The 133,945-nt window shown below is 54.9% G+C and overlaps 13 protein-coding genes across 18 annotated transcripts in view; 7 read left to right on the top strand and 6 right to left on the bottom strand.

Moving 5' to 3' along the window:
* Positions 1-1,952, top strand: part of GMEB2 (glucocorticoid modulatory element binding protein 2) — an 11,188-nt gene extending 9,236 nt beyond the window's left edge. For both annotated transcript variants that reach the window (XM_042832463.1, XM_042832462.1), the window contains exons 8-9: positions 69-191; positions 329-1,952. In XM_042832463.1, coding sequence (XP_042688397.1) covers positions 69-191; positions 329-966 — 761 coding nt within the window. In that variant the 3' untranslated portion in view covers positions 967-1,952. The remainder of the gene's footprint in view (positions 1-68; positions 192-328) is intronic.
* Positions 1,953-4,971: 3,019 nt separating this feature from the next.
* On the top strand, positions 4,972-27,701 carry HELZ2 (helicase with zinc finger 2). 2 transcript variants are annotated; one of them, XM_042832334.1, is made up of 20 exons: positions 4,972-5,048; positions 8,563-9,658; positions 9,739-9,922; positions 10,329-10,436; positions 10,789-11,312; positions 11,607-12,239; positions 13,196-13,979; positions 14,133-14,208; positions 15,405-18,939; positions 19,717-19,802; positions 20,174-20,305; positions 20,531-20,698; positions 20,813-20,954; positions 21,363-21,479; positions 21,924-22,116; positions 23,189-23,323; positions 23,548-23,766; positions 24,031-24,187; positions 24,529-24,696; positions 25,184-27,701. In XM_042832334.1, exons 2-20 carry the CDS (start codon positions 8,643-8,645, stop codon positions 25,306-25,308), a joined length of 8,502 nt encoding a protein of 2,833 aa, XP_042688268.1. In that variant the 5' UTR covers positions 4,972-5,048; positions 8,563-8,642; the 3' UTR covers positions 25,309-27,701. The 2 variants fall into 2 exon arrangements, with proteins under 2 accessions (XP_042688268.1, XP_042688267.1); XM_042832333.1 differs by lacking the exon at positions 4,972-5,048 and adding an exon at positions 5,504-5,615.
* Positions 27,702-28,311: 610 nt separating this feature from the next.
* FNDC11 (fibronectin type III domain containing 11) lies at positions 28,312-30,439 on the bottom strand. The gene is given in 3 exon segments (XM_042832249.1): positions 28,312-29,243; positions 30,324-30,391; positions 30,393-30,439. Coding segments are annotated over 3 exon segments (1,047 nt in total).
* Positions 30,440-37,749: 7,310 nt separating this feature from the next.
* Positions 37,750-50,963, bottom strand: STK35 (serine/threonine kinase 35). Its single transcript, XM_042832262.1, is given in 5 exon segments — positions 37,750-39,880; positions 45,513-46,260; positions 49,763-50,239; positions 50,242-50,736; positions 50,894-50,963. Coding segments are annotated over 4 exon segments (1,755 nt in total). The 3' UTR covers positions 37,750-39,880; positions 45,513-45,547.
* A 502-nt stretch (positions 50,964-51,465) lies between these two features.
* PDYN (prodynorphin) lies at positions 51,466-57,062 on the top strand. Its single transcript, XM_042832453.1, has 3 exons — positions 51,466-51,546; positions 55,541-55,682; positions 55,937-57,062. The coding sequence occupies exons 1-3, from the start codon at positions 51,488-51,490 to the stop codon at positions 56,501-56,503; spliced, it is 768 nt and encodes a 255-aa protein (XP_042688387.1). The 5' UTR covers positions 51,466-51,487; the 3' UTR covers positions 56,504-57,062.
* Positions 57,063-57,598: 536 nt separating this feature from the next.
* Positions 57,599-65,634, bottom strand: LOC122167737 (tyrosine-protein phosphatase non-receptor type substrate 1-like). The gene is made up of 9 exons (XM_042832524.1): positions 65,625-65,634; positions 65,337-65,415; positions 60,783-61,133; positions 60,378-60,692; positions 59,944-60,294; positions 59,642-59,737; positions 59,471-59,492; positions 59,324-59,366; positions 57,599-58,921 (listed from the first exon to the last, which is right to left on the bottom strand). Exons 2-9 carry the CDS (start codon positions 65,401-65,403, stop codon positions 58,649-58,651), a joined length of 1,518 nt encoding a protein of 505 aa, XP_042688458.1. The 5' UTR covers positions 65,404-65,415; positions 65,625-65,634; the 3' UTR covers positions 57,599-58,648.
* An 8,531-nt stretch (positions 65,635-74,165) lies between these two features.
* Positions 74,166-77,229, bottom strand: LOC122167636 (tyrosine-protein phosphatase non-receptor type substrate 1-like). Of its 2 annotated transcripts, none has more exons than XM_042832364.1 (5): positions 76,949-77,229; positions 75,871-76,215; positions 75,546-75,741; positions 75,331-75,373; positions 74,166-75,155 (listed from the first exon to the last, which is right to left on the bottom strand). In XM_042832364.1, exons 1-5 carry the CDS (start codon positions 77,022-77,024, stop codon positions 75,027-75,029), a joined length of 789 nt encoding a protein of 262 aa, XP_042688298.1. In that variant the 5' UTR covers positions 77,025-77,229; the 3' UTR covers positions 74,166-75,026. The 2 variants fall into 2 exon arrangements, with proteins under 2 accessions (XP_042688298.1, XP_042688300.1); XM_042832366.1 differs by having other exon boundaries at positions 75,331-75,370.
* Positions 76,863-79,482, top strand: LOC122167635 (tyrosine-protein phosphatase non-receptor type substrate 1-like). 2 transcript variants are annotated; one of them, XM_042832363.1, is made up of 6 exons: positions 76,863-76,897; positions 77,589-77,732; positions 78,063-78,413; positions 78,504-78,818; positions 78,902-79,231; positions 79,344-79,482. In XM_042832363.1, the coding sequence occupies exons 2-6, from the start codon at positions 77,654-77,656 to the stop codon at positions 79,445-79,447; spliced, it is 1,179 nt and encodes a 392-aa protein (XP_042688297.1). In that variant the 5' UTR covers positions 76,863-76,897; positions 77,589-77,653; the 3' UTR covers positions 79,448-79,482. The 2 variants fall into 2 exon arrangements, with proteins under 2 accessions (XP_042688297.1, XP_042688296.1); XM_042832362.1 differs by having other exon boundaries at positions 78,902-79,246.
* Positions 79,483-79,817: 335 nt separating this feature from the next.
* On the top strand, positions 79,818-86,151 carry NSFL1C (NSFL1 cofactor). The gene is made up of 9 exons (XM_042832478.1): positions 79,818-79,946; positions 80,481-80,578; positions 81,485-81,559; positions 82,108-82,273; positions 82,628-82,720; positions 83,382-83,491; positions 83,967-84,104; positions 84,625-84,789; positions 85,749-86,151. Exons 1-9 carry the CDS (start codon positions 79,845-79,847, stop codon positions 85,909-85,911), a joined length of 1,110 nt encoding a protein of 369 aa, XP_042688412.1. The 5' UTR covers positions 79,818-79,844; the 3' UTR covers positions 85,912-86,151.
* Positions 86,152-94,994: 8,843 nt separating this feature from the next.
* On the top strand, positions 94,995-102,019 carry FKBP1A (FKBP prolyl isomerase 1A). Its single transcript, XM_042832418.1, has 5 exons — positions 94,995-95,080; positions 95,192-95,239; positions 100,560-100,672; positions 101,298-101,450; positions 101,888-102,019. The coding sequence occupies exons 1-4, from the start codon at positions 95,044-95,046 to the stop codon at positions 101,424-101,426; spliced, it is 327 nt and encodes a 108-aa protein (XP_042688352.1). The 5' UTR covers positions 94,995-95,043; the 3' UTR covers positions 101,427-101,450; positions 101,888-102,019.
* Positions 102,020-105,169: 3,150 nt separating this feature from the next.
* SDCBP2 (syndecan binding protein 2) lies at positions 105,170-108,121 on the top strand. 2 transcript variants are annotated; one of them, XM_042832416.1, is made up of 9 exons: positions 105,170-105,188; positions 105,786-105,853; positions 105,959-106,052; positions 106,212-106,324; positions 106,444-106,605; positions 106,761-106,936; positions 107,011-107,182; positions 107,391-107,482; positions 107,585-108,121. In XM_042832416.1, exons 2-9 carry the CDS (start codon positions 105,800-105,802, stop codon positions 107,637-107,639), a joined length of 918 nt encoding a protein of 305 aa, XP_042688350.1. In that variant the 5' UTR covers positions 105,170-105,188; positions 105,786-105,799; the 3' UTR covers positions 107,640-108,121. The 2 variants fall into 2 exon arrangements, with proteins under 2 accessions (XP_042688350.1, XP_042688349.1); XM_042832415.1 differs by lacking the exon at positions 105,170-105,188 and having other exon boundaries at positions 105,380-105,853.
* Positions 108,122-109,205: 1,084 nt separating this feature from the next.
* Positions 109,206-113,436, bottom strand: SNPH (syntaphilin). Its single transcript, XM_042832426.1, has 4 exons — positions 113,375-113,436; positions 112,614-112,814; positions 111,351-111,500; positions 109,206-110,310 (listed from the first exon to the last, which is right to left on the bottom strand). The coding sequence occupies exons 1-4, from the start codon at positions 113,434-113,436 to the stop codon at positions 109,206-109,208; spliced, it is 1,518 nt and encodes a 505-aa protein (XP_042688360.1).
* A 7,855-nt stretch (positions 113,437-121,291) lies between these two features.
* Positions 121,292-133,018, bottom strand: RAD21L1 (RAD21 cohesin complex component like 1). Its single transcript, XM_042832442.1, has 13 exons — positions 132,860-133,018; positions 131,282-131,411; positions 129,919-130,018; positions 128,337-128,443; positions 127,778-127,963; positions 127,345-127,446; positions 126,599-126,712; positions 125,149-125,378; positions 124,211-124,307; positions 123,845-123,984; positions 123,131-123,220; positions 122,889-122,966; positions 121,292-121,685 (listed from the first exon to the last, which is right to left on the bottom strand). The coding sequence occupies exons 1-13, from the start codon at positions 133,001-133,003 to the stop codon at positions 121,497-121,499; spliced, it is 1,707 nt and encodes a 568-aa protein (XP_042688376.1). The 5' UTR covers positions 133,004-133,018; the 3' UTR covers positions 121,292-121,496.
* Between the last annotated feature and the right edge of the window lie 927 nt (positions 133,019-133,945).

Genomic DNA, 133,945 nt, shown 5'->3' with positions numbered 1-133,945 from the left:
ATAGCTTTTTACCAAACCATTTGGAATGTTTTGTTCCTCAAAGACCCGTCTCTTCTCTTCCTTTTAAGATGCTGTCCTACTCAACAACGTGGTGCAGAACTTCAGGATGCTGGACCTGGTCAAGAAAGTCCTGGCCAGCCACAAGTGCCAGATGGATCGCTCCAGGGAGCAGTACACACGGGATCTGGCAGGTATGCTCCTGCAGTTACCCAGCAGCGTTGGGTTGTTACTGTGTAAAGCAGCAGGTTTGGTGTTACACTGGTACTTGTGAGGCCCATGCTGGAGCCGTGGGGATGCTCGATGCGCGCTGACCTCGCTCTTCTTGCAGCTCTGGAGCAGCAGTGTGATGAGCACCGCAAGCGTGCCAAGGAGCTGAAGCACAAATCGCAGCACCTCAACAACGTGCTGATGACTCTGACTCCCGTCTCTGTCCCCACACCTTTAAAACGCCCTCGGCTCACCCGGGCCACCTCCGGACCGGCTGCCATCACCTCCCAGGTGCTGTCCCAGCCGGCGCAGATCGCCGTCAGCCCGGCCGTGCCGATGTCCCAACTCGCCAGCCTGCCTCTGGGCAAAGTGGTCTCGACTCTCCCATCCTCGGTGTTGGGTAAAACCCCATCCCAACCGCCCGCCGCCAGCTCTCCAGCCTCCCCGCTGCTGGGTGGCTACACTGTACTGGCCTCTGCCGGCAACGCCTTCCCCGGCACGGTGGAAATCCACCCGGACGCTCCCAACGTGACGGTGCTGAGCACGGCGGCAGCGACCGCTCAGGACAGCAGCACTGTTGTGAAGGTGCTCAGCCCTTTCCAGCTGCTGGCGCTGCCGGGGCTCGGCGCCGCCATCCAGAACGTGACGCACGTGAGTGGCGGCGGTGCGGTGCTCAGTGTGCCCTCCGAGGGTCCCACGGCCGAGCACAACGCTGCCATCGAGGTGACGGCGGTGGCCGATGAAGCAGAGCAGAAGTGAAGGAGGGGGGCCCTGCCTGGAGGGGACATTCGTCACGGCGCTCGGGGGAACGGCCTTGGGTCTGCGTGGTGCAATGAGGGGCGTGGGTTGAGGAGGCTCAGGGCGGCTGGAGCTGGGAGCGAGGAGGTGCGCGGGGCAGGCAGCGAGGGAAGGGAGGATGCCTGGAGGAGAGGAGGGCAGCAGCGTGCTCTGCCCTGCTGGGAGGAGGTCTGGAAAAAAAAAAAACCAAAAAGAAACAAAAAAAAAAAATTAAGGCTAAGTTTTTATAAAGCTTTCCTCCCTGCTCTCTTGGGACAGTTACTCCATGCTGCATCTGAGGAGCAGGGTAGGGTGTAGTGTGAGCTGTGGGAGCATGGAGCGCTGTGCCGGCACCGAGCCGGCTGCTGGGAGCCCACAGGCAGCAGTGGGATGAGTGTGGGGCCACTCAGTGTCCCTGTCCTGCAGCACAGAGGGGCACGGAGCCCTGGGGCTGACCCTTGGGTGCAGGCACTGTGAGCGGGTGGCCCAGGTCAGAGCGAGGAGGATCCCAGGTTGTGATTCCCCAGAGAACAGAGGAACCCAGAGGGCCGGGAAGAGCTGCGACTTCTGGGGTTTTAGGGTCTCTTTTCTATTTTTCTCAAAAAAAAAAGAAAAAAATAATTAAAAAAAAATCCATTTTTAGGATTTTTTTTTTTTTTAATTAAAGGTTGGGAGCGCATTACTGGATTACTAAGGCAGAATGGGGTGGTGGGTGCAGAGTGAAGGGCTGAGCAGCAGCAACCCCATGCCCAGCATCATCCCACTGGGTGCTGGCATCCATCACCCGCTGCAGGAGGATGCTCTGAAGGAATGGGGCGCTGGCCTCAAGCGTGCCCCAGTGTTTGGGTGCTGGGAGGAGCTGGTTGCCTCAGGTGTGGGTTTTCTATGAGCTCAGTCTGGCAGCAGCAATGGCAGGTTGCTTCTATCTGCTAATAAACGTGGTGTTGTTTTTTTTTTTTTTGACAGAATTTTGCTGGCGTGTTGCCTTTCTGTGTCTGGTGCTGACAGCTTGGGGCAGGAACATGTTGTTTAAACTGAAAACACAAGTACTCATATTTATAAATACCCACATGCCCATATATGCTGTGCTTGCTGCCATCCACCCGGCAGAGCTGTGACAGGAGTGGTTCTTCCCTCCAGGCATGAGCTGTGTTTGCTTTCACTTGCCCTGACCCAGGGCCACAGCCCCACATGGAGGCTGAGGCTCTCCCTTCCCAGGGCTGCCAGCCATTAAGAGCACTGTGATTTCTTCCTTGCTATCTCTGTATGTGGGACACCATCGATAGATCAGACCGAGGGAATGCAAAGAGGTGTAACAGACCCCGGCCTCTGATTGCCCTGCAGTGTGAGCAGCAGCACAGCATCTCTTCCTTACTCCAAGCCCGGTGACCCTGAGGATAAAGCAATAAAATCCCTGCAGGAGGACTTGGGCTGGGAAAATTCTCCATCCCTTTGCAGCAGCGTTTGCGCAGTGGGCACAGGGTGCAGCTGCAGTGCCCCAGCCCTGTAGTGTGCTCTGCTCCGGGGTAGGAGGGCTGTGCTGCCACATGTCACCATGCTGTCCCCACTGAAGGTCTGTGCATTCTGCAGAAGCAACCCGTGCAGCAGAACCTCTTCCATGGGATCCTGGTCTCTCAGCAGCCCCACGGTGTTCCCCCACTGCTGCTCTGTGCAGGTAACACTTGGAATATGGAATGGTGCCCAGGACAGAGATGGGTTTGGAAAGAGTAGAAAAATGGCTGAGTTGCGTATATATACAGAAATCTAAACAGAAGTAACAACACACGGCTTGCTGGCCTCGGGCTGAAGGCAGCCAGGCTGCGCCCATTGAGATGCCAGCGATGCACCCAAAGTAAAGATCCCGTGGCTCTGCACTTTGTTTCTCTTCTGCTTCCGCAGCCCCGTGCACAGCAGTGGTAAACCACCATTCGTGGGTGTGTGCCTTGGGGAAGGGCTTTTGCCTTTTGCTCACTGGCTCCAGGCTGAGAGCTGTGCTGCAGCCCTCCCTGCCCTCACCTTCTGCAGCCCCGTGGTTCTGTATGGGTGGGGGGCACCTGGACACAGCTGCTTTCTATTTTCCCCTCCCAGCTCGCGCAGCACACGGAGTTCAGTTTGCACCCGCCCCGCTGCTGCCGTGGTTTGCGGGTGCAGAGGTGCTCCAGCCCCATAGGGACCCCGATGGGCAATGAGTGCCGAGCGGTGAGCACGGAATGAGCGCAGGGCTCCAGGCTGCCGCGGACTGCTGGTGAATTCCCCTCCACCGGCGGCCCCCCCTCCCTGCTTCCTCCGACAGAAGGAACGGAAACCGAAACTGGGCACTTACGGCTGGGTTTGTCTGCCTGAAATGAGCGAACGCCGGGTTTCGGCGCACCCCCACTGCTGGTGCCGTGACGGCGATGCAGCTTCGCCTCCTCGCGCGGCCCCTCCTGCACGTAGGGTAACAGCCGTGCCGCTTTTCGGCCAGGCTCCTTCTGCTTCCTCACCTCCCCGTGCTGTGAGGACGTCCTGCAGTTTGCTTTGTGGAAAGCCGATGTATTCCCCTGCTCCCACACCCAGAGCTGCAGCGTTATGGGAAATAACCCACCCGTAACATAACAACGAGCCCTCAGGGCTCTGCGTGAGCCCATCGCTGCCTGCATCGTGCAGGGAGGATGTGTTTGGGTTTTGTGGTTGTGGTGCCTGACTGCTGAGTGATAACGCCCGGCTCAGCACTGACTGGGGGGGATTTGTGCCCACGGGCAGCACTGCTGCTCAGCATCTCGGCGCCCGTGCCTGCTCTGTGCTCAGATGGTGCCTTCCTCAGCCTTACAGCTGCATTTTCATGGGGAAAAAGGATTGGTTCCCACCCCAGGGTGACCCCGCACTGCCCTGAACCAACAGTGCTCCCAATGAGGAAGAAACCACCAGGCTCTCTCAGCCCCGGGGTGACAGCAGGGTCACATCCTGGGCCACCTGTCCTTTGCTGACAAATCACAGCACAGGTCGTGGCCCCACGGCTGCAGCCCCACCGGAGCTGCCTGCATGGCCGATGGGCCGTGACCCACTGCTTGGGTTGGGTGAGGTCCAGCTCTGCGCTGCGAGGATGGGAGGCAGCGAGCATCATAGCCTGTCTGCCCGCCCTTGTTGACAAACACCAGGAACTGCTGCCCCTCCTTCCCCATCTGCACACACTGCTGCTCGCCTCTGCCCTTCCTGTTGCTGCTTGACCCGCAGATGAGCTTTCCTTCAGCTCACCCACGACGGTTTGCATCTTTGCAACTGGACTCGTAACCCTGCTGCCAGCTCTCTGCTGTCCCTGGGCCCTGTTCCCAGCTGCTCACATCTGGAGGAGCCCTAGTGCTGCCCGATCTCTTTCCAGAACGTGCTGGATGTTGGCATGGAGATAACTTTACGAGATGGGAAAGCTGAGCTCTGAGCGCATTGCCCGTCCCCGTGCTGTCCCTTTGGGTGGTGACACAATGCACAGCTGCAGCCCTGCAGCTCGCTGGGGTCTGCCACGCTGTGAGGAACCCTCCTGGTTCCACTGATCTTCCCATGGGTTTGTGTATTTTGGGGGGCAGTGCCAGCAGGGCAAACGAGCTGTGCATCCTACTCTCACGGGGTGGGGTCTGCAAGCGAATTGAGAAGGGGCAAAGCAGACAAAGGAGGGATAAAACTGGGATAGATGGGGGAGGGGCACGGCTGGAGGCTGAGGAGCCCCCAAACTGCTGCTGAGTCCTGGAGGTGATGCTTGCATGCCTGCTCCTGACTCCTTGTGTGCTCTCTGCTGGGGGTAGACTGATACATACATACATATATATATTTATATTTATATATATTTTTTTCTCCGGTTCGAGCTCGAACTTTGCATAGCTGGCTGCACCTCTTCAGTCAGGGAAAAGAATGGAAAACGAAACTGATGATAAACAGAAAGGAAACGGAGTAAACCCTGCCCCTCCCGGAAGCCCTTTTAAAGCCCAGACCGCCGGGTCCGCTCGTGCCCCGTGCCGGGCTACAGCGCTGGGCTCCCCGCGGCACTTCGCCCTTCGTTTCGGTCTCCGCCGGAGTCGACGGGCAGCGGAGCGGTGAGCAGCGGGGAGCAGCTCCTACGGTGCGGGGACGGGGAGAGGGGCAGTGAGGGGGGACCGAGTACCCCGACCCTCGGGAGCGAGAACGGGACGGGGAACTCCAACCGGGAATGGGAGAAAAGCCGCCGTCCTGTTCGGAGTCCGGGCCGGGCAGCGCCTGTCGGGCCCGCCGCTCCCGCGCATCACCCCCAGGTGCGTCCCCTCCCGGTGTCGGTGTGACCCTCCTCGGTGCCGCTCCCGCCCGGTACCGCGCATTTTAACCCCCCCCCCCCGCCCCGGTGCATCGCTTCCCGGTGCCGCCCGGTCCCCGCGCATCCCTTCCCTCCCCTCCCCCCGGTTCCCCGCTCTCCGGTGCCGCTGCCGGTGTCGGCTCCCCCCGGTGCCGGCGGGAGGAGCGGGGCGGGGCGGGGCCGCCGTGATGCAATTTCCGCGAAATCTGGCCCCGGTTTGAATGCGGGGAGGCCCCAGAAGAGAAACCACCGGCGGTGGCAAAGGACCATTCCCGGCGGTAACTGTGTTGAGAGCGGAGCGGGTCCGGGAACGCCGGGTGTGATGCGGGGTGAGGTGAGGTGCGCGGGGTGCCGCGGCGCGTCGGGACCCGGAGGGAACTGGGTTCACTGGGTGCTGCAGGGCACGGGGCTCCCTGGAATGCAGCACGGCCCAGGGCGCAGTGCGGGTGCTGCCCGGCCCGGGGTGGCCGTGGGGTGCTGTGGGGTCCTGAATGGCACCGGGAGCTCTGGGGTAACGCACGGTGCACAGCTCACCCAGAGCTTTTGGCTCGCAGCATCGATCGCTGGGATCGGAAGGGGGGGTGGAGGGGTGAGGGTGAAGGGGACCGCAGTCGGGGTGCAAAGTCCTGGGCTACGCAGTGTGGAGCTGCCGGCCGGCGGGGCGCTGGGTGCCACCTCAGACGAGCAGCCCCCGGCCCCAATCCCCTCCCCGCTGCTCTTCGGAGCTTTGGGGGCACGGTCTGAACTTTTCCAACTCGGAGAAGTCAAAAGCGAAGAGCTGCGGTTGCCGCCGTGCACCGGGGCCGTGCGCGACGCGAGGTTTGCTCTCCCCATCGGCACTTTGAAGCACCGGGGTTGGAGAGCCGTGTTGGCACCCCGAGCCCTACGCCGTCACACGGCAGGGACAGAAATAGGGGTTGGGGAGCGGATCCCCGGGTGTCTTCACTGCTGCGGGGAGGCGCAGCCCCGGCACTCTGCCTCACGCCGCTTGGCTCCCGGCGGCGAGGCGCGTTGCCTAATCTCCCGTCAATAATTAACGAAGGCAAGGTCTGACAAAAAGCCGCCCTCCTCCCCCAGCTGCTCTCCAGCGTGGCAGGGCGGGGAGGGCAGAGGGGTGCGCGGCCACGTCGGTGAGTTCCTCTGCTCACCGTTGCTGGGGAAATGCGGTTGTCCCACTGGGAACGGCCCCCACGGAGGACGATGGTGTGGCAGCGAAACGCAGTCCTGCCCCACGGCGTGTGTTCTCCTGAGATGGGGAAACGCCGTCAGTGAGGTGCTGGCTTGGCTCGGTCTGTTTTCAGACCGGATGCACATATCTGTGTTGGTGAGGGCATGGCCGGCTGGGGCTGAGGAGGATGCTCGTGCTGGTGGTGCTGGGTGTGCAGCAGGGACACAATACATCCAGTGATGGGAGCAGCTCGTTGATCCCATCAGTGAGATGGGTGGCTTTAACACCAGACCGTGCTTTTGGAGGCTTGTATGAGGAGAGGCTGTTTGGAAAACACGCCGAATCCAACCTGCGGGTTGCAGGGATACGTATGTGCCTCTCGACCAGCTGCCACTGTCCCTGTGCCACATGGATTTTGCCCTGTTGACATCAAAGCCTTATCACTGTGAGGAGGGCTGCCCTATGGGAGAGCTTCCCTCAGCTCCCTCATGCTCTGCATCTCTCTGCGACTCTGTTTGGATTTCAAAAGCTCCCTCCCCTCCCCCCTCCTTTTTTTTTCTCTCTGTTCTGTAAAAGAAAAAAACTGGAGTTTGGCTTTAATGCTGGTGGCGCACAGAAACCTTAACAGGGGCATGCACTTCCCTTTCCTCTTCCCTCCTACTCGCAGACCCAACAGTCAGCGTGCTGAAAACCAAATGCTTTCTTAAGCCAAGAAACAATGGCAAAATTGACCCTTTAAAGCCAGAATATTTCCCCATGGGTTTTTCATGCTAAGACATCCCACCCTTGGCCTGGATTCCAGTGCTGCCTCTGACCCCAAAGGTTCTCGCCTGCAGGAGCTGAAGCTCTCTGACTTTGCCTGGGAGTTTGGCACTGCTGCGGGGCCGTGCAGAGCTCTGGGGATGGGAATGGGGCAACACTGGCTTCATGTTCCCCTCAGGGATGCTCCTAACACTTGAGCTAGAGGCACATCCAGTAGGGTGTGCCCCATCTCGGTGGGGTTTTGGGACTGGGTACATGCAGGACACGGCATGAGGGTGATGCTCTATGAACAAGTCCAGTATGGTCCCTGCAGACCGTGTAGGTTTGGACCATTTGTGCAGCCCTGCATCCTGCTGCCGTCGCTGCCCACTGCCTCAACACCCCAGAGGTGGGCAAAGGGTTCTCAGTGAAAAGTACTCGTGTTGAAGCAGCACAGAGTTGAGCTCCCTGCTTTGCTGTTCGTAGGACCACGGCCGTTCATTGCCGTTCTTCCCTTCTGGCTGAGAGCTGCGCCTTCGGGGCTGCGGCTTGGGAGGAAGCTGAGCACGGGACCGGTGGCTCTGTTTGGTGGCACGTCCTGCCCCAATCTGCCCGAGCACCGCGTCCCGGCCAGCTGCCGCACCTCAAAAACCCCGCAGCATCCTTTCTGGGGATGCTCCCTGCCCCTGGTTGCCCAGGAAACGGCTCGCGGATGCTCCCGCCTGTGGCACGGAGCACTGAGTCACGGAAGCCACAATGTCTGCAGCCGGATGTTTACTGGCCGAGCGTGCCCGGCTCCTGCCCTCGGCTGTTGCGGCCGGGGAGGAAGGAGGGCGGTTGCCGTGTGGATTAATCCTAATTAATCTCGCAAGCCACGGGGAGGAGGGCTGGGGGCTCGGGCTGGGGTTGCTCCAGCATGGTGGTGGAGCACGAGCCGGGGAGGGGGACAGCAGGAAAAAGAAAGGGAAAACTGTTGGGAGTGTGCAGAGCCGGGGGAGGCGCTGGGAGCCGGGAAGAGGAAGTGGGATTGTCGGGCTCTGCTCCGGGTGGAGGTCGGTGCCTGCCGCGGTCCCTACTCACGCCGCACAGCGCTGCCGGCAGTTCCTCGGTGTGTGCAGAAGATCCGAGGGCTGCGCTCAGCCTCCCCAGCACCCAGAGGGTTGGCAGCTTGCTCCTCGCATCGCGTGGTTCTCAGAGATCCACGGCCACTCAGTGCTTTGGGAGCAGGCTCCAAGTGCTCAGGCACTGTGGGTGAGCGTGGCTCTGGCTGAGTTTTACTGCTCAGCCAGGAAGCGTGACTGCAGTGTCCCAGCACAGCAAAGAGCCCAACTTAGCTTCCTGCTAAGTCACTTGTTGCTTGTTTCTTTGTCAGGCTTTGTGGGCTCGCACCAATGGCTGGTGGGTACGTAGCCAGCTAGCACCACCTCGCAGAAACTTCCCCGCACCGCCACCATGCCGAATGCCAAAGGCCCCGCGGTGCCACTGGGCAGCCTGCAGCGCCAGCTGGAGCTGCTGCTGGTCTGCTCCAAGTGCAGCGTGAGGGAGGATGAGATCACCTACCACCTGCGCCCAGTGGAGCACAAGTGCATGTATGAGATCCTGCTGGCCCGTTGCCGCAGCCGGCATAGTGTTGCTTGGAGGAAGGTGTTCCGGCGGCCGGGCTTCCCAAACCCGGCGCGTTACGCCGTCTGCAGGTATTACAGGCTGGGCTTGGGCTGCAGCAAGCATGGCAACCAGTGCACCTTTGCCTGGAGCCCAGAGGAGGCCCTTGTGTGGAACTTCGAGCGGGAGCACAACCTGGAGCGGCGTCGGCTGAAGGCAGCGGTGCTGCTGGCACAGCAGGGGGGCAACTCCAATGCGCAGTCTGGGGACAACTCCAGCACCGAGCCCCTGAGCGCCTGCAGTGAGATCCTGAGTGAGTTCGGGGGCCAGTTCCAGGAGATCTGCAGGCTTTGCTTCTTCGGCTGCCCTCAGCGCATCTCGGCGGGCGGCCACGGGCGGCTGTGTGAATTGCACCGCGTCTGGGACCCGCTGCTGGTGCACGTGGTGACCGACAGCCGCCGCAAGAAGCAGTACACCGCCATCCGGCCCTGCCCCGAGTTCATGGTCTCCTTCAGCTACTGCCACTTCGTCTCCAAGGGACAGCTGTGCCGGCACGGTGACAAGCGCTGCCAGTACGCTCACAGCGACGTGGAGATGGCCGTCTGGGAGGCTGAGAAGGAGCACGGCCTGGTGCGTTCCGACCTGCTGCCGGCACCAGAGCCGTGCGTGGAGAATGGCAAACCCTCAGCGCCCGCCCCGATGCACTTCTACTGCCGCCTGTGCCTGGTGATCTTCAGTTCGCAGGACAGCTTTGAGAACCACTGCTCCTCCGTGGAGCATGCGCAGATGCTGTTGGCTGACACCTCCGTGCAGTGGGTGCACCGTGCTCCACCACCTGGGCTCAGCACCTTCAAGCTGTGCAGCAGGTAAGGGGCCGGGCAGCAGCACGGGTTCCAGGTGCGGGTTCCAGGTGCGGGTGGCAGCTGGGATGGCTCTCTCCCAACAGAGCGGAGGTGTGCGAGATGGGGGACAGCTGTACCAAGGCTCACTCCAACGAGGAGCTGCAGGAGTGGATCCAGAGGATGAAGGTTGTTGCCAAGAAGAAGAAGCAAGCCATAAAGGAAGGCCTGGTGTCCTACCAGGACCGGCTCATTGCTGAATACCAGACGTGCTCCAACGAGGTGCTGATTGTAAGTCGTGGGCGACAGGGTGGGAGCAGTAGCCCCTTACATCTCGTGTGGTGTGAGAAGCATCTGGCGTGGGAAGGGAGCCTGTGGTCTGCAAAGGCCTTGTTGCCAGAGTTGGGCTTGGGAAGGGAGTTCATGCAACTATGGCAGTGACCATAGTTGAGTGAGATGCAGAAAGAGAGGCATCATCCCTACATCTTCACCTTCTTTTGGATGGCCAAACAGCAACCAAGCACCAACAGCCTGCCCTGAGGCCTTTCATTTCCCAAGGCTGGGAATGATGAGCAGGACCACTTATGGATGGTCCTGCTTGGGGGACGGGTAGAAAAGAGGTGAAAATGTTGCCATGGTGTGATCCATGGTTGTTTTTTTTTCCCCTCATCCTTCTCTTCTTGTGCTTCTCCCACAGATATCTGAGGATGTTGAGGGCATTAAGGTGGTGTGCCAGGAGCCCCTGGATGTGCACTCAGAGGACAGGCAGCTGAAGTACCAGTGGAAGTTCAAGGTTTACTCCCAGGTAAGCTCAGCTCTGTGCAATGGGTTTTTAGAAGAGTGAAAACATGTTGGTAGTGCTCTCAGCATCTCTGTGGAATGTCAAAATTAAGAAGATCCAGCCATGCTCCTGCTCGGGGTCTCGTAGGTGTCAGGAGCAAGAGGATGGGTCTAATTTTCCTCTTCCAGCTGAAGAGATCTCCAGTTTATGGCGGAGTATTTTAAGTGCCGTAAAACTGAAAACCTAAAAGCTGAAAGAAATTTTCAGTGGGGTTGCATGAGGTGAATATCATGAACGCTAGGCGTTGGTTCCTGCAGCAGCTTTCGGGGGGAATGGCTGCTGGAGGACCTCACGGTCCTCTGTCTCCCCCCGACAGAACCCCCTGCAACATGTGGCGCTGCTGAAGCGAGAACCCGGAGCCAACTTCTACCTGTCAGGAAATGGGCTGGCGAGGGGCCTGCAATACCTCCGGGGCGAGCATGTGGCCATGCTGCCTTCCAACCCACCCGTGGCACAGGTGGAGGTCTCCTTGGAGTGCTGCACGCTGGGCGTCTTCGAGCAGTGGGTGGTGTTCGATTTCGGCAGCCGCCCCGTCCTCATGAAGAAGCTGAAGGTGAGGGTGGGCTGGCGGGAGGCTGCCCAGCACGTCCCCACTGGAAGGAGGAACGGCCACACCGTCAACTTTGTGCGGTGGAATCGAGGCAATCGCATCATCGTTCCCAGCGTGGTGAGGACCAGCGAAGACGTGGATCTGTTGGCCAAGTACAAGCCTGCTGCTCTTTCCTTGGACACCCAGCGGGAGGGCGGTGCGAGCGCCGTCATCACCCGCATCAACTACCGCGAGAGGATGCACAGCTTCCTCTTCCGTGAGGAAGAAGCCGAGCAGGCTCTGATTGCCAAGTAAGTGCCAGGTGTGGATCCAGAGGGGTTCCTTCCATTGAACCCATTGCTATCCCTGCCCTTGGAGCCGTGCTGGTTGTGAAGTTGCCGTCTCTTCTGGGTTGGGTCTGTAAGACCTTTCCCAGACAGGTGGAAAGCTGCCAAGGTAGCTTGCTGGGGAGCGATAGGAAGGGAAAGGCTGTCTCATCCCATGGCTGTGGATTAGCTAGAGGCGGGTGGCAGTCTCCCCTCTGCAGTGGGGATGAGCTGATTGGCCAGTTCTCTGCTGTTCATTTGGTTCTTTCTTTCTTCCAGACTCAACCTGCGGGTCCTCATCTCGCTGACCTCCACCATACAAAACCTCTCCATGGGGATGAAGATCGCCCAGGCTGGCGAGCTGTTTGCTGAAGTGCCTACCCCTTATAACCTCTCACCAGACACAGATGAGGGATATCTGCTGAACAGGTCCGTGCCCACGGCTTTCCTGGCACTTGACCCACCTGTAGACAATCGAGTTTATGAGGTTAGCGTGGAGAATAAAGCCACCACGGAGAAGACAATCTGGCTACAGATACCAAAGAGATGTTGCTCAGAGCTGAACTTAAAGCCAGAAACTTCCCACAATGTGGAGATCCAGTTCCAAATTGACCAGCTGCTGTTCCGGCAGTGGCACCAGGCTGTTGATCGCCTGTTGGATGAGAAACTGGTCCTACCTGATGTTGCCAGCTGCTCTATCCCCTGCTGCCTCCAACAGCCACAGACAGGGAACAGCAAACAGAAGTTGGCCATCTCCTTCATCACTGGCCAGGCAACCAGCAGGCGGCAGGTCCCACCTCTTCTCATCTACGGGCCGTTCGGCACAGGCAAGACGTTCACGTTGGCCATGGCCACCCTGGAGGTCATCAGGCAGCCCAACACGCGGGTGCTGATCTGCACTCACACCAACAGGTTAGCAGGGGTGAGGGAACAGGCAGTCGGAGTTGTGGCCGGGTTCCTGCTCCGGGTGTTGATCGTCCGGTGTGATGAGAGGGAGCCAGAGTCTGTGAGAGGGAGCTGAGCTTGCCTTTTTCCAGTTTGATTTTCAATTTCTTGTTTAAATAAATAATTCCATTTTTATTTAATATGTCTTAAACTGCTTTGCCCTCCTACTAGGAGGAAGCCTGGCATGGGTGGAAGTGTTTGCAAAAGAGGCAGCTTTGTTGTACAGTGGGGATGGTGAGACCATATTTCTTTCTAGCCTTTAGTGTGTACAGGAAGAAATGGAAGAGAGCCTGCAAGTACTCTGTGCACATGTCAATGTTTTGACTTTTCGAGGAAGATTATAGGGAAAGGGAAATGCAGATCTGATTGCTGTTGAGTCTGCCTTGAAAGAATCCAAGGTTGTTAAAATTAGAGCAGTTGTGCTGAGATGAGTGTCTACGACCCATCGTGCGGGAGGTTACTGCCTCAGTTTTTATTGTATAATGAACAGGTGACTCCTAATCTTAGCCTGTTTCAGTCTGATTGCACTGAAGCTTCTGCTGTCATCATCTGCCTGGGCTGGGGTGCCGGGAGGTCAGCAGAGGGGAGGTGTTGGGCCACGTATGTAGGATTTGGACCTAGAGAAGCAGGGTCACAGATCTTACTGGGCATGTTGCTTTTCAAATGATTTCTCCATGTGAGCGCTGAGTGATGCCCAAGTCTCAAGTACCAACTCACATTTTAAACCATGCTCTCACAATATGGTTGGACTTAGAGGCTTCTTTGCACATCTTTGCATATCTCTTGAGCAGAGTGTGTTGTTAGCCAAAGCTAGGGAAGATTTTGGCTGCTTGGTGGTGAGCGATCAAAGAAGACAATGGTCTTCATGGTCAGAACATCGAGAACGCCGTCCCTTGATAGTTTCCCCTTTTGTTCCTTCCCAGTGCTGCTGATATCTACATCCGGGAGTACTTCCACAAGTATGTGATCAATGGGCATCCCTGGGCTGTTCCCTTGAGGATTATAGCCACTGACCGCCCCATCAACCTGACTGACCCCACCACCCAGATGTACTGCTGCCTCACTAAAGACCAGCGCTTCTTCCGCTACCCCACACAGGAGGAGATTGGCCGACATCAAATCATTATTACGACCTCCATGCTATCCAAGAACCTGAAGGTTACGCCGGGATACTTCACCCACATCATGATTGATGAGGCCGCTCAGATGCTGGAATGTGAAGCTTTGATTCCACTCTCCTATGCCACTTTCGAGACGCGGATCGTCCTCGCTGGGGACCACATGCAGATAACCCCAAAGCTGTTCTGTGTTGGGGATGGGCAGTCTGCGGATCACACCCTGTTAAACAGACTCTTTCAGTTTTACCAGAAAGAGAAGCATGAAGTGGCCGTGAAGAGCAGGATCATCTTCAATGAGAATTATCGTTCCACTGCAGGCATCATTGAGTTTGTCTCCAAGCACTTCTACGTTGGCAAAGGCAATGCTATCCATGCCAGTGGGAACATTCCACCCCACCCTGAAATCTACCCGCTCGTGTTCTGCCATGTTCCTGGTGTGGCTGAAAGGGATATGTCCATGATTTCTTGGCACAATGCTTCTGAGATAATACAAGTGATTGAGAAAGTGGAGGAGATATATCAGAGGTGGCCACATGAGTGGGGTGTTCAAGATCTGAAGAGGATTTGTGTGGTCTCCCATGGGATTCAGGTATGTACGAGAATGTTTTCCCTTGCTGGAGGGGAATATGTGCACCACTGACTGCTGTCCTGTAACCTTACTGACAGATGAGGGACCTTGTACCTTAGGTGATGGCATTCCTGTGCTGAAAGTGTGTTCAGCTGTGCCTTTCTTTTTTGCCAGGTTTCTGCAATAAGACAGGAGCTGAGAAAGAAGCAGCTACCAGATGTGGTGGTAGAAAACTATGAAAACTTGCCAGGTTTGTGTCCTGTGCAATAGCTAGTAAACACTGATTGCATTTTGAGGTCTCTTGCTTTCTAGGGACTTTCCCAGTCAAGTTGGTGGACAGGAGAGTCTATTGCAGCTGCAGTCACTGTGTAATGGGCAGGGAGAAAGTACACTGGGTGGTTAGCAGAACATCTTAACCTTGTCCTTGCTGAAATGCTTGAGGGACAGTGATGAAACAAAGGGTTCATTATGGGCACTCACCCATGGCTGGATGGCAGGATGCTCTGCCTTTCCTGGCAGCACTCATGGCAAAATGCCTCTTGGGCTGAGTGATGTGGGGCTGCCAGCAGAGCCCTGCTGTCCTTCCCCACAGCTCCACGCTGCTGAAACCCACATAGTGCTGATGAGGAAGGAGAACCTAGAAATCCTTTGGCTGATTTCCATCCCCGTCTGCTTGGCAATTCCTTGATTTCATTCTTGCCTTAGTGAATAAGATTTCACACTGAATTAAATCTGCACCCAACCATCAACTCCTTTCAAACTTATGGATGTTGCCGGGAAGGAGGGTGGGAACCCTGTAAGTGTGATCCCAGAGCCGTCAGCATGCGTGAATCATGTGAAGCCCCAAGTACCCCCAGGGGCACCAATGGAGGGGAATTGAAACCAGCATGCCCTGTGGGTGCCAATCACAGCATAACTGCAGAACAGTTTCTGAAGGAGTCGTCTGTTGTTCTTGATGATGAGAGAGGGATAGGGCTGCTTTTGTCCTCTGTGTGACTCTTTGCGTCTCAGTCATGTTTTTATTATTACTGTTTTTTATTGTACAGCCAGGATTCCTCATGGTGAGAATAACTGACCCCTGGGGTGTGTTCCTGATCTCCACACCCTTTCTTTACCATCTCTTAGCTCAGAAATCACGGGGTGCCTCCTGGTGTCTGCTATTTGCTGTGCTGGCAGCAATGTCCTTGAGGGTAGAGGGACACTTGTGAAAGGGGCACAGCCCTGTCCTTGCCACTGCCACTGCTTCAGTGCCCGGCCTTTCCCCTGCCTTCACAGTGCATGGGTGGTGGTGACTGAGCAACATAGAATGGCTTGAGCTGGAAGGGACCTCAAAGATCATCTCGTTCCAACCCCTCACTTGGTGGCATCCATCCCACTTTGTGGATGTTGCAATCCCAGAGAGCTTTCCTATGCTGAGTGATTTCTCCCTTGTCTCCTTCGGTGCAGGCCGTGAGTTCCGGGTCATCATCATCAGCACAGTCCATACCAGCGAGAGCCTGCGTGTCTCAGCCTCCCACAACCTTGAGTTCTTCAACGAGGCCAGAGTGCTCAACACCATCATGACGAGGGCTCAGTCACAGGTCATTGTGGTGGGAGATGCAGTGGCCTTGTGCTCCTACGGTCAGTGCTGCAGGGTGTGGAAGCGCTTCATCCAGGAGTGCATTGAGAAGGGGAGCATCTCCCCAGCAAACCTGACCATGGCCCAGATCAAACAGGCGGCATGCGACAAGGAGAGCTGGTGCAGGAGGAGCCCAGAGGGCAATGATGAGGACAGCGACACGGATTCCTGGAGCTCTGAGACCGACAGCATGAATCCCGACGATCCCATCCTCCAGGAGCTCTTAGATGAGAGTAAGAACGTGCTGGTAACAGTGTCCGAAGAAGGGCTGCTCAATGTGAAGTCTGACTCTTCAAATCAGTGGGAAGACAGGCAGGAGTACGTCAGCTTCTCTTCTCAGGTGATGCAGAAATATCTGCACATGCACCCCCAGATGTACAAGAGGTGTGAGCTGGTCAAAGAGAGGTTTGACAAGGCTTCAGCCTTCCCCCTTGATGACTCTCCTGCCGTTACCATTCAGATCAAAGGCAGAGTGCACTGCGGGACAGCCTTCACTGGCGACGAAGTGCTTGTGGAAATCCTGGAGAACAGCACAGCTGACAGCAGCGGCCTGCGGCCCCAGGGGAAGGTAGTGGGCATCCTGAAGCGCGCCGAGAGAGAGCGCAATTTCATCTGCACAGTGGACGAGTTCGATCCCCGGGTGATGATACCCATCGATCCCACTGTCACCAAAATATTTGTCCCGGGGCTGAAAGAGAAACCTAATGTCATTCCTGTCCGCAAGCTTGTCAATGGGAAGTACAAAGTGGTCAGCTGGAAGAAGATCAACCAGGACACAAGGAGATGCCATATCTTCTCTGTCCAGATCATCGCCTGGCGGGAGGGCTTCTACTACCCTTTGGGGATAGTAACTGAGATTTTGCACGTGGCTTTGACTTCAGAAGAAGGCTTAAGGATTCTCAACTCAGAGTATGGCTTGGAGAGGAAATACCCACCTGTTGTTACCAAGGAGTTAGCCAAATACAACACCTCCAGCAAACCAAACCCCAGCAAGGAAAACCTGAGGGACTGTCGGAGTTACCTGACCTTCACTGTTGATCCTGAAGGTGCGAGGGATCTGGATGATGCTATCAGCGTCAGGAGCCTTGAACATCACTATGAGATTGGGATCCACATTGCAGATGTGGCTAGCATCATCCCCAAGGGCAGTGCTGTGGACCTGGAAGCAAAGAGGCGAGGTGTGAGCTACTACGCTCCTGAGCAGGATCCGGTGCACATGCTCCCACCCCCCTTTAGCAATGACATCTGCAGCCTCCTGCCACAGAAGGACCGTCGTGTGATCTCCCTTTTTGTCACCGTAGAAAAAAAGACTGACAAGGTGACTAATGGAATCTTCACCCTCTCTGTGATCCGCTCGGACTGGCAGCTATCCTATGAAGAGGCAGAGCTCTGCATTCAGGACCACTACCAGGGAGGTGCAGATGCACTTCGTTTTGATACCCTGGAGGACTGCCTCGCTGTGGCTTATCACTTCTCCAGGATCCACAGGAAGTCTCGGTTGCAGGAGGACTGCTTCTATGACCAGCTGGATGAGGAAAGCACCCCGGGCAACAGGCGGTCCCACCAGATGATAGAGGAGCTCATGATCATGTTCAATAGCTTTGTGGCTGAGTTTCTCACTAACAAGGAGGTCACAAAAAATGTCACTCCTGTCCGGTGTCAGGGTGAGCCAAACCCTCAACAGATTTTACTCATGAAAAACAAGTACAGCCATATCATTCCTCTGTCCCTCCACCTCTCACACCGCCTGAAAGATGAGCCTTCTGGCCTGAAAGATGAGCATTCTAGCCAACTCCCCTCCAAAGAAGTAGAGTTCTGTCTCCTGGGCCCCATCTGGGAGCACCTGCAGTCCGCCGCACATCTCTCTGACCTCCAGAAGATGCTAGACCTTGTTGTTACTGATGACATCCACCCACAACTAGCTCCTGTTGCCCTGGAGTTCAGGAGGCTGCTTGGCCGCTCCTATTTCTGTCGCTCCAACTCCACTGCCCAGTCCAAAGTGGGCCATTACTCCCTGAAGGTTGACTCGTACACCTGGGCTTCCTCTCCCATCCGCCGATACATGGACATTGTAGTGCAGCGGCACCTCCATGCTGTGCTCCGCAAGAAGCCCATCGCCTGTTCTTCAGATGACATTGACTTCCTCTGTCATGACTTCAACAAGAAGAACTCCAAGGCAACAATGTACGAGAAGAGAGCCCGCTGCATGCAGATGGCCACCCAGCTGAAGGGCCAGGTCATGCAGAAGATGGCCTTTGTAGTAGATATCGAAGGAACAGACAGGTACTTTAAAGCTCTGTTCCCACTGAATAGAGAGAGCCTTCCTGATCCCCTTGTAATCAACTACAGGGCTCTTCAGCTGATAGAGCAGCCCATGTTCCTGCAGGACAAGAGCAGTGTTAGGCTGACGTGGAAGAGGAGGATGTATTCAGTGGAAACGATGAAGAAGCACAGCCTGCAGCCCTGCCATCTCTACGACCACAGCGTCACCCTCTTCCAAGCCAAGACGTGGCAGGATATGCTCATGGCCATCAGACAGGAGAAATTTGATGCCCTGTCCTCCCTCCTTCAGAACAGCAAGCAGCTCTACAGGCGGCGTGTGGGCTGGGTGAGGAAGAGCGATTGCTCGCACTACGTGGAAATCATGGTGGAGCTGAGCGCTGGTGACACGCTGCAGTTCCAGCTCACCACTGACGTCTTCCGGGGCTTTCTGGTGCCCTTTGTGCAGCTGTGGTGTGTCACGCCAGGTTTTGACGTCTGCCTGCAGCACACGGAAAAGCCAATTGACTGCTTCTCTGCATACGCCACGCTGCCATCCAAGGACAAGTACAAGGATGCTGTGGAGTACAGAAAGGTGTGGATGCCAATGAGCGCCATGGAGTCTGCGTCGTGTGCGGTGGCTGAAAATGATTCTATTGTCCTCCACGACGTTAAAATATCCTGGGCAAAGCAAAGGACAAGCAAAGGGCAGCTGCAAGGGACTTTCTGCCTTAAAAAAAGCTTTCTGGAGGAGTGCTCCATTGAGGTGGACTTCAACCACTGCTATTTGTGCATTCGCCTGGGTGGGCTGAAGCTCAGGAGCCTTCAGAGCGATGAGGAGTGCCTTAGCCACAGCCTCCAGGAGCTGACCTTGGGTCACAAGGAGAAATCCAAAAACAAACTTGTGGTGGATCCGGATACGTATACGTGGGTGGCTCACGGGCTCACTGAGGAGTTTGGTGATGATCAGAAGTCAGACAGGAGTAGTGAGCAGACACTGAATTTTTACATCAACTACATGTCTATGGAAAATGTCCCTGCGGAAATCTTGCAGGACTCTGCCAGGTTCACCGTGGAGCTCATCCCGAAGATGCTGCCAGACGTGTAAGTGTGCTTATGCTCCAATTAGAGCAGTAGGACAGAGTAGCTGTTCCCACGGGTCTCCTCTGCCCAGCCCAAACAGTCTTTGCTTTGCCTGAAAATGTCGTTGCCCAGCTCCAACTGAGCTCTTGGGTCGTTGATGTTTGGATGAGTTGGCTTTTCTCAGATCTGTTCTCCAGATGCCTTACGTTCTCCCATTTGGCAGTGAGGATGAGGCTGGGGATACAAAGGAAGGTGCCATGCTGAGGTTTCACTGCACATCTGTTCCTTCTCTTCCTAAATTGCTGCAGTGTGTGTAGTAAAAGGCAGTGTGAAGCACTGGGGCAGGATTTGCTCCCTGATGTTCCAGTTGTTCTCCTTTGTTGCTGTGAAGTGTTGTCTGCTCATACTGAAGCAGAGCTAGTGTCTCATTTGCCTTCCTTTGCCTGTTAATTGCATCAATGCCTGCTGTAGCTTTTTGGGAGCAGAATTTACTTTCCTTCATGTCTGAAATTTTAGGACAAATTGGAAGCTAGGCCAAGAAAATAGAGTTGGACCGTAATAGAATGGAGTTGGGACAGAAGCTGTGCTCCTTCCTCTCCATGTGTTTGCAGACTCAGCTCTTCAGACAAGCACAAATTGCCCAATCGGACGCGTATGCAAATCATTTCAAGTTTTTTCTGGGAGGATTTGATACAACACCAAAGCAAAAAGGGAGCAAACAAGACAGTTGTACAAAGCTGAATTGTTGTTTTCACTGTTTTATGCTACACTTCAATAATTCTTATTTTTCCCTCACAGACGGAAAGAAAATGCAATTTGGAGGCTCCAGCATGCCTCCAAGCTTGCTAAAAGCATTGCCCTTGGCTGTGAACCTCCATCAAAAGGTAGAGAAGACGTTCTCCATTCTCATACTATGGTCTTTGCTGGCCAGGCAGGTGCCCCGGAGCTTCACCAAGCTTTTGTCATGGGGGTTCTGCTTTCAGGCCAGGAGGTTTCCCTGTAAAGGGTTGGGGTGGCTGCTGGCCTAACAGAGTGCAGGCTCCTTCTGGAGCAGGTGCAGGTCGGGTTTCATCTGTAGGACACACAGAGAAGTCTCCTTGGTAGACCCTCTTGGCATGGGATGGGAAGTACATATGGACGGTCTTGTAATTGTGTACAATTGTTTGGAACCTGGCACATCCTCCTGTTGGATTGCATGTGTGCTGTCTTCAGTAGCCTTCTTCAAACTGGTTTTCATGTCTCTTTGCTCTAACAGTCACCAAGTCCAAAATCCTGAAGCAAAAATCCTTTGATCTCCCTGGCAGCCAAAGGAAGCTCAACCAGAGTCAGAATGAGGCTGTGCTAAATGCTTTAAGAAAACCTTTCACGCTCATCCAAGGCCCACCAGGTAAGGCAGGGGACAGCCTTGAGTTCTTGGTCCTTAAAGGCAGCTGAGAACTTGTCTGTTGCTTTCCCTGGGACAGGCAGAGGCAATGCAGGTTGGCATCACCTCAGGCTGTTCAGGACAGTCCCCTTGGTTCTGGGATTTTATTTGTGGCTGATCATTCGGACAGTGATTTAGAGCAAGAGTATTGTGGTTAAAGCATTCTCAGCAGCGTCCTTGCTTTTCTAGGTACAGGGAAAACTGTTGTTGGAACTCACATTGTCTACTGGTTCCATAAGCTGAATGAGGAGGCCACTGTGGAGGAGCCACTGCCATGCCCTGCTGAGGATGAGCCCCAAGGGAAAAGGTGCATCTTGTATTGTGGCCCATCCAACAAGTCTGTGGATGTTGTTGCTGGTAAGTACACGTTCTGTGCCCCTGCAGTACTGGTGGGAGGGAGATGAACAGGAGTCTGGGAGACAGGAGGGGCTGGCCCAGTGCTGTCTGAGCAGCCTTTTTCTCTCCCTCCAGAGATACTGATGAAGATGAAGGACCTGAAACCACTGAGAGTTTATGGGGAGGCCATAGAGATGCTGGAGTACCCATACCCAGGGAGCAGCCGGCACCTCTCCCGCAAAGCCTTGCGGGATGCAAAGCCAAATCGCGAGCTCAGGTAGGACCTGCAGCTGAACAACCCAGAGCAGCCTTGGTTTCCAGTGCAGAACAGCACTGTTAACAGCACCCACTTTGTCTTTTTTTTCTTTCTTTTCAATTGAAGCTTTATATCTATCCGTTATCTAGTCAGGAAACTCAGGCGATTGAAAATATCCTAGATTTTCTCACTCTTTTTTGAACAGCTCTGAAAGTCTCTGACTTCATTCCTGCTTGCAACTGTCAAAGGGTGGCTGCTGTATTTTGTGTTCCCGAGGGCTAAGTGTGAGATAGGCCTATAAACGTGTACAAATCTGGTTGTGACTTCTTCAGCCAACATGATTTCTCCACGTAGGCAGGTGTGGCATGCTTCACTGTAGAATCTTGGGTCTCCATGAGGAAAATCTTTATATATTGTCTTTTTATTTAGCAAGATAATTCTGCACCATCGGATCCGACAGCCGGACAACCCTAAACATGTCCAGATCTGTGAATTTGACCGTCGAGTGAGGGCAGGAGAGGAGATAACAGAAGAAGAAATAAAGAAGTGAGTAGATGGAAACCTTGGTGAGAGATATCTGAAAGTCAGCAGGTTTGTCCTGGTTCATGCAAACCAAGGGACCAGGCGAAAACATTAAGACTAATTAGCTCTGCATCATTTAGAATGATGGTAAGCAATTAGCTGAGGGTTAGTGCTACAGTTAGTGCCTCAGCATCTCATCTGCTCAATGCTATTGTTCTTCTGGTCCCAGAGTCTCAAGTGTGTGTGTGTGCATCTCCCATCATGACTCTGTGCCCTGTCGAGTTCAGAACAAAATGCATTTCCTGCTGTGTGTGCCTCAAGCCCTTTTCTGGGAACACCAGCTTGTCCTGGGGTGGTTAACAGAGCCATAATCATTTAGGGAAGTACAGCCTCTGCCTGGTTCCTGCATAAGGAACCTGGCAATGTTTCCACTGTGTGTAACCTGGTGTCTTCTGCATCAATCACCAGGCACAAACGTATCTTGAAGGAAGCTCGTGCTTATGAACTGGCATGCCACGATGTCATCTTGTGCACATGCTCCTCTGCATCTGCCAACTCCCTGGAGAAGCTCAATGTCAAGCAGATACTCATCGATGAGTGCGCCATGTCCACCGAACCCGAGACCCTCATCCCTTTGGTCAGCCATTCACGTGCTGAGAAGGTCAGTCCTTTCCAGAGAATTGTCTTTAGGATGGCTGCTCAGAGCTCTTGAGTCTCCACACACCTCCCACTTCTTACCACGCTCTTCCAAGCCTGTCCAGGTTTTAAGGCTGTTTTTGTTAATAGCTGTGATGTTGTATCAGGCAGTCATTTCTTGACTGGTGCGTAACTCTAATTCAGGTCTTTTGGCACGGGGAGGTACATAAGGTGTGTGAGTATTCTCAGCTGTGTTACCTGTTCATGTCACATAAAGGGGACTCGTTGAGACCTCCTGTAGGGCTGAAATTTACGATGGAGAATTGTAACATCTGCTTGCCTCTCTGCTTGGTCAGATCCCTTTCTTCAGTGAATAAGGGATCACCTCAACCATTATGGGGTCAAACCAACCACAATGGCATAATTCCATAATGGGGTTCATGGACTTTTAGAGCATCAACCCAATCATGATGGGTCAAACCAGTCAGGATGGAGTCCGTGATGATGTTGAGTCCATGACAGGGTTCATCAGTCTTTTATGGGGTCAACCCAACCATGATGGATCAACCCAGCAATAATGGGGGTCCATGACAGGGTAAAAGTCAGTGGTGGGGTTTGTTGATCTTTGATGGGATCAACCCAGCCATGATGGTGTCCATGATTGTGTTCATTCATCTTTTATGGAGTTGACCCAGCAAAGATGAAGTCCACAATAGAGGGATTTGATCTTGCATTTGGCTTTCTGTAGGGAAACCAACTTGTGTGGATGTGGTTTTGGTGCTTTGTTGCAAGGTGAGCATCACTGCCACCAAAATATGTCCTAAATCAGATACAAATTATCAAGATGGCAGGAAGCAGAGGGCAATCTCCACAGACTTTCTGTGCGATGTCTTTCTCCCGTCGGATGGGAATAAGGCTCTGCATTATCTGGGTCAGGGTTTTTATATAATACACAGCACGGTCCTTGTTTGAGGTTGCTGTAACTGTAACATAAATAAATAGCAACAAATATCTGAATGTAAATAGTCTTTCAAAGAGCTGATGACCTTCACCATTGCCACTGCCCTCATAGCTGAAGCATCCACCATTTGTTCCAGGTCGTTTTGCTCGGGGATCACAAACAGCTGAAGCCTGTGGTCAACAGTGACTTCTGCAAGAGCCTTGGCATGGAGACGTCTCTTTTTGAGCGCTACCAGAAGCAGGCATGGATGCTGGACACGCAGTACCGCATGGTGAGGCTTTCCTCAAGCTGCAGCAGAAAATATCAGCAGGGTTTGGCTGAAGCCATTGGAAAACAGATATTCTCCATTTCCCTTGCCAGAGCAATGAATAATGCACTTGCCCAGTAAAGCACAGTGGAATTGCAGGTGAAACCTGCTCCAAAAATGCTGCCAGTTAGGAACGTTTTTTTTCCTAATGTCATTGTATAATTGTATTCATTTATTTTTTCTGCCAGCACAAAAACATCTGTGAGTTCCCATCGCAGGAGTTCTATGACCATCGCCTGAAGACGTGTCCCCAGCTTCTTCGCAAACTCAGCGTCCTTTACCACAAGAATAACCGCTGCTGCCCCATCATCTTTGGGCACGTGGAGGGGAAGGAGCAGAGCCTCGTGATTTCCACTGAGGAAGGAAATGAGAACTCCAAAGCTAACCCAGAGGAAGTGGAGCAGGCGGTGAGCAGGGCCCTAGGGTTATGAATGGGAGGATGCCGGGCTGGGAGGGATTGTGAATGGTGAATTTTGAGATCGGATGGCCATCGGTGGGGTGGGTGCAGGTCCTGCTCGTGTCTGCAGCGTGCCATGCTGCTCCTGGCCACAGTCAGAGGTAGGGAAATGAGACCCAGAGGTGAGCAGCACAGCTGGGCGCCGTCGCTGCCTTGGGGACGTGCTGGAGGTCTGCTGGAGGTTCCCAGGTGAGCAGAATCATGGTGTCTCCAGGTGAAGATTGCGAAGCAGCTGACACTAGATGGCACCATCCGGCCGGAGAGCATCGCCATCCTCAGCCCTTACAACGCCCAGGTGTCCGAGATCAACAAGCGCCTGCTGAAAGAAGGCATCTGCGGCGTCACTGTCTGCACCATCATGAAGAGCCAAGGTGGGGCTGGAGGGAAGGCACTGCTCCCCTCTCCTGAGGGCTGGAGCAACTTCTCACCGAGACAAATCCTACAGCAGAGTAATTGCAGCCGTGCATGGAGCCAGTTTCTGGGTGTTTTGTGATGGTGATAAATCACAGCGCCCAAAGTGGGATGAGACTGATGGGAGGGGGAGGCTCAATGGAGAGGACATCTTGAAAGGGTTATTAAGATCAATGAGCAGGAGTTGGGGGGCCTCCAGAGCTGGAGAAAACCACTTGGCGCTTGCAGGTTGTGGGTCTTGTGTAGTGTGGAGTGGCCGGACGCTTCCACCTAAAATACGTGGTTCATTTGTGCTTTCTAGGAAGTGAATGGAGATACGTGATCCTGACAACCGTACGCTCCTGCTCTCGACACGAGATCGACAGGAAGCCCACCAAGAGCTGGCAGAAGAAATACCTGGGTTTTGTCACTGACCCAAACCAGGTCAACGTCGGCATCACCCGTGCTCAGGAAGGACTCTGCATTCTAGGTGGGTGAGCTGGGAGTGTGCACAGCCTGCAGGGGAGCAGCACAATTTGCAGGAAGGGGTGGAGGTCCGCATTAGTAAAAAGTGGCTGTCTTGCTTCACTCCTCTGCCCTTTGGGCTCTCTGTGATTTTGAAACTGGGCTATATGGGCCGCTTGAGCAAAGCAGAGATTGTGTGTGTGGCTCATGTGCAGCGTGTATAGTTCATTTCTGTCTGTTTCGGACCACACTGTTTCCATCACTTTGCATCCTAGTCCTCTCTTCTAACAGAATTTACTTCTTAGTTTCCCAGTAATTGTGCAGACGTAGGCTGTGATGCATAAGGAAACTGCTTGCAAATGTGGCAAAACTATAAAGGGAGCTGTGGTTTCACAGAGCTCTGGCAGACGGGAACATCCCCAGAGTTACCCAGCACTGCTAGCAATGTTAAACAGAGATGATGATTCTCTGTGAGCCTCTTTTGACCACTGCCTCCCTTCCTGTGCCAACAGGGAACCGGTACCTCCTAGAGTGCAACCCTTTGTGGAGGAGACTGCTCCAGCACTACGTAAGTCATAACTGCTATACAACAGGCCAAGGGATTTGTGTCAGGAAGAGTTCACCCTTCCACCGGTGAAGAGGAGAGATGCCAGGCCCAGCTCGTCCCTCTTCACCTGAACTGTGCTACGTGTGCCTTGAGAAGGACACAATCTTTCCATTATTTGTACGTGAACCACGGGTCAAACGCACTGGGAAAAGTTGGGATCTCTCCCTGCATGCTGACAGCTCAGTCTCCATATGTGCACTGGTGACTTGTTTTTTATATCACTGCAACCTTGTATAGGAACTTTCACCTCTAGCAAACCAAAAAGCATTGGAAGTGGGTGGATGGGCGTATGTGACTTTGTTGATGATTATTTTCAACTGGAAGATGCTCAGTGCAGCCACCATCCTATCTGTTAGTGCAGCTTTGGGGACCAAATACATGTTCCATTTGTCGGAGGTGGAATGACTGCATGTGGCAGATCCACACGGCAAGCTGTGATTTGCCCTATGGGACCAAATCTTCTGAGTAGCACCACTCATCTTAAAATCAAGGCCAGGGAATTTTTTAGGCTTTTTATTTCTCAAAGCAGGAAAATAATCTTTTGTTGGCTTGTTTTTGTTCTCAAGAGAAGGAGGAAAGCAAAAAGGGAACCGCGTTCCATGCTGTCTAGCCAAAGTGCTATTCTCCAAGCTTGTAAATATCACTGACCCAAGGCTAAGCTGGTTTTGTAAATAGATTTTAGTCTTTGTACAAAGGAGGCTGTCCTCACCAATACACAGTCAGTGGAAACTGAGGACTGCTCCTACGAGGGAATGTTGGAGTTTGTAAAGATATTTTAAACTGTTCTGAGTTTTATTTGAAATCTCCTCCTGTAAGATTGCCCTCCCTCTCCTCCCTTCCCTCCCCCCCATATTTTTTTAAAGCTGCTCCTAATTTATTAATGCTTAAATCTGTGAATTTGTTTCACAGTCTATGGCCTGAGGTTTTTCTATGAGCGGTGATAACTTGGTGAGCTCATCACACAACATGTATGTCTATAGTGTATGTTTTTATTTAAAGCAGCCAAACTGCTGTGGACTGGAAGCTGTGATTTGCTCAGGAAGGTTGCTTTGCACAGGAACCCATGGCTGAGAGGGATGCACTGTGGGGAATTGATGCTCTCGACTGGATTGTGGAGCTGTTCATAGAAGCACGAGGGTTTTGAAGGAGAATTCCTTCATTTCATTGCAGTTCTGAATGTATGAAGTGCCTGCTTCAGCTGTCCCTGAAACCACATGGCTGACTCTGGCTGTTCACATAGGATGGGGCCAAGATGCAGTCACAGCACTTCTGCACTGCATGCACAGATATGTATTGCGCTGGGACATCCCTGGCATAAAAGAACTTCACAGCACTGTGGCAGAGATGAGTTTTGTCCTGTGATTGCAGCAGAAAGTGTAGCGTGGCTCTTCCCAGTGTGAAGGAATGTGCAATAAGAAAGCACTGTGTCTGACAAAGCCCTTAATGCTGTGTTACTGCGTTCTGACTCCGTTAGGCTTGAGAACCTATGGAGCAGTTCTGTTCCTCCCTTGTTTTAAGCTGCCTTCCTGCACTTCTGGGTTCGATTTGTACATCCATATTCTTGTGAAAACTGACAGATGGTTGCAGTTCTCCATGGTCCAACAGCCTTTGGGAAGTATTCCTGCTGGTTCTAAAGGTGGTAAAACCTGATGTCCTTTGTTCCTCCTCGAAGCCATTCCACCCTGGATCTTAACAGTTCCACACCAGTCTGCTTTTGCAAATATTACTGCAATCCCAAAACGAGCTTGTATAGGAATAATTTTGTATAGAAACAATCTTGTGGGTGACTGAAATGCAGTCATCTGTCTCAGCGATGACTGCAGGATGGAGAACTGCAGAAGGTGCAGCACGAAGAGCCAACCCAGGCTGCTGGGTGCTTGTGCTGTGATCAGGTACCTCTGGAGTGGGTTGTGTAGCTGCAATAGTCAGGGCTAGCAGGAAGTGCAATTAACCAAACTTTTAATAGACTGTTAGTGCCAGCTGAATGCCATGTTCTCGTCCTTGTGCTCATGAACAGAGAGAATCATAGGAATCAATACAGAAAACAAGCTCAAAATGGTCAGATTTCATTCAAGAGTTTTTAATTTACTTTTGAAAGCCTGCTGGGGTGGCTGTGTCAGCCCAGGGGCTCGGGCTGACCTAAGTCAGACAGTTAATTTACTGCAATAAATTGTTGTTTTTAATAGAGATGAAATGTTAAGTGGCATAAAGCATTAAGGAACTTTAAATATGGCAGGTTTTTATTTTTTTGTATGTCTGTGACTTGCAACAGACCTCAGATGACTCTTTGGATACAAATATTTGTACCTGCTTCTAACGTTTGTAAAAATGAACCTCGACATTCCCTTTTTTTTTTTTAGTATTTAAGCCATAATTGTTAAAGTGATTCGAATTTATTTAAGTAATAAACTTTATTACTAAAAGTCCTGTTTCCGTGGCAGTTCAATTAGAAGCTGTGTGGAGAGGGCTGTGTTTCCAATTAACCAAATGGTGCAAAAGAAAAGTAGCACTGAGGGTGATGCGCGGCGGAAAAACTGCCTTCTAAATGTTGGCCTTCTGGGTATGTTACCCTTTCCTGTTCTGATTAATTTCCTTGCACTGCAAGGGGTGAGCATGAAATCATGATCTCTGGGCACCCCGTACCTTCTAAGCACCGAATCATGACTTCAACACGTGCATGAAGTAAGCAGTGGGCATCTTTTGGTGAACGGAAAGCACTGGGAGGCAGAGATGTTTCTCTTCCTGCACTTTGCATCCCTGGTACCCTGCAGGACTGTGGGAGGCTCTGAGTCCTGCATGCTGTATAAGGATGTTATTTGTTCAGAGAAATTGGGGATTGGTTGCTGTTAACATGGATGAACTTGTGGGAGGCACCTGCTGTCGCAAACAGAGCAAATTTGAGGGGGAGGGGGGGGAAACACAGCTTAACAAAATGCTCAAATGCTACAATTTTTTCTTTATTCTTCTTGTCCACTTTTTTTCAAATGGAAAATATGAGAAAACATTCTTGTCAGTCACCTCATCCTTTGGTTCTCAGGTGCTTTTGTCTTCAGCTGTGTTAGCTTTTGTCGTCAGTGTGATGGTGTCATGCCACAGTTCATAGACAAGCGTGTACACTTCTGCTCTTCTGATCATGAATTCGTATGACCGGTCAGGCAGCAGGCCCTGCACTACACAAGTGTTGGTGGTGCGTGTCACAAGCCCACAGTGTCCAAATTCTGCCTGAGTTCCACGCTTCAGCAACTTAAAATGCAGTTCATATTGTTCATGGGATGACTCTTGATTTTCAATAGACCATTTGAGGTGGGCCCAGTTCTTGTGTGCATACGATTCGTTTCGATCAAACAGAACTGGCATCTTTGCACAGAGAAAAAGCCTAATGTCTGGTATTTTGTTACCCCTAATATCTGCACATGACACCAAACGGTGCTTGGTGTAGAGTCTTCTTGATACTTGCACAGAATTGAAATTGTTCATTACTTCGGAGAGGTCTGACATTCTCTGCTTAATTGAGTCCCACTTGGAGAGGAAAGTTACCATGTCACAGGTCTCCACATAGCAGACCAGCTCCTCCCGACCTTGTTGCAGCTCTTCTAACAGGTAGGTTAAAAGCTGCAGGTGGATTTCAGTCTGGGATCTTCCCATTTTCTTCACTCTCTGGAATTTCCAGGGGTCAATGACTTGGAAGATGCTGGTAGGAAACGCCAAGAGATTCTGATCTCTCAGGATCAAAAACGTGGGCAGAACCTCAATGTAATAGCAACACTTCTTGAGAAGCTCCACTTTCTTCTGATGTGCCTCAAGGAGGTGGAGGCTCAGATCAGCCTGCAGGTACTGCCGTACAAGGCTGCTTCTCTCTGTGTACCTCCTGCAGATGGCATTGCCTTGTTCCTTTGTGCTGTCTACAGTATTCTCTGAATTGCTTTCCAATTCATTCAAATTCACATTCATGATTCCAAAATTTGCTGTTTAAAAAAAAAAAAAAAAAAAAAAAAAAGTAGCTTAATGAAATTAAGAACCAAAGAAAAAGCAGCTGCGAAGGAAATCATGGCTGTGACTTTTCTCTCTCAATTTAAGCTTATCTCACAAATTCATAGATGAGAAAGAACTGTTAAACCAGATGCATTTTAACAGTTTTCCTTTCTAGCTGTATGATTTCTAATATTTTGTACAGTCTACTTTCATGCATTTCGATCAGCTGCTCTCCTGTTAGCCCCCTGGACTGGTCACGCTCTGTTTAACAGATTCACTGCCAGAATTATTCTCTGATATGCTCTGCCAAAATTTCTCCCTTATTTGCTCTTTCATTCTAATTAGACACCTTCGTGCTCCCGTACACAATTTCTCTCCAGTCTTTAACTCTCTGGAGACGTCTGTTTCTCTCCCTTTTGTAATCAGACCGGCCTCTTTACCCATGCAGTGCAACTTTCTGGTCATAGTACCCAACTGTGACGTTCTAATGCCTTGAAGCTAGGTGGTGGTATCCAGTTGACAAAGAAGTTTCTCTTGGCCTGGCTTTCCCTAAATAGATAAAGGAAGTGATAGCACTTCCTTCTTGGAGTTTCAGGAGCTGCTAAACCTGCCAGAAGTCTGGCCTCCCTGCAATTTACACTGTTTCACTCATTCACACGAAATCTTTTTTCCAAGAAAGCTGTCAACTTAAGAAAAAAAACAAACCGTATTTCCTTTTTACTTTCTCTCCCCAGAAAAATACCCTAAAACCAAAACAGCGACGGTTCTTGGCAGCCCGGTACGAAGCGGAACAGGGACAGCAAGCACAACAGGTTACACCAGCGCTTCCAGAGCAATTTGGCTGTCTGGAGTGGTTTGTTTGCCCACAGACAGAGATGTGATTGTGGTTGTTTTCCTTTCTGTTTTTACATCCCTTTTTTCTTGCCAGAAACGGCTGCTTTTCAGCAGCACTGCTGGGTTTGGAATAGCAGCGCTGCTAGGTTGGGAACAGCAGAGCGCGGTGCTGCATGGCGCTGGAGAGGGGCTGGCTGTAGGAAATGGGTACCAGAGGAAGCTGGACCGCCCTGACCCACCTTGCCCAACCTTGGGAAGCCCTCCTTCCCCCTGGCCAGCCAGGGAGCCCCGTCCCACTTCTGCAGCCGCCTTGTGGCCTGGCTGGCTGCAAGCCGCAAGCCTCAGCCGTTGTCATGGCAGCGCATTGTGCTGTATGAGGGCTGAGGCCCGCGGCTGGGGCTGGGTGTCTGTCCCTGGTCAACCAGCGAGGTGTGCGTGCGTGCTGTATGCTCAGACTGCCGTCCTGAGCTGGGTGCTGGCCGTCCTGGCGCTGAGGGACTGGCTTTTGCCTGCTTCACAGGCGGCCTCTGTCCTCAACGCGGCCAAGAGCTGCGCCGAGGAGCGCTGGGCTGCCAGTGTGGATTCCTGGAGAGCGCCGGAGGGATGAGCGGCAGCGCGAGGAGCTCCCTCCTCCTCCACAACAAGCCTGTTTTGTTGCACCTCCCATTTTGTGTCCTTGCTGTGGGCTATGGGAGCACTAAGCTGATGCTCCCCCGGAGTCCGTGGTTTGTGCTTATTGCAATATCCAAAAGACAATTTCCAAAGCTTTGATTCCCCTTGTAAGCCATTCTCACTGCTCCTCCAGCGTGCTTCCTCTCTGCTGGATGGAGCTGGCAGCGGCTTTAGTGCTTTGCCACCCCTACCTCCAAGTCCAAAGAGCCTGACGGAGCCGCCTCGCTGCGGGCCGCTTTAAAGCTTTGTTTGCTGCACAGAGCCCGGATCTCAGCAGCAAAGCACGGTGACCTTGCAGACAGAGATGAAACAGCTACTGCAGGTCAGCCTTGTCTGTGCAGCACCCTCAGCTCTGAGCAGAAAAGCTGGTTCCATCTTGGGCAGCCCTGAGCTGTCTCTCTGCACCCTGGGAAGTGACTGCTCCATTAAGTGAAGCGAGCTTCCATTTGGGTAGGAAGGGATTTTCCTGTTCTGCTGTGCTGAGGGACTGCTCTGTTTTATTGCAGAGGAGAGGCAGGCTCGTCTGGTTCACAGCAATAAGCTCTGCACCACAACCGGTGCTGCCATCAGCAAGCTGGACAGACCTTCTGGGTCTGAAGGTGCTTTCATAGTCCCTGCGATTAAGTCTTTGGGTTGGGGCTTAGCCTCAATGCTGTCTTGGATGCTTAGCTGGTGCATCTTTGCTAAGCTTTTTTAATTGAATGATAGCCAAGATCCATAACACTGTCCCTGAGCTTCTGCTTGAGCATCAAGCAAGGAGGTGATCTGTCATTTTAAGAAATCAATGCATCTTCTCCTGGCAGCCTGAGCTTACTGTTTCATTTCACAGCTGCCAAGAGATTAACTATACAATTGTCAGGTGTGATTCTGTAACAGATGAGGAAGATAACAAATACAAGTGAAAGAAGGCTGCTATCCTTGCTTGAGGGAGGTTAACAGAGATCACTATTTGGTAATAAGCATGCCAGGTTCCTGCAAGAAATAAATGTGCTGAGATGTTCGTGTCATAGACCCCAAACCTGTCACTTAGGCAAAGCGTGTTGGGAACTGGAGCCATCCTCGTGTTCTGGGCTTTTAAAACAGCAGAGGTGGAGTCCTTGGCTCAGCCAGCGTGACTCTTCATTTTGGTAAGGGTAGGATGCCATCTGAACATTTTCCATGAGCGTGGTACGATGTGAGATTGAAAGCGGATTTGTTGCTGAGACTTCTGCACTGAGCTTGCTTGTGATTCTCACCATCATAAGTGAGAATCTTCATCCCAAATTAGAATGGAGAAATGAAATTCCTTTGGTTACCCCTGTCCTAAACAGCTGGCCAAGTTTCTGTCTCGATTTTAGGAACACGAGCATAAACCTGCTTGCAGTCTCCAATATTTTCAGTATTTTTACATCAGAGATCAATTCAACTGTAGGATTTTGTACAGCTCCCCGAGGTTTCTCTGAATTAATACAAAACGTGTTTGAAGCCATCAAACTTCATATACTCCTCTCCCTCCCCTCTCATCAGCTGAGCTACCACTGCTGAGAAGCTGACAGCTGCTGTTTACCATTTGTCATTCTGCCCTGTCCTCCTGACCACGGCATCGAAGTAGAGAACTTGTTAGTCTTTAAGATCAAGATATAAGCAGACAATTGATTTTCCTCCCTCTTCTCATTAGCGAGTTCTGACACTTAATAAAACATGTATTTCCACTCTCGGAGCAAACAAAACACCCAGACAGTGCTTGTCAGAGGGACCTGGAAGCTGGAATTCATCTTTATGGAAAATCAATAGCTGGAACAGAGAAATTGGCAGAATCCAAATTAAAAGTCGCTGGCAATTTCTGTCTTCATATTTCACATCTATTGCATTATGAAATAGCAATCTGCTGCAAAGAGGAGCAGGGAAGGTGATGGACTTTGTCACTGGCAAGTGCGTGGTTCTTCCTCTTTGCGCAGGGGTGGTCAGATCTCCTGGGTGAAGGTGGGGGCCCAGGGGCTGCTGGCAGCAGACGCAGCTTTGGAGCAGCTCTTGGGGCAGCACCAGCTGCAGCGTGGCCCTGGGGACAGAGCTCTGCTCCTGCTCTGCCACTTTCCTGCATCCATTGCTGGCAGCACTGATGGAAGGATTCCCAATGTCACCACCTCCTCCAGGGCTCCTGGCTGTGTCCCTGTATCCCTTGACCATACCTATATCTCATATCTGGCTGACCCCACGGGAGCTGCCTGTCTGCACTGGGCTTCTTCAGCTCCCCGGATCTCAGGGTGTGATTGATTTACTCACTGCTTGCTCCCAGTTTCACTAGTGCCTCATACACCTGAAATAAATTACATGTTCCAGATAGATTATATCCCCAAATCTAAACCACACACCAGTGAACTCAATTTGCTCATCAGGATGTGATTCAGAGGGCTCACTTGGAAAAGGAAGAGGGAGGTAAATTTTCTAAGGGACCCAGTGGGAGAATGGCTTTTCTGAGATGAAGAGCTCCAGCTGGATCGGGCCAGGAAGGAGTTAATTGCAATTAAGCAGCAATTATCTCTAACTCATTGCACCTACTAATAATGCTCTGGGAGGAGGCTATGGGGTATGAGCTCAACCAGGAGATCTGCAACAGGCAGGGCTGAGTGCCTGGGACTGCATCAGGTAGGAAGCCTTTGTCTGTCACCTCTGGTTTCTTCACCTATTGGTGGCTGGGCAGCTCTTGGCACTAAGAGGAGTCCCAGGGCCACAGACCCTCCTCTCCTCAGTGGTGATATTGATGTAAGACCTCAGGTGCTTCGGTGGGTGTGAGAGATCCTCTGAGCTGCAGGCTGCAGTGGAGGTGGGTTTGCAGCTGATGCATCTCAGGAAGATGGAGTGGGGTTGTAGGAGCTCCAGTTATCTGACTGGAAGCTCATCAAAAGCCCATTCAGGTATCCTTGTACCGTGCTGCGCCTTGTGAAACAGATGTCCTTGAGCACAAGCTGAAGGCAGGCTGTCGTGTCCCAGATCCCACAAGCTGGCTGTTAGCAGGCTTATGCAAGCAGAGAAGCATGCGTGCCCCCTTTTTCCATGAAAACCTCCTAAAGAGGTCACGCATGCTCGGATGCAGAACAGGGAGCAAGGACTGGCACAGAGCACAGCACCTTCTGCACCAGCAGACAGAACTGCAGCCTGTGCCCTGCTCATTATCACCTGCCCGAGGCTGGCACGTCAACCTGCACTGGGCACAGGGATGCAGAAGCATGTAGAGGTGCTCAGAGCACAGCTGTGTACCCGAGGCTCATCCACAGGGCTGGGGCAGACTGCAAAGCCCCGGCTTTGGCGGCAGGAGGGCGGAGGTGAAGTCAACTCATCCATCTCTGCTGCTCGCAGGCTGGTCCCCAGGGAAGCGCAGGCTTTGGCAGCTCTAAGTGGGGCTGGAGGCGGATGCAATTCTGGAGAACAAGATTCCCATGCAAAACCTTAAGAAAAAAAAATATATATACTAAAGTTCTTGGCTGAAAGGCTTGTTTAAAGATTTCATCTCTGGCAGAGGAAATAACGTCTTAATTCGTTCCCTTGCTGCTGCCTCCCAACGCATCTCTTTGCAAGTGCTCGGTTCCCAGAGGAACACAGGCCATTAGTTCTGCCAGGAAACAAGCTGGGGATGAGGGTCTTTTGTTAGAGGAGCTGATGCCCACCTGCACTGTGTGCAAAGCAGCAGGCAGGCACCCTGTGCAGCCCCACCAGTGTGTGTGCTTGGGTGGATGCTAGGCAAAAATACATCTGCTTTTCTGCCTTGGTTATCTTTCTTTTCTGAAGCAGTGGTTTTATTTTGGGGGGGTTTGGGTGATGCTTCTTGCCTGCCTCACTGCCCTGGGTATCACAGCATCCCTAGGGCTGTTGAGAGGGATTTCTGCAGGAGAAAGGATGGAGTGGCTGTGCTGGAGACTGTTACAATGCTGTGGGCAATGGGGCAGGGGCTATTTAATGAGTGACACCCCACAGCCATCCACAGTGGGGAGGCAGTGGCAGAGCACCAGAGCCGCCCCATCCCTGTGCCTGTGACCCACTGTTGTCCTCCTGCAGCAATATGGCATGGGCAGCAGAGCCCGTGCTCACCATCGTGCCCTCATGTCATTGTCACCACTTCCAGCATGAAGAGCCCTGTCTGAGTCATCCCCCAGCTAAACGCAGTGTGTGGGCTTGTGCAGCGTTAGGCTGCTCATCCTCTACTTGCTGCAGCCTGACACTGGGTAGAACAGCTATTCATCAGCTCAGGGATGAGGCGAGATGGATGTCCTGTGCTGCAGCGTGAGCTTCGTTCTCCTCCCACCCACGGGACCGGAGTGGTCCAGCATGGACGACTGAAGTGCGCGCTGCCTGGAAAGCTCGAGAGATCTTGAGAGAAATATGGACTTGTGCTTTGCACCGACTGACTTCATGCTCCTGTTCTACAAGTGCTGGAGCCTCTGTGGAGTGTAGGCTCTTGAAAATGTTTCCATCACGTGTGTCACGGCAGCTCTAGGGAGAGGGAGGACGCAATGGTGACGGCAGCATCTCACAGCTGCTGGTGTTTGGTCTTTCTGGTGGCCTTGGGGCTGTGGTGGCCATGGTGGCTGTTGATTGTCTCTTTGGTGCCTATCCTGCCCTGGCCCTGCTGCCTTTCTCCTGCCTACGGCTTTGCCATGTGCAGCTCTTGCAGGTGCACGTGCCTGGCTGATGAAGGGCCAGGAATTGTTGGGGTGTATTTTTTCAGCTCTCAAGTAACTGAAGTGTCTTTGTGGAGTTTAGCAGCCCTCTTTGCATATGAAATAGGTCTCCAGAGAGCAAATCCAGAGTGAAATGTTTCTCCTTGTGACTGACACCAAGCTCTTTCTGCTAACGATGTTTAAAAGCTTTTTGCCTGTCGGCTGCATGGTCACCTGTTCCTGCACCTTCACTGTGCAGTGTGGTGGCACACGTGCCAGCTGACCTGGCTTCCCCGAGCTCCATCACCACATCTGCAGGAACCAAGCTAACAACACTGTGTTGTTGAGGGCATTGGAGCACAGCTTGCCATGGGGGCAGCTACCTCTCCAGAAGCAAAGCATGTTTTGCCATCCCCCCCCCAACCAGTGTAGCTTAAAACTGGGAAATTCCAGCAGCATTTTCTGCTGCAAACCCTTCTGCTGATCCAAGGAGGCTGGGGAGCACCAAGGGACCAATGGTCCATCCATGCATGGGCTCTGCTGGTGGGAAATGGGCTGACACCTCCCTGTGCGAGGGGGCAGCTGCACTGGCAATTGTCTTGTTACACAGATAGGGGTCTGGTTTTGACAAACCGTTCTAGGAAATATAAGAAAGCAGGACTTCTTGAGGGCTGCACTCTGGAAAGCAGCTGCTACAGCTGTGCCCTGGAAGGACTTGTGTTCCTGGTACAGAAGAGCTGGGCTTTGCTGGGTGTGTGCTTTCACATAAGCTGATGATCCACTTGTGCTGTAGGTGTTACCACTGCTTGCAGCCAGCCCAGAGTTCCTGCAGCTCCTTCAGCCTCTTCCCCCCCTGCAGGAAGGTTGCTCCAAGGTGGGACTGGGGCTCTGAACACCAGGGCTGCCCTCACTGTGTGTCACCCACAGATTATGCCCTTCAGCCCCAAGGTTCCCCACCTGGTGCCTGGAGCTCCTGGAAGGCATGCAGCTTGCTCCCAGCACTTGCCTGTTAACACTGTGGCAGCTGGGGCCAGCCAGCCCCATGGGGCTGGAAGCATCTGCTTTGGGTGTCTGTTGGCAGCAATTATGCAGCACAGCAGTGATGGCTGGGCAAGGGGAGCTGTCACACAAGGGCACAGCTTGGCCTCGTGTCCCTTTGCCTGCTCAGGGGTGGCCTCATGTCCTTGGCACTCAGGACATCACTGGCTGCCTTTCCCTGCACGAAGGAGGGTTTCTTGTTGTCACAGCTCATCTTCTCTGAGCTCTTCCTATTGTGGATGCCAATGGTGGCACGGGGGCTCCAGATGCTGTGAAGGGTGAGCTTTGGCTTGTGGATTTAGAGCATCTGTGCAAGGACAGGCAGTGTTTGGTAGCTACTGAAGTATCAGCTCTGTGGGGTATTTTCCTTGGTGGTGGCAGGTGGGGCTGCTCATTCTTTTTGGCTCTCCAGGTCCAACCGTGGTGGATGTAACCCCCTCTAATTGTGTGGGGAGTCCTGCCCATACAAACGTGTTGCCAACAGCACAGCTGGGAACAAATGCACGATGAACTCTATTTCAAATGGTGTGGCTTTTCAACCCCATCAAACAACTTTATTCACACAAACGTCTCTTAATTTACAAAGCCTCTGCCACTCATACACATCAGGGTATCCACAGTGTTCAAAACTTAAATAGAACGTCTCATACCAACCCGAGTAAACCAAGTACAAAAAAAATATTTATATAAAGTTGTTCACACATAGGTCCTAGATCACCAGCTTCTGTGCAAGGAAAAAAAAGAAAGGGAAGTAATACAGATTCATTTACTAATATTATTAACTTTACTTTGGAGTCTGGGTTTAAGCCTTCTGCCCTCCGGGGGGAGGGGTGTCCCCATGCCCCACAGGTGGGACGTGGCATTGTCACACTGCAGCATGGAGCAAGCAGCTCATGTTCCTCCCATGGCAATCAGCAGGCTTAAACCCAGCCTTGGTACTGCATACAGAGGAGACGTACGACGCACACAACGGAGGATTTCCACAACGATGGTAAATGCTTGTTTAAAATCTTATTGCTCCAGAAAGGCTCTGGGAGCCTCTGATATGTGAAGGAGCTGGGTCCTGAGGAGTAAAGGAAGACCACGAGGGTAACTCTTATCTGTCACTAGCACCGTTAAGCCTCAAACACAGCAGCACAGGGGAGCTCACCTAACCCCTCTGCTCTCCTCTCCACAGACCGACGCTGCCTGCAGAGCTGCCTGCACACCCACATGGTGCTGACAGCCAGCCCTGCTGCAGGCTGGTGCAGATAACGTGTTCCCCAATCCTCCTGAGGCTTGGCTTGTTCCCCACCCCACCCCCCAACCCACCTCCCTCTTGTAAACAGCAGTCAGAAGTAAACAGTTTCATACAATCACCCCCAGCGCTGGGCTCAGCTTGGACCCCGCAAAGCCCAAAGGGTGGCGGGAGGGCACTGGATCCCCCCCATGACAGCAACCCCCTCCATACCTGGATGCTTTGCTCCAGCCAGGAGGATGGAGTTGCCCTGGTCCCAGCCTTGGAGTTGCTATCCTAAGCTTGAACATTCCCAGCAATGCAGCTCAATGCCAAAAACTCCCTCCGCAGGGTTCAGCCCGCAGAAGATGCTCGACAGTTCCAGGTGGGCAGAGACACCCGATGCTGCCACCTCACTCCACAGAACAAGTTTGGTCTGGGCTAAAGCAATTGGAGGAGAGGTGCTAGGAGCTATAAACACAAGGCAGCTTCATCCAGGAATCGAGCTCAAACAGCAGCAAAATCATCAGGGAGAAATGCTTTGAAAAGGGCAAATTAACAGGGAAACATCCATGTTGGCCAAAGGCTAGCAGCCTAGGGCTTGTCCTCTGAAGTGTTTGCTAACTCCTAAGTAAGGCACTACGGTCTAGCTCGCTAACATCAAGCTGCTTTACAAACACATCTGAAATGCAAAAGCTGAGGTGAAAACGTGTGGTTTGAAGATGGCCTGAACCTGCAATGGGCCAGGAGGGGGTACTTTCCCCAGTGCTCACCTCCCACCTCCATGTCCTGCGTGGAGACCTCCTGCTGGAAAGCTGGCTTCTCCCAGCAAGGGACCCTTCCAGAAGAGTAAACCATGAGCAGGATGGGGGGGTATAGCCTTCTGCATGCACCAGTTCATGCCAGGGACAGTCAATAAGTAACAAAGGCTCTATCGGGTGGAGGAATGGAGGTTTGGAGTAGGGCACTAACACTGTACTGTGAACAAGAGAGATCAGTTCTCAGCTCACCATGGCCCTTGGGGCAATGCTAGGCATGAGTGGGGCCATCCAACTCTGCCCAGGGGAAGGGCAATGCCAACAGTTGGGGGGGGGCAGTGGGATCCAAGGGACCCCCTTCTGCCCGAGCCCTGGCGCTGTGGAGGCTGAACAGTGGCAGTGATGCTGCCCCCCAGACTGATGCTGACAGTGTCAGCTCAGCAGGGAGCATTTTAGCTTGTCCAGGCCCCAGAGGTTGGAAAAGAGGTGGTGCTGTACACTGCATTTCCAGTGAGCAATGTCTAAAGACAAGCAACATAGCCCCAGAGTTAGTGTTGCTACAATATAGGCAAAGAGACTGAGTGTTAACTGATCGGCCTGAGGTTCCAGTCTCCTTACCTGAGCTGCATTGACTGCAACCAAGCAACTACAACCAGCCTTTTACTTTATTGAGACAGTTACCTAGAAGGAAAAAGTGTTTTACAGCAGGCCAGAATCCAGCCCATGAGCCACTGAGGCCAAACCTCCTCTCCCAAGCACCGCTCCTCACAACTCAAGTTTGGCACCAAGTGGCTCATTGTAGTGGGTTGTTTTCAGTTTCTCGTGTACGCAGCTGAAATGTACCTACACACTCCCCATTAGCTCTGTGCCCCTAACAAACATCTCTATGACACCCAGATTAGGGAGACAAGGCTCTGAGGCTCTGCCCCCTGCAGGGCAGTGCTGACTCCCCACTGCCTTTCCAGCTTATGCTACTCTACCTAACAACAGCTGTTTCTAGTGCAGGCAGCATGCACCTACCCAGAAGCTGCCTGGCTGTGAAGACATTCTACTGCTTGCAACGCACACTCTGTAAGACTCACCTCTAAAGCAATGCACTCCAGATGCAAACCCATTTCCTAGGTGGAAACAATAGCTTTAAACCCCAACCCGTGCCTGGCTGGGCTCAGCAATCCTGTCTGGCAGCAAACCACAGCTGCCTATTAACTCTTGTAAAGTCCAACTGCAGAGCAGGGGGACATGGGGAGAGCTGGGCAGGGCAGCTCTGTGTTCTGGATCTCATTCAATAGTCTAGGTGAGCACGATAAGTGCCCAGCCTGTGCCCCTGCAGCTCCCCTGTGCCCCCCAAACACCGCTCACCAACAAAACAAACACCCAAACATTTCACATTGCCAGAGATCCTGAAGACCGAGGATCTTTTGTATTGTCACCTTCCCTTGTTGCACGTAATGGAGATGATGGGTCCCTGGTAAATAAACCTGCAGGAAAAACAAGAAAGGAGAAACAGAGATCAGATATGTGCATGGTTTTGTCCCAGTTACTGCAGTGAGACTTCCCTCCCCTTAGCCTCCTTTAATTAATTAACTTCATTATACTGCCTGTAGGACGTTACTTCTATCAGTTAGGAGATGCTGTGCACTGGAGGAAGATACAATCAATCACTGAATTGGGAATCGGGGAACTCTGCACATGCAGCAGGGATATTTAGGTTCACTATTAGGAAGTTGTTCTTTACAATAAGGGCAGTGAAGCAGTAGCACAGGCTGCCCAGAGGTGAGGTGGGTGCCCCATCCCTGCAGGCACTCAGGTCAGGCTGGGGGCTGTGGGCACTGATGGAGCTGTGTGGGTGCCCCTGTGCACTGCTTGGGGTTGGGGCAGATGGCCTTTAAGGGTCAATTCCAACTCAAACCATTCTACAACCCTTGTGGCTCCCTTCCATCTCAGGGTATTGTATGATTTTTTTAAGCAAATTTTAACTGAAGGAATGGGCTGCAAGGTAAAGCCTCAGCACTGCCTGTGATGGCACTGTCCTTGAGGACCTGTATGTGACTGAGCACAGAACACACCAGGACTTTGGGGTCACACTGAACCTCTCGTACTGTGCGTCAGCAGCAGCTCAGGCTCTTGAGTGCTCTGCAAGAGGCTGCTAAAATCCACTTGGATGCAGCCAAGAGCAGTGCCACACTCTGTGCAGCCCCTGAGGATGCTCAGAGCCTGGATTTTGGGGCAGGAGGGGCAACCCTGCACCGCACTCAGGGAAGGCAGAGCTCAGCTTTGCACAGAAGCTTTTTTCTCCTGGTTAAACAATGCACAAACCTTCAAACCTAGGGCAGCATGCTGCTTCATGACATACTTTTCCCCACAACTAACAGCAGTTGAATCTTCCCCCAAACTTCAGCTCTGAGAAACATAACATGGAGAAAATGGGGAATTTGGTTTTCCCTTCATGGTGCTGGGAGCACAGCCATGTCCCCCCAGCTCCACAGACAAACTGTGTCATAACCACTACCCAGCAAATGATTCAAATCCCTTAGGCCCAGGAAATCTCATTAAAGAAATCCACGCCTGCAGAATCTACTTTTAAAGGAAGAGGCCAGGGCTGCCTGCACTCAGCTGGGATCAGAGAGAAGCTGTTCTGTATCTTGTGGGAGGCACTGGGACACCAGGGCAGGAGCAACAGAGTGAAGAATTGTCCGTAAGATTCCCCCTGTGGTGCAGCTCCATCAGCAAGTAGGGCTGTGCTGCTGCTATTCACGCCTCCCCGGAGCAGGAGCAGTTCAAGGAAGATCCTGGTCTGACTGCTTCCAAGCTCGCTGCATTGACGCATGCTGTTTCTGGGCTTGTTCAAGAGCTTTTAATACCCCTGCTGACGCCACTTCCAGTTTTAATCAGCTCGAATGTTCGCTCAGCATCAGCAGAACATGAACCAGCAGCCCACAGCCCTCACGCAGCACTGATGAGGATGACACTAACGTGCAGCTTACGGCAGATGGAGATGAGAACGTGGTCCGCAGGGAAGCAGAGGGTCTCACCAAGGCATGAAGACATAAGCTGGCAGCTCCTTGTGCTCACATCATCCAGCCCTGCGTGGGGATGCAGGGTGCGAGGGAGGGGGCTGAGAGCCCACTGTACCCCCACATCCTTCCACAGACACACGTGCAGGGCTCCTTGGCAGCTCCCTTCAATCCAACCCCAGAGCCTTCCCTGAAGGGATGTGGGACTCACAGCAGCAAAGCCACGCGTTGCCAGAGGTGCAGCCACCCAGCCCTGCCCAGGGCTCTGCTCCTCTCCAGATGGATGTGACACTGCCTGAAGGGTGCCCTGCAGGGTGGCCCAGAGATGCTGCAGCTGCTGCCACAGCCAAGAGGAACTAACCATGCTGTTGTCATCCCACAGCTTGCTCTGTCCATGCCAGGACTGACAAACCATGCCCAACATTTCCCTGACACGCTGATGAGGTCCCTTCCTGCAGCATCAGGGCACTTTTACTGATGCCCTAACAGACACAACATACCCAGACACAGCAGCCTTCTCGCTGGCAGCTCACAGCCAGAGCCATTTCTGATGAGCACTGATCCCTGCCCTTCAGAGGTGGATTCCTACAGGTCAGCTGCTTACTGACAGCACTCAGGTGTCTGTGCAGATGTGCTCATCAGAGAGAGGTGCCACTGCACAGCTGAGCTTGCTCAGTATCAGCCCCGCTGCACTGATTCTATGATTTTGCAAATGAAACAGAACAAGGCAAATGCCAGCAGTTACTTTCAGCTGCCACCAGAAAGTGTCAGAACATGGGGCAAAGCTGAGAGCAGCACCTCTGCTCAGCCCAAATCACTCTGCATTCCCATTCCCACCTGCTATCCCAAAAATCCTGTTTTGCTACAAGGTATGACTTACAGAACAAGCTGCCTTCCACACTGAACAAAACCACTGCAGTTTGGCACCTTGCAGAAATTAAAAGTACACATTTTCTTACATGTTAAATTGTGGTGGTGGGCAATGCTGCCCTTTGTGATCCCTTTCTTTCTGTGACAAGATTAGTGAGCAGCACACAGACTCCCATTGTACCACACACCTCAACAACTTCCTGGGTGTGCTGTGTGGAGCCAGGTGTTGCATGATCTTCACGAGTCTTTTCCAATTCAGGACATTCTATGCATCTAAGGATCTACGAGCTTGGCTAATGAGTGCCCAGTGCATCCTGCACAAACACTGCCTGGGAAGGCAGCTATGAGAATGATGGGCATAGACAGTGACACCCACAAGGGGACCCACAAGGGGAAGAGGAGATGAGGGCAGAGCTGCAAGAAACCAACCCAGCAAGGAGGGGACTTGCACCTGTGTGTGAGCTCCAACTGCTGATGGGTGAATGGAGGTCCCTGGGGAGCAAGGCACAGCAAAACAACTCCAGATCCAGCTGCTTTTCAGTTTACAGAGCCTTGCTGTATCAGTAAGGAAGAGCGAAATACTGCTTTTGCTGCAGTCGGGGCTGGGCTGTCACATGGCAATCAGGAGACTATCAGCAGGTACTCAGCACAACCCAACCACTGATGTATAAGAAAGGCTTTCGACCCTTTGCCCAAAAAGGCACATCTGTGGGAACAGCAAACTCAGGTTTGGATAAACCAGTACTTCAGGAGATGAGGAAGCAACACTCAGAAAAGATGATGTTATCCCCAGGGAATGCCACCCACCTCTGCAGGACACGCTGCTGCCTTGGGGGGCAGGCAGTGATAAGCTCATCTAACCCAGGCTCAGCTGAAAGCAAGGCCAGAAGCACTGTGCTGGCTGGGAGCTGACACCAAATCCTTCTGTTTTGCAAGATAACAGAATAAGAGGCACAGTGAGCAGCAGGTCTGCGCAGCATCCGCAGCAGGACTGAAGGCAGAGCTGCTGGGATGCAAAGCATGATCAGAAGAGATAAAGGATGGAGGAAAATCTGATTTCCGAGATCAGGGTTACAGTTTTCCAGGTCACAATGTGGGCCAGGTCTGCACAGGGGCTGAGGCTGTTGGAAAGGGGAACCTCGCTGCCCAGCCCTGCACTGCACGCAATGCCCAAAGCAAGCAGGGAGAGGTTACTTCAGTTTCCCGGTCAACTTAAATTACCTGAGAGCAGAATTCAGGCCCTGCCCTAAATCTCATTTTAAGCTTCTCAAGCTTCCGATTTCAGCTTTGCATTAAATGAAAGCCCCACAGAGGTAGGCTGGTTTGAACATACGCACACACGATGCATTCAGAAGCCCTATAGGAAAAGCACCCAGACAATTCCACTGCCCTACAAAAGCACACAGGAGGAATGCTCCTGCTGCACAGTGCACGGCTGTGGGTTTGCAGGGAGCATACGGCCAGTGCCAGGCTCCTATCTGGGCCACGCTGCCTTATGTAAGCACAGCATCTCCACTGCAGCTGCGTCACCCCCAGACAATCAGTGGCAGCTCATGGCGGACGGATGGAGGGGGGGGCTGAGAAGGCAGCTGGGTTTTATGCAAACAGCCCCAGGGTAGGACTGTCCCCTCCATGTTTGTTATCCCTGCGTGTGCTATTCTGCAGATATGCACAGGATGAATTTTCCCCGGAGGGCACAGGCTGGTTGCATAACCCAGCAGCATCGTGTCAGCGGGCGAGTGATCGCAGATGGCAGCAGCAAAGCCTGACCCTCCCTGCACAGCCCCAGCTCTGAGCAGGCACATCCCTGCCCTGCTAAAAGCCTCATCCCTTGCCCCAGGGTGCAAGGTGGGGTGCCCTGCTCTGCACCCAGGACTTCTTCACGCCTGAAGCACTCGCATTGCTACAGGTCATGGCCCTGCTCTAATCCCCACCCCACGTTCACACCAGGACCAGCACCAAACCCCAGCCCCTGGCAGACTCTGTCACATCACATCAATTAGTTGCAGTGGAAATTTCGAGGGATTTAGTGCATTTTGTGCTAGGAGAGGAAAGGAGGTGGTTCCTGGATCAATTTGGACAAACCAGGAGGGACTGACCACAAAGCTGACAGCTGGGTGTTTGCCAGCGACAGCAGCAGTTCTGGCTCTCTTTGCCCTCTTGTATCTGTGCTTCACTTTGATCCAGAAGGATCTGTTTGGTTTCTGGTAGTAAGAATCAGGGAGCAGCACCGTCCAGCTCTGAAGCAGCCTGTAAAAGACCAGGGCTGGAAAGATATCTGCCTCACCCTGTAATCTGTCATTTTCCAGTTTCATTGAAGTGTTTGGCCAGGAGAATCCCATAGTAACAGCTCTTGTTTACAGACAGCTTTACCATAAAGGCAGAACTGCTCATTCCTTTGGTGTCACTGCTGAGTGACACAACCAGCTATCCCACATCCACGGGTGTCCTTCCAGACCCCCACTAAGGACCAGGATGCAGCAGAAGCCAAGTTCAGGACTATTTAGAACCTGAGCCTGGGGGAAAAGGGAGGGACTCTGCATGAACTAAGCTCCATCTGAGCACAGATGTTCTGTAAGCTTCCTTCCTGAGCAGACCCAGATCTCAGCTCGGATGTTAAACACCAAAGCATCCAACTGGGTTTATGCAACTGTGCTTGGCACTGAAGTCCTGCCTTTAGCAAGGAAATGAAATGGGATGGATGCACATGCTTTGCAAGTGAAAGCAAGGAAAACAGTCACGTCTGTGCCAGAACCCACCTGCCACTCAGCTCAGTGCCTCCCCTGCAGGCCAGCCAAGACCTGAGCTGCCCTACCCTAATATCAGTGGGGAAGGAGCACCGTATTTGAGAGATAAGAGCTCTCATAGCTTTGCTGAAACCACAGCACGTGGAGAAGACAGAAGGGGCAGCTCCTTCCCTGTCTCTGGAAGGGACCAACACACCCAAAGCTGATGCCAGGTGTTCAACATGCTTCCCCAGCCCCAAGGAGCAGAGCTGTGCCTGGGCTTTGGGCAGCACCAGGACACGCAGCTGCTCATTGCTTCTCACCTCTACTGTACTGCTGCAACAGAATAGGTGGGGAAAAAAACACCACTCAGAAACAGAGCTCTGATGAGTCACTATAGAAATAGCTCTGGGAACATAAAGGACTCCATTGTGTCACTACAAAGTGCATTAACAGGCCGGACAGCAGACAGAATAATATAAAAACTACCGATCACTTACCCAGCTGCAAAGCACAGCAGTGCCCTGCCCTGAATTTAAGCAGCACATGTAACCTGGTCCATTCTGGTTTCAAGCTCAAAGGCATCAGGTCGATCCTGCGGGTTAGCAGCCAACATGTCTTTCAGAAGCTGCTTGATGCCCTCAGACATGGAAGTCCTGCGTTTCTGAGGGATGTGCAGCTCCATCTTTGGGTTTTCTAGCAGCGCTTCCCCGACGGGCACGATCTCAGTCCCCTGCTTGATGTAAGTCCCCAGCAGCTCCCTCTTGGTCTCAGCATCAATGAAGGTGAGCCTCTCAATCATGGCCCAGATGATGATCCCGAGGGCGAAGATGTCAGCCTTGGCAGTGTAGTGCCCCTCCCAGACCTCGGGGGCCATATAGAAATCAGAGCCACAAGCCGAAGACAGCCAGTACTTGTTCACATTCACGTTTCTGTTCTCGTGGCCACCCTTCTTGCCTCGAGCTGTCAGACCAGCACAGACCTTGCTGAGCCCAAAGTCAGCCACCTTGAGAACAGGGGTGCCGGACTTCTCTGTGATCAGGATGTTGTCTGGCTTCAGGTCCCGATGGACAATGTGGTTCTTGTGCAGGAAGGCGATGGCACTGGTGAGCTGCAGCATGAAGCTCCTGTTGGTCGCAGGGTCGGGTCGTCGTGAGAGCACGTACTGGTTGAGGTCCCCCCCCTCACAGAACTCCATGACGAACCAGAGGTAGCAAGGCTCCTCCGCGTAGCCCAGGATCCTCTCACCTTACCAAAATGGAGCAAAAAGAAACAAAGAGTGAGTTCTGACAGGCACATTGGAAGGTGTCCACACTAACTCAGAACAAGGGCGAGACACGAGGCTGGTTTATGAAGATAGTAAAGGTTTTAGGAACGAGATGCACTGGGGCAGGCTGCCCAGGGAAGCAGCGGAGTCACCCACACACACAACGCTCCCAGGGCCAGAGTCCTGCAGCACACCAGCTGCTCTCAGGCCAGATGCACGCTGCTTAAGCACTGTGTTTGTGCTGAGAGAGCTCTGCCACTTTCCTACAGCTCTAGTGAAACACCAACAGGTCTTCAAAGAGAACAAACTGGAAGCTCAAGTAGCCAACTATGTTTAAGTGCAATCTCAGCCATGCTGATGGATCCAACTGCCTCTACCACAGTCAGCAAAGCACAGGCAAGTCTGAGTGTTTGGAAACCACTTCAAGAACTCCACCTACTTTACCAAGTTATTTTTTTCTCTCTTAGCAAAGGCCTGCAGACCATCTGGGAAAGCAAACTCCCAGCAGCAGGTAGAGCCAAGCACTACCAGCACCATCGAGCCCCAGGCTCTCTGGCATCCACAATGGTCAGCGATTGGCGTGGGTGGGAATACTGGTTATTTGCACAAACAGTCTGTATCCATAGCTACTGCTATGGAAATCAAATCCTGCACAACACAAAGATTTGGCTGCACCTCCCTGCCCTCAGCAGAGCATGAGGAGTAGAGCTGGGATGGGGGGTGGAGGGGGGGGAAGGGGGGCAATAGCTCCCACCTGGGGTCTGCAAAATGCTGAGCACAGTGCCCAGCACGAGGGATCAGGGAGCTCCTGTCAGCCTGCAGCACGAGGAACCACAGCAGTGCCATGTGCACAGAGCTGGGAGCATCACAGCACAGAACACAGGTGGGAGGAGACAGCATTTCCCAGCAGCCCCATCCCAAGGGGAAAGCAGCAAAGACCCGCTGGCTTTGACATGCTGAGGTTTGGGCTCAGCATAACAAAGGCTCAGATTCAAGATGTGGCCCCACAGCTCTGCAGGCACAGGGAGGACGCTGCTGACCCAGCAGTAGCTGGGAGCACGGTGCACTTCACTTTGGGTGGAGCGCTGCTGGGAGAGGTTGAAGCCAAGAGTAATATTTCCTCATTTTCTTTCTATAATGTGAAAGTGTTTGAGTTGTTAAATCATCTTCCTGCCTTCAAAACAAACAGCTTTAAACATAAAGAGCTGGCAAGCCACTTCTTAAAGATGAGAGTTTAGCAAGAGAAGCTGCCAAGAGCTGAAGGGATACAGACAAGAGCCCAGAGCTCCGGCACCAAGTGTGCATCCCTCCATCCCCACAGCCACTACCCTGCAGCCTGTCCTGGGAGCTCATTAGCAGCTTGCTAATTTGCTTAACATCACTGGGAACAATCTAATGCCAGCAGAACCAGCCTCCCACTCCCCAGTGCTGCATGGAACCTCTAACTCCCACTGGGCAAAGACGTTGTACTGGAGAGAAGGAAGCCAGCAGCATGAAGCCAGGCACCTGGACCCGTGGGCGACGTGCCATGGAGCACAGCCCCAGCTCTGCTCACTGAACAAAGCAGCTCTGCCCATCGCTGCTGTGTGTCAGGAGCAGCTAACAGTGCACACAGCCAAGCACAAGAACCTGGAGGTGTGCACACACTGGGGCACTGAGCACATTGCTCAAGTCCACACCTCTCCTCAAGGCTCAGCACTGCACACTGCACTGCCTTTTCGCATTCTGCCTCAAATGAGACATGGCATAATCAATTTAACACGACGGAGATGATGGCTGAACGCTGTAGCTGCGACCTGGCATAGCCTGGTATCCCGACAGTTACGCTCCTGATGTAGAAAGAGCCTCAGATTAATCCCCCCACACACCCTGAGCCGGGCGCCTTGGCACAGCATCTGTGCAGCCTGTAAATAGCCACGCTGCGGTCGTGCAGAATGGCACGGCTGCACGGCCACGTGCCCACTGCTGCCTCAGCCGGCAGTGCTGTGGGCAAGAAGGGAACATGAGCAGCTCAGGGGCTCTCCTGTAGCAATATTTATCAGTACGGTATCAAAGCCAAAGGTGGGGAAGGTGGTGAGCACAGCCTCTGCCCCTGCCTGGGACCGGCAGATAACACAACTTGGAATGCAGGCACAGAGAGGGAGAAGCTGAAGTGGGACTAAGGCAAGCAAAGCTCTCCCAGCAGCAGGGAGGTGATTCTGCAAGGAACAGAGGGCTCTCCACCTGCCTGCAGATGGGTGGGGAGCACTGACAGCTCCTCCAAAGCCTTCCCTGAGACATGCTGCCTATGTGGGGCAAGAGACCCCAACCACAAGGAGCTCTCTGTGTGGTAGGCAGGCACCCACCTCACAGGGGTGCACAAAAAATAGGGTAGTGCCCTTCTTGGGGACACTGCCTTGGATGTGCGTGTGAGGAGTGAAAAGAAGCCAGGCTCAGGGCCATGTAGGTCACACACAGGTCCAGAGATGTTCTCAAGGGTTTGGGAGCTGTAGATCTGCTCAGAGGTCAGCTCTGCAGCCTTCCACAAGGGGACACCAAACCCCTAAGGGGCACAGGCATCTGGAGAGGCACTGGGGGCACACAGGAGATGGGGCTCCATTATTTTTTCACCTCTTCACTACATATTGGCAGAGCTGGGCCTGACAGCAGCCAAAGGAGCAGAGGCAGAGAGCGCTTTGGAGATGTCACCATCACAGTCATCGGTGGTGGCAGGAGGTGACCCCAGCAGCTGCGTGATGCTGCCAAGGGGACCCAGGGGAAGTGGCAGCCGTCCCTCTACAGCAGAGTGGTGGAGAAACAGGGATGGTAGAGCACAGAGAACAGTCCCAAAGTTGCCAGAGCCCATGCGAACACAGAGGGCACCACAGAAGTGGGGTCACAGCCTCAGGGCGCTTGGAGGAGATGGGGCTGCACAGGAGAAGGACTGAAGGCACACAAAGGGCTGTGGCAGTGGGCAGAGAAGCAGAAATGGGGTGTGATGGAGGGATGGGGAAGGCACAGAGGGATGTGCCTGAGCCTGGAGGTGACAACGGGAACACAAAGTAGGAGGGCTGCAGAGGGGGAAAGCAGGAGGAGAGGGGTCCCTGTGAGCAGCAGAGGGAGGGAGAGAATGGGGTCAGGGGACACAGCACAGTGCAGGCAATGCAGGACTGAGTGGGAGAAAAAGTTGTAAAGTAAAAGAGATGGAGAAGAGCTGAACAAGTTGGGGGCAGCTTGGGGAAAGCAGGGAGGGCTGCCTGAGCGCAGGAGGGATTTAAGCAATGGGGTGACAAAGAGGAAGAGAGAAAGAAAAAGGGTACAATGGGAGCATCCATGGGGGGGCTCCAGAGCTGGAAGGCTGGGGAAGGACATCGGGGGAGCCCAGCAGCCTATAGGAACGGAGATAGGAGGGAATCCCTAAGAGAGGGGGACACATGGACGGACCGGGGGATGGGAAACCCGGGCAGGAAGGAGCCGGGGGTCGGGGCAGGTGCGGGGCGGTACCTTTCAGGGAGGTCTCCACCAGCCGCAGGTAGAGCTGGCTGCGCTTGTTGCCGTGGCTCATGCGCTGCCCCAGGCCGTGCCGCTGCAGCACGCACTCCTCGAAGCGCACCACGTTGGGGTGCTGCCGCCTCAGGCTGGTCAGCGCCCAGAACTCGGCCAGCGCCAGCTCCACGTTCTCGGGGGCGTCGCAACGGATCCTCTTCACCGCCAACCGAGCTCCGCTGCAGCTCGACACCGCCTCGTACACCACGCCATACGCCCCGCGGCCGATCTCGGCCAGCAGGCGGTACCGAGGGGCCCCCGCGCCGCTACCGCCCGGCCCCGGGCCCACCGCCGCAGCCTCCTCCTCCTCCTCCGCTACCGCCGCCGCCATGGGGCCGCGCCGAGCAGCCCGCCGCCGCCGCGCCGCCCTTTGTGTCCCTCGGCGGCCGCCGTCCGCCGTTTCCATGGCAGCGCCGCGGGGGGAGCCCCGCTCGCGCCCCCCCCTCGCCCGCCTGGCCCCGCGGAGCGCCGCGCCGGGGAGCGCCGAGCGGGCGAGGGGGCACGCGCCGCCGCATCGGAGGGCGGAAAAGCGCGCCCTGCCGGCCCCTTTAAGCGCTCGGCCAATCGCGGCGCGCCGGGCCGTACCACTGCGCCGCGGGGGGGGGAGCGCGGCGCGGGGCGGGGTAGGTCGCACCCCGCGGGGGGGGAACCGCGGCGAAGACGCGGGGCTGACGGGGCCGTAGGGGTGGGAGCGGCTGCCTGTGCCGCCTGCGGGGCTTCTCGGCGCGGAAGGCGACGAGAGCGGCGCGGGTCCGGCCGGGTGCTCCCCCGCGGGTTGGTGCGCGCCGCGCGGCTGTAAACACCGCGGCCGTGGGGAGCGCTCCGCCCCGGTGGGGTTTGTGGCCTTATGTAACGGTGGGGACGGAACGGCTGTGCGAGGTCGGCCTGCGCCGCTCTATCCGCCGCTGCCGTATCTCCGTGTTCTGGAACGCCTGCAGGGATGGTGACATCCCCCCCACACCCACACCCACCCTGGGCAATCTGTGCCCAGAGCAGCACCGCTTTTCCCGAGGCGAAATTTCTCCTGATGCCCGACCTGCCCCTCCCCTGCCCCAACGTGAGGCCATTGCGAGCAGAAGCCGCTCCCACCTCCTTTCAGGGAGCGGTGAAGTTCCCCCTGAACCCGCTCTGCTCCGCGCCGCATCCCCCGCCCCGTCATCCGCCCGAAATACGCAGATGAAAACCCTGCGGTGGCTCTGCGGTCTGCACGCACCCAGCGTGAGCATCTCCTGCGTGTGCTTCGAGCTCCGTTCACATTGGAAGCCCTTCACTTCCCTGCCTGGCAGGCGATGAGGGGCTGCCCCTTTTGCTCCAGCCTGCTGCCTGGGGCACAGCGTGCGGCCGACGGCAGCTCAGCACGACGCAGCCCCGAACACCGCTCACTGCCGCCCTCAGTCCGCAGCCGCTGTCCCTGCGGCTGTCGTCGCCCCTTTCTCTGCTCCGTATCCTCCCCCACCGTGTCCCTCCTTGCACCGCTGCGGGGCCGGGAGCAGCCCCCGGGCACAGCCCGGTGCCGCTGACGCTGCGTGCCGCTGCCTCCCACCCGCTGTGCCTCGCACTTTCGTCCCCCTCCTCTCCGAACCCTCTTAGAACTGATGCAGTTAAAGCAAACTTAACTTTTCTATTACCGCTCATTTCTCTTACCCAGGTGCTTAATTACCATTGTCCCAGGGAAATGTCAGCATGACTCACAGGCAGTTTCCCATTAGGAAGAGACGGATGAATATTAATTACGCTCACAGGTGGGTGGCTTTGGTGGCAGTGCCTTTCCCAAAAGGGCCATGTCACCCCCACACCCACCCGGACCGCAGGGACCAGAATGCATCCAGATCTGCACACATAGGAAGTAATGGGGGCTGCGGTGCTTTGGGGATGGGAGAACCCCGATCTCTTCCTGCAGCAAGCGAGGTGGAGGCACCTGCCTCATCCCGTGCCCATGGGGTTAGCTCAGTCTCCAGAAGCCCCAGTCTCTATGGGGCATTACCTGGGGATGGGGATGCTCCAGGTGTGTGCTAGGATCTGATCCTGCTGCCTGCTTTCGTGTGCTAGGATCTGATCCTGCTTTTGGGATGCTCCACATTGCAATCCCTGAGCACACACCTGGAGGTGGGGCTCTTGGAGCCACTAAGGCAGGATGGGAACTAAGTGCACCAGCAGGAGGTTGGGTTTTGGGGACATGCAGGATGAGATAGGGACTGCTGCTGGCTACATGTAATGGTTTCAGTGTGAGAACCCTCTGTGGAACCCTGTGGTGCTCAGTAGTGAGGGTGAAACCTCCCGGGGCTGCCCACACAGCACTGAGGATGCCACTGTGGTTTGCGGCTGCCTTTTGTTCTCGGCTTTGTTCTGCGCCTGCAAACCTTCAGCTGGGAATGAAAACACACCAGAACACCACACACCTCCTGCCTGTGCCCTGATGGGGACTGAGCCTCCCCATCCCTGCAGCACTGCCACCTCCCAGCACAGCTTCTGCAGGTCACATCCCCTCCACCAGCCCTGGGAGATGAGAGATGCTCGGCCTTTGCTTCACCCTTCCATACCCTGCTCCCTGGGCACCTGGGTGAGCCAAAACCCACATCCAGCAAAACCCATGAGATGCCACGTGCCGTCCACATGCGGCACCCCAAACGTGGTGGTGGCAGTGCAGGCAGCCAGCTCCCAGCCATGTCCATTCCCCTGTGCACGGGGAAGGCTGAGCGCGGGCACTGCGTCCGGCAGCTGGTGCTCAAGCCAGGGAGAGAGGCAGGTTGCTGGGAAACATCCCTCTTGAGCACCGATAAAAATAGCTCCATCTTCAAGGCGAGAGGGCAGGCTGCGCTGCAGCCAGTGGGGCAGTGGGGATGGGATGGGGATGGGGATGGGATGGGGACAGGGTGCCTTGGTCTAATGTGTGGGCACTGGGCTGTCAGGATGCAGTGTTGATGGGGCACAGTGGTGCATGGGTTGGGTGTTCCCCAGTACTGCCCATCCCCAAAATGGGCTTAGAGGTAATGTGTCCAGGGTACGGGGCTAAGCAGAGGGTGCAGGGGCTCCCTGCCTCCCACCACCACTCTCCCCCAGCCCTTTTGGGTTCAGCTCTTTGGGTTTGTCCCCAGGAGGAGTTTGGGTTTGCCCCTTGCCCTTTGGGTGGCCTCCGTCCTCTCTGAAGCTTCCCAGGAGGCTGGGGCTTTTCCCAAGCCAGGAACATGAGGCTGGGGGCTCCCCATCTCCCACACCTCGGGCAGGTCTTGCATTCAGCACCCAGCAGCCAAGAGAGACCCCCACCTACTGCCCATGCCGAGGACCCCAATGGGGTAGCAGTGACCAAGGAGCAACCTGGAGTGCTCACACCCAATCCCTGGGGCTGCAGCGACAGAGCCCACCAGGGCTGGGGCTGGGATGCTGCGGGGCTGATTATTCACGGCTTTCCTCGCCCCGATTGGCTCCGCAGCGCTGAGCGGAGTGGGGCCCCGCCGCAGGAGGAGACTCGGTGGCCATAAAAGCTGGCGGGCGGGCGCCGGGCGGTGAGTACGGTGTGCACCCAGCGTGGCCCATGCCCAGCTCAGCCTGACCTGAGAGCGCAGCGGGACGGGACGAGCAGCAGGTAGGGACGGGGTGCATGGATTTGGGGTTCCCTTCCCTTTACCCGCACGCACCTTGATGCTGGGCATCACAGCTGCTCGAGGGAGTGTGACTCAGTTTGTTTCAAAACGTCCCTGAGCAGCCGAGCATCTCGCACTTTACTCGTTGCTTTATTGCTTTGTTTCAGGACTCACACGGTCGCTGCAGGTGCCCCACTCATCCCCCGGTGGTTTCACAGCATCGCTTTGCTGGGGCTCGGGGTGATGCTGATGCCATGGCTGTTTGCTCATACGGAGATAGCACAGCCCCAGAGCAAAGCTGAGCTCGGGGAGAGGGCAGAGGGAACGGGATGGGTGATGGCATAACGCCGGGTGTGTTGTGATTCGAAAGGTCAATGTAAGGAGAGGAGAGAGCTGCTGGGAGCAGGCTCTGCTCCTCCACAAGTGTCTGTAGGATCCCAAGCTGTCTGGGAGAAACACCCGCGGCTCGGGTGTCTGCACTGCGTGGTGACATCTCTGTGTAGAAATGCTCAGAGGTACAGGGGGTGATGGCTGGGAGCAAAGCCCTCCGTGGCCGTGCTGTGCTCTGTCACCTGCTGCGCACCCAGGGTTGCTCCCCATCCCTCTGTGCTGGTGCAGCCGGGGCTGTAACCCAGAGCTGTGGTGCACAGACACACCTGGGGCTGTCTTACATCTTGGCACCAAAAACCTGAACAGAAAAGGGGCAGAGAAGGAGCAGCCGTGCAGCACACACAGGACACGGGTAGGAACCAAGGGCAACCCCAGTCTCTTACAGAGCTGCTGTGACCGTGCAGACGCATTCCTCAGGATGGATGTTCTGGGCAGAGCTCACCTCAGGGTGCTCCAGGTCCCATTCCAACCCCATTTTTCTTCCTCTTCCTTTTGTCTCTCCCCTTTTTGAGCATCTCTTCTCACTTTCACCTAAAGCCCTGCCTTGCCTCCCCTTTCCCTGCCCCGTTCTCTCCTCCTCCTGCAGCAGCAGGACGGCAGAGCACCTTGGGAGCATCTGTGCTGAGGTACGTTCACATCGGGTGCATGGGGCACTGCAGGGCTGCAGCTTCCAGGCACGATAGCACAGCAGCATTTACCTTAGCAGCAGGTGAGTCCTCTCTCCTCGCTCTGTGCCATTGAGATGAGCAGGGGCTGTCAGTGCTGCTGTGCCCGTGTCTGTGCCCATCGCTGCACTCGGGCTGTGCAGCGCAGCTGAAGAATTCAGATTTCTCGACACACGATGGTGAAGATAATTCAAATTCAAATTTAATTTAGCGTGAATTAATACCGTGGCATTAACATTTCTTCATCAGCGCCAATTAGAGTACATTAGCAGACAGTGCCAAAGAATACAATAGTCTCTAATATGCGTCATTAATGTGTAACTGATCCCTCTGGGTCATGCCTTCCCACCTTGGATCGAAGCAGGCGCAAAGGCAGTGGGATGCTGTTGGGTTGGCTCTTGCTCCTGGGGCTGGTGGCACTGCGGCCCCTGGGTTCTGGAAGAGCTGCTGGGGGCTCTGGTGCCCCACTCCAACCACAGTGGAGGGCATGCAGCCCTCCTGGCCTCGTGCAGGGCTCTCAGAGCCTGGAGGGTGGTGGTTGCAGCCAGCAGGATTAAACCTGGGATTGGCGTTCTCCCCCTCCCCATGCAGAAGCAGCAGGTGGGATGAGGGATGCAGGGGATGGAGCACGGGGTGAGGCTGTGCTGGAGTTGGGTCACCCGGTGCCTCTGCATCCCCTGCATCCCCTTCTGCCAGCAGCTCTGTCTCGGTACTGTTCTTCCCCAAGGCCAAGGGGAGGGCTGATTCATCCCCTCTGTGCCACACAAACATACGATGGCAATATTGCAGAGAGCTGTGATGCTGGAAGGAATGAGAGACTCTGCCTGCAAATGGTACGTGCCGGGCAGTGCAAAGGCTGGGGTGGGGCTTTGGTCCTTGTGTGTGAACCCACACGGGCTCAGTGTCCTGCAGCATCCCTTGGGTCGCTCCCCTGGGAGCAGATCCTGGAGGTGAGTCATGTGGATGCGGGCACAGCTCCCCAGGAGCAGGCAGAAGAGGTAGGTGCCTGCTGCACACAGACAGGCTCTGGCACTGACAGGTGATGACTCCCAGCTCTGGGTTCAGATAGGTGATGCTCTCTGTGCTCTCACCCTCCCCAGGCAGCGAGGCACGATGGCACAGCAGGTGCTGGCACTGGTACTCTACCTCTCCCTGGCTGCAACAGCCTCTGCTGACTGTGCAACCCAGTGTTCCCTCTGTGCCAACCAGGCACGTGGCACCTTGAGCAGCATCCAGCCCCTGGTGAGTGTTGGCCCCGAGCAGCCCCCAGCATTCAGCATTGGGGTGCAACAGCAGGGACAACTCAGGGTTGTCACGGGGTGGTGGTGCATGGTCTGCGGGTTGTGGTCACTGGCACCTAGCGGTTCTGGGAAGGCACAAAGTTTGGCTCCTTGTGAGCTTGGTGGCATGGATCCAGAGGATGGGATGGCGATGGATGGGGTAGTGGTACCTGAGTGCTGGGTGATGCTGGTGCTGTCACAGCCACTGTCTTGCAGATGTGCCTGTGGCAGTGCCAGGGCTCCTCTCCGCCTGGCACCGAGTGGGAGAGCTGCAGGAAGGCGCTGGCACTCCTGGCCCCATTGGTGGCCCTGGCCGAGGGGACAGAAGGGACAGAAGCATCCCCAGCAGAGGCGGATGATGAAGCAGAGCCAGAGCAGGATCCCAGCCCTGAAGAGCTGCCTCTGGCACCGGCCAAACGCTACGGAGGCTTCATGAAGACGCTGGCCAAGGGGAGGCTGCTGTCCCTGCTGCGCGACAACGCCCACAGCAAGGGCAGCCTCAGCAAGAAGTCGGGGGGCTTCAGCCACAATCCAGGGGAGCAGGTGGCCCCTGAGAACTACCCGGGGCCGGGGGGGAGTGAGGAGCCCAAGGGTGCGGGGGCTGAGGGGCAGGAGCTGGCAGAGCTGCACAAGCGCTACGGGGGCTTCATGCGCCGCATCCGGCCCAAGCTCAAGTGGGACAATCAGAAGCGCTACGGGGGCTTCCTGCGGCGGCAGTTCAAGGTGACCACGCGCTCGGATGAGGACCCCAGTGCCTACTCAGGGGAGGTCTTAGACCTATAGAGCCTGGCATGGGACAGGACCCTGTGCCACCATCACCCCAACCCCATCCCTTTGTCTCCTGCTCCAAGCGGCTGCCACCATCCTCGCCTCATCCTCCTCAAAGGGCCATGGGCTCTGCCACCTCCACCCCAGCCCTGCGAACGCTCCATTTCTGCCCCTGTTTTCTCTCTCTGGTTCACTTGCACAGCCTTTAGGGACCCTGTGTACCCAGGGGATGGTATCACACCCCAGCTGCTGGCAGCACATCCAGTGGGGATGCATCCCCAGCCCTGGCACAGCTGCAGATGCACAGCAGGGGCTGGAAAATATCACAGCTGGTGGATGAGGTAACAGCTTCCAAGTCCCAGGAAGGATGAGACTGAGCAGGGCTGAGATGCAGCCAGCAGGCTGGGGACTGTACAGTGGCCATAGGGAGGGATGGCAGGGCAGCAGGGGGCTGAGCGTCCCCATCCTTTCCCCAGTCCACCCACTGCATTCTGCTCATCCTAGTTCCACCTGGTCCCGCTGCCCTCCCTGATACAAGAACGCTCTCTGGTTCACCCCACCTGAGCCCCCTGCTCCCTCCACAGCCAATAAAAGGCAGATGCCAACAAAGCCATGGTGGGTGCTGAGCATCATCTTCCTCTGGGGGGATCCAGCCTCAGCACAAGAGGATCACATATCCCAAACCAGGGCCTTGGGAGTGCCCACAAATCCCATTACTGCTTCCCTAAGGCCATGTGTGGTTGTGAACCCAGGCACAGCGACCAAACCATCCCATTCCCACACATTCCTATTGAGCACAGTATGACCAACAGCAGCAGCTCTGTGCCAGCAAAGCCCAACCAGGGCAGAACTTCTCCATAGCCTCACTGCTCCTGGCTGCAGGCACACTAAGCTGTTGGGGGATGCATGCTTGGGGATCCAGCATTGACCACCCAACCTCAGCATCACCTCCAGGCTGCTCTCCTCCTCCTTTTCCCTTTGCTGCAGCACTGGGGCTGCACTGGATGACCCCCCTTCAAGAACACAACACGAGCTGCCGGCCCCCCACCACACAGGCAGGTGACACAGTGACAGCCCCAAAAGCCACCAACACACAGGACTTTCCACTTTTATTATAAAAATATCTTGCAAGCAACAAGAAAAAAAAAAAAAAAAGAAGAAAAAATCACGGTCAGTACAGGCAGTCTCGTAGATCCCAAAGCAATGCCAGGGCTTCCCCACCCCACACTGGTCCCATGCGTGATGGGGGAGTGGGGGGCCTGGGGCAGGGGACACATAGAAGATATGTATGTCCCCCTCCAGTCATTGCTGCAGGGAGCTGCTGGTGCCCCCAGCCCACATCCAAGCAGGGGGTGCGTGTCAGACAGAAGCTCTATGGGGTTTCCAGGGTTTTTACGGAGGCCTTGCTCTTCATTTTGCACATCTTACCCTATAGTGCAACGTACACAGCAGTACACCCACGTACAACACGTGAAACATTGGGGTTGAGCTCTAGAAATTAGGACTTACATGGCAAACATTTAGAACATGTTAAACATTACTGAGGGGTAGGGGGCTGTGCCCGGCAGGGGGGGCTCACTGTGGCCCCAAACACACAGGGTTGCCTGGCTGGAGGGGGGCTGCGTGCTTTGTGCAAACCCAGGGCACAGATCTCTGGGCTGTGTGGAGGAGGAGGATGCTTGGTGATGGGGCAAAGCCAATATGGCTGCAGCTCGCCTCCTGCAGCCCCCCAGTCCTATTGGCATCAGTGCAGAAGCCTGTGGAAGAGACACTTGGAAAGAGAGGTGGACACTGACATCGTTCCTTTAAAGCCAGAGTTCGTTTTCCACACAGCAGAGCCCCCAAAGGCAGGTGGGAGCCCCTGGTCTGGAGGCACCATCCTGGACCCTGATGCACTGCAGTGCTCTCCAGCGACGCATCCTCGGGTTCTGTGAGCAAACCCAGTGCACAACTCAGGGGTCCCCACAGCCAAGGGTTTTGGGAGTCCCAAAGGTAAGGAGCCCTCAAGCCATCCCACAAGCCTGCAAACACAAGTCAACCCCCAGGAGCAGGCACAGTGCTGAAGGCCGCACTCCCAGCCCACAACACGGGTACCGTGGCTGAGAAAGCTCCTCTGAGAGCTGAGGGGAGGACCAGGACCCCCGTGAGCCCCAGCCCCGCTCACTGCCTCTGGATCTGGACGCTGGCATACTCAGAGCTGCTCTCCTCGGGGCGTGGGGTGGGCCGCCGGGGTGCCTTGCTGAGGTGCACCATGTCCAGGTCGGCGTAGGTCAGGTTGTCGCTGCTGGCGGCCGGCTGGCTGCTGCTGCTATTGCTGCCCTGGATGCAGGCGTACTCCGACTGCTGGCTCAGCTCGACGATGCGGCGGATGCTCTTCTTCTTCTCTTTGGCAAAATTCAGGTCGGCGTAGGTCAGGTTGTTGGGATCAGACTCCTGAGTGAGACACCAAAGGGTTTTGTTTTGCAAAGCGCACAGTGAGTTCCCTTCCCACCCGTGCCAAAATGCTCTCCGAAGCGCCGACACCGCCTGCGTATTGCGCTGCCCATGCAGCAGCGCTGGGTCCATCCCACAGCACGCAGCCACGTCACCAAATGCAAAACCACCCCACAAACTGCCTCGTGCCTATGGTGCAGCTGCTTCAGTCCTAAAGCCAGGCCTTCCCGGGAGGAGGAGGAGAGAAGGCAAAGGCAGAAACGATGCTGGGAAGTACTGCAGCTCCTCCTCCCTTTGGCCACAGTGTGGAGACACTGAGACACTTTGTGCACAGCCTCTCCACCCTCCTCTCCCACAGCTGGGGGCTGCTCCCCACCCCGGTCCCCGAGGTTGGTGACACACCTGGGTGGTGGTGGCTCCGCTGCTCTTCTCTGGTTCGTGTAGCCTGCAAGGGGAAACAAGGGGTCAGGTGCTCCACGTATCTCTTCTCATGTGATGGAGTAGATTGGGGGGGAGAGTCAGATGCAAAGCACAGAGATGTACACTCACCTGGCAGATGGAGAGCTCTTACCTGACAGGGGAGAAATAGTTTAGGAAGGAAACAGTTCAGAGAACCCCCACCTCCCCAGGCATGCCAGCCTACACGCTGCATTTCTCAGAACTTTGACTTCATTTCAGCAGCTCCCCCCCATGCCACGCACACAGTTTCTTTATCCTTACCCTTGCTCTGCTTTGTCCGAATGAGGTAGAGAACTGCAATCACCAGCAGCGCCAGCACAGTGCACACCACTCCCACGGCCACATAGATGAGACTTTCTACAATAGGAACCTCATGTGAGAAATGTCACTGTGGACCTGAAAGCCCCAGGGGCAGCGTGGTGACACTGCACGCACTGAGGGGCACATCCAGCAGCACCCCCAGTACAAAGACCTTAACCCACATTCTGGTGGGACTCTGAGCTTGTCCCGGGGGTGACCTCCCATCCACCCCTCCCCACATGCACCCTGCAGCTCTCACGCACTGCTGTCTCCGATGGAACTGCTGTCGATTATCTCTGGGGTTGGGACAGCCACCTGCATGGTGCCCGTGCTGGAGACGGGCTCCTGGTCCTCGTGCACCACCCGGCAGGTGAAGCTGGAGCCGCGCTTCTCCTCCGCCGCCTGCACCGTCACCGTGCTGTTCAGCTCAAACAAGCCCTGGGGGGTCTCTGCTGGCTGCGTGGTGCTCCCCGCGTTCAGCCCCGTCCCGTTCTCCAGCCAGGTGATGCTCACAGCTCCCGGGTAGAAGCCCTGCACGCGGCAGCTGAAGGTCACCGTCTTGTTCACCTCCACGGCGCCCGGCGGCGCAGCGACCACAGACACGCTGGGGGGAACTGGGAAGAGAAGCAGCGCCTGGAGCCGGCGTCCCTGAGCCCACGGCTCAGCCCTGCCCCAGCCCCGGGGCTGTGAGCCTCACCTCGCAGGGCCTGGCCCAGCGCGTACGTCCTCCTCAGTGGGGCTGCCAACGTGCTGTGCTGCACCTGGCAGGTGAGCTGTGAGCGCACGTCGTCCTTGGTCAACGTCACCTGTACGGTGCTGGACATGTTGTAGGAGGAATGTGACAGCTCTGAGGTGATGTGGGGCAGCACAGCCTGAACTGGAACGTTGTTCTTGAGCCACTGCACCTGGATGTCACGGGGGAAGAACCCTCTGGCACTGCAGGTGACGGACACCAACTGCCCTGGTGCCGCTCGGCGACTCGGCCCTGACACGGCCAGCTCGGAGGGTCTGGCTGTGGGAGAAGCATTGGCCCATCAGGGAGCGTCCTGCCCATCCCAGCCCCAGAGGAGAGCCCACCAGGACAGGCTGGGAATCCACTCACCGTGCACCAACACCTCCGTGCCCCCACCACTCTTAAACAGCTCATCTCCCAAGATGACTTTTCTAAACTTCACACAGTAATAGGTGCCAGCGTCCTCAAGACGAACATCCCTGATGTGGATGGTGAAGTCTGTGCCGGATCCATTGACTGCTCTCATCAGACGTGGGGAGGAGCCTTTCTGATCATAAATGGTCTGATTGCTGCTGCCCCAGCCCTTCAGCCACTTCACAGGGCCAATAGGATGAAATGCAGACACTGTGCAGTTCAGGGTCAGTATCTCCCCTTTGATCACCACCACCTGGCCCTGGGGCTGCTGCAGCTTGAAGTCCGGATCCTTCTGGGCACCCACACCTGGGGACAAAGCAGGACCCCCGTCAGCCCCTCCCAGCTGCAGGAGGACCCTGAGCCCAGCACCAGGATGGAGCTGTGAGCCCAGTGCCCTCAGTACAGATGACCCCTGTGTGCCATGCTCAGTGCGCCCAAAACACAGACATCCAAGCCCACCGCCTCCAACACATCCCACTGTGGGGAGAAAAACAAGGAATGTCACGAGGAAACAAGGGCACACGCTGCACCACACTGAAAACCAAGCTCTCCTCTCACACACAGATGCAACACCGCTTTTTGTGCACTGAATCTCCCCGGTTCCCCAGCCCCGACTCGTGCCAGCAGCGCACAGCTCCCAGCTGCAGCCGATGCCGTTCCCTTCGCCGCCGGCAGAGGAAAGCCGTGTCCTGGATGCACGGTGGCTGCAGCTGCAGCGCTGTGCCTCCGCCTCGTGCCCCGATGGGAGCATTGCACCTTTCCTGAGCCTCCCGGAGCCTAGGAGAAATCCCCTGCTGAGAGCTGACATGACCACGCCACCACTCTGGAGATGGCAAGCAGTGCGTGGGAGCGGTGCCACGGCTGTGCAGAGACCATTGAGTTTGTGCAGGGAGCTCCTGCTGCAGCTGCCAGCGCTGGGAGCGTGCACACACCGAGGCAGGGCCATGCATGCATTGTGGTGCAGCTGCAGCCCCACAGCCTGCTCACTGGCCCTTTGCATAGAGGGCCACAGCTGCACCCGGCTCTCCTGCACCAGGAGGTCCCCAACGCAGATTGGTGCAGCTGTACCCCAGCACAGCCACGAGCTTTGGGCCTTGGTGCTTCCCTTTGGAAGTCACAAAGCCAACCCGTGGCACTGAACCAAACCTGTGCCACAAGATAAAGGTGGAAACACCAACTGTCCCACCTGAGCAATAGGCTGAGCTGTTGCTTTCCATCAAAGCAGTGACCGTGTGGGCTTCTGCAACTGGAGCTGACTTTTGGGGTGACACCCACGTTTGGGGAGCAGCCCCAAAGCAGAGCCCAGGGCACAAGCAGTGGACAGCACAGCCAGCTCAGCTGGTGAGCCCCTCCCAAGCTCCTCCACTGCTCGCAGGCTTTTTGCAAGAGCAGTTGAGCAACGCAGAGAGGAAGTCATAAAGCATCACTTGCCCCACATGGGGACAGGGCTGCTCTGGGCACGGGGACCCACTGCCTCCAGGGCAGACCCCCAGCCCCTTTATGCACCCAGAGCAGCTGCTTTGCTGACCTCTCACCGCACCTGGTCCAGCAACCAAAGCCCACAAACTAGCATGAGGTGTTGCAACACAGGAAAGGTCAACGCTGCAGGAAGAGATGGGCCCCCGAGGCACGTGATGAGCGCTTCTCTCCCTGTTCCCAACTACAACCCTGCAGAAAATTGGCTTTGCAGCAGAGCAGTGTGCACCTGCACCCCATTCCCTTGGGCACCCACAGCACCCATCACACCGCAGGAGCCCAGTGCAGCCCCACTGAGCACAGCTCTCTCCAATCCACACGTTCCCTCTGCATCCTCCCTCTCTCCATCTGTTGCGCTCCCGGCGAGGCACGCGCCGTGCCTGGAGGGGAGGAAGAACTCCAGCTTTGGGGTCTGGGGGCTTCGGAGTGGGGCTGGGGTGTGGGCATTCCTCAGTCAGAAAGCACATCCCTGGTTGGGGCCGCCAGGGCTCCTGCTGGCCCCCAGCATTGGCATCTCCATGCTGGCAGCTCTGGGACTCCGTCATCACACGGCTCCAAACAGTCTCGCAGCTTTTGGCTATTTTTTTCTTCTTTCATGTGCTAATTTAGAGATTTTTCCCACAGATCTGCTTGCCCAGCACTTTTTTCAGATTGCTACATTCAGGATTTGCAGGAAATCTGTTATACACGAGCTTCAGCCACAGAACACAGCATTGGCACCACGCTGGCTTAACCGGCCCCACTGCACCTCCTGGATAACAACCACACAGCCATCCCTGCACAGCCCGGTGATCCCAAACCAGGAACACCCTGACACCCCTCTCAAAACATCTCCCAGGGCACAACCTGCTCCCAATCCCAGCACTGCCAAGCCCCCACCGCCCTACAATGGGAAAGCACAAAGGGGAAGTTGCATGAAAACCCCCTGCAAGCCGAGAAATGCAAAGTTGCAACCCAATTTCCTCCCTTCTGCCCTTGCCCCGCAGCCAGCTTCCCCTTGCACCATGCAGACCTCTCTCCTTCCTTGTTCTCACCCAGCTCATAGCATGTTTTCCATCTCGGTGACACATTTTTTTTTGCTCTATTTCCACCTTTTGAAGTATCTGATACCGAACAGATTGCAAGAGGCCGGGGTTTAATTCAGGAGAAGGTGCCTGCATGCTTAGGGCCGGTAAAAATAGCTTTCCTTCTGAAAGCACCAAGGAAGGAGTTCTGGGATGGAGGGGGGCGTGCAGCTGGCCGCTGGCATGCGGGCACTGTGCAGCACCCCAAAATAATCCCAATGGAATTTCACCTGCACAGGGAGGCTGTGGGGAAACTAACAGGTGCTGGCTATAAAAAGAGCCTGGAAGCAGCATTTTGGAGGATAAGAGACCCCAGGATGATTACCCAGGCAGGGCGATAGTAGGGGCTATATTTGACACTGGTGACATCAGATCATGCACAGCCATCATTTGCAGGCTGCACTCTTACAGCAATAGCAGAAATTCAGCTGTGTGGCCAAAGGCCTAAAACCAAGTGAGGGAGGCTGCAGGAAGCTGAAGCCCTTCAGTGTGCAAAGCTCACGCAGAAAGCGAGCGGCCGAGATTTCGCAGAGGGCTCTTTGCCCTACAGGGAGATATCCTGCAGGATCTCCCCTTTCCCCCTTTGCTTCCTGCAGCAGCACTGCCCCTGCCAGCTCCTCTGCAGCACAGCTGGATTGCGGGGCAGGACGGTCCCTGCTAAAAACCCACATGGGAAGCAAGGTTTGCACGCCTGCACCATCAGCCAGACAAAGCAGTTCTCCGACCAACTGGAAATCCAACACTCTGTGCCCCTTTGGGGGCCGGGATGGAACTTTTTGTCCCAATGGAAAAAAAAAAAAGGTGTTGTCCCTTTGGGGTCACACTTGGTAAAGCTCAACAGCTCTGCTTCAGCCATTATCATGGCAGGAAATCACAGCGGCTTCACTGGGGCAGTACTTGCAGCCAAAACCTCCTTTGGCTTTGAGCAGCTCGGAGCACAAAGCTCGGGGCCAACGCTCCCCAGCTGCGGGCAGGCAATTAGGAAAGCAAGCAGTGCTGTGTCAAAAGCATTTGCTTTCTGTTGGAGTTCACACTCAGCTCTGCACTGACGGAGAGCTGCAAGGGAAGAGGTCTCCAGTGGGCTTGGAAAGGCACAGTTCTGCTCAGGGTGTGCAGCTCACTGCAGGGGGAGATGTGGGGTCCGGACAGAGCTAAACAGGCACAGTGCCCACTAGGGAGGTGCATCACTTTTGCCCTATAAAGTTTGCTCCGTCCCCTAAAAAGCCACAGACAACAGCAGGCCAGAAGGAGCCCAGCTCCTCTGCACTATCCCTCAAGATTAATGACACTGAAACACTCTAGAAATGAAACATCCTTGAAAGCAGCACCCAACGCAGGGCTTTGTTCCTGGTGGGCCAAGAAACTTCCTGCTCCCATAAGGGGAAGGGAAACAACGGGTAAGCACCGACCCTGCCTTCTCACAGCACTCTCCCCTAGAATCGATGGGGCCACCAACCACGGGAGGGCAGGAGGAGCCACAGGGAACCCGAGGGGACCCGGAGCTGCCCTAAGTGAGCAGCACGGGGTGCAGCCCCACTTTGCTGGAGCTCAACAGTTGAGCAGCGAGGAGCAATGACAAGACGGAGGGGGGGGGATGAAGGGGGGGCAGCCATAAAAACAAGGTTTGAGTTTTAAAGAGAGCTCCCTGCCGAGCTGCCCTCCTCCCATTCGCACCATCGCCGGGGGCGATGCGCCTCTCCCGGGATGCTGGCAAAGGGTTGGAAGCAACATGCCTCTTCACGTCCCTAATTCCCGCATGTGGCTGCGGAGGGGGATGGATGAACGGCCGGGAGCAATGGAGCCGGGCCCCGCGCTGGAGGTCATCGCCTGGAAAGGTCACAGCAAAGCGCGGCGGCACCGCATCGCGGCCGATGCGGGGTTGGGAGCGGGAAGAGGAGCGGTAGAAAGGACGGGAGAAGAAGGAATAGGGAAAAAAAAACACAGCAAAAAGAGAGAGCTCCGGGCTCACCTGGGCAGGAGGGCGGGCAGAACAGCAGCAGGCAGAGCAGCGGCCAGGCGGGGGGACGGGGCTCCATCTCCGGCTCCTCCTGGAGAACAGAGAGCAGAACGGCTTCAGAGAGGAAAAAGAACAACAAAACCCAACCAACCAGCCGGGTAGAATTGCAGATGGAGAAGGAAACGGCACTTCTCAGCGCCCAAATGAGGAAGGACGGCCGTGTCCCCCCCCCCCCCCGGGGCGGCCGCGGCGCCGTTTTCACCCCCCGTTTCGCCGCAGCGCGGTGCGGATCGCACGGACCTGGCCGGGCCCCGAGCGGCCCCGGGGCCGTTCCGCTCCGCACCGCTCCGCACCGCCCCTCCGCGGCGCCGCCTCCGTTGCCCTGACACCGCGAGCGGCCCCGGTAGCGGCGGGGCTCCCCGCAGCCCGGCACCGCCTGGCTCTTGGCACAGTCGTGGGTGGGAGCCCCCCCCCGGGACACCGGCTGCTGCCTTCTTAAGGTGGGCCGGGGGGAAAGCTTCCCCACCCTGCGCAGGAGGGATGCGGGTAAGGATGGGGCAGCTGCTGCTGCCCGTGAAGGATTGGAAGCGGTAGCTGGAGCTGCTCTGATGGTTTCGGGCATCTCACAGCATGGCACGCAGCCCGGTGCTGTTACCGGGAAAGCACAGAGGTGGTGGGGATGTGCAGTGCTCCCAGATGGGCTGGGCATTTTGTGCCATCCGAGAGAGCACACAGTGCCAGCACCAAACCAGGAGAGCCCGTGGCAGAGGCACGAGTGGCTGATTTGGAGACTCCACGTGGAGTGGGCAGCTTGGCCCATCAGGGTCAGACCGAGCAAAGAGAACCCTGGAGCAGGGCAGGTTGGAGAAGTCCTTATATCCCATCTCTGCACCAGTTCCTGGGCACACACAGACATCCCTGGTGTGTCCCCTCAGCTGGCAGGCTTAGCAGGAGCACATCCAGCATGCAGGATGGGAGCCCACAGCCCAGAGGACAAGGTGACCACCATGAGAAATGGAGCTGAGGGAGAGGGCATCCACGGGACGTTCATCCCTGCTACTCCAACACAGTCTCTCCCACGGGAGACACGTCCTCTGCTATCTGTTCCTACCACTGTTCCTCCCACCACCCTGTAGCACTTCAAGGCCAGGGACCAGCCTGGTGCCCAGCACCCTGCACAGCCACACTCCCTACATCCAGGCAGCTCCCAGTTTCTCTGCTCACCCAGGGACGGCATACTGCTCAGCTCACAGCACCCAGCACAGGTCTCAACCCGAGGGCAGCAGCTGTAGCCATGCTGGGACCACCACAGGCATCAGCTCCGACTCACTCTCCAGCAGCCGCTGGGGCTGTCGGCTTTATTTAGAGCTTCACATAAACAAACAGCAAAGATAGCTGAAGTGTCTTGGCACCATCAGTCTGCACACTGCTCAGCCCGGGTGCGTTCTCTGCATTCTCATTCCTGGTGCCACGAGCCTCCCCCTCAGCCCTGCAAGTACAGCTACACCCTTGCATTACATCCAGCTTTACTTGACCTCACTTGCTCTGGAGGTGGGACAGCACCTGCGATGGCTGTGCTGCACCCCAGGATCCTCAGAGCAGCTCCAACCACTGCTGTTCCCAGGGAGCTCCCAAGAGCCCAACACAGCCGTTGCCTCATTTCCCCTTCCCACATCTGGCGAGCACATGAGCCAGCAGCTGGGTTTGGCTTTTAGCCTCTTGCACAGGCAGCATGGTGATAAATCAACTCTTTGCATGGGGAAAGGGACACGAGATCAGCTACAGTTTGGTCTGCAGCACCTCGGATCCCATGCTTGGAGCAGCACCAGCAGAGCAAGGCGAGGTGCTGGTGGTGCCTCCAATCCCAGTTCTTTTGCTGCAGCAGCACAGCTCCTGTGGGCCTGGCTGCCTGCAGCCTGTCTGGGCTGTTCTCCTACTCAGCACTGAAGGTTCAGACAAACTCATGAGCACGGAGCACAAACAGCCCCATGCGCAATCAGAGTGCTTGGGAAGGAAAGTTGGAGCTTAAAAAAGCTCTGCTTTTTAAGAGAGGAGGAACTGCAGCACAGCAGATGGTGCTTCCCGGGAAGAGCTCCTCCTGCTCTATGTTAGGGAGCATATGGGCAGTATGAGCTGCCTCCCTGCTGCCTGCAGCCCTGTGCTGGAATGTGGTGTTGGGAGAAGCCAGCCCTTGTGCAGGAGGCAGAGAAATGGGAGCACAGTGCTTCAAAGGCGTGACACCATCACAAGTAGTTCCCTATGCACATGAGCAGGAAGCTCTGAAGCACTGGTGCTGCACCCGTGGCACCTCCATGCTCCAGAGCACCCCTCCAGGTTCACGCTGCCAGGTCCCAGCTCTTGGGAGCTGCTGCTGGGGCTAAAGAAGGGTTTAGGACCATTCTCAGCCCTTTTCATAGCTTTGAAGAAAGAGCATCCTGGAGGTGGGTCGGGATGAGCCACAGCTGGAGCAGCAGCATCAACTTGCAGGGATGATCTCAAGCAAATCTCCATCTCCAGGCCCAACAGCAGCCTCACAGCTGTCCCCATGCAGCCAACAACCACCAACAGCACACACACAACACTCAGATTTGCGGGGATCCACAGAAGCTCAGAGCCACCTGGTTGTATCCTGACCCACAGCCCCAAACTGGGGGGACGCATCCTGCAGAACCCCCCATCTCTCCCCACCACCCCCGAGCTGTGGGTTCAGCTCCCACAGGGTCCTCAGCTGAGAGAAAAACACACAAGTATCTCCTTAAGGAGGGATTTCCAATTACGCCACTGATATTTAGGGCTTCCAGCACAACAAATGGAGCTTCAGCTTCATTAGGTACCATGCCAACTTAGCCCAAGACATCCAGTACAGAAGGAGCTTAAATTAGTTTATCTGATGTTAACTTCTAACAAGCAATATGCCAGCGTGGAAATGGGAAGCAGTGACCTTCAGCCTGTGTGCACAAAGCAGCGAGCAGATCCACCCAAGTTAGACCCCAAAGAGAGCAGATACCAATGGAAGAGCAGTGCAGCCCAACAAATCCCCACTGATGAAACCAGAATGCATTGTACCCACTCACTGCTTACCCTCCCTGCAGCACCTAGCTGGGAAAAAGAAATAGTGTGGCACCTGGGAACCCCTTTATGCCATGTTAATAAGCTGCAGGTGCTTCGTTATGACCCCAGCAGCTGTGATGGCCATAGGAAAGTAGGATGGGGGCTGTTGGTTTGCTCCTGCAGAGCCAAGTGTGGCTTTGCCTAAAGCAGAGCTTGGAGGGAGGGGGCTGCTCATAAGAACTGCTTTGCTTTGTTTATGCTTTTACAGCATGATCTAGGGTTCTGCTGGGACGTTGCAGGTCCTTCCCTGAGGCTTCACAGTGATGAGTGTGCTCGCTGCTCCCTATCACAGCAGGACAGGGCAGGAGGCAAATTCATAATCACAGCCTGCTCCATTCCGGCACTACTGGAGTGCTCTGCCAGGGCCAGGTGGTGCTCTTGAAGTCCATAAAGAGGTATTTATGGAGCAGTTTAGCTCTGATTGCTTCGTGTGTGGAGGGAGAGGGAGGGATGTTGCTGCTGGAAGTGATGCATTGGGTACGGTTATGGGGTTTATTTGTCCATGTCCCATGCAGAGCAGCATCGCACCACATCGATGGCTGCAGTACGTGTGGGATGCTCCAGCCCTGCAGCAGCACCCTGTGAGATGCTGGCACTGGGGTAAATCCACTGGGCTTCCTTAACACAGCCCTACACATTTCCAAGGGGGAATTCCTACCAGGCTGTGTCACAGCAGGAAAGGTGTTCTACTTCCTGCCCTGGCCTGGCAGCCTGCCCTGGGAGCTGAGGGATGCAGGGTTTGGGCTGAACTGCTGACACAGTGAGAAAAGCCAATTGGAGGGACAGGAGCTGGTGGGGACACACTGCTGTAAGCTGGTGAGCAGGATCCTGCATCTGGCCCTGGAGGAGGCTTTGCTCTCCCATTGTGGGTTCTGTGGTCCCACGATGCTTGGGGACATTTGAGATCCTGTGGTACCAGGGGACACATGGGGACCGGGTCACAAAGCAGCAGAGAGGCCAATCCTGCACCCCTGGGCTGCAGAGCTCAGGAATATTGTGGGTGGTGAGGCTGCCTGCAGCTCTGCATGCTCAGCTCCATTCTCCAACAGCAGTGCAGGGTCAGCGTGCTCCTGGGTGCTGCAGGGTCAATGGGAGCAAACCAGGCAGCCCCATGGAACAGTGCTGGAGAAACCCCGGGCTCCCTCTTAAGCAGTGCCACAGCAGACAGGGTGAGGATCTGGCCAAGGGAGGAGTGACAGCACCTTGATTTTCTTCTGCTTTTCTCTTTTTGTTTCCGTATTCTCTCAGTCCTTTGTTGACAGCAAGCTGTTATCACAAAAGTGCATCCATGGCTGCAGCAGCAGATAATGCTCAGTGTGCTCCCCAGGCTGTGGTGGCTGTACTTCACTGCTGCCAAATAAAGTGGATGGAAACAAAAATGCAGATGCAGGAGGACTGATCACAGTGTGCTATCTCAGCCCATCGCTTCCTGCTCATCAGAGCTCATGCTGGACGTGCTGCAGGACCCGAAGCCTGGAGGTGGCAGGGATGTGTCCTGGGGGTTAGGGGAGCCACAGAAAGAACAAGGCTCTGCAAAACATGCACTGTGCTCCTGGTGGCTGCGTTGCTCCCTGGTTCTGGCCCGGCCCTGGAGTAGTGTGGTCAGCACAGAACAGGGCAGCGGAGTTATGGAGAGGGATTGGAGATTTTCAAGGCCAGGCTGAATGTGGCTCTGGGCAGCCTGGTTTAGTGGTTGGCAAACCTGCCCACAGCAGTGGGGTTGAAACTAGATGATCTTTGAGGTCCTTTTCAACCCTGGCCATTCGATGATTCCGTGATTTAGGGGCTCTGTGTGGTGTCCTGAGACCTGTGAGCTGAGGATGAGCACCAGCAGATGTCTGCAGACAGGATGCACATCCGTGGGGAGCCCGTTCTGTGTGTGCACTGCGTGTGTGTTGCATCTGCATTGCACGTGCACGTGTTTGCACACGCGTGCGTGCGTGTGCATGGCACAGGGCTGTGGATGCAGGGTCCCAGCTGTGACCACTGCCACCAATCCCACCCCTCTAGGGGAGCAGTGCAGTGCCATGGGACACCGAGGGCATCGCCAGAGCCTGGGGCAGAGCTCTGCGATGTGCAGGGCATGAAGTTCAATCACATGGAGCGAACCTCGGTGTTATGGCACAGCTGAAACGCTCCAGCAATCATTGCACTGCAGCCCTTTAGCAGCAGCTCTGGCCGCCAGCATTAATGATATCCACCCAATTAGCTGCTGCGCGTTCCGCATCGCCCGAAGGATTAACGAATAAAATCATCGTCGCGGGGCGTAAGCGCTTAACGCCGTTAATTAAACCCCGAGCTGATCCCAACCCAAACACCCGGCCTGTCCCAGCAGCGGGGTGCTGGCAGCCAACGGGGCGTGGGGTTTGGGGTGCTGCCGTGCCCAAAGCAGTGGCTCTCCTGCCCGCATCCCCACGGCTGGGGCTCCCCTCGCTCCTGGAAGCAGGAGATGTTTATGGGGAATTTGCCTCGCTCGGGGATATGTTATTTTTACACGTTGCCATAGTGACCGCTACCATTATAAAATTAAGGCTGAACCTTGTGGAAGAAATGGATCTGTCAGATGCAATTATTTACAGACCACGCTGTTTCCCCGCTGTGCCCCCCAGCCCGCAGTCTGAGCCCCCTGTGGGGCCCCATCCTGCTCTATGGGGTGCACCGCAGGGCACCCCGCTGCACTCACCGCTGGCACCACACGGCCCCTCTGCGCTGGCAGCACCGTGGGCGCATCCACCACGGCCACGCTGCTCCTGCTTGCTGTGCTCTGCTGCCTCTCTAAATATTTTTTCCTTTCCTTTACACTTCTCCTAAGAGGGGCACTTGTGCTGGGCTCGGGGCGCTGCCAGCACTGGGGTTGCAGCCAAGTGCAGCCGAGCTTTAAGGTCGCTCCGTGCTGTTGGAGATGGGGTTCCTGTAGCATCCTGTCCAACCCCACAGCACTCCCCCCCCCCCCCTTCAGCAGCTCATTTCCTACGTAAAACCCCTTTGCAGCAGCTCTTTGGGGCAGGATGCACGCAGGGAGCTGTGCCACCTGCAGCTGACCCCACAGGAGGAGCACGGGGTGCCCCCAGTGTCACCAGGAACCCCCCCTGCCTGCCCCATTGCCCCCATGGGTGCTGATCCCAGGCAGGGCAGCAGCGCTGGCTCTGGTGGCCGCCGTCCCCAGGCAATGTCCCATCAAACACCAAGAGCACAAAGTGAGTCTTTCTTCAGCACTGAATGTTCCTGTTCGTCCCACAGCCCTGGAAATCCTTCTGTAATCCTTGCCAGCACCGTGGCCTCAATGACATCCCCCCAGCGGAGCACCGCCGAGGCTAAATGAGCACTGGGTGTAAAGGATTTCCTTCTAAATGTGTTTGACAGCTTTCGTTTTCACTCTCTGTCCCCTCAGGCCTGTGGCAGGGAGGATGGGGAATGGTCAGAAGAGCAGATCTCCAATCTGCCCCACAACTCCAGCGATGTCACACAAATGGCACCAGGCAGGGCAGGGTGGTTCCCAGCACAGCTCCTCTCAGGCACCAGCAGCATCCTCCAGAGAGCTGCTTTGCTCCTCAGCTCAGAGCTCAGCTTGGGGCTCCTATGAATGTCCCCAGGCATGGCACAGACCTGAGGACCCCAGTCACCCAGCAGGGCCCCCTGCCCTCATAGTCAGGGATACAGAAGGTCCCACCGTGCCGCAGTACAGCCCCATTCCTGTGGAATGACAGTGCTTCACAATGCACTGCATCCATGCTGAGCCTTCAGGGCTGGAAGAAAACCTGGAGAGAGCCGAGGCCTCTCCACATCAGGAAACTGGGGGGAAGGACAAAGCTGGCAATGAGGCTGTAGCACTGAAGCAGTTTCTATGACAACCCCAAATCCCAGCCCTCTTTATCCCCTTTAATAAAAATCCACAATAAGCATGAAACATAGGAATAAAGTTCAACAAGGAAGACACAAAATAAATCGAGGAATGGCACAAAACGTGTCACTGCCTTACTTCTGCTTCATTCCTTGCTTTCCGATTAAAATGCTGCCCTGATAAATTGAGGGCTGTTGGGTTTTGAGTTTCTCTGTCCCCTGAGATGGGAGCACAGAGCCTGGCACAGCACGGAGCCTGGGGACAGACACTGGCATCACATGAGCTCCTAGGGCTGCTCCCCATTGGTGTCCTGGCATGGCATCCCCATGGCATCACCTGGTCCCCAAGGCATCAGGGACCCAAATGGCATTGCAGGATCCCCACAGCATTACTGCATCCCCATGGCATCACCTGGTCCCCACAGCATAGTGGGGCACCATCAGGACCCAATGGCATCGTGGGGTCCCTGTGGCTTTGGATGTTCTTTGTCCCATGGCCATTTTCCTGTGGGTTTTGTGGCCACCGCAGTCTCTTGGTGGCAAGGACAGGGATGGGGTCAGAGCAGGAGCATCTCGGACAGAGGCAGCCCCAAGGCACAGCCCGTCCCTGCAGGAGGCACAGCCGGCGCTGGACTCTGATTTTCACACATTTATCCCTGTCCTCTTCCCTTCCCCCCTGCTCAGCCCTGGCTCCAGCACAGGCTCAGCTTTGTCCTTCTTCCTTGCAAGCACTGCCAGCCCCCTGCCCCCCAGGGATGAGCAGAGCCTCTCCTTGCCCTGGCACCCGGTGTGGACACCATGGAGCCAAAGCGGGAGTGACTCAGCCATGCCCCTATCCAGCCATCCTCGTTTGCTAGCCGAGACCACACTCTTCCTCACTGCTTTTCAACCATTCCTCCCCCTCCCCTCACTGCTGGACCTGCTTCGTCCATCACTCTCTCCCCCTGGACTAATCTCTCACTGTCACCACCCGCGTTCTGCTGGAGCCTCGTGCTCCCCGCTGCTTTCCCCACAGCCACTCCTCCCACGCCAGCTCCTGGCACAGCCCCTGCAGCCTCAGAACCGTTTCCCAGCTCTCGGGGCCAGCGGTGCAACGCTCATCCTTGAGGGCACAGCTTGGATCCCACCACCACCCCCGTTCTCAGTGCATGGACCCCCATTGCACCCCGTGGCGCTGCCCGGTGCGCTCCTACCTTGTGTCCACGCTCGGACGCTTGTTTGTGCTTTCACTGCCGGCACACCCCGGGCTGATGGCTTAAAGGATTTTCCTTTAATAACCACCAAATCCCTCTCCTGGGCCGTAAGCTGCAGACCTGGGCCTTTCCTAGGTGCACAGCGCTCCACCGTGCATTTGCCCCTTGCTGCTTTGCATATGCTTGCATCAAACTGGATTTCCCCCCTCCTGGCCCAGCCCAGAGCTTCAAAAGCGCTGAATGCCCTCGAATCTCGTTTCCCCTTGTCTGCGAGGACTCTCCCTGGTTTCAGTGCCCCCAGGCATGGGGCTGGGCACCCTTTGCCCCGGTTATGGCAGCCCCTGCTTCGCCATCAGCTCTGCTCAGCTGCGTTACTCCCAGCTCCAGAGCTCCATCCCAGCTCCCAGTGCCACAGCCCCTGTGTGCCCTCCGGCATTGTGTAGAGGAGGTCAGGCACTGGGCTCCTTACAAACACCCAGCACCGTGCACAGGGCTGCTGCATGCCTCTGAGCTGCTCCCCAGGGAGAATAACCCCGAAACCATCCCCACGACCTGTCCCCTGATGCAGGGGATGCTGCTTCAGCCATGCAAATGAATTTCACAAGTGCCTTCCCTCCCCATTTGCCCCTCGATACAATCTCTGTGTCCCCATACAGCTCCCCTGCGTGCACGCATGCAGATATCTTACGCTGCCCTCTTTCACTTCTCTTTTTTTATTTCACAGAAAAGCAGATAAAATAGTTGAAAGCTGATAAGTGCGTACAGCTTTCAAGGTCAGAGGCAGCTGCAATGATTTCTCTGCAGGAAAAGAGCCTATGACACAGCTCCCTGCCTCCACCTCGCTCCGTCCTCCTCCCGGCGTGTGGCCACAGGATGTGGGTTACAGAGGACAGAGGGAAGGAAGGAGTGGGCTGGAGATGAACGTGGCAGGCACCAGGGCTGCAGGACCAGGGAGCCCAGCCTGCCTCTCACCAACCATCCAGGCGGGTCAGGGCAGAGCTGGGGCTCTGCTTTATTTAATCCCAGCCCTGCGTGGTGGGAGCTGCTGGGGGGCTCAGCACGGAGTTGGCAGCAGCACACTGGGCATGAAGTTGTGACCACACATCTCCAGGCCCCTGCTGCCACTGCAGCATCATTCTGGCTCTGAACACAGCAGGACCAGGTGGCGTGGCTGTTTGCTGGCTTTAATGGGGATGAGCTTGGTGTGGTGATGGGATGATACGAATCGTGGATCTGTTGAGCTGGGAAAGCTCTGGTGGCCTGTGCTGGTGGAGACATTCATGAGGTCCTCCTGGAGCCAACAGCACTGCACAGCTTGCACAAGGCAAAGGTGCTCAGCTCACTGCCCTGATCCTGCACTCCTTGGGGCTGCTGATTCCTGGAGAGGCTCTGCTGAGCCTGAGCTGAGCCTGCCCCTGCCTGGCATGGCCACCAAGACAGGAAGGAGAGATTTGAGATCCTCATGCCAAGCTTGGCCGGCTCCAAGCAGCTCCACTTCTTCTTTCTGGTGCCCGCAGAAAGTCTCTGCTTCCTGCCTCAGTGCTGTGGCAGGGCCAGCTCACTTAGCAGCTCCCCTGATGCTGGCATACTCAGAGCGTTCAGCACCAGGGCTCCTGCTGGGCCACCGTGCTGCAGGCAGCGGCTGCAGGTCAGCATAATGGATGTCCTTGTCCACCTCACTGCTTTGCTGTAAGAATGTAGAAAACCTTGCTATAATCACCCCTGCATGGCAGCTTCCACACAGAGTGCATGGACAGCTGGATGCTCACCCACCACCCACCACCAGCTGCATTACTGGAGCTTTTGGGCAAAGGTCCTGCATCAGGGCATCACTCTGCCTCATATCCACACCCTGCTCGTACCTGGTGGGGCAGCTTTGGGTTCTCTGCATCCTCAACTTCACTGCTGGAGGAAAGAACAGTTCTTAGAGCAAGGACAAGGCAGCTGAGCTCCTCACCACACCCGCAGCAAACACCACCCAGGCCCAGCAAAACAATATGGTGTTTTCCCTAAATTGCAGCTAAGTGAGGCAGCCTGCTCACCTCACGGTGCAGAGGGAAAAGGCAGGAATACCAACCTGGGGGTGCCAGGGTTCCCTGCACAGCATGGGAGAGGGAAGGGCAAGCAGCTTCCTGTGGCCACCTCAGCCACGTGCTGGCTCTGCTCCCCTTCCCTCTGCTTCCTGCGGTACAAGCAGAAGGCGAGGACGAAGATGAGGAGGATGAAGCAGAGCACAGCAGCTGCAACCGCCATGCTGGGGAACGGAGAGGTCTCTGTGGGGACACAAAGTAAAGCAGGGAGAAGGTGCTGGGCACAGTGCAGCGTGGGCCTGGCTGTAGGCAGGGCTGGGGCTGAGCCAGGACAGCCACGATGGGGTCACGCCGGGATGGAAGCCCACTCACCATACACTGACACCTTCGTGCCCCGACCGTGATCAAACAACTCATCACCCAAGAACTGTTTGTGAAACTTCACACAGTAATAAGTGCCGGCGTCCTCGGGGTGGATGTCCTCAATGTGGATGGTGAAATCTGTGTTGGACTCATTCACTGCCCTCGTCACGCGGTGTGAGGAGCCTTTCTGATCATACACTGTCTGATTGCTGCTGCCCCAGCCCTTCAGCCACTTCACAGGGCCAGGGGGACCCAATCCAGTCACTGTGCAGGTCAGGGTCAGCGTCTGCCCCACGGCCACCCACACCTTGTTCTCGGGCTGGTGCAGCTTGAAGCCCCATCCTGCCTGAGCACCTGCATGTGGGGAAAGCAACAGCGCAGCAGGGTCAGAGCTCAGCAAGGAGAGGACAGCTTGCTTTGTTCCTCCTGCCCAGCACAGGCAGAGCACCCACTGCTTGTTCAGCGCCTCAGTTGAGAAATAGAGCTGGGTAAGAAAATGGCACTCAATAGAAGTGGTGGAAGCCAGCTTCAAAATGGGCATGGGGAGAGATTTTGACTCCTGTTGTGTTCCTTATACCTGGCACTACAGCTGCCAGGTGGGGGGGGTGGGGGGGTAGCCAGGCAGGAAAAAGCCCTCCTCTCCCTCCAGCATGGATGCTAAATGTCTTCAACAGGATCCCAAATCCTGCCCTCAGCCCCTCCTGCCCAAAGCCTTTGGATGTGGCTTCCTCACGGCAACGAAGTGCAGTGCACCAGACCCTGCACCTCCCTCACCCTGGGCACACACCTGAGGCCAAGAGCCACGTCCCAAGGCTGGGGGAAATGGCCAAGGAGCTCTGAGGAGGGAGGTGGGTTGTCCGGACACCCTGCAGTCCCTCACCCCAAACAACCCCACACAAGCCCAGAACGTCAGAAGAGAAAAGCCCCCATCCAAGTTTTGTTTTTGCAGGCATGCAGACAGCAGACTCCCAGTTGCGGCCGTGTCAACCCCTCCCAGCCAGCAGCACTCAGTGGCTGTGCCAGCCAGCAGGAACAGGTACAGAGAGAGCTGACCACAGCTTCTGCTGCTGCACTGCCCCGTACTCACCCCACAGCCACGCCAGGAAGAGGCTGAGCTGCCCGACCGAGAGCCGAAGCAGCAGCACAGCACGGAGCTCAGCCATCGGCGCTGCCAAAAGTTTGGGCTCTGACTCCAGAAGGAAAATGAGAAGCTGCACAGGAAATGGAGGCGAGCGGGCGCATGCTGTTAACACTTTTGGTGCCTGCACGGGGCAGCCAGTAGGACACTGAGCCAGCAGGGAGCTCAGCGGGGCTTAAACCTCAAAGTGCATCCTGGACTGGTGCACCCTGAGTTTGCCCCAACCCCTGCACAGAGCTTAGGGCTGGAGGGGCTGTGATGGGCGCAGGGCAGGAGAGCAGCTCTGACCTTGGTCTCAGCAAGACAGCCTCAGCAGCAGGGGGGCTATGCGGAAGCCCTGCACAAGTGGCACAGCAGCCTGCCTTGCTTGAGGTGCACATCGGTTTGGAGCCAGTCTCTCTGGCTGCCCCATGTTGGTGGCTGTGGCAGTGTCACTCATTCAAGGGTGGAGTGGGACCAGCATTGATGACAAGGAACACTCATCAAAACAAGGTGCCACAAACACCATTGGCACCCTCTGGGATGGCACAGGGCTGCAGAGAGGAGCTTGGTCAGTGGAAAAACCCAAACCCCTTCCTTCCCGTTTCAGCAGGAAGAGAGCCTGGGGCCACACCACTCTGAGCCACATTGAGCCACAGCAGCAGGTAGTAGAACATGGCAATCAGCATGAATCGGGCACTGCAGGCGATGCCTCTAACCTGCCTGGTGCTGCTCCTGCTCCAGAATGCCCCAGGTGAGTGCGTGGTCCTGCACAGCCGCAGCCTTTCCCAGAATGCACTCCCCATTGCTGCTGGCAGGGCAACCCTTCTTCGAGCCCAAAGATATTTGGGGTTATTCTCTCCCATTCCAGCTTGCTTTTATCCCCAGCCAAGCACTTTTCTTTATGTGACCACGTCCAACTACCTGTTGTCGTTGTCCCACAGTGTCACAGTGCCAGCTGCCATGGGTGGTGAGGGATGGGGACATCTCTCTGCCTCCTGCTCTGGGATCTAGCAAGGCCCTGTGCTGCACCCTGGCTCCAGAGCCTCTTGCCAGCCCCAGACTCTCTTGTCACTGTCCCCAGGTGTGGGTGCCCAGAAGGATCCAGACTTCAAGGTGCAGCAGCCCCAGGGCCGGGTGGTGGTGATCAAAGGGGAGATACTGACCCTGAACTGCACAGTGTCTGCATTTCATCCTATTGGCCCTGTGAAGTGGCTGAAGGGCTGGGGCAGCAGCAATCAGACCATTTATGATCACAAAGGCTCCTCCCCACGTCTGATGAGAGCAGTCAATGGATCCGGCACAGACTTCACCATCCACATCAGGGATGTTCGTCTTGAGGACGCTGGCACCTATTACTGTGTGAAGTTTAGAAAAGTCATCTTGGGAGATGAGTTGTTTAAGAGTGGTGGGGGCACGGAGGTGTTGGTGCACGGTGAGTGGATTCCCAGCCTGTCCTGGTGGGCTCTCCTCTGGGGCTGGGATGGGCAGGACGCTCCCTGATGGGCCAATGCTTCTCCCACAGCCAGACCCTCCGAGCTGGCCGTGTCAGGGCCGAGTCGCCGAGCGGCACCAGGGCAGTTGGTGTCCTTCACCTGCAGTGCCAGAGGGTTCTTCCCCCGTGACATCCAGGTGCAGTGGCTCAAGAACAACGTTCCAGTTCAGGCTGTGCTGCCCCACATCACCTCAGAGCTGTCACATTCCTCCTACAACATGTCCAGCACCGTACAGGTGGCGTTGACCAAGGACGACGTGCGCTCACAGCTCACCTGCCAGGTGCAGCACAGCACGTTGGCAGCCCCACTGAGGAGGACGTACGCGCTGGGCCAGGCCCTGCGAGGTGAGGCTCACAGCCCCGGGGCTGGGGCAGGGCTGAGCCGTGGGCTCAGGGACGCCGGCTCCAGGCGCTGCTTCTCTTCCCAGTTCCCCCCAGCGTGTCTGTGGTCGCTGCGCCGCCGGGCGCCGTGGAGGTGAACAAGACGGTGACCTTCAGCTGCCGCGTGCAGGGCTTCTACCCGGGAGCTGTGAGCATCACCTGGCTGGAGAACGGGACGGGGCTGAACGCGGGGAGCACCACGCAGCCAGCAGAGACCCCCCAGGGCTTGTTTGAGCTGAACAGCACGGTGACGGTGCAGGCGGCGGAGGAGAAGCGCGGCTCCAGCTTCACCTGCCGGGTGGTGCACGAGGACCAGGAGCCCGTCTCCAGCACGGGCACCATGCAGGTGGCTGTCGCAGCCCAGTGTGGACCCGGAGGTAGCTCCACTGAAGATATCGGTGCACGAGAGCTGCAGCGCGAGCTGGGCGGAGCTCGTTGTTCTGCGGGCTGCGTGCCCCAAGCCCCACACTCGTGTCTGTACCCACACAGGTGCCATTCTCCTGTCCAGCCCTGGTTTATGGCTCGGCCTGCTGCTGGGCAAGGCGCTCCTCGCCCTCGTCCTCTTCTTCCTCTTCAAGCGTTTCCTGCCCTGATGCTGCCCTGGACAGCAGCGGCTCCGCGATCGCCTCCGAGCCCCGCAGCTTCGCCCGCAGCGCTCGGGATGGGCCCGGCCTGCGCCCTTGTGCTTCCCGCTGCTTCGCTGCACGAATTTTAAAGATAAAATCATCAACTCCACACGAACTCGTGCCAAAATCAATACAACGTTTTGCCGAGCTCATCCTCGCGCTGCTTTCCTACGTCGGGGCAGGGTTGGCCCTCCGGGAGGCGCGGCGGAACGCATGGCCGCATCCCGCCGGGCCGCAGGGGGGCGCCGTTGGGCGGAGCGGAGCGGGCGGGGCCGCGTTTCCCACCCGGAGCGATTTCCGGTGCGCACCGCGGCGGGGCGGGGCTGTGGGACCCGGAGCGATTTGCGCGCTGCACCGCGGCAAGATGGCGGACCGGGAGGAGGCGCTGAGGGAATTCGTTGCCGTGACGGGAGCTGAGGAGGAGCGAGCGCGGTTCTTCCTCGAGTCCGCCGGTTGGGATCTCCAGGTAGCGCCGTTCCGAGCCGGCTGTGGGCGGGGCCGCGGTGGGGCCGGGCGGTGCGGGGCGGTGCAGGGCTCGGCTCGGCCCGGCCTCCTGCGGTCTCGGCCCTCGGCCCGCCGCCCACTCGGTCCTCAGCGTCTCGTCAGGGCCGGGTCTGCCGTTTTCGCGGGTCCGGAGCTCGATTTGGATCCGCTTATCTCGTTAAGTCAACTTCATTAATAGAGGGCGAGGGTTTTGTTGAGCCCCGGTGCTCTGGGGGCTGTTCCTGCAGCGTAACCCTTCAGAAATGGGAGCCTCGGGTCGGGGAGGAACGCGTGCAGTCGTGATGACCTCACATAGCAAACCCGGGCAGCATGGCTGGCAGCGACCTGTCTTTGCTAGGACATCCAAAGGGGAAAAGCCCGTAAAATGGCTGCAGTTGGTGTGTCAGAATTCCAGCGTGACAGAACCTTCAGTTATGTTATTAGTGTGTGTGTGTTTGATCTGCTGCTGTGGAATCTTTGATCTCATCCTGAAACACTCCTGGGTTTTCTATTTCAGATCGCCCTTGCCAGTTTCTATGAGGATGGGGGTGATGAGGACATCCTGACCCTCCCCCAGCCAACACCCAGCTCTGTATCCAGAGGCACTGCAGCCAGGTGAGGAGGGAGCTTCAGTTGGGCCTGGTTTGTTTAGCAAGGACTTTAAGGCTCACTGTGAAAACAAATTACATTAAAAAAAACAACCCTGTGCTGTATTTAAAGCATCAGCATTTGCTTGTATTCAGAATAATAGTCATGATTTTAGAACTGCTTCACCTCATACGGCTCTCTAGAAGCTGTGAAATCAACAGCAACACTTCCATATCACGAGCATGGCCTTATTGCACAACTGATCCAAAGATCAGTTGAATGACTTGCTTCATTGCTCAGGAAAAAACTAGATTTGTGTTCTGAGGTTAGAGGCAATCACACGGTCAGTGACACTTTTGTTCAAGCAGGCTGTACCTATATAGGATAAGCATTTTCTGATTTTCTGTTGCACCTTGTCTGTTAAGCATTTTACAAGGAAAGTTAATTGGGCCATACCAAGTCCCTGTGCAGTAAATGTTATCCAGTCTTAAAGAGGAGTTACTGACTGTACTGCGAAGGCAGAGTGCTCTCATTTCAGGCTCTGAAATAAATTTCATATTGCGGAAGGATTGGATTTCAGTTTGAATCACAGGTAAACAAGAGTGGTCTTGGAGGCTTGACTTTACTGGGGTCTGGAAGAGAAATTGTATTTGGGAATGGCAGTGAAATTCAGTATGTGAGCAGGAAGATGGCTGAAGAGTTAATTCTGCTGCTGGACCTGCAGTCGGTCATTTTGTGTTGATGTGATCAGCACAGAGGTTCAAGAACATTATTCACTGCTCAGTTACACCACTGCTGACCTGTGATTTTGTAGAGCAATGAGTCAGAGCCTAAAAGTAGAACAGAGTCAACCTAACATGCTGTGCTTAGGAACTTCTGCTCATGTGGTTGAAGTGTATCATGAGGCTGATGTACTGTGATCGACTTTTGCAGTGACCACCGAGTAACGTCGTTTAGAGACCTTGTTCATGCACAGGAGGATGATGATGAGGAAGAAGAGGGACAGCGGTGAGTTTTCAGTTAGCCTTGAAACCTGTGTGTTTTATCCCTGCTGTTCTGTGGCAGCTTGCTGCCCGTGTACAGGAATACGTATGTTTGTAAAGCAGGTTTAAGTAGACGTGCAGTTCCTGTACTGAAGGATCTTGGGTCAACTGTAAGCAGTTAAATACTCTTTAGGTTCACAAGCAAGGTAAATTGAGTGGAACTGATGCGACTTAAGGGTGCTCAGTGCAGGTAGGCCACCTGGTCCTCTGCAGTCAGCTGTGAGCTTGCTCTGGATGCGTTACAAGCCAGCTGGAAGCTAATAACCCCAGTCTTCCACAAGTGCTTATTTGCACTTCATTGACAGTGCATTCATTGCTTCCCACTTAGTCCTGTTGCGAGTGGTGATCTTTCAGTGCAGAATTAATGTTTGCCTTCCCTCCAAGTGCCAGTTATTTCCTTAGTAAGCAGCAGCTTGTTGCTGAATCCCGGTGTAAATGTGCTGGATCCTGTCACACGTGTCCTGTAGGAGCTGTGCTCTGCTCCTGCACAGATGGGCTGTGTTTTCTTTCTAGGTTTTATGCCGGTGGCTCAGAGAGAAGTGGACAACAGATTGTTGGTCCTCCAAGGAAGAAGAGTCCCAATGAGCTGGTGGAGGATCTGTTCAAGGGAGCGAAGGAGCACGGTGCAGTGGCAGTTGATCGGACAGCCAAAAGCAGCGGCGAGAGTAGCAAGCCTAAAGTGAGGAGTGATGAGTTCTTCCTTCTTTTCTCTCTTTCTCTGTTGGAGCTATCTGTATGTGGCTCCCACTGTGACAGCTGGTTGGTCCTGTGGAGTACTAAAACTAACTTAAAGGAACATCTGTCTGGACTCCTGTGTTATTGCAGCTCTTATTTCCATGTCGTGGTGGTAAGAAAAGCTGCTTTGTGCTGTATTTATTAACTAGTCCAAGCTGGTCGCTGAGCCTGAGGGCCAGCAAATGTTGCTGATACTTTTGAAGTCCTCTGCTTTCCCTCAGAATGATGTTGGGGAAAGGGAATCATGGTGTCCTGGCTACGTGTCATCCTGTAACCTCTTTGCCTGCCTCTTCTGCAGCCTTTTGCAGGGGGAGGATATCGCCTTGGAGCTACTCCAGAGGAAGAGTCTGCCTACGTGGCAGGAGAGAGGAGACAGAACTCTGTTCAGGATGTGAGTGTCTTTCTGTTGTTTTGCAGTGGTCACCTGGGGGATTGCTCTGCTACAAGTGAAAGCTTGTGAGTCAGAGAATTGCAAAGCTTGATATAAATTCAGGAGGATGGAAATATGACAAATTCTGCTTCCTGTGGGATTTCTGGTAGGAGGAAAAAAGAAATGCACGTGCTTGGGTCTTATGCAGTAGTTTTTCCAATGTTTGTTAATTACCTGAGTGTTCTTTAGAAGTATGGGGATCTTTTCTCAGCCTCTGTAGTGTGAATATACTGATGGTAAAAAACAGAGTGCAAAGAGCACCGGGTGATAAGGCTTTAACTGTTGAAGAGATGCAGAACCAACAGCATCAGTGCTGCTTTGTGAGCAGATATCTATCGAGGCCTTGATGGGAGCTTAGTTTAGGCCCCTGTCAAACACTTGGCTTTTCAACAGCTTTTATCAGAAAAGGGTCTGTGTTGTCATCTAGGAGCTGATGATGATCATTACATAGCCAGTGCTTTTTTTTTTCCTCACCACTGACTGTATCAACCCAGTGGCACATAGCTGGGATGTTTTCTGCTGCTTGAAACTCCTCTGCCAGTCAGCAGCTTTTCATTTTGCTTCTGGTTGCCCTTACTGAGGTGTTCCAGTGAGACTGATGGTTGTCTGGGCTCTGCTGCAGGTGCACGTTGTACTCAAGCTCTGGAAGAGTGGATTCAGTCTGGACAGTGGAGAACTGAGAAGCTACCAGGATCCATCCAATGCCCAGTTCCTTGATGATATCCGCCGAGGGTATGTAGCAACAAAACTTGTTGTTTTGGTGTGTTGTTATGTAGCAAGAAGGGAGTGAAAGAGAAGCTATTTTCTGAAACACGGGTTTTTGTGGTATCCAGGGTCATGAATCTATGACACGTTTTACCTGAGGGCTAAATTCTCCATACGAAAGGTTTGGGAAGGCACACTTGAAGATTTACTTTAGGCTCATGGGCAGCTGCCTTGGTTTTTATAGGGTCTTGATGTTTCAAAGTAAACAGACAGACTTTTGTATTTAGGCTGAGGATTTCCAGTGCATCGTTTCGTTCCAGACGAAGGGCAGGGAAAAGTAACCTTGAGCTTGTGCCTGTTAGTGGGGGGGTGCACACCTGCTTTGTTACTTAAACAGGAGTGCATGAAATTCCAAAGGTTTTTTTGGCTGCCCCAGATCCTGTTTTCAGTGTTTTCCTGATCTGCTTCTTCAGGCAGATTCCTTCAGACCCTCTCTTTGCAGGGAAGTCCCCGCAGAGCTGCGCAGGTTGGCGCGAGGCGGGCAGGTGAACCTGGATATGGAGGATCACCGTGACGAGGAGTATGTGAAACCTAAAAGTGTCTTCAAAGCTTTTACTGGAGAAGGACAGAAACTGGGCAGGTGAGGAAGCAGAAGCGCCGCTTTGCTGCGCGTGTGACTAAGAGTCAATTAAGAGGGTTTGTGGGACGGGCTTATTGATTCATCTTCCTGAAGAGAAGGTACTCGGTGCCTGTCATGTGTGAGGTGTTGCTGTGGGAGAGGAAATGAGGCTCAGTGATGTGTGCTGTGGGCTCATTCTCTTACTGGCAAGAGGCAAATCTCCAGTTTGGACCCACTGTGATGTGCCACACAGAAGCAGCGTCTCCTGATTGTATCACTGCTGTTCCTGTGGGGATGTGAAGAGCGAAGGAGGGGTGCTCTGTGAGGTGATGGTGTGGGTGAAGCTACAGATGAGTGCCCACTGCCTTGCCACCTTGCTAGCTAATTCCCAAATTCCCATTTCCAACTTGCATTGGCATCTCTTGATTGGAAACCTTGTTAGCAGGGCCCAGCAGGTGGAAGCTCGCAGTCTGGCTCCTGGCACGCTGCTGTCAGGGGAATCGTCTGGTTTTTAACAGCTTTTTGTGTCTTCTGTTCTCAGCACCGCCCCTCAGGTGTTGAGCACCAGCTCCCCAGCCCAGCAGGCAGAGAATGAAGCCAAAGCCAGTTCTGCCATTGCTATTGATGAGTCGCAGCCTGTCACCAACATCCAGATCCGGCTCGCTGATGGTGGGCGACTGGTCCAGAAATTTAATCACAATCACAGGTACCAGGGCAGCAGGAAATATGGGTTACTAACTAAGGCCTGAATGACACTGCACGTTGTGCTCAGATGGAGCAGGTGAAATCCTGGCTAGCCTACTAAAGGGAGCCCTGGGGATCCTTCTGTACAGATGAATGGGATTAAAACTGTGCAGTTTTAAGGCAGATGTTTCCTGTCGGGAGGACGGGGTTTCTTTCCAAATAGTGGTGGGTAGCAGCTGGTGATACTGCACCTCGGTTCTTTAACATCTATTAAAAAAGCCCTTTGAAACTATCAAGCATTTAGGAATTGGTGCAGTTATTCTCTCAGTTCAGACTTTTCAGCTGAGCTATTCCCTGCCTACTGAATGCAGCACTGAGGGGTGCTGTTAAACAGTTTGTTTCCCTCAGACGAACAAAGCTGGCCTACATACCCTGCTGCTTCATTAGAGTTCTGTTTTTCTCACTTCTCTGATCTTGAAGAGAGTGCCTGATTGTCCATCCTGGTTCCTCTGGTTTCTGTAAGAGATCCAGCATGTTCCAGAAAGTCACAAAGACAATCCTTTGGGATTAGGTGCAGGAGGTAGATCTGCTGTCACTGCTGTGACTGCCCTTGGGAGCTGAGATCATCTGGGTTACACTGTGTGAGGAGCAATTTATTAATCTGTTCATCTTGAAAGGCTCAGAACCCTTCTGGTTCAAATAGTTGCTTACACCACAGAAGTTGAGCAATGTAAAAAAAAAAAAAGCATTGAGGTGAAATTTCTAACCTAGAAAGTAGCTTATTTTGCTATTATTTTGCCTATGGAAAAGCATCTCAAGTCATAGGATTGTCTGGCTGCAGCTGACTTTGTTACCTGGAAAACAAGTGCAGTGAGTGCAGGGTTGCACACTCTGGAAGAGGTGAATGTAAGCTTTTGTTGTTCACTTGTACAGGCAGTTCAGTAACAGAATAACCTCTGTGTGTTTGATCCCTTCGGACAGGATCCGTGACATCCGGCTCTTCATAGTAGATGCCCGGCCAGCAATGGCAGCAACCAGCTTCGTCCTCATGACCACCTTCCCAAATAAAGAGCTGACTGATGAGAACCAGACCCTGAAGGAAGCCAACCTGCTCAATGCTGTCATTGTTCAGAGGTTGACATAAAGGAACCCGTGTCTCGCCGCACTCCTGCTCGCAGCGCGCGTGCGTCGTCTCAGCCATGCGTGCACCTGCACTGTGCAAACAGGCTCACATCTACTTGTAGCTCTGGGTTCTTAGGTCTTGGTTGGACTCTTTTCTCTTTAGTTGCATTTCCTATGGTTTTTTTTTTTTTTGGTTTTTTTTTTTTTGTGATGATCAGTGGACTTTAAAATAAATAAAGGAAACGAACCTGTTTTCAAAGGAGATGCAGCCTATTGAGCCACAGATTCTCCCAGGAGAGTTCAGTTACCTTTGTGGAATGTTTCTGTGCTCTTGAGAAGGGAAGAAGGTAAGGGGGAAGGGAGTTCCCAGGGAGCAGTTTCCCTCTGTGCCGATCAGATGCTCTTTGCAGTCTGTTACTCTTTCCTCTCTGGGGACTGCTGCAACTCTTCTTATTTTTTTTTGCACGTTGAATATAAAGATACAAGGATGAGTGATGTTGCTGTCAGGATAATGGTTAACGTTACTGTGAAAGCACTGTGAGGGGAATCTTTGTGAAACAGTTGTTGCTCAGCGTGGGGAAAACTGATTTGTGTGTGTGCAGGTGCAAAGGTTGGCACTGCTGGGCTGTTCTGGAGGGAAAGTCCTGATGTTCCTTCCTTCAGCAGAACACTCGAGGTGTTTGTTACAGTTCTCACCTGCTCTGCCAGCACTTTCTCCTGCAGTCCAGACTGACTGACTGCAGTTCTAAATTGCTGTATTGCATTTCTTTGAGAAACCCAACTTCCTGATGATTTTTTTTTTGTTCTAAGGAAGGCACGAAGCTGAATCAGCTTGAAATGACTGAAACTACAAGGCAAACAGTATCTCACTGGAAAGCAGATTTTATTTTAAGATGAGTGATTGTTTGAATCAATTCAGGTGAAAAACTCGAGGCTTTAGGACCCTTTGATTTATTTCCTTTGCTGAGGACCACACAGCTGAACACCTGGAATGCTCCAGCTTTGGTCTGTCCACTGTTTTGGACTCAGGTCTCCATTTCTTTCCTTTGGACAGAATGCTGTGGGTGAATTCACTGCTGGTGAGCAAGGCTCTGGTAGTGCTGCTACAGCATTGTGTGCGAGTTGCCATCTAGTGTTGTGTCATGGCACTTCTCACTGATCTGCAACATGCTTTCTATCCCAGCCCTGTGCTTTGGAGCAGAACTTTAGCAGACAGTAGGTGTTTAGATATCAGCTAGCTGGGAGCTGCAGTGACATCTGCATTGTCCTCTGGAAAAGGTTGGGTTGCAGCTGTGGTGCAGTCCTGTCCGTCCTCTGCCTCTCAGCTGGGAGCTGTGTGGGTGCTGTGCTGGGAGCACATCTGCTCTGCAGCTCCAGGTCCTCGCCTTGCTGTGAGCAGAGCGAGCTCTGGGTGCGAGCAGCTGGGAGGGCTGGCAGGTCGGGCAGGTTCAGCACGAGGAACTCGCTTGGCTGGGTGTACTGATGCAGAACTGCAGGCAGCAGAGCTCAGCAAGGGCTTTTCTACAGCAAGTCGAATTAACAGGTTCTTCATTACTAAGTGGACATATAATGTGCGTAACAGCATATTTGTAAATTGTTGAGAAAACAACCATTAAAGGCCCGGAAAACAGGAAAACAGCATCTGACCCTTTCTAACGATGGCTACCATCTGTTCTTGTTTTGGATGATGTGTGCTGCCAGCTACTCTTACAGCTTTGGGTTCCCCAGCTAGCAGCCTTCCCAACGTGGAGATGCCTTCAGCTAAATGAGTTTAAAAACCTTGGGGTTGTTCTGTAAGTTTTCTGCCAGGTGAACGTGGGTTTTCCCAACCTGCAGCGCTGGATGCGCTCCATCGTGATCACTGCGGGACCCAGCGCGAGGGAATTCAAGGCGTTTCCACCGCCTCCCCGAGCAGCGCGTCGCTATACCTGACCGCTTTTTGGAGAAGAAACTGTTCCGAATATCCAACGTGCGGCTCCACAGGGGGCTCCCGGCCCAGTGCAGCCTTCTCCCCCGGGGCCGGATGGTGGCAGTGCTGCTGAGGCCGGAGCAGGAGCTGCGTTCCGCTGCCCTCCGGCGCGGCGCTGCCCCGGGGCTCCGCGCTGCTCCAAGGGCTGTTTTGCTTCGGGATCTTTTTTCTCATTCCTCCCCCCCCACGAAGGACTTCTTCCTGCGTCTTTGCAAACTTCCACACCTCCGTGTTGAGGCAGAACTCTGTATTGCACGTGAAAAATTGCTGCTTTTCCATTCCCGTGTAAGATGCAGCTCAGCTTTATAACTGTGCTCTGATGTCTTTCTCTGTAACTGAGTTTTCCACAGAATGCTGCGTTTCAGCAACTTTCCCTTCCTCCGACTCGTATCTGTAGGACTTCTGTTTTATTCTTCCCCATCCTACATAGTTTGCTGTTTCCTCCTCTTCCTTTTCACGTGTCTGCGTTGCCAAGTCCCCCAGCAGTGCCTTCCGATTGTGTTTCCTCTCCAAAGCTGCTTTGCACAACTTCCTGGGAACGGAGCCTGCTCTCCGTGACGCTGTGTTTGCTGTGAGGTGCTTCCTGCTCCACGTTTCCTGCCAGACCTGGAGGTTCTGCTCTTCCAGTGCTCAGGGAGCGCTTCAGTGCCCTGCTGTGGGCATACCCACACCTAGGTGTAGGCACAGCCATTTCCATTGCAGCTACTGCGATTTCTAGGTATTGCTGTGCTTCTTGCTGCTGGTCTGGGTGGAACATTCACAGTCCAGATCCCTGCTTGGCTGCCTTGTGTCAGTACAGAGCTTGGCAGCTTAGCTGCTATGGGAAATGGATGCAGTGACAGGAGATAGGGAGCAAGAAGTCCCAGTGGGCCCGCCCATGGCTGGAAAAGGGTGTCTGTATGTGTGTATACACATATCTATATTCTCCTCATTGTTTCTAATCAATTATTTGATTTAATCTTGGCTCCCCAATGCTGGGTGCCACCAAATCTTTCCAGGAGGAGGAGGACACAACCTTCATGCAATGACACATTGTGGGGTGGGTCTGCAGATCCCCCTGCGTTTCTTTGGAGCTGTGATTAAAGGGTGTTCCTGGCTCCTGGGGTGATTTCGGATGTTCTGCTGGGATTGCCTTCCTTTGAAAGCAGCACTGCTTTCCATCCTTTGTTATCAAGACCAAGGACCTTGAGCTGACATTTCTTGTAGTTACCGTGGAGAACTGGCCTGGGGGATTGGTGCTGCAGTCACATAAAGGATGATGTACAGGGCTTTCTTCAAAGCCTGCCACCACAGGGGAGGCTGTGATACCTGTGTTGGAGCCTGGGGCAGCAGCAGGCTGTGTCTCATTGCTGCGTTTAGAAAGAGTGATGATGCTATCCCATACAGCTTGCAAACTGTCTCCCTTCTGTTGGTGAGCCAGAATGCTTACAGCTGGAGATGGGCAATTTCAAAGGGCAGAGTTCATGACATAGTGAGGTTACTTCTCCTACCAGCCTGGCTGTTCACACTGGTGCTCGTACCTCAAACGCATGGCACCGTCTGGGTGAGCTCCAGAACCATGGAGATGCGGCAGTGAGGAACGGTGGGCATGGAAGGGTTGGGCTGGGGTTGGACCTGGAGCTCTGAGAGGCCTTTTCCAACCTCAGTGGATTCCATAGGTTCTTATTTATTCAGGTACATTTCATTATTCTTCATGACATTAACTTCTGGCTGGCTTACAGAGGCAACAGCCCTTGTCCTGTCCCATGTTGCCGCAGCAGCTCTGCAGCCCCCAGAGGAGCAGCTGTGCTGGGGGCTGAGAGCTGCCGAGGTGTGGGGAGGGGCACAGAGCGCTTGTCAGTGCAACACATCCAACTGCTGCCATCCGCTTCTCTGCCAAAGAATTCCCATCTGCAGGCTTTGGATTTTATTTCAGTGGGGCAGCCTTCCTGTGTCGGCCACGGTGCCTGGCAGGAAGCTGACGGCTTGCACTGGAGCTGCTTGAAGCGTGCATTCCTGGGCCTTGGGCTGCTTTCGGAGATAAGGCCTTGTGTTTCTGCAGCGGGGAATGGGGTTCTCAGGAAAGGAACTTTCCTTTGTGGTGATTTCCAACATGCTGGTGTTTCTTAGGCTGCAGAGCTTTTTGCTAAGAGCAGAATAACGGGGATAAACAGAGCGCTGCTGCGTTCTCTTCCTACCTATTTCTAAGCAACTGTTAGCAAAAGATCAGCGTAGAGACAGAATAGACATCTTGCATTGCTCCTCAGCGTGCTGCTTTGGTTAGATTTTGTGCAGAGTTCTTAGAAAGCTCGTTGCCAGCCTGCTTAGCAGCCAGGGAGATTGGTGCCGTTGGCTGAAAGCCGTCCCCCTGGCACCAGGCTGAGCTCACACAGGGCAGGATGCGCGCTCCCCTGCTGCAGCAGCCGTCGGGACATCCTGTCTAGACCTCACGGGGAATGCTGCCTTGTACAAGGCACTGAGCAATGCAAAAAGGAGGAGGTGAGCAGAGCACAAATAACAAATTCCTACACTGGAGAGAATCGTGCTCTGAAACGGCTATGGGGCAATAGACGCAGATGCTTTGGGAAGTGGCTGTTGGTCATCTGCTGGCTTTCGAGTTCATACGCAGAAAATGCAGCTATTTGCACCCGGAGAGTAAATGAGTGCCAAAGAGCCAGAGGGCTGAGTGCAGTTTCCAAAGGTGTCTGGTCTCTGCCCGAATGCAGCACGGCATGCTGAGTGGGTACAAAATGACCCAGAAAAAAATTGAAACCCAGGGTTTTATGTTTCCTTCTGAACTTCCCCTTTCCTCTTGGGTGCAGAGGGATGCATTTTGCTTTTTTACAGAGATGCGTGCTTAGATACGCCGGTAGGAGACAGGGATTTGGCTTCCACTGTGCTGGCTGTGGTCCAGCATGAGCAATATTTGTGATCAGAGATGTCAGTAAAATCACAGTGAAAAGAGATGCTGCTGACTCAGTTGTGCTGCCGCTCATGAGCCGCGCTCTGACTCAGCCTGTGAAATTCAGGATTTTTTCATTAACCCCCAGTGGCCGAGGGGAGGCTGAGCAGGAGATGATGCACTTTGAACAGCGCTGGGATGCAGCTTGCAGGTGTGGGTGTGGGGCAGCAGAGGTTGAATGCTCCCGGGTACCCTGGGAGGGTGCACTGCTCTGACATGCAGTGATGGAACCAACCTAAGGGCCCTTAATTGTGGAGAGATCGATGAGACCACGTGTGCCCCCTCAGCGCCAGCCCATCGCCGTGTGCTTCCTCCAGCTGCTTTCTGCCTTTGCTTGCTGGGAGCTGCGTGGTGGGAGCATTGCTGCCTTGGGAACTGCTCCCACGCAGCGGCCGGGCTCCCGCTGCTCCTAATGGAGGAGCAATTTGTGGCTGTGCTGTGGAGACTGCTGGGCTCCGCGGGCTGGGAAAGGGCTGTGGAAGGGGGCTCAGAATGGCAAATTCCTTGTGACTGGGCTAAAGCACACTGCGTGGGGGCTGCACTGCCATGGGAGATCTCACAAACTGAAAGAGGTTTGTAATTACAGATCTTACTTAATAGAGAAAGGAAAATGCATCCCATACCTCCTGCTCTGTGACAGTGTCCTGGGCGTGGGCAGCACCATGCCTTGCACTCATTAAGGAGAGGGCAAAGCTGGGAGCCGGGGTTCCACAGTCCAGGTAAGAAGTCAGAGCAGAGCTCCTGTTCTTCCTGCAACCCTTGGGGATGAGTGGCAGCTACACACAGCAGAACCCCCACCTCATCCTGCTCCCTGGTGACTCCAGCTGCCCTCCATGCCCACATTTGGCTCTGCATGCTAGTGGCTGTTGAAGTGGTTTGGAGCCTGGGCAAACACTTCCTGCTCTATACCCTGAAGATCTCAATGCGACAGCAGCCCGGAGTCAGGGATGAAGCACTGGACGTTGTCCTGATGTTTGCAGAGCACTGCATTTCTCCATGCAGCTGCAGAAAGCCCACAAGCTGTCATCCTGCACCACTGCATGCACCTTGGCTTCCAACCTCATTGCACCTTCCCTTGTCAAACCTCACCCTGATCAGTGCCTGGGGCAAGGAACAGCCCATGTGCCACCAGGCACAGCCGTGCTTCCAGGTGGATGCACAGGCGCAGTGCTGCAGAGGACAGCTGTCTGCAGCAGGGCAGAATCAACATCCCAGGGTGCTGCATCCTCACGGGAACGCGTTCTCCACGTGCACGCTCAGCCCAGCACCCACACAGCACTCAGCAGGACTGTGGGGGTGTGCAGTGTGTGACTCAGGCTCAGAACGCTCTGTCACAGCGCGGCTCTGCCTTGCGCTGCTGTTGCCGACTTTCCAGCAGGGTGCTGCTCTACCTGCTGCGAGCATCGAGGGAACAAAAGCTGCCACCAAACCGAGAGAAATGCTTTTGTAATTTTAGAAATGGAACTGCTGTGCAAACAATACTCCAAAGTGCTCCACAGCAGTGGTGCGAGGTTAACGCTGCAGGACGGGGACGGCGCGCTGCGGTGCAGGGATCTGGCTCTGGCTGTGGGCAGGGCAGGAAGAAGCAGGGCACATCAGCACTGCTCCCTGTGTGTGCAGGAAGGATCTGGGGCCCTGCCTGGAGGTCGCTGGGTGCTTGCCAGATGCTTGAGGCTTGGTACAGTGTTTGCTAAAGCCAACCACGGCCAAGTAAAATAGAGGTTTTGCCATCGGTCCTTTTGCCGTGCGCTGAAATGTTCCTTGTGCTTTCCCTGCTGATCCATAGAGATGCCTTGGATGCTGGTATTGCAGTTTCTGCTTGGGCTGCCACCGTCACAGCTACCTGAAGCCTGGTGCAGCTTGTAGATTTTAATACTGAAGAATGTGAAGCATGAGAGTGGGGCTTTACAGAAGATGGAAGGATGATGCAAACTTGGGAAGAGTGTTTGACCCAGCAGAAGGCTGTGCTGCCATTCAGCGAGAGCTGGGTAGGCTGAGAGCTGGGCAGAGAGGAACCTGATGAGGTTCAACAAGAGCAAGTGCAGGGTCTTGCAGCTGGGGAGGAACAACCACATACATCAGAACAGGTTGAGGGCTGAGCTGCTGGAAAGGAGCTCTGTGGAGGGGGACCCAGGTGTCCCAGTGGCCAACAGGCGGCTGTGTGCCAGCAGTGTGCCCAGAACAGGTCAGGGGGTGAAGCAGGTGAGTTCTCCAGGACGGACATGGATTTGCTGTGCTGTCAGGATGTGCTGGTGTCAGGGAAAGCTGTTGTTTCCTGTTGTTTCCTGTTTCCACGTCCTACACTGGGAGCTGTGTGCTGCACTGCTGCCTTCCTGCAGGTCCCAGCAGCTCTGGGCAAAGGAGCCACGCTTCCTTCTGCAGTGCAGCAGAGCAGTGCCCCTTTGGATTCACAGCACTGCTCTAACATGTGGGCAAGTGTGCACAAAGAACACAAGGGTTACTTTTCAGAGAAACCCACATTTTTAGGGAAAATGCTACGTAGATAGCAGGTCTCTCTGTGCTTAGAGTGCCTTTTCCTGGGGAAAGGGTTAGAATTTCTTGGAACATGAGTGATGTTCAAGCCTGGGATGTAAAGCTCTTGCAGCACAGTGTGGGAGGCAGCTGTGGGCTCTCATTTATCCTGCTTGTGCCAGGATGGAAGGTTTGGGCAAAATACTGAGAATAGCTCACCTGCTCCCTAACCCCATCCCACAACTCCATCTCTCCCAGCAGGATCTCAGCACCCCCACGTCTCTCCTGGCAACAGCAAGGAGGGGAGAGGAGGGACTGACCATTGCTGCCGGCAGCACCGCTGTGCTCAGCCTTGCTGGAGCTGGTTATTTTTAGGGCCGGAGCTGTGCATGACCGTTGGTTGACCTTGCAGCTCTCCAGCCTGGTGCACACTGGCAGGATCTGAGCAAATCACTCCCCGGCTGTGCGCTGAATTAATGCAAACTTTGCGCCTTGCACTGCAACACCACAATGGATGGGAGAGGAGGCTCAGGGGAGGTTTGCTCTTTATAACTACTTATCGCTCTTTTTAACTACTAAAGGGAGGTTGTAGTGAGCTGGAGGTTGGCCTCTTGTGTAACTAATGATAGAACTAGAGGGAACGGCTTCAAGCTGCACCAGGGGAGATTTAGGCTGGATGTTAGGAAGTACTATTTTTCTGTAAGAGTGGTCAGGCACTGCAATGGGCTGCCCAGGGAGGTGGTGGAGTCATTGACCCTGGAGGTGTTCAAGGAACGGTTGAATTTTGTGTTGAGGGACGTGGTTTAGTGAGTACCATTGGTGACAGATGCATGGTTGAACTGGATGATCTTGAAGGTCTTTCCAAACTTTGGTGATTCTGTGATTCTGTGAGAGATCCAGTTGGAGACGCACTGGAGCACCTGCAGGACGGCTGCAGATCCTGAAGGAAACAATCTGCAGATTGTTTTCTGAAGGAGAAACTCCCCGTGCAGCCCGTGGTCAGGTCTGATGGGCAGCTTGGAACCCAGCGATGCCAGGAGTTGGACACAACGATCCCTATGGGCCCCTTCCACCTTGGGCTGCCCTGTGATTCCATGCTGCCTTTAAGCCCCGTGTCCTCACCCTTCATTTCCTCCCACCTCAATCTCAGGCCTCCTGCAACCTCCCCTACTGGTGGGGCGCCTGAGGAACCTCACAGACCACACAGAGCACTGCAGATTAATGCAAGAAATAACGATACGGCTTAAAGCAGGAAAACAAAACCCCACAGCTTGGTGCTCCAATGCATAAAGGATACAGGCAAGGAGCAGAAGCAATTCAGATTTGCTCTTCAATGTCTCCTCGCGTCCCATTTTAATGCTGAAAACCCGAGGGTTTATTTGCCTTGGGGTTCCTCCGCTCCCTCGTGGGTGCTCACGAGGTATCAACCGCGGGCCCACAGCGCGACGGAGCTCGGAAAGGGGCTCCGAGATGCCGCACGGCGGCCTTCAGCCGCTGAGGGATGGAGGGCGGGCGGGCACCGCGCGTGGCGCCTCACGGCCCTGCGGTTTCCACGGCAACAGCGCGGTGCCAAGATGGCGGCGGGGCGGGAAGTGTGCGTGAGAGGGGGGGGGAGGGGGCAAGATGGCGGCGGGGGGGGGGGCGGGGCGGAGCGCGGCGGGCGGGCTCGATGGCGGCGGAGGCTGCGCACACGTGGCCCCTCCTCCCTCCCTCCCTCGGGCTGCGGGCGCTGCGGGCGCGCACGGACCGGCACCGGCGGCGGCACCGGCGACATGGGTGTGCACGTGGAGACCATCGCCCCTGGGGATGGTGAGCCGCGCCCGGCGCTCCTTCTGTCTTTATTCCCCCCCCCCCCTTCTTTTTCTTTCTCTCTCTCTCTCCGGTGCCGCTCCGCTGACGGTGCGAGTCTCCTTCCCGCAGGGCGGACGTTCCCCAAGCGCGGCCAGACGTGCGTGGTGCATTACACGGGTGAGTGCGGGGCTGTGCGGGCGGGGCCGGGCCGGGCCGGTACCGGGAGGCGGGGCGGGATCTGCCCCGACGCCGCCGTGCGGCCTGCGGGAGCGCGGGCGGGGGATGGAGGGCCGGGCCTCCGCTGCCCCCGAGGTGCGAGCGGGGGTCGGCGCGGGGCCGGGGGTCGGGGTGGGGTCGGTGCCTCCCCGGGTTGGAGTGGGGGTCCTCGAGGTCGGCCCGGGGTGGTGGGCCGAGCCCTCCCCGCGTCCGACCCTCGGTGCGCGGCGACGGGCTGAGATTAGCCCCGCTGGGACCTTCCTACGGCCCCACCGGGGCGGGGGCGGCAGGGAAGCGGCCCGTCCCCGTGCCCCCGTTTGGTGGCTGCCGCTGAGGCTGATGGTGCGGTGCCGCGGGGTTCCCCACCCAGCAGCCCTCCTCCGACGTGCTCCGAGCCGCCCGGGTTCGCACGCAGCCAGGTGGGTGACGTTCGCACGTTGTGTGCTCGGAGCTCCGCGATGTGAGCTGACACGGCCGCACACACGCACACCCATCAGCCGCCACTGCTGCTCGCTGCAGCCCTCCAGGATGCAGCGGCTGACCCGCCTGCCCCCGCCACCGGCCGGCTCCTGCTCTCCCAGCAGCACAGGGTGAGGTGCCGGTCTGCTCAGGAGCCCCCAAAGCCCCGCTCCCGCAGCGCTGTCTGAGCTCTCCCTCCAGCCCATCTGCTTCTCCTCCCCCCGCCCCCTCTTCCCTTCCCCATCCCTTTTAATTCCCTGCTCCGGAGGAGAGGAAGCAGCTCGCTCTCTCCTGGCCACCTCCTCTGCCGGCAACCCCGTTTCCTCTGCCGGGGGAAGAACAAAGGGACGCTGGCAGGCAGTCAAGTGGCTCTTGGTGGGCCAGCCCTGCTGCTGCCAGCCCTGCTCCCACCCCAGCAAAGGGGCACGGCCGCTCCTTGCCTCATTGCAGCTGCTGGGAGGGGTCGCTGGGGCTGATTTCCTGCCCCCCGCTTTGCTTTTGGGGTGGGAGGGTGAAGGGCAGTGCAGGGACCTGCCTCTTGCCGGACCCTTCCCGGCAGCAGTGAGCCACAAGCTGGCCTTGGGAGTGGTTCTCCGATTTTTTTTGGTATTGTTTGTTGTTGTTATTGTCTCCTTTTGGCCTTTAGCCCCCTGTCCCCCCGCCTCCCATCAGACAGCTCCCTGATCTGTTCTGTTGGCAAGCAGCTGAAGTCAAAGCCCCCAGTTTACACCTGATGCCCATAGGCCCTGATCCCCTGCTTTTAGCTGTGAGCAGAGAGGGGAATTTTGCTCCCTCAAAAAAAAAAAAAAAAATACAAGAAACCATTAATTTCCCCCGGCCCTGAGGCTTGTTCATTGAATGCAGTGCAGTGACAGCAGTAACAGCGCTGTGCATTCAGTGCTGGGCTCAGCGGCTCCATCATGAGCCCCGTGTGCCATCCAGCCCCATGGCTGCAGTTTGCTCTGTGCAGAAACCCAGTGCTGGAGAAACCCAGCCCCAGTTTAGGAGCACTGAGCACAGTGAGCTCTAATGGGTGAGCTATAGATTTGCAGTCACTTGATCAAAATCCATTTTGCACCTCTTGCCCAAAGAATCCTTTCCTCCCTACGTGCTCCATGTCTGCTTGTTTAGTTAGAACAGGCATAGAGCAGGTGCTGGATGCGTGTCCCCTTGCCCCACAGCCCACATGTCCTACCCATGTGCAGCTCTTCTGCCCCACTACAGCGCTGCCCAGCACCAGCTAGAGCAGCCATGTCACCCCAGCACTGTAAGGGATGGACAGATGGACGCATGGGCAGGCAGCCCTGGTGTGGGAGCACAAGAGGGCAGTGCTTAGAGAAGAAGGTGGAGAGCATAGCATCCTCCAGGCTGCTGCTTGGGAGACATCAGTCGCTCATGCTGGGATTTTCCCAGTGGCAGCAGAGACACGCAGGGGGGATTTGGGTCCATCCTTTCATTTTCCTTTGCTCCCAGGTCGGACAGGGAAAAAATCCTCAGCAGTGCTTTGGGTGTGTCGGTGCTCCCAGTGGGAGCTGAGCCCCCAGGGGAATGGAAGAGCACTGCTGGAGAGCTGGCGCAGCGGGGTGTTGGGAAAAGGCTTTGATGTGAGGTCTGATGGAAAAGGTTCTTAAGGAAACTAAATCAAGGGTAAATTCCTCTTATGTATTCAGGACTGCTCAGAGCAATGGGAGGATGGCTTCGAAGTGCAGAAGTGCATTGATTGTGGGTAGCAGCCCCGATGCTTCATGCATCAGGCTCCTTGGGGCCATGTAGCTAGTTTGGAGCAGGGGTTTGTTCTTGTTCACCCTGCAGCACAGCTGGAACTGAGACCAATTCCTTCCCAGTGGTGAGAGCAGTGGGTGCGTGGGCTGTGGAGAACCACCTGGCCATGCAGCATTGCTCCTTGGTTGACCAGTGGCCATGCTGGGGGGCACCAGGACTGGAGCAGGTCTGATGTGACAAAGTGCAAGGAGAGATGCTGGAGAACTCTGACTTCCTGTGGCAGGAGAAGTGCAGTGACAGGCAGGACTCTTCCCCCAGCGCCTGCACATCGCTGTGCAGCTGAGCACAGCCTCAGCCGTGGCTCAGCACAGCACGGGCTCTGCCTGCTGCCTGTGCAGCACCTAGCATTGCTCTCTAAGATGCTGCCACACTCGTATGACAGCAGCCTGCGGTTGCAAGATGTTTCCTCTCCTACCGGCTGTGCAACTGCTGAGCAGTTGGGTGAGAGCTCGGTGCCAGCTCCCCTAGCACCCATCGCTGTGCTGTGCATGCAGCTGTGTCCTGTGGGACACTTGGCTCAGCAGAACCCTCAGTGGGAAGGGTTTCCAATGCCATCCCTTCCTTCAGCTGCAGAAGAGGGGTCGGCCTGCTCTGTCCCTGCATCTCAAGGGCTGGCATCTGAGGATGGATGGAGGGAGATTGGCTGCAGGGCTGCCTCTGTGTGCCTGCTTTCCGCTGTCTCTGCCCAGCAAGGGATCGCAGCCAAGTCATGCATTGCAGCCGGCGTCTCCCAGCCACTGCCTGCCAAGTGTGGCAGAGACCTGGCATAGCCCTGCTGCCAGCCCCAAATGGAGCTGGGGATGCTCTCTGGAGCCCCTCATCTCCTGTATCGTGCTGTGGTGGAATGGCAGCGTCCTGTCCTGGCAAGGCCCTGCATTCCCCTCACTTTGGTTATTCCAAGCCACCCTGGTGTCTGTATTTGTGAGTGCCAGGAGCTGCTGCGTTGGGGTGGCTGTGCTGCAGGGTCTCCCAGCTCCATGATGCCCTGCACGGAGCTCAGACAAGCTGGGATGTGCCCTGGGCTGGCAGCTGCTCCTCGCCTTCGGCTGTTTGCAGCGTCTGGGGCTCTGCCTCTAGCCAGAGGATGCTTTGCCTTACTAATAGGTTTAAGATCTTGTTATCTCCTCGCTTGGGGATGATAGGGAGGAGGAAATGGTTGCTCTTCCTTGTCCAAGGCTGGAGAAGTCTCCTGGGAGCCTTTCTGGCAGAGGAAGTTGCAGAGATGAAGATGCCATCTCAAAAGCCTCAGAGCTCTTTGTTTCACTGTTGGCATGGCTGAGCGGCACAGCATCCCATGGCTGTGTGCTGTGCATGGGGCAAGCTCTGTGTGCCAGAGTGCAGAAGGGATTTGGGGAGGGGGTGGCCTCTGGTTTCCCCATGCAGTGTGGTAGCAGCAGCACGCCACAGTTTGTTTTCATCAAAGTGAAATCGCAGAAACTGTGGCCACAGCCTCTGCCCTTGGTGAGGCAGATCTCTGCTGTGCTGTCCTGGCTTGTTGCAGCCCAGCTTGGGAGCAGCTTGTGGTGCTGCCTGCACCCACTGTCCTTCCCTCGCCCACATCCTTGCTGCTGCTGTCCCAGTGCCAGGCAGGGCTGGGAGCAGGCTCAGCACCAAGAGGTTTACCCTGGAAGGAGGAAACAAGAAAACCCCAGATTTGCTGTTCCAAAGTCCAGGGCAGCAGGGTGAGTGGCTGAGCTGGTGCTGATGCTCGGTGTTGGGGGCCCTGCAGGGGAGATTTTTGCTTTCTGTGAGATTAAATGCTTCATTCTGCTCCCCAGAAGAAATGGGACAGTGGCCCCGTTCTGTGAGCAAGCGAGCCTGGGTGCCCTGTGTTACTGCTGGCAGCACTGCTGTGCTTTGTGGTGTGATTTCAGTGTTCCATGGTGTGATGCTGAGCCCGTGGGGTGATGGTGACTGCATGGGCACTGCTCAGTGCCCTCAGTGCTTGTTGCTCTTGTGGAGATTTGTGTGTTTCCCACACCCTCCATTCATCATCTGACCACGCCTGCTGCTGTCCATGCACCTTGCTCACCGCAGCACGAGCCTGGACAGCATGTCCCATGCTCTGTGTATTCCCTTGCCCCTGGGCATTGACACTGCACCCTGCTTAGGGGAAACCACTGCTGGACAGGGCAACGAGTTTGTTTTTCACAAAGAGAATTTTCCAACCAGAAAAACAAGTTCTTGGGCTTTTGGGGGAAGTGGAGAAGAGAGAACCGTTGGCAGCAGTTGCTCTGAAATTATAAACCCTCCGGTGCTGTTCATTAACCATGGCCAGTCTGCTGCCTGTGCCCGTCGTCAGGCTCTGTGCATCGGGTGGGCAAATCCCCAGGTACGGCACGGCTCCCAGCGGGGCTGTGCTCCCAGCGACGTCGCTGCTCCTATAAGGCAGCTCCAGCAGTGAGATTCCCCAAGAAGGTCACGCAGGGAGCAAGGGAGGGACCACGGAGAAGGGAGGAAATTCCTCCTCGCTCGTGCTGGAGGGTTATATTTAGCCTTGTGGTTATTGGTGCTGCTGAGCCTGCGCTACGTGCTGTGGGACGGGGGCTGCCCTGGGCAGGTGTGATCCCTACTTGGCACTGTTGCTTTTGGGCACTGGCTCATGGCTGGGCATGGGCAAGCTGGTGGCCTAAGCTGCGTTCTGTGCACTCGAGGACAGAAACCAGCCCTGGCTCACATGCTGCTGTGCAGAATGCCGGTGCTCTGGGACAGGCGAGGTGTCCCCTGTCTGCTGGCTGCCCTCTGTTCTAGCCCACAGGAGGGCTTCTCTCTGCATGAAAACAGCACAGAGTAGGGACGTGGTGATTCTTGCAGCTGGGAGGAGCAATGCTGCCCACTCGAGGGCTGCTCCTGCCCTGCTCTTTGCAGCAGGAGGTGCTGGTTGGGAAGCCCCCCGCTGTACAGGTGTTCTCCCAGGGCAGCTGGGAAATCCCAGTGACTCAGGGCCATGTGAGCTTCTCACGGTGACCGTCACACCTGCTGGGTAACAACCTGTTCCCGTGACACGAGCCTCACTCCTCCCTCCCCTTTCTGTCCCCAGGTATGCTGGAGGATGGGAAGAAGTTTGATTCCTCCCGCGACAGGAACAAACCCTTCAAGTTCGTGATGGGCAAGCAGGAGGTGATCCGCGGCTGGGAGGAAGGAGTTGCTCAGGTGCCCGGCATCCCCCTCGTTCGTGGGGATCTGCGGTGTGGGCAGAAATCGCTGCGTGCAGCCCTTCAGTTTTCCACCCCCTCCATCATGGGAGGCGTGGGTGTGAATATCACCTTCTGCATTGCCACCTGCCAGATGGCAGGAACGGAGCAGGGCCGGGCCGAGGAACACCTACGGCACGCCGGTGACTCAGCACTGACATTTCTCTACTGAGTCACCTCTGAGCGAGCGCCGTGGGGGGCTCGGGCCCCCTGCTCCTGCTGGAGATGGCTGTGGGCACGAGGGGAGGGGGCTGGGGAGGGTGCGTGACTGCAGTGGGCTCTGTGCTGCTGGGAGCCGGCGCCCACGCTGCAGCACGGGGATGCTGCTGTCTGCAGGGGGCAGCCTGGCAGACCTAGGAATTGGTTGTGAAGGTGAAGGATATCGCCAGCTCTGCTCCCTCTGCTGCATCCCTGCTCCTTTTCCAGCCTCTGCTGCCTGCCTTTCCCTGCTGATGTCCTTCCTATCTCTCGTCGGTCCCCTCTGCTTGTGCCCAGCATTGGGGAAACAGCTCCGTGTTTCTCCCGCTGTCACTCACCCGCTGTTTGTGTGCATCTGACATCCTCATCTTCATTCCTCCTCCCAGATGAGCGTTGGTCAGAGGGCGAAGATGACCATCTCCCCAGATTACGCCTATGGCTCCACTGGCCACCCAGGGATCATCCCACCAAATGCCACTCTAATCTTCGACGTGGAGCTCATGAAATTGGAATGACCCACCCCAACACCCTGTCCTCGGGTAAGGAGGGCGAGCTGCAGGGCGCCTGCCGTTGGAGCGTGGGGGAGGCTCAAGTTCCCGTAGTCTGCCTCGGGGAGATGGGATGGAGGTGTTAGTGGCGTGGAGAACAGGTTTCTGGCTGTGGGCTGGATTTGGAGGCTTGCGGATTTGGGAATCGCTGTGGGATAGAAGCAGAGCTTGCAGCATGCTCATGCCACAGAGACAGCTCGATGCTGGCTGGATGTGCCTCAGTCCTCCCCACTGCTCGTACTATATGGGTTCTGCAGTGGACAGGGTGGTGTCCCGCTCCCCACATCAGCAGAATTTGACTTGTGCTTTGAGCAGACCGTGCAGTTGGCAATGGGGGCCGTCCCTTTGTGACCACATTCCTTCCTGCACCGGTCCCTGTGGGCTGCAGTGGGTGGCTGTGTCACCGTGCCTCTCCTCTCCCCAAACAGGTTTGGCACATGGAGGAATCCAGAATCTCAGCTTCAAGACGAGTGCACATGACTTTGTACGGAGCTTTTCCTGATAGTCCACTACACTCATTGTATAACCTTACACCTTGATTGAATGCCTTTGGTCACTAAGCTTTGCGTCTGACTCTTCCTCCTCGTATCGTGTTTTTATGTCTTTTTAAACTATACGCCGTAAACCTCAACTCTTTTTGGGTCAAGTTCTTAATCTTATTTTTGTTCCAGGTGTAGACTGCATTCTGTCAGTAGCACGCAGACGGGCTGACCTTAGATAGGAGTCGTTTGAACAAAAGGAAACCTGCTAGTTAGTTACTTGTTTCGGATCTCTATGATGTTTTAAAACCAGAAATTGCTGCTGCTGCAAAAGCCATAGCAGAGTGAGGCTGTTGAGGCTGAATGGATGTGGAGAACAAAGTAGTGTTAGGATGTGTGTAGTTACCTGGAATTGGGGTGCTGGGGAAGCAGCGTTCGTCTCCCTGCGCTGTGGGGGAAGCGCAGCATCACAGGGCCGCGCTGGGATGGGGGGATGCTCAGCCCCTGTCCTCCCCCACCTCCTCCCTTTGTTGTCTCACTTTTGGTTTTGTGGGGGTGGTTGGGCCGTCAGAGCCTCACCCACCCCCTGGAAATTCTGTCTCTTACGTTGAGCTTTCTTTGCTTTGAAACAAGAAAACAGCAGCAGACAAATTGGGAGGTGGTGGAGCTGGGGGGGGGGTGAGCTTGCAAAAAAACACCCCCATCCCTTCTGCCTACCCTGGGAAGGAAGCTTCAGACCCTGGCTGCCCCCGGGCTGAGCACAGCTGCCCGTTCTCCTGCCCCTGATGCTGGTCATCGCCGCTTGGCTGCTCTCACGCCATGCATCGCTTCCCCCGCCGCTGCCCCCAGCCCTGCCTTGTGACGTGGTAAGAGAAATTCACTTCCTTCTCCACTGCATAAAGGTATCAAGTTTTATGATTGCAATAAAAACGCTTTTTGCTGGCTTTTCTCAGCCCTGTGTGTTGGAGGTTCTTCCCTGGGTGGGGAGGGCTGGCAGCACCGTCGGGCACGTAGGGATGTGGGGCAGCGACCTGCCCGACCTGCTCTAATTGCCTTACCACAAACCCATTAAGCGCTGCCCTCGGCCTCCCCGTGGCTCAGCCTGCTGGGTCCCTCCTGCTCCGTGGGAGCTGTATCTCGATTTGTTTTATCCTCTTTTGGAGGTTGGAAAGTGCACGTCCAGCAGGCTGTATGCACTGATTGGGTCTCGTGGGACCCTAAAACTGTCCTACATCCGTTTATTTTTGGTGCCTTCGTGATCTGGTGCTGATGCCTCTGTTCAGCAGTGCCTTTGCTCCTTTGCAGCCTTTCCTCCCCAGGGCTGGCCGTGGCTGCACTGTGGTTTCTCACCTGGATGTCAGAGCTCACAGCTGTGACTTCTGGTCTTTCCTGCTGACGTTTGCAGGCTGGGTGCTGAGGGGATGTGTGTGGCTGGCAATGTGGGTGCTGCTCTTGCTGGCTGTGTTGGGGAGCCCGGTTTAGCACCCAGCTGTAGGGTGTGGGTTGTACAGTAGCATTAAAGGCTCAAGGTCCCCAGCCGTGCTGCTCAGATCCCCGTGCCAACACCTGAGTTCTTTGCAAACAGCCTTTGCATCATTGGCTGCAATCAATAACATGTCTGCAGTAAATCCCCGTGCCGCAGCGGGTTCAAAGTTTGTGTTTAGAGAGAAGTGTTACGAGGCCTTTGAGAGTGAGCAGTGCTGTGGGCTGAGCTCCCTACCCTGTGCTCCTGAGGCTGGGACCAGCAGCACCTGGTTTGGGAACGCTGTATGTGTGCTGCTCTGGTGCTTCGGGCTGGAAGGAGCTGCAGTGAGGTGATCCCTGGGCTGGGGGTAGTGCTGCAGGCCTCCAGGCTCAGGTCAATGCTCCAGGACCCTCAGCTTGGCAACATGAGGAGGAAGGCAGGGAGCTGCCCTGCCCTTTGCAGCGACTGCTCCTAGGCAGAATTTCCCCTTCAGCTTGGGTTTCTCTTCCTGCAATGCCTTCTGCTTTAATTATTAACCAGTGTCAGGCTGTGCCATGGCTTTGTGGCCAGAGATAAAGACTGGAAAGCAAAAAGACCGGGGGGACCTGGGGCTGCACCTCCTGCCCTGGGGGGCAGACGACCCAGTGTCCCTTTCCTGTCTGTCTGTCTGCAGGGCTCTGCAGCAGCTTCTTTGAATGGTGGCATTGTGCTGCAAATCATCACCGAGGGTTGGTGTATTTGTGTGCACACCCGTGTGCCTGAGCAAGGTCTGCAGTTGTGCTCCTGGCTGCATGTGTGTGCAGTGTGTGTGTGCAGTGTGTGTGTGCAGTGTGTGTGTGCACGGCTGTAGGCCCTGTGTCTGCAGTGGGCAGCAAAGTCCCAGTGCTCTCTGTGTTCTCTGCACCTGAGCCCTCCCAACTCCATTTCCACGAGGCTAACACAGCCCTGCTGGCACAGGTGCCATCCTTCTAGGGCAGACCTGGTGCTCACTCTCAGCTGTGCTTATCACATGTCTGTTGCTCCCATTGCATTCCGGGCACCGCAGGCTAAAAATAATGCTGGTAAAATAGATTGCTTCCTGCTGGCACACAAAGCTGAGCCATGCCCTGCATCAGGGCTGGCTCTGTGCCACGGGCACCCACAGGCCCTGCGTGTGTGTGGGGACATGGGGTCCGATGGCATCACACAGGTTGGGATGCGTGGCTCAGTGCTGGCTTGACGCCCTCCGCCCGCAGCCCTGACTCAGTTTTCCCACGGGGCCATCACGAATGGATGCGGGATGTGGCAACGTCAGCCCCACACAGGGAGGTGTCACAGGGGACAGACACCCAACACGGGGCTGAGGGCACCCGCTGCGCCCACCCTGTGCTGGGCAAAGGGCTGTGGTGGCTTCTGGTTGGGGGTTACGATGACACTGAGCAGTGTGATGGTGGCACCAGGGGATTGTGTGGGTGGGAAGGGTGGAGGCCACCCTGGAAATGCACGACCCCATCTCTGTGGCTCCTAGGATGCTTGGAGTCATGGAAAGCAGTCCCCATCTCCATGTGTGTCCCTATCCATGTCCCTGTCTCTATCAGTGACCCCATCCATGTCCCCATCCCTGCTGCTGTCTGCTCCTCCCTGGGGCCGGCCCAGCTGCTTTGCCTTCACCTTCCTCCCCCATGCCCCACCTGGCACAGGGAGGTGGCAGTCAGCTGAGGCCACTGGGCTCCTCCCCGGGGATGGGCACTGCTATAAAAGCACGGAACAGGTGAAGGGCAGCGCACAGGAGCCGGAAATCTGCAGGTGAGTCTGGAGGGAGTTGGGCTGGGGGGTGAGACTGGGTTTGTGGGATCATCCCCCCCCCCCACCTCAGGATGCTGCTACCAGGCAAGATCCTGCCTGGCTCCAGTGGTGCTTGGAGCAGAGGTTGGAGACGGGCGCTGATGTTTGGGTGATGTTTTTTGGGGCACAGAGGTGTGCAGGGCATGGGGTGGAGGGAGCTGGTGGGGTGCTGAGAACAGCAAGAAGTAGTGATGGAGGGCTTTTGTCCACGGGGCTGTCGCCCATGGGGGCATCGCCCGGCTGAGTTTGGGGAAACTAAAAGAGCCTCCGTGGGCTGCCTGGTGTAGCCAGCACATCACACCTGGAGCAGGGTGCTTGCTGGGATGCTCATGCTCATGCTCGTGCCCCTCACGTGCCCCAGCTGCTGGGATGTGACAGAGGCAGTGGCCCCGATGATGCAGTCCTGAGTCATGCCCCAGGCTGCAGGTGATGGCTGGGACACAGAGATAGAAGTAGAGCGAGCCCAATCCTGTGGGTCCCAGAGGGGTGTTTGTGGCACTGCACCCAGCCCTAAAAAGCCCCAATCCTGTCCTCATCCCATCCCCATCCCATCCCCAGGCTCAGCACCAGCGATGGCAACGCTCTACCCCTCACTGGAGGACATGAAGGGCCACCAGGTCCTGCAGGTCAGTGTCTGTTCATCTGCACTATGGGGGTGATCAGCACCCATTGGGTGCTCATGGTGAGCCCAGGACAGGGGCTGTGCCTCGAGCAAACCCCATCTCCCCCAGGCGCAGGTAGCTGCTGGGATTGGCACCCCTGCCACCACGGTGCTCACTGAGAAGCCAAACCTCCTGGAGAAGCCGAAGGTCACCTCTAGCATCGGTAATGTGGGGTGTGGTGCCAAGGGGCTGTTTGGGGTTGGGGTATGGAGGTGCCCACATGGTGGGGGCTCAGCTGAAGACCCCAGCAACTCGGTTTGTGGGTAGGGGATGAGGTGTGGGGGTTTCTTGGCTCATCCCATGGGTCTCTCCGTGTCCACAGTGCCCTCAGCACCACCTGCACTGTACCCCAACCTGGCCGAGCTGGAGGATTACATGGGGCTGGCGCTCTCCAGCGAAGAGATCCAGAAAAACCTCTTCCCAGATAACAGCACTGTAGGTTCAGGGCGGTGGGTCCCCTCCCGTAGCCGCATCCTGCCTGGGGAAGGGACGCAGCGTCCCTCGAGGGCTGATGTGTGTCCCCATGTCCCTGCTTATCCCCGGCCCCATTGCAGGCGCTGACTCCCGTCGGGTCTCTGCCGGGACAGCTGGTTGCCCCACTGAGTGGGAACAATGCGGGGCTGCGGCGGGCTGAGATCAAACCAGGTGTGCGAGAGATCCACCTCTGCAAGGACGAGCGGGGCAAGACGGGGCTGCAGCTGAAAAGCATCGACCAGGTAGGGGTTGGGCTGGCGGGGGGCTGCGGTGCTCCACTGCACGGCGTGGCAGGGCACGGTGCATCACTGCACGGCAGTGCATGGCACAAAGCTCAGCACTGCCACCTGGTCCCGGTGGCGGCCCCGCGCCATCGCTCCCCTCGCTGTGTCCACAGGGCATCTTCGTGCAGCTGGTGAAGGCCAACTCTCCGGCGGCGCTGGTGGGGCTGCGCTTTGGTGACCAGATCCTGCAGATCGATGGCAAGAACTGTGCAGGTTGGAGCAGCGACAAGGCGCATCGGGCTCTGAAGAAGGCATCCCCGGAGAAGATTGTCATGGTGGTGAGGGACAGGTGAGAGATGTCTGGTGGATGGGCGTGCAGTGCTGCTGTGTGTAAGGCTGATGCTGACCCCGCTGTCCCTACAGACCGTTCCAGCGCACTGTCACCATGCACAAGGACAGCAATGGGCATGTGGGTGTCGTGCTGAAGAAGGGGAAAATCGTGTCGCTGGCCAAGGACAGCTCTGCTGCCCGCAATGGGCTCCTGACACACCACTACATCTGCGAGGTCAATGGTCAGAACGTCATCGGCATGAAGGTATGGACACGGCTGTGTACCCGCTGCTCTCCCCATGGCACAGCTGCCTGGAGTGAGGGCACCCCTGCAGTTGGTACGGGGCTTTTGGGTGCAGATTGTGGACTTGGAGCTGCTGCTGCCCTGGGAGGTGTGGGGATTCCCACATTGCCCTGGATGTGAGCTGGGGATTTGTCATGGCGTTTCATAATGTTTGCCCCTCCCTCCACAGGACAAACAGCTGATGGAGGTGCTGGCGGGCGCAGGGAATATCATCACTCTGACCATCATCCCTGCTGTCATCTATGAGCACATGGTGAAACGGTGAGATCTGTGCTCTCCCTATTCCCCATCTCCTATCACCCCCAGCCCCACAGTGCCCCCAGGGGACCCTGGGGCTCCCCCTGACCCCTTCTCCATATGCAGGCTGTCATCGGGACAGATGAAGTCATCCATGGACCACTCCATCCCCGACCTCTGATGCCATCCCTGCTGCTCTAACACCTGGGGGCAGACGCCAATGTGGGCACCCCCATGGCCAAGCCTGGAAGAGGGGAGAGAACTCAAAGGAAATGCTGGAGATACCCCTTCAGCCCCCCCAAAAAGAACCCAGGGGAGCTACTGGCGCGACACCATCCCATGTCCCCCAGCTCTCAGCACACAGACCAGGGTTGGGAGATGTGCTCCTGCCCCCAGTGCCTCTCCTTGTCCCCCCCGTGCCCTCCATATCCACCCCCAGGGCAGACGCCAAAGGCCGTCTCCAGCCAAGCAGACACAGACCCAGCGACGTTTATTACATCCACCGCAGTACAGGACAGCGGAAACGAGAGAAGAGAGGGGGGAGAGGTTTACAGCTTTGTCAGGTGTTTTTTTCTTTTTTTTTTTTTTTTTCTTTTTTTTTCCACTTCTGTATTTAAAAAATATATTATATAGATTTGTCTTTCAAATATAACGTTACATTTATTTCTTGGCTAAGCTTTGGATAGTCGGACAGACGCGTACACGGATCCACGAATACATTGCACGAGAGGTTATAGCCCAGGGCTGCTCGCTCCGACCGCTGCTCCCCAAACACTGCATGCAGTGCCAGCCCCCACCCCATGGATATGGGGGGCTGGGAGGGCACAGCGTCCTGTGGTGAGGGGGGGGGACACCGTTGCTTCAAGTCACAAGGAAGCTGCAGACATTCGCGGTGGGGGCCAGGACCCCTCGGTACACCCGGGGGCTGCCCCTGCTGACCAATCTTTGCTGTCTTTGCTTTTCCAATAAAATAAATAAATACCCTCCCCCCCTCCCCCCAAAAAAAAGGCATTTTGCAGTAGTTTCCCCCCCCAACCCCTCCTGGGAAAATAGGGTTTGGGTGGGGAGGGGTGGACAAGGATGCACCCAAACCAAGAGGGTGCCCGGTCCCACTCCACAGCAGCCAGACCCGGTTCCAGGGCCCCAACTTTACCGAAAGGAAATGAAAGTGAATATAGTGCAAAGCAAATGAATGAACGGAATGGACGGCGCTGCGGGCGGCTCAGCCTTGCTCAGGTGTGAGGTATATCCAATTCCATCCCATTTCCACCCTCCATGTCCAGGGGGTTCCCTCCGTCCTCTTCCACGTCCCATTGTGCAATGCTGCACCCAGAGCAAGGAGTCTGCCTGGGGAGGGGGCCGGGCTGCACCCCATCGCAGCCCCCACCCCGGTGCTCAGTGCCTCCTCGCTCTCTCCCACTGCAGCGACGTCCCCGGGTCCGTGCGAGGACAGCCGAAAAGAAAGCAAAGTGCCACGCGGTGACACCGCAGGATGACATCCCCAGCACCGCAGAGCTGCTTGCAGGGACGGGGCCTGGCCACCCCTCGTATCACCGCGTCGAGCCCTCGGCATCCTTGGGGACAAAGGCTCAGGGCAGCACACCCACCCCGTGCCCCTTCTGCCCCCACCCCAAGGGGCTTTACGAGGAGCAGAGCAGACGGAGCGCCACGTCCCCCAGCGCTGGGCTCCACAATCAGCCGTCGGCTCCGTGGGGTGGGCTGGGGGGCGGGACGGGGCTGCGGGGGGTCAGGGTTGCGCTCCGCCCCCGGGGTTGGGGCTGCTGACGGCGCGACAGCCCATCCTGCGGATGGAGTGCAGGGCCACGGTGCAGCAGCCGCGCAGCAGCGAGCTGATGTTGTAGATGGGTTGGCCCTGGCGGCGCTGCGAGCGGCACAACCACGCCACCGTGGGCACAGCCGGCACCACCACGGCCAGCAGATCCACGATGAAGTGGCGGCTCCAATAGCTCTTGGATGGAGCGCCGTCGCAGCCCGGCTCCGCTGTCGCATCCTCCTCGGGCGCGCAGGCGATGGCCACCGAAGGGCCGGCGCTGGGGGGCTGCTGCACGGTGGGGTTGTGGGGCACCTCCCCGTCCTCGGGCTCCAGGTCCATAACGCCGGCGGGGTTCGGCATCTCGCAGCCCGGCGCCACGTCTTCCATCTCGGACACCCAAACCGAGGTGGGGCTGCCCAAGCTGCACGCTTGGGATTTCATCACCTTCTCCAGGAGGGTGTCCAGGTCGGGCTGGCAGTGCGCAAAGTCCGTCTGGATGGCGCGCTCCTGCATGCAGCTGGCCTGCACGCCCGCCTCTACGCCGCCCCGCAGCCCCAGCAGCTTCTCGTAGGTGGAGCTGGGCGGCAGCCGCCCGCAGGGCTCCCCCCCTTCTAACAAGTCCGGGCGGCCGGGAGCTTCGTCCCCCCCAGCAAAGCCGCTGTCGGCCCCTTCGTCCACCGAAATGGTCTGCGATCCGCCCACGGTGCGCTCGCCGCCCGCCTGGTCGCTCAGCTTGGTGTAGGTGGAGCTGCGGGTGAGGGATCTCGCCGGGGATCCCCCCGCCGACTCAGCAGCCCCCTCCTCCTTCAGCCCCGCGCCGTTCTGTGCCACTTCCATGCTGTGCAGCAGCGTCTCCAGCTTCTTGTTCTGGATGTTGATGTCGACGAAGTACTTCTGCAGCCCCTTGTCCTTCTCCAGCAGGTTGTTCTTCACCGTGTCGATCACCTGCTTCAGCTGCTTGATCTCCTTGCGGGCCTCCTTCAGCGCCAGCTGGGCCTCCACGCGGTGGCACTCCTCCTCGATCCAGTCCTCCTGCATCCGCGACAGCTGCGTCTTCAGGTCCTCGATCTCGGCGTCCCTGCAATGAGATGCAGGCGGGCACACGGCGTCACCACGGGTCAGGAGCAGGATGCCCCGCGGTTCCCACGGTGGTTCAGAGCAGTGATTTAGGGTAAAAACACTCAGAAAAAAAAAAAAAACAAACATGTTTGGGATGTAGGGCTGTGTCCAGGTATCCAGGAACCCCAGCAGTGATGCCCAGCCAGCTCCCAAACGCAGATGTGGCACATAGGGTCATAGTTTGGTGGGCATGGTGGGGATGGGTTGGTGGTTGGACCCAATGACCTTGGAGGTCTTTTCCAATCTGAATGACTCTACACAGGCATGGTGGGGATGGGCTGGCCGTTGGATCTGATGATCTTAGAGTTCTTTTTCAGGTTTGATGGCTCTATGATCACAGGGAAGAAGAGGAGGCTTAGGGAGAACTCATTGCTCCCTACAGCTCCTGAAAGGAGGTTGGAGCAAGGTGGGCTCAGCCTCTGCTCCCAGGTAACAGAGATTACATGGGGGGGGAGGGGAGGTGGTGGCCTCATATTGCAGGGGATGGTCAGGTTGGGTGGTAGGAGAAATTTCTCCTCCGAAAGAGTGGTGATGCAGTGGCAGAGGCTGCCCAGGGGATGGTGGGCTCACCGGATGGTGCTCCAGATCCGTGAAGATGTGGCACTGAGGGACGCGGCCAGTGGGCACGGTGGGGTTGGGCTTGGGGATCTTGGAGCTCTTTTCCAAGCTCAATGACTGTGATTGTAAGGGCTGTGCGGGGACATCGGCTGCCCATGGTGGCTGGCTGGCAGCTGGCAGGGCGGTGAGGACGTGCCTAAGCCCCCAGAGGAGCAGATGGAGCTCAGCCACCGCGTGATGCTGACATTCAGAAAAACCGTGGGAGAGAAAAACCAGCCACGAAAGAAAGAGCACAGTCAGCCCCGGTGAGCACGCCAGGCTCTGCAGCCCCGCCAGCTGCTCCGTGCTGTGGCATTCAGTGAATTCAGTGAATTCAGATTCGAGGAAAATTACAAAGAGAGAGCCAGGTGCTTGCAAGGAGCCCCACAACCCCACACCTACCTGTCCTGCAGCCGCTCCTGCGTGTCCTTCAGGCGGGCCTTCAGGTGCCGGATGCAAACCTCCTTCTGCTGCAGTGGGGTCAGGTACTGCTCTGGTGTGGGTGGTTTGATGCCATGGTTGTCACTGCACAGGTTGTATTTGGCCGAGCGCCTGCGGGGACACGGCTGTCACCCAGCTGCTGGCCCAGGGCTGTGCTCCCCACGGAGATGTCACACGCACATTGCCCACAGCAATCTCTTAGCAAATGTACCATGAGCATGGAGGCCCCAGACTGGGGTCAGTCCCACCAGAGGTGTGCAGTGGGATAGGCTATGGTGAAGCAGGTCTGAGCTGCCCACACATCCCAGACTGCAGCAGCAGTTCTGGACCCTCCCTGTGTTGCCACCAGCACAGCTGAGATTGATGGATGCCTTTGGGCATCAGCCCGGTGCAGCTCAGCAAGCATGGGGTGGAGATGCTTGGGGAGAGGGGAGGAGAAAGGCTGCTGCTCTATGGCTGCATGCTCAGCTAGGGAGCAGGCACAGAGCTGTGCACAGCTCCAGATGCTCGTGTCTTGCAGCAGGCTGCACCGAGACCCCGCACATCACAGTGGGGTGGTCTGAACCCCCTGTGCATTGCAGCAGAGCAAAGTCCCCGTGCACTGCTGTGGCACAGCTCAAAGCTGCCAGGCATCATGCAGGCAGATCCATAGTTCTGAGCAGAGAGAAACAATGTGTTGGGAGAAGCCAGGTAGGATGGTGGTCATCCTACCCCATCCCCGCTCTGTTTGCTGGCTGATCCCTTCATTTCCTCCCAGATGCAAAGCCACCTCCAGAGCTGGAACGCAGTTGGTGGGGTCAGTCCCAACCAAGGGATAAGGGATGAGCCTCACCGCCCAGAGCAATGTGTGAGCAGCCCCAAATACAGTTCTGCTGCACCTTCTGCCCCAAAGGCAGCGTTCCTGGGGAGCAGCGAGCAGAGGGAGGAACGCATGCAGCGCACAAGCCACAGCCAGGGCAGGACAGGAGGGATGAGCACGGAGCTGGCAGGAGGGTGACAACGGGGAGAAGACATAATGACAGCAGTAGAGGAGCTGTGGGGATGGCGGGGGCTCAGCAGCCCCTCTGGCAGCTCCGAGCACAGCAGCACGGCCTCCTCCTGCAGCCCCTGTGCTCCTGCCCCATGGCACGTGGGCACTGTGGGCACCGGGGCCGGCACTGCTCCCCCTGCCCGGGGAACCCCCAGATGGGGACAGTGCCCACGGGGCTGCGGGCGAGGGGTTACCTTGGGGTGGGGCTGCTGTCGCTGCCCTTGTAGGAGCCAGAATTGCTGCTGCTGCTCAGCGAGGAGGTGCCGTAGGTGTCCCTCCCGGGGGGCGAGGGGCGCCTGGAGGCAGGGAGAAGAGGCTGTGTCTCAGGCCGAGTGGCTGAGGGCGCTGACGACTTAAAGAAGGAGGCAAAACCACTCCGTCCATAAAGCCCGCGACTGCCAACCACCGCACCGAGAACACACAAGACAAAAGGACAGAACAAACAGCAGGGATCAAAATGGCACGGAGACGGGTGTGGAGGTGGGGGTAGGGGAGCCCAAACCCACCCGCTCCATCCCATGGGTACCCGCATGGCATCCCCGTGCCCAGGGACCAGGAGCCCCTAGGAGAGGGTCCTGGAAGTGGGCTGGGGTGGACAGCACCCACACATGGGCATATCTGCCCCTTCTCTGCTGGTGATGGCTGCGGTCAGGAAGTAAAAAAGTGCAGCCCAGGGTATGGAGACACTCAGAGGGGAATAAATGCTTCTTCCCTCTCTTTTTCCCTATTGTTTGCTATTGCTACAGCTCAAGAGAGCCCTTCCAAGAGCCAATTCCCCTCCCAGCATTGCTGCCAATCCTAGGACTGTGGGGGGGGGGAAGAGAAGGGGACATCCACCAACACCACCTTCGGTGGACGGGACCAAGAGTGGATCCTGGGGCGAAGGAACAGATCCTGGCAGCATGGAGTGGACCCCAGGACTGCAAGATTGGTGCCGAGTGCGGCAGACACATACAGAGACGGACGGGTGCTGTGCTGGGGGTGCTCCATGCGGGGTCGGGGAGCTGTGGGCAGCATCCAGCGACATGCAACGCCCCGAATCCTCAAAGCTGCATCCCTGGGCTGCTCCCTGCCCTGCTGTGGCCCTGGCTGGTCACCGCTGCTGCTCCCTGTGCGTATTCACCTTCGTGATCCGGTGGATGAGCGTCTGCTCCCCGGCAGAGACATGGCCGTGGTGCCGCGGGTCCTGGGCACAGGGGAACTGCAGAGGAAAAGCAACAGAGAGAGGAGGTCAAAAGGGGAAATCCAGCCGGGACAGAGCCCACCATCAGCTGTGTGAGGTGTCGATGCAGTCCTTGGGTTACCTTTATGGCACTGCGCCGTGATCCCATGGCCCAGCAGCATCACAGTGCTGTGCCCAGAGTTGAGTCTTTCCTCCCTTCATAAGGCAAAGCACAACCAACACCTGCACGTACATTCCTAAGGCAGAGACACCCATTCCTGCCCCCTCACTGCATCCTGCTCCATACTTCATTAATTAAACCCGAATTGCCCATTCATCAGTGACATCAGGTGAGGAAGCACAGATCCCTGCGTGATGCGGCAGCAGCAGCAGCTGCTAATCCCATGAGAAGCACAGATCCCGTCTGCCTGAAAATAAATAGGGCAGATCCCGAGGTCTGCAGCTCCAGCAGGCAGCAGCTCTGGGCCCACGTGGGGATGGGAACTGCTGCAGAGGAGGATCACTACAGAGAGCATCAGTTCTGCACATCCAGGGCACTGAGCAGTGCTGCTGCTGCCCTATGGCATTCACAGCATGCTGTGAACAGCTGGGCACTGCATGCCTTCACCCCCCCCTTCCACCCCCCATCCTGGTACATTCCAACTGCATCTGTCCCAGATCTCGGCAGCTCCAGCCCAGAGCAGCTCCAGCAATGGGCCCTCTGATAATCGATGGGTTGGGACTGCTGAGTGCTGCCTGGGCTGCGGGCCAGGGCAGGGAGAGAAGCGGGCTGAGAGGGGAGGAGGGAACGCTGCCGGCCCACGCCTGATGGAGCCTTTTGTGTTGGAAATCTCAGATTGTCTCCCCCAAGGATAACTTCCATCCAATGCTCAGAGTGCTCTCCTTTCTCCTGGGTTCACACCTGCCTGTATTCCAGCACAGGGCACCAACGAGACAGAATGAACCGGAGCAGCCCTATGCCCTACGCAGAAAGTTCCAGTCCCTGGGCTCGGGGGTCACAGGGATGGGGGGAAGCCCTTGGAAGGGACAGCGGTGCTCTGTGCTGCAGGATCAGAGCTCCCGGATCAGCTGCCCGCGGCCGCGGGGCTTTGCAAATGCAGCAGCATGAATCAGCATCCAGCAGAGCCCGGCCCCCGGCAGCGCATGCCGCAGCACAGCCCGGCCCCGTGCATCGCCACCGTGCTGCCTTCGGGCCGAGCTTTGCGGGATTTGCAGCCACAGAGGTGAACTCCTCGCCCTCTCACCGCCCCGAGTGCTGCAAGCAATCCGTGCCTGCCCCGCAGCGCCCGCCTGCATCCTGCTCTTCCCATTGCCAGCTCCCGTTCCCACTCCTGCCTTTCCCGTTCCCCGTGGGCACACAGCAAAGCTCAGCTCAGGAGGGAGCCCTCGGGTGCACACAAACCCAGTGCACGTTCTCCCTGCTCAGGCTGCTGGGTGCCCTCCTGCGCCGCACCGCCTTGGTTCCCATTGCTGGCAATAAAGCAGTGCTCTCTTTGTTCTCAGGAAATCCAGAGGCTGCTTCCATCTCCCCAAAAGCCACACCGTGCCCACGGGCTGCCAGGACGGACAGGTCTGGCAGACAGACAGACAGACCTGCACATCCTTCCCACGCACGCTGCACACTTTGCCTCCGAGGGAGGAGGTAATTGCTTATTTGCACTCGCAATTAACGCCGTCATGTGAACCCGGATGAGCAGCTACAGAACCTCACCATGAAGGAAAGGGGAGGTGATCTGATCACATCTGAAACGCAACAGAGGGAAACGCAGCACAGCTCTCTGCTTTCTGCACGCTCAGTGCCTGCCGGCAGCTCTGCTGCAGAACCCAACAGGGATTCGGGATGGCAATGGCAAAGGGATGGAGGTGTCACACTGCTGGTGGGACCCACAGCCTGGCCTGAGCTGAAATGCTGAGCTGCAGCCTGGGTGGGAGCTGCCCAGCATGGCAGGCAGCCCACAGCAGCAGCTCCGGCTGCTCATCCATTAGGCATTAGGAAAAACACACAGAGAGGAAATGGAAAGTGTCCAAAGATAAATGAGAGGGTCCCCGAGCACGCTGTGTGCTCTCCAGCCAGGAAGACAATGGCAGGCATGGGGAGAGCTGAGGAGGAATCAGCAGCAGGTCACTGGAACAGGAGAAAATGCCCAATAAACATGGCTTCTGGAAGGGGTCAAAGCAAAGCTGCAAGGATGGGCAGGAAGAAGAAATCCCGTAAAAATATTGGGTGGGAGGCAACCCAAGCTGAGTATGGCACAGCAGGAAAACACCAAGAACCTTAAAAATGGACGTCAGGAGCCAGGGCAGCAGGAGGGGAATCAGATCTGGAGCACCCGAGCGGCTCCTGCAGGATCCATCCACTGCCATGACCCCAATTGGGTGCTGATTTCCTCTGCTTTGCTTTCATCTTTTTCTGCAAGATGAGGGATGGGAGGAAAGGCACCAGGAGCGATGCTGGGGGGTTTGGGGAGCGCTAGTGTCCAGAGGAACCAGAGCTGTACCTGTGCCAAACCCAGCCTCGGGGAACGGTGGGATGGAGCTGCCCATCGCAAGCTCCAGTGCTGTCTCCTCACACCAACCAACAGCAAAATCCCCCACGGAGCTCCCAGCACGACCCTGCTCCTAGGACACAGCACCCCGCGACCCCCACCAACCCTCCATCCTCACCCAGTGCTTTCAGCCGTCTGGTAGCGCTCTGTATCTGCTGCGCTCAGCAGCGGGCAGCGCTGCGCTCCGTGCTGACGGTGCACGGGCAGCACAGTGCCAGGCACAGCTCCCCCCGGGGACCACGCAATGGAACGGAGCGAAGCGAGGAGGGTGGGAGGAGCACCCAGAGCTCAGCCCCGTGCTGCAGGGAAGGGCTTCTGCCCATCAAGGTGAGCGCTCAGCCTTGGTTCTGGAGTCGGTGCTTCGCAGGGAAACACATCAAGATGGAACAGCGCGGCTCCTCCAGGCTGTGCCAGGGATGGACACCATTCGGGCTGGACTGTCATTGCAGCAGGCAATGGACCCTGCTGACCAACACCTCTGAAGACCCTCAGCTCCTTCCCCCGGGGTTTTGCTTCTGCACATTCCTGAGATACCCCACTTTCCCCATTCCCGCAGGACCGGCCATGCCCTGCCCCACCAGCTCATCCTGCCCTCTCATGGAGCACACAGAAGCAGACAGGCTCCTCACTAACCCGGCTGCTGCTGCAGCCTCCTGCCCCTGTGCTGCCTTCCCCATCCGCTGCTTCTTTTGTTGGGGTTCCCATGGCTGCCCAGTCCCAAACCCCACGGGATGCTCTGGGATGCCCCCAGCCCACTTGCCATTCCCATTCCCACAGCTGCTCCTGGCTATCTGGGACAGCCACCAGGTGTACCTCCACGTGGTGCCTCTGCCACGTGTCACACACAGCCCCAAACAGCAGCAGATGTGACCCTACATGGTGTTGGACCACAGCTGGATCCATCCCATGAGCAGCACCAGCCCCTCAGTGTTCCAGCAATGGGATGCTCTGGGGCTGGCACACCTCACCAGACCCCATTCAAAGCCACCTAAATCCCACACCTCCTCATTTCCTTTGCCACGTTCTGCACAGGAATGCAGCTGGCACCACTGTGCCACGGTGGCCCCGAGGAGCCCCAGCACTGGGCCCAGAGTGACCCCCAGGGCCACGTCAGCCCCCCAAGGACATCCTCAACGAATGCAGAGAACAAAAAGGGGCGGCAGATCACAGCTCCACTTCCACAAGGAACAAACCCGCCTTGGAGGAGCCCTCACTGCCTTTTTTTTTTGTGCCGACTTCGCTTTCCCTTCACGCTAAAAATAAAGGAAGTGCAAAACAACAGCAAACAGCCACAGACTCGATTTGGGATGGAACGCTGCGGCCCAGAAAACAGCAACAGTGCCAGCATCAGGGCTGGGATGGAAGGGACTGGGATGTAGCTGGATGGATGTGGGGCCAACGCAGAGGTGGATGGACGCACAGCCTCGGTCTGCAGACAGACAGACAGACAGACAGACAGACACTGCTTGAGGTCACATCAGAGCAGAGCACTCGGGGCATGAGCAGAGACACAACGCGCAGAGCGTTTACTCAGCACCACCAGAAAAATCAATCCTGCTCCGAGCTGTTCTCTCACAGAGGGTTTTTTCCTTTCATTCTCCCTTGTTTTGTAACAGAACACTGAGCTGACACCCGGAGTTTGCAGGAAAATAGAGACCATTGGATGCCACGCTCTGCAGCTCATCCCTCCCCCGAGGAGAGCATCGTGACAAACCCTGCGGCAGTCACAGCAAGAGCAGCACTGCGACCCAGACCTGATGGTCACAGCTGGGGGTGCCCAGTGCTCCCACCACCCCATGCAGCCATACAGAAGGGAGAGGAAAGCTCTCTTTCAGGGCAGGAAGGCAGAGATGCAGACGATGGATTCATCCTCCAGCATAACAGCCACCCCTCCCTCCCAGCACACACGCAGCCGCAGCGTGGCAGTGGTAAGGGCTGCCCTCACCCCCACCCACCCCAAATAGGGTCCCTGTGCTGCTGCACCGTCCCACATCTCCTGTCTTGACCTGCTGCGACGCTCCCCACTGTGGGCACACATCTGCAAGCATTGCCTTTCCTGACCCCAAGCAGAGACCCCGAAGCCCTGCAGATGTCATCTTTGCTTTCCTGCACAAGGTCACAACACAGCCCATGCGTTACCCAGAGCAAAGTGGGAGCACTGCTGTTTTACAGGCACACCCAATGCATGGCAGCGGGTTTGGATGTGACAAGCAGGCAGCACTGACCTTGCAGGGAAAAGAGGAAAGGAGCGCACAGCTCATCAATCTGCTCATGTGCTTTCTATCCCTTTGGAGATGGAGCTTTAAGCCATTAAGTAATCAAATCTCAATCGCACAGCAGCTCCAGCTCCTGCAGTGCCCCATAGTGCCGGGAGGCACAACTGGGCTCTGCATGGAGCAGGTGCGGGTCTGGGGCATGCAAGGAGGGTTTGGAGCATGCAAGGAGGGTGTGTCCAGTGCATGTGGTGTGGGGTTGGAGCACAGACGATGGGGCTGATGGGGTTTTGGTGCATGGAGGGTGGGTTTGGTGCATGCAGTGGGGTTCTGGTGCATGCCATATGGGTACAATGCATCGAGGTGGGTCTGCTACACAGGGTAAGGGTGCACTGCAAGGCCAGCGACCACAATTCATGCGATTCCCACTGCAGGGACCCAGTGCACACAATAGGGCATCAGTGCCTGTGTTGCAGCTCTGTGGGCACAGTGCAGGCGTGTGCAATGCAGGGCTGCTGCATGCAGTGCAGGGCTGGAGCACGCATGACGTGTGTCCGGTGTGTGCCATGGGCTGTGCTGCAGGCCTGGTGCTCTGCCCTCCCTGAGCACCCCCTCTCTGCCCTTCGACCCCCCCGGCACACGCAGCTCCACCCCGTCTTCCAACCCCCCAGATCGGACCCCCGGTGCCCCCTTCCTACTCACCTGCGCGGGGCCCGCGGCTCTCGGGGGCGGCAGCGCCGGGCTCAGCGACCTGGAGGGGAAAGGAGAGAGCGGGCGGTAAGCGGGGGGGGAGCACGGAGCAGAGCCGGGACCCCCACCACCACCCCGCGGCCTCCATCACCTGCGCCGGCCTCCATGGGTGCGGCGGCGGAGGGAGGGAGGGAGGGATGGAGCCGGCAGGGAGGGATGGAGGCAGGAGAGAGGGAGGGAGGGATGAGCGTCGCAGCTGCGTAATTTGCCTCTCGCTCCTCTGCGCTCTTAAAGCGACGGCAGCCCGGGTGCCCCCCCGCGGGGTTTCCCTGGTTTCTATGGTAACTCCCCCCAAAAAAGCAGGAAAAATAAAAAGTCGGGCTTCCAGACCCCTCCGCACCAGCCGTGCTCCCCCCCCCCAGCCCCGCCAACGGCGCACGTCCGTATAGCAAAAAAGCTTCGATTCATGGCAGCTGGAGCGGAGGATCAGCAGAGCGGGGCTGCGGCAGCGGGGCGAGCCGGGCTGGGGGCCGGGCAGGTGCTGTCAGTGCAACGGGAAACGTGAATTCCGTTCCGCGGTTACTCACGGTGCTGCCCGCACCCTTCCATTCGCAGCCGGCTGAACCTAACGATGGAAGGAGCCGCACCTGGGGTGGGAGGCTGAGCTCTGCCCTCCCCAGCAGGGCTCGCACCGATCGCTGCAGCCCGCCGGTGGGGGCAGCCCGGTGCTGCAGCTCCGTTCCGCTGAGCCCTGGGCAGCGCAGCGAGGTTGCAGTGCAGGAACCGACCTGACAGCTGCGTGCGTTGGATCCTACACGTCTGCATGTGCATATGGATTTAAGGGAGGAAACGGTTCGTGTGCTGGCGAGGTCAGAGCGGGACGTGTTCCTGGATCCAAATCACAGCCCAACCTCAGAGCACACCTGACCGAGAAGGAAAACCAAGCCCACGTTTCAGCCCATGCACATGTAAAAGCAGTGCCAACATGCTGGGCTTCCTCTGCAGCTCCTTGTGTGACTCCCCAGCCGGTTATTTTGGAATTCTGACAAACCTGTTTTGTAGATATGCTCGTCTTTCTTCCTCTGCTATTTACAGCAAGGTTTGCACCTCATTTACTCTGCCACACAGACTGCTTTCAATGTATGCATATCCTGCCAACCTGCCTCTGGTTTATTCCCGCTTGTCTTCTGCTCTCCTCCAGCCTCCTTTTGTGTCTCCAGTTCCTGGTGAAGCCAACAGAAGCCTCCTTCTCTGAAAGAGCAAATTGTCCTCGTGTCAGCTGCTGCCAGAGCTCCTCTCCCTGGAATGGCAGCAGCAGACGTGGTGCAGGCAGCAGCTCTGCTGCAACACACATTCATTTCAGGTGCCTTCGGGGGAAGGAACGGCTTCTCCTCGTCTCCCAAGCCTGTCCTCTGTGCTGTTTACCTCCTGACCCCTCGTGGTGTCGAGCACCACATTAGCAAGGCTGGGCACGCAGGGGTGTAACCAACACGAAGGCCTGGAGAGTCAGGATGACAGCATCATCCACCCTCATGCATGTAAAGATCACAGCAAACACCAAGATGAGGCCGGATCGAAGTGAGGCGGCACCAGTTTTGATCCTTCAGAACAAATACACAGCAAACATCATGGTCAGACTTTTATTGATTCCATAGAAAGAGGTGTCAGCACACCCAGAGCACTGGGATGTCCTGGAGCACCAAATGCACACAGCCATGCTTTCAGCACGTGGAAATTACCAACAGAATGGCAGTAGAGGCCTTAAATAAATCAGATAAATGTACAAAGGATCACTAACGTTTCTAACAGCCGTTTTTATGTTGGCCTGTGCATAAGGGGAGCTGTTAGTCTTTGTATAAATGTCCCACAAAATGCAACAGCGCTGGGGTTCCTGGAAGGCAGATTTCCTCCTGACCTCAAGGACAGCAGAAGTTTCCATCTCAACACACAACAGCAGCGCTGCAGGCAGTTGCTTGTTAGAGCTTAACAGGACAAGTATTGAACATTCTTTGAAATAAATAATTCTGAATAAATTCAAAGACAGCTTAAAGGAATTCCCTTCTCTGACCACGATACCTAATTAACACACAAGCTGAAAATAACCTAATTTCCAACACTGGACTCTAAGAAAGAAGAGCTTTCACCAAGCCCCTCATGCTGCAAATGTCTGAGGGGGAGCATGTATTTTAGCTGCCTATTATCAACAGGGTGAGTAACAGCTTTTTATAAACATACCTACATTGAAACTGACCACAGCAGCGAACAGCTTGCTCAGCAACGCCGCAGCCACGCAGCGGCACCAATTGGTGGCCGTGCGGTTCTGAGAGGGCGCAGGGATGAAAGAACTCTGCTCAGTCCAGCGTGGTTTGCTGAGAGTCCCATTTCTGTGCAGGGAAAAGAGAACAGAACGGCGTTTGGCTGAGCTTATCTGGCTGCTGTGGGATTTCAGTGAGCGCTGAACATTCGGCCGGCGGCGGCTGTGATGTCTGCAAAGGGAGCGCGCTGAACCAACTCAACGACCATCTGCTTCTGCAGGACAAGGAAGATGTAAAACTTCACTGCCACTTCTTTCCGGTTGTTCTTCTGACAGAGCTCCCGGAAGCTGAAGGAATTCACTCCAGATTTGTTCAGGTGCTGCAGGAGACAAAAAGAGAAGCAGTCGGGTCATGGAAAAGCAGAGCTCAGTAAGTCTGGATTGAACAGTGCTGCTCAGAACCACTATTTCCCGCCTGGAGGCCTTGAACAGGACCTTAGCAGGCATTTACACTCACACAGTGGCTCTTCACATTCGATTGCTGTAGTACTGCTGGCACCTACATATGTTACTAACATCTACACATGCCCACAGCTCCACTGAACTCAGTGAAACAGCACTGGAGCCCACGAGGAAGCCTACCTGTAATGGTTTTCGTGATGCAAAGCAATCAAAGTCACTGCATGCCCTGTCCTTGGGATGCAGAACACCAGCCACACCACAGGCAATTCCAGTTCCAGCTAACTCATCCCTATTGTTGCTTGGTTTTTAATGGCTGCACATATACATACGGAGTTCTTTATGGGTGTTGCACAGAACCTTTTGAAGATGTTCACATCATTAAACAACCAAGAAGGCTGCGGAGCCAAACTCAGGCAGTGGGGAAAAGCCAGGCTTGGGAGCAGGGTTTGGTGAGCTTTGCTTTGGCAGAAGCTCAGCAACAAGGTGACCCAGTGAGGGCTTGGACACTGAGTGCTGGGACAGCCCAGGCTGCCTGCCACGTTCCTGCTGGTGGGAGCACAGCATGTGGCATCACACAGCTTCACCAGCCCCGAAGTTCCTTCTGCAAGGAAGGCAGGATAAGCCCTGCCTGCCTTGCTCATGTTGAAGCATCTTGAAAGCTCTGGGGCATTAAAACCTTTTAGAGAAGGGGTGGCCATCTGCAGCACAACCCCCACGCTTTTCCATAGCCTTCATCTCAGGAAGAGCTCCAGCAGCTGAGCAGTCAAATGAAGGCACCCTGCGATGCATGGCAGAGATCCTGCAAGCCTGCAGGTGCTTGGAAGTTGGGCTTTGTGGGGATGCTGGAGAGAACAAAATATCAGTGCTACAGCAAGCACTGCAAACAAAAGTGCAGAGCATTTCCAATCCAATTCCACAGCAATTCCAGCAGCTGTGGGAGAATGAACGTGACGTCAGGCACTGAGAATCCTGGCTTCCTCCACCAACACCCCACAGAATGCAGTTACACTCTGCATATGACACAGTGATGCTAAGCAGTGGAAGCAGGAGGTTTTCTGAAACGGCCCAATAGAAATCAATACCTGGTTTGGGCTTCTAGTTTCAAAATCCAGCACTGTTACCTGTAGGGTTTTTAACACCTGAAGAGTTCTTTTGCTCCACTGAACCTCTTCGTTGTCTTTATTTTCCACTTCTCGCTCCTTGATGGGAAATACAACAGAAAGTTAGAAGAGAAACGTGTCAAAAATTGGTAGCACACCAAAACCCACTGTAAATTCATGGAATTGTAACTATTTTTAAGAAATATTCCTGTGAAATGATGCTGTTCTGCAGTGTGAGAACTGCCAGCTGTAAGCATACACACGTGTGTTATCTCAGCTTGCTGCACTGGAGCTTCTCGGCCCGTTGAATTATTCACCAGCACGGAGCTCTCAGAGAAAGCAGCTTCATCCTGCTGTCAGAACAGGGAGGTGCATCAAGTGGTGCTGCAATTTAGGCATTACTGTACTGTGTGACAACAATTCTGCTCAGTTCACTGTTACAAATACTTTCCAGAACAGTTTAATAGCTGCTGTTTCTACCACACCTCTTCTCACATGGGATCTACCCTCATTTAGGCACAAGCCTTGAATGTTCTCCTGCCATCAAGTCCAGTTTTGTCATTCTGTCAACTTCAAGGACTTCCATACACTCCTAAGTCCCCCCTTTCACATTAAAGATGGCAGAACTCCATAATTTGTTATTGCTCGAGCGTTTTCTCAACTTTTGACACCAAAGATAAGCATCACCATCTTTAGAAATGAAAAAGCATCTTTTGTTTACAATCAGGCTATGGTTCATATCCAGGTTCCAGCCATACTTAGTGATCCTACTGTAATCTATACCAATTAACAGACATTTTAACAGGCAGCTCCCTCGTTGTGAGAGCCTGCCAAAATGCTCCTAAATAAACTTTCCTGAAGTGAGAGGCTTTGCAAACCTACGTTAACAATTTCTTCACCTGTCTGAAAAGGAACCCCAGCACAAAATGGAGCCAGGAAGTACACCTGGGTCTGCAGAACAGAAGGAAACCACTCACCAGGGTTTCACCAAAGCCATTCACAGTTCCATTGCTGCTATTCCATGCTGCCAGGGCAAACAAATCATTGCCAGTTTTTCCCTCAGCCTCTGAGCAGTCCAACTCCTGCAGGTCACTCGACTCATCTGTTATCAGCACCTCTGTATTGACAAAGAAACACAAGGCTCAAGATGAAGCGACTGCTCACCTGCTCTTAAAAAAGCCAAACAAGTATTTTTGTAATTAAAACAGCCAGTTTTGTTGATGGTTGAAATGTTTTGACCTTTGATTTGTAGAATGCTGCACGCTGTGCACGTCTAAAACATCACATAAAACAGAGAGCATTTGCTAACAGCTAATTCTGCCACAGCAGAATTAAAACATTACCTGGGGCATCTTGCTCCTCCTTTGCTTCTTCTGTCTCCATCTGTGTTACATTTCTTCTCATTTCAAATCTACCTCTCTTGAAGCATTTTGCAAAGAACTGAAAGCAATTATTTTTTATTTGTTTACTGTCAGAATACAGTGTTAGATTATTTGCAAGCATCAAAGCAGAGGTCTGAAGATGAGTTGCACGTTCATCACCTCACCCCAGGATTTAGAGATTTGCATTGGGTCATTTCAAATCTGCACCTTTAAAAAAGGAATGGCCCTTTGGCAGCAAATTCTATGAAGAAATGTCATAGGAACAGCTAAGGAAAGAGCTCTAATTGTGCATCTGGACTCCAAGAGGTGAAGCTGTTCTGCCCCATGGAACCTGCTGAGCTGTTTGCCTGCAGATCCAACAGAGAGAACGCAGTGCAATTAGCACCAGGCCAGCACTGCACCTTTCTCCACCTCCTTGCACACCAGTCGATCTTTCTTTGTTTTATCATCATTCCTAAACGTGCAACTTCTTCAAAAGACCTGTCAGATAGCACACAGGGCATGGAAGGATTTGACACATACATTTCCACGGAGCAAATCTCTCTCCCTTGCACAAAAGAGCATTAAGGTCTACAAGCATGCAAGGGGTGTTCTGCCCTGCCCTGCTCACCCATGGGACACAGCGACCAGAACCCGTGGAGCACCTGAAAGGCAAGCTCTCCTGATCATTTTTAACTTGCTGGAGCACTGGAGATTGAAGCCAGGAGCTGCACAGATGGTCTTTCTGCTGAAGCAATTAGTGATGAGCATGCAAATAATCATTAGGTGTCCAATGGAACAGAGCTGTGACACAATACTTCCAGCAGTGCTGTGCAAACCCCTGGCAGTTCCATCCTGGATGTGCAACAGTCCCATCACCTACACACAGGCACACAAACCAACAAGGAAGAAACCTTTACCATTTGCAGCTCAGCATGAAACAAAAGCTGTGCAGGCTGGGACAGGAGTGTTTCCACTCCTCCTGATTCTTTCCACATCATTGTTTGTTTAGTTGGAGGTGCGAGGTCTAACGCAACAAGGGTGCCCAGGCTGTTGTTAAGCTGGTGGTATATAGCATGGCAGCTGAGCTCCTTGTCTGCATCCACAAGCAACTTCCTCTTCCTTTTATTGCTTTTCCTCTGGTTGAAATCTAAAGAGATCAAGCGTTCAAAAAACAAAAAAGCATTGACCTCAGAACACAGATGGCCACAAAAGGTTCCTCCCATCGTTAGCAACCTGTGATCCTTGGCCTCTGTTGCAGGCACACCTACCTGCAGTGCTGACTAGCAGAGATGGGGACAGCTGAGGACCCTCAGCTAATTGTCCCCTTCAGCCTCATGTTCACTGTTTGGAATTTCAATAGTCAAAGCTGAAAAGGATCAGCTCCTCCTGTTTCTGATGGAGGCCTGTTTTTCAACAGCCATTACAGAGCAGGCATTCACAAATAAGGTGCCATCCACAGAAAACTTAAGTGTGAAGAGAACCAGTGTGAGTAAATGGACAGCTGGAGACCTCCTGACTTCACAGAGCTGAAGAGGATGGCCTGTTCCCCCAGAAGTGTCTGTAAAGCTTCCTCTCTGTATTCTTGTACAGGAAACCCAGAGGTGTTTAATTACAGGAGACATGAATACTGCACTGAGGAATCAGGAACACAGTGACTTAATGAGAACACATGATACATGAACGGGACTGAGCAGGCTATCTTTAATCCACCAGGAATTAATTGTTCCAAGAACTGCCAGTGTACTCAACAGGTTTCATTAGCTTATAATTAATATCTGTATTTGTCAGTTTAATACTTTGGCAGTTAGACTGAGATGTGGATTGTAAACACAGAACAGAGCTGCTGATGGGTTGTACAACTGTAGCTTCCTCAACTTTGTCTTGGCAGGCTGGAAAATGCCAGTATTCTAAATATCATCAGTATGAACTCGTTCACGTGCTACCAGCCACCATCAGAATGGCTGAGACCTAGATTTACACACAGATGAAAGGAGACATTTTTCTTTTTTAATCTCAGTAAAGACAAGAGATCCCAAAGCCTCAAAGTATAAGGTTGTGGTTTTACACACATGGGATCATGGAGGTGTCACTGGCAACAAAAGCTCAGCTGAACTTCTGGTAGCACTGCCAGCAGAACTGCAGAGCAGCAGCATTTGGTTTGGTATGGGGAAGGAGCTGTAAGCAGAGAACTGGGCAGATCAGATAATACCCATCAACCTGGTTTTGTATGAGAATGAGCATAGAACAGAACTCTGACAGCAGGAGCAAACAAAAGTGAAGATAATGTTTTGCAAATATTTACACTAACAAGGAGAAAACCAAACCCAGCAATGCAAACAGCCAGCAAGAAACTGATGGAGTTCTGACCTGTATCATCAACTGGCTCAAGCACAAACCCTTCTTCTTCTTTAGGCAAAAGCATCGTTTCGTTCATGAGATGACTTTCTGTCTTCACTGCAGTGTCTGCAGGCTTGGACTTGGCTATAAGAACACCCAGCAAAAGATCCAGATCACAACCTTGTCAGGATGGAATGAATTCTCCACCTCACAACATTCAAGACAGCAAAGGAAAGCTCAGAATTTGCAAACTCTGATTCAGTCTGTAATCACAGTGACCTGAACCACTGCATCTGCACTGTTGCTGCTTACACTCTGCTGACACAGGACCCTGTTAGGGCAGGCAGTGAGACAAACTGAATATCAGCAGAGTGATACCAAACTGAAACAAGGCTCAGAACACCTGTGTGAATGGCTGAAAGTCACTTGTGGCTGAAATGTGAAGTGATATTGGCAGGTAACATTCAAAGTTACTCCGCTCGGTTTCCTTTTCCCTACAGAAGTGACATGACTGCCTAAGCTGCAGTGTGGATCTCAGGATATCATGCACCTGTGTTTCTAAGCGCTGTCAAGTTGTGTGTCTGGAATTCCTAGGTCCAATTAAATTATACCTAAAATGGTGAATGACACACACCAGGAAAGAAGGAAAGGAAACTAACAAAGGAAAAGGGCTCTGGGTGTTGATCCATGCACACAGAGCTGAATGGGAGTAACTGAGGCACTGGTACAGGAGCAGAGTTCACGTGAGGCGTGAGGAGGAGGTGCTGCCAACTCACCTGCTGTGCTGCTCTCCTGCAGGTCGTGTGACAAAGGAAGTTCTTCTTCCATATCAAGAATGCCATTAGTTAGGCTATTTTGTTCATCCCTCAGCAGGATTTCTTAAACAGAAAACACACAGTTGAATCATTCTAAGCAGTAGTTGTCATGCAGTAGCCTGACGTAGCCCAGTGTTACTTATAATAAATATAAACCAAATTACTCAATAATAAATACAAATCAAACGCATTTAACTCCAAAAAAGCCCTAAAATCTTTAGTTTGTACTTAGTGACATCTACGTGATCACAGATACAGTGACAAGCTGCAAAAAAACACAGCATAAAAACAGAAGAAAGAATTGCTGCTTGCAAACGCCGACTTTCAAGCCGTTTCATTTGTTCCCCTGCGGTAATAAAAAACATTTTGAAAGAAAGCGATTCTGTTTCTCTACCAATCATGTCTGCACCAGCCTCCTCATCCCCGAAGCAGTCCTGCTCCCAGCGGCGCCAGCCCTCACGCACAGCAGCCTGGTCTCCACTCACGCTTGCAGAGCTGCGATCGGCCACGAGGCTGCAGCTGCTCACCAGGAGGCTCACATCGAAGCAGCTCTGTTTCCTCAGCGCATCTGATTCCTCATCTGGACAAACACAGACAGTGTCAGGCTCCTCCTGTACGCCTCTATGGGAAACGTGCATTTCTCCACCTCCTGAGTTTTTCAACTAGCTTTCAAAGGTTGTAGGACGTCCCGTGCCTCACGTGGAATGGACAAAAGTCAATTTCATCTACTGCCAAACGTTGGGTTTGATTCCCTGTTTCCAAGCTCATTCTATTACTTAGGTAGAGTGCTGACAGGGAAATTTCAACGTGAGACCACGATAGGGCAGTCAGCACAAACATAAACAAATGCTCTTTTGGGGATAGGTTTTTCACATGAATTACTCACTGTACAACGTTTTGCATGAAACATACTTTTCCTTATGGAATATTTCTAATTTCTCAACTTCTCTCACCCAAGCTCCTATCACAGAGAAGTACATTGCTTTCATAATCCTCTTTAAGTGTGATGTCTTCAGCTCTGCTCTGATTCAAGGTAAAATGCTCAGCAACATCAATGGCACTGATGAAAGAAACATTATACAGAATACAGGATGAACTGAAACTCATTCACCATTTCACTTGACTGTGAAAACGTGTTGCTAACCAGTCTGCAAACCTGACATTCTGCTGAAAAACCCCAGAAGATAACTGCTTCCTATGGCATTGAAAGCACCCCACCTGATCCTCATTTCTGTGGAGAGAGAACAACTGGCTCCCAAAGCCATCAGCATTCAAGCTATTTAAGATTTGATGCACAAAAACCACTGCTTTGAGTTTCCTCTAGAAGCTCAAAACGAGCATGTGGAAAACAGATGCTGGCTGTGGGTCATGAGGGCTACCTCTAAGCAAGCAGGCAGCTGCTTTCTTTGCTAGCCAGGCCTCCTGTGCAGTCTCCAATGTAGGTTGTACAGTGGAGGCTGAAGCTGGAATGGTTGTAACCAAACACTACATAGGGAGAGGTCTGTGAATGAGGGGAAAGCATTCAGCTGAACGGACTGCAGAGCAATCCCCAGCCTGGCCCTCTGTGCCCAAACAATGCAGACGTGCAGCCAGAAAGCAATCTGCTCAAGGAGCAGTGGGCATGTCTGCAGGACAAGGGAAGCACCCGTGCTCCTCTCTCTATTTCCTAGTTCTCTACTCTTCTGCCACAAATCTGGGCTTGTGTGAGTTTGGCCACGCTCAGGCCCTGCTAACTACCAGGCACTTGTCACATAGAAGGCATCGAATTAATGTCCCACTGTCATCTTTACACCAAACCATAGGGATTCTTTGGGTAGACAGAAAAGGCAGAAAGACGTGGCATGTTGGGGTACTTGAATAAATGGAATAACTAGTATTGCATCCCAGCTGCACTTAGAAAATACTGAAGACTTATAGATGCCTTCAAGCTGCATTTATGGTGAGGTGCAGAGAAAATCTCTGTTCAAATCCACTATCCTGGCTCTTTTGGGGCATGGAAACACATCTTAGCCTTCTGCTTTTATCACTTTTTCTACATTAATGCTGATCCATTCCAAAAAGCCAAAGAAACACTCTGGCTTTTCATTGGAAGCAAAGCTTCCTAGAGCTGATAAAACAGCCAGGGCCCAAAGAGCAAGGGAGCAGAAATGAAAAGCATTTACACAGCAGAACAGTACGACACTGTGAGCCTACAAACCACTGGCTCCACGGTGTTACAACAGCATTCAGGCTTTTACACCTCCTCCAAGGACAGGAATCTCTTTGCAGGGTTCACTCAGACAATTGTAAATGAGAAAATCTGGAAGTGGGGGCTCGATATATTTTAGTGTTCAAGTTTGCTGGTTAAATGGACTTGGAGGAGCTCTACAAAAGCACAGTGTTGTGACTGCAGCCTTGTAAAGCTCAACTCGGGATTCAGAAGAGATCAGTTGTCAAATCAAAACAATCCCATGCAAGTCTTGATCAGATAACTGTAAGGATGTCTTTTACATCTGAAAACAGTGAAATAATGAATAAAAAGGAGGGAGAATTTACTTTAGATCAGGTAGAGTTGTTTCAAAATCATGAAATTCTTCAGGCAATGTAATGGACTGATAAGCAGCCTCACAGCTCTCTTCTGGGAGGTCAACAAGTCCTAAAGGAAACAGAAAAGGAAACGACATAAACAGCCATCACAGAGAAGTAATGTCCTCCCACTGTAAACCTGTCAGAAAGGTCTGTTGCCATCACAGAGAACAAAAAGCGTGGGCAATTTGTCAACAAGACTCCAAAGTGGAATGAAAATACTTAATTTGCATATAATTAGGAGCCATATTTTACAGAGAGACAGGGAAGAGGATGCTGCTGTTGGACACTGGTACAGCTCTTGAAAAACTGTAAATGCACTGTGCTTATGCATAGCTATGTGAAGTCACTATGGCTTCAAGTGGGTGACTGCTTTGTTTTTCTATCCAGGGTCTACATGACACTATTCTCCAGCATCAAATAATCATAACAACTGGCTGCAAATACCTAGCAGCCAGGGAATGCTGGAACAACTCAGGTTAGAAGGGATTTCTGAAGGTCACCTAATCCAAGCTTTGGCTTAAAACAGAATTAATTCTTAAGCTAGATCACTTTTGACTATTTCTGATGATGGAGAGTCCACAGAATCCCTGGACAACCTGTTTCAGCATTTTACTGCTGCCAGTGTGAACTGTTCCCCTCCTGCAGCTAGTTGGAGTTTCCCTTGCTGCAGCTGTGACCACTGCCTTCTGTTCATGTGCTGCACAGTCCTCTCCAAGCTGCTACAGCACCCACTAAAAACAGCACTGCATACTTATTGCAAGAGATTCTTCCAGTGGTTTCCACGTTCACAAATATTAACTGATCACAGTCACATCCTTGAAAACCACGCAGAGTGGGTGTTCAATATTCTGCAACCAATCTAGGTCACAAAGGACAGTGAGGCTGGCAGTGGATGTTGGTATTTTAAGTCTTTTTTTTAGACAACAGTGCCTCCCTATTTGTCACCTTAACATGGCAAACACACAGCCTCCCTGGAAAGGATTCCATCATCTCAGTTCCCTTCTTGCTAGCTTTGTGGCTAGAGCTCAAAACACAGTGAGATCTGGCACTAACAGGTTCTTAGACCTGTTGTTGGAGTCATCAGCGGTGACAATTAATTATCTAGCAATGGGAGCTGAATTCAAGCTGCTTCTTGTAGGACCATTTAAGATACTACTTCTTTTAAAGGAGTCAAATTGAAATTGCATTCAGTTAAGCCAGATTAACCATCAGCAGCATGCACCAATACATTCAGTGTCCTCTGAGATCAGTGACGTGTACGTGACTGAAACAAGCACAGTTAACAAAGCAGAAAGCAATGCAGGTGGGAAGGTGCAGATCCTGCACATACCTGGACGAAAGGCTGTCTTCATTTTCGTCAGAGCTTCACTGCAGTCTGCCAGGAGGTATTTTGTTTTCCTGTGGTAGATCCTCACCACTCCCAGCAGTAAGTGCCCAGAGGTGCGCAGAGCTATCGTAAACTTGGATGAGTTTAAAAGGTTGTTCAGCAGTTAATAGCAAAACAAAAAACAACAACAACAAAAAAAACAATTTAAAATGGAAATACTGCACAGTAGTAACAGAGTTCTGGTAAAAACACACCTGCAGAGAGCTTTGTCCTGTGACAGAGGATCAGAGACAAAGCAATGTTCAGAGCTAGGAGTTTCTAATTGCTTCTGCTCCAAAGCATTGCCATGCTGAAGCCTAAGTCCCAAACCAATTATGCTCGATTAATCATAACCCATGGAAGACAGATGATAAAATTTACTCTATCAAACAGGTATTTTCATAGGGAAAAAAATCCTGCTTGCACCAGCAGAAAGCCTCAGATCTCCTTCACCATCAATTAATGACAGTGCAAAATGTTCTCACTGTTCCCTTGGATGCAGTTGCAACTGAGAGGCCAAGGACTGAGTCATGGATACTGCCTGCATCTGTGCTTGAGTCCCAACTTCTCTGTGATACACAAAGGATTAATGCAGAATCTCTTATAAGAGTCTCCAATTGAGCTTATTTATGTACTTATCTGCTTATAACGGTGGGTCTGGAAGGAGTCCACTGAAAGTGCAAGGATAGTTATTATATGTCAAAAGTTACTTACTGTAACATCAGCAAAAAATAGTCCTCAAATATCTCTGTACAATTTTACAGTAGCTTTCTTTCTCCCTTGATTTTGGTGTAGTGGCTGAATTTGGTTTTGTTTGTTTGTTTGTTTGTTTGAGACAATTTCCTCAGGTCCTGTCAGTTCCCAGGCTGTGTTGTGCACCTGCAGCTCAAAATCTCTGAGGAGACCCCAGTGGCACAACACTGACACCCAGGGCCCCATCCGGCCTGGCCTTGAGTGCCTCCAGGTATGAGGCTCCCACAGCTCCTCTGGGCAGCTGTGCCAGCACCTCACCGCCCTCTGAGCAAAAAAATTCTTCCAGGTATCTAGCCTAAATCTCCCCTCACAGTTTCAAGCCATTCCCCCTTCTCCTATCACTATCAGTTGATCCCCCTTCCATTTGTAAGCTCCTTCCAAGTACTGGAAGGCTGCAGTGAGGACTCCTCAGAGCCTTCTCTTCTCCAGGCTGAAAATCCCCATCTCCCTCATCTCCTCATAGCAGAGGTGCTCCAGCCCTCTGGTCATCTTCACGGCCCCAGTTTAAATGCTACAATAAAAATGTTCTTATTCCATAGACAAGTACATTCCACAGACCTCCAAGAGTAAAATAACAAGCAAGACATTTCTATTACTATCATTTAATGGGATTGAGACTTATATCTGAGTCAGAACTGAATAAAATCAGAGTAGGGATTTGCCTCACGCTGGTTTTGAAGCAGCCACAAATGCTTCTTACTACGTGCTTACAGCAGCAATGGCCCCATTCCCTGCAGCACTCACACCTCAGGGCTCGCCAGGAGATGCTCTCCCGCTTTCTTAACATACCTTTGGCGAAACGATCTTTTTAATGGTAGTCTCTAAATTGCACTCGAAGATGTGAGCCTTGGTGAGCTTCTTCTCCCAGTGGGCAGCGAGCCAGATCTTGGCCAGCGGCCCACGCCTGTTCACGAGCAAATGCATGTAGAACATGGTGTGTGGGTCTGCTGGGATTCCTGCAGTGCCTCTGCCTGAGTTTTGCCTTCCTCCCTTGGGCTGCGAAGGTCCTGAGCAGAATGGCTGCTGGGGCTTCAGAGAGATCCGGAGCTGTGGGTTGGAGCTGACAGCACCTGAGGGTACAAGGAGAGACGTCATGGGGATGGGGAAATGGGGGGTGGGGGTGGCAAAGGGGGCATGGGGTGGGATTGTGTGAGTGCCATGGGAGGCGGGGGCACGAGGGGATGGGGGCTTTATGGGACCGTGAGAGGTGAGAGGGAGCACCTCCCATGAGATGGGGTGGGTTTGTCAGCCCTGAGGGGATGGGGGCTTCATGGGGCCGTGAAGGGACGGGGGACTTTGTGAGGCTCCCGAGGGATGGGGCTTTGTGGGGTCCTGAGGGGATGCAAAGCACTGCGGGGCCCTGAGGGGACGGGGGGCTTTGTCAGCCCTGAGGGGGTGGGAGCTTCACGGGGCCAAGAGGGGATGGAGAGCGCCGTGGGGCCCTGAGGGGATGGGGCTCCATGGGACTCTGTCAGCCTTGATGGCATGAGGGCATCAAGGGGCCCTGAGGGGACGGCGTCGCCCAGCCCTGCCATCAGGGGACGGGGTCTTTATGGGGCCCGGGGGGGGGATCCTAAGGTGGCAGCGAAGGGCTGCGGGGCATCACCGCAGTGCTGCGTTACCACGGCTGGAGGAGAGGCTGAGCGGGGCTGAGGGCGCGGCGCCTTGGCGGCGCTGTGGTGGCGGCTCCGCCCGCTCTCCCTCCCGCGCACAGCCCGGCCCCGCAGCCACAGCTCTCCCGCCCGCCCGCTGCCGCCCTCGGTGCCCTCATCCCTCCTCCACCCTCCTGCCCCTCTCCCTCCTCCCCTCCTCTCCTTTCGATTTATTTCCTGCTCTCCCGCAGATTTCGTCCTGCGTCTTGGCGGTGTTGTCTGA

The sequence above is a fragment of the Centrocercus urophasianus genome, unplaced genomic scaffold, assembly GCF_019232065.1.
Source record: "Centrocercus urophasianus isolate 14NV4802_14NV808 unplaced genomic scaffold, USGS_Curo_1.0 seq_38, whole genome shotgun sequence".
Lineage (NCBI taxonomy): Eukaryota > Metazoa > Chordata > Aves > Galliformes > Phasianidae > Centrocercus > Centrocercus urophasianus.
Note: the sequence above shows the minus strand (reverse complement) of the source record. Positions and strands in the feature narration are given on the sequence as shown.

Bases quoted from the DNA above. Each gene is read 5' to 3' on its own strand.
- HELZ2 (XM_042832334.1), top strand. From the start codon at position 8,643: ATGCCGAATGCCAAAGGCCCCGCGGTGCCACTGGGCAGCCTGCAGCGC. The intron at 14,209-15,404 runs GTTTGTGTCCTG...CCTTCGGTGCAG, and splicing joins AAACTATGAAAACTTGCCAG to GCCGTGAGTTCCGGGTCATC. The intron at 20,699-20,812 runs GTAAGTACACGT...CTCTCCCTCCAG, and splicing joins GTCTGTGGATGTTGTTGCTG to AGATACTGATGAAGATGAAG.
- PDYN (XM_042832453.1), top strand. From the start codon at position 51,488: ATGACTCACAGGCAGTTTCCCATTAGGAAGAGACGGATGAATATTAAT. The intron at 51,547-55,540 runs GTGGGTGGCTTT...CACCCTCCCCAG, and splicing joins AATATTAATTACGCTCACAG to GCAGCGAGGCACGATGGCAC. The intron at 55,683-55,936 runs GTGAGTGTTGGC...ACTGTCTTGCAG, and splicing joins TGAGCAGCATCCAGCCCCTG to ATGTGCCTGTGGCAGTGCCA.
- LOC122167737 (XM_042832524.1), bottom strand. From the start codon at position 65,403: ATGGAGCCCCGTCCCCCCGCCTGGCCGCTGCTCTGCCTGCTGCTGTTC. The intron at 59,738-59,943 runs GTGCGTGAGAGC...TTCCTATTGTAG, and splicing joins CAGTTCCATCGGAGACAGCA to AAAGTCTCATCTATGTGGCC. The intron at 59,493-59,641 runs GTAAGGATAAAG...CTCCCCTGTCAG, and splicing joins TCGGACAAAGCAGAGCAAGG to GTAAGAGCTCTCCATCTGCC.
- LOC122167636 (XM_042832364.1), bottom strand. From the start codon at position 77,024: ATGGCTGAGCTCCGTGCTGTGCTGCTGCTTCGGCTCTCGGTCGGGCAG. The intron at 75,742-75,870 runs GTGAGTGGGCTT...GTGTCCCCACAG, and splicing joins CACGAAGGTGTCAGTGTATG to AGACCTCTCCGTTCCCCAGC. The intron at 75,374-75,545 runs GTTGGTATTCCT...TCTTTCCTCCAG, and splicing joins GGGAACCCTGGCACCCCCAG to CAGTGAAGTTGAGGATGCAG.
- LOC122167635 (XM_042832362.1), top strand. From the start codon at position 77,654: ATGGCAATCAGCATGAATCGGGCACTGCAGGCGATGCCTCTAACCTGC. The intron at 77,733-78,062 runs GTGAGTGCGTGG...CACTGTCCCCAG, and splicing joins CCTGCTCCAGAATGCCCCAG to GTGTGGGTGCCCAGAAGGAT. The intron at 78,819-78,901 runs GTGAGGCTCACA...TTCTCTTCCCAG, and splicing joins GCTGGGCCAGGCCCTGCGAG to TTCCCCCCAGCGTGTCTGTG.
- NSFL1C (XM_042832478.1), top strand. From the start codon at position 79,845: ATGGCGGACCGGGAGGAGGCGCTGAGGGAATTCGTTGCCGTGACGGGA. The intron at 82,274-82,627 runs GTGAGGAGTGAT...CCTCTTCTGCAG, and splicing joins GCGAGAGTAGCAAGCCTAAA to CCTTTTGCAGGGGGAGGATA. The intron at 84,105-84,624 runs GTGAGGAAGCAG...TTCTGTTCTCAG, and splicing joins GAAGGACAGAAACTGGGCAG to CACCGCCCCTCAGGTGTTGA.
- FKBP1A (XM_042832418.1), top strand. From the start codon at position 95,044: ATGGGTGTGCACGTGGAGACCATCGCCCCTGGGGATG. The intron at 95,081-95,191 runs GTGAGCCGCGCC...TCCTTCCCGCAG, and splicing joins GACCATCGCCCCTGGGGATG to GGCGGACGTTCCCCAAGCGC. The intron at 95,240-100,559 runs GTGAGTGCGGGG...TTCTGTCCCCAG, and splicing joins GTGCGTGGTGCATTACACGG to GTATGCTGGAGGATGGGAAG.
- SDCBP2 (XM_042832415.1), top strand. From the start codon at position 105,638: ATGCCCCAGGCTGCAGGTGATGGCTGGGACACAGAGATAGAAGTAGAG. The intron at 105,854-105,958 runs GTCAGTGTCTGT...CATCTCCCCCAG, and splicing joins AGGGCCACCAGGTCCTGCAG to GCGCAGGTAGCTGCTGGGAT. The intron at 107,183-107,390 runs GTATGGACACGG...CTCCCTCCACAG, and splicing joins AGAACGTCATCGGCATGAAG to GACAAACAGCTGATGGAGGT.
- SNPH (XM_042832426.1), bottom strand. From the start codon at position 113,436: ATGCTGCCCACAGCTCCCCGACCCCGCATGGAGCACCCCCAGCACAGC. The intron at 112,815-113,374 runs GTATGTGTCTGC...GGTGGTTGGCAG, and splicing joins CACAGCACCCGTCCGTCTCT to TCGCGGGCTTTATGGACGGA. The intron at 110,311-111,350 runs GTAGGTGTGGGG...ATCTCATTGCAG, and splicing joins CAGGAGCGGCTGCAGGACAG to GGACGCCGAGATCGAGGACC.
- RAD21L1 (XM_042832442.1), bottom strand. From the start codon at position 133,003: ATGTTCTACATGCATTTGCTCGTGAACAGGCGTGGGCCGCTGGCCAAG. The intron at 128,444-129,918 runs GTAAATTCTCCC...TTCTTTCATCAG, and splicing joins ACAACTCTACCTGATCTAAA to TGCCATTGATGTTGCTGAGC. The intron at 123,221-123,844 runs GTGAGTGGTTTC...CTGTTCTGACAG, and splicing joins ATGGCTTTGGTGAAACCCTG to CAGGATGAAGCTGCTTTCTC.